The 122,362-nt window shown below is 45.3% G+C and overlaps 1 protein-coding gene and 1 long non-coding RNA gene across 4 annotated transcripts; one reads left to right on the forward strand and one right to left on the reverse strand.

Annotated features, from left to right (window-relative positions):
* Nucleotides 1-5,857: 5,857 nt before the first annotated feature.
* gria4a (glutamate receptor, ionotropic, AMPA 4a) lies at nt 5,858-108,455 on the forward strand. Of its 3 annotated transcripts, XM_029843531.1 has the most exons (20): nt 5,858-6,011; nt 16,216-16,398; nt 18,537-18,695; nt 53,638-53,877; nt 54,568-54,620; nt 54,829-54,960; nt 56,560-56,613; nt 57,014-57,172; nt 67,993-68,160; nt 68,964-69,068; nt 69,258-69,368; nt 77,384-77,590; nt 77,808-78,023; nt 79,418-79,578; nt 93,644-93,669; nt 93,763-93,842; nt 97,076-97,323; nt 102,100-102,214; nt 103,486-103,623; nt 105,640-108,455. In XM_029843531.1, exons 1-20 carry the CDS (start codon nt 5,963-5,965, stop codon nt 105,802-105,804), a joined length of 2,769 nt encoding a protein of 922 aa, XP_029699391.1. In that variant the 5' UTR covers nt 5,858-5,962; the 3' UTR covers nt 105,805-108,455. The 3 variants fall into 3 exon arrangements, with proteins under 3 accessions (XP_029699391.1, XP_029699392.1, XP_029699393.1); XM_029843532.1 differs by lacking the exon at nt 5,858-6,011 and adding an exon at nt 15,412-15,746 and having other exon boundaries at nt 93,644-93,842; XM_029843533.1 differs by lacking the exon at nt 5,858-6,011 and adding an exon at nt 15,412-15,732 and having other exon boundaries at nt 93,644-93,842.
* Nucleotides 108,456-111,815: 3,360 nt separating this feature from the next.
* LOC115251470 (uncharacterized) lies at nt 111,816-113,690 on the reverse strand. Its single transcript, XR_003890024.1, has 3 exons — nt 113,523-113,690; nt 112,939-113,059; nt 111,816-112,850 (listed from the first exon to the last, which is right to left on the reverse strand). It is a non-coding gene; the product is annotated as an uncharacterized lncRNA (long non-coding RNA).
* Between the last annotated feature and the right edge of the window lie 8,672 nt (nt 113,691-122,362).

Below are 122,362 nucleotides of genomic sequence, written 5' to 3' on the forward strand. Positions count from 1 at the left end.
CATTGCTTCATTGCCGTAAACGCAGCTCATTCCCGAGTATTATTGTTACGAGACCGAGTTCTACTCTGTTTTTCACCGGAATTGACTGCACCGATCTCATATCGGTTGGTATACTGGCTTCGATTGGTGTTTACTCTTGTTACTTTGGTTGGAACTGTGGTGGATTGAATGCTCCCCATAAGCGTACTAGCACTCTTACTCTGCTTAAAAGAAAAAACATTGACATAGCACTACTGCAGGAGACACACCTGCTGAAGGCTGACATGGGTCGTTTTGCAGACAGATTTTTTCACACTATAGCGTTTTCCTCTGCAGGCACAAAAACTAAAGGTGTGGCCATTGTTGTGAGACGTAGTTTGCCTGTAAAAATTGCAACATCCTGGGCTGATGAATCGGGTAGAGTTGCGATAGCTCAGATAGAAGTTCACTCAAGGAAGATAGCCCTTATATCTCTGTATGCCCCTGATGATTTCAGGAAAGATTTTTATAATTTAATCACAACAAAAATGCGAGAATTGACAGATTACTCTTTCATTGTAGGAGCGGATTTTAATGCAGTATGGGACCCAGTTTCTGATAGATCTAGCGCAACCTCATCGGGAGGCCAGTCTATGGCCACGAACGCTTTAAAATCTTGGGCTAATAATTTGGGCCTGATGGACATTTGGCGGTTAGTCAATCCCACCATCAGAGATTATACTTTCTTTTCCGCCACAAATCCTTTTCTAGGATAGACTACCTCTTCGCTTCCCCACAACTATTTCAACCTGTCAATACTGCAACCTTACTCCCAATAGCTCTTTCAGACCACAAGGGTGTCTTCTGCTCTGTACTTTGAATTACGTCTCCAAACGCGCTGTTAGATGGCGCTTCAATACCTCATTACTTAAAAATGAAGAGTACACCAAACAATTTGTTTCAGGCCTCAAAGAATTTCTCAACTTCAATGTTGGTTCTGTGGAGGACCCCAGTATCCTTTGGGATGCTATCAAAGGCTTTATTAGAAGCAATGCTATTTTATTTAGCTCTAATGCACGAAAATCAAGATCCCTTCATTTACAAAATCTTGAACGAGAATTTACCAGGTTGGAGTCCATTTTGCAATCCAATTTTACAGAACAAGTTGCTCTACAACACACAATAATTAAAAAGGAAATCAACAACATTTTGAAACAGCAATCCGAATTTCAAATTCAGAGGACCAGACAAAAATATTATTTTCATGGTGCCAGATAGAGCCATCTCCTGGCTATGAGAATTAGAGCTAATGACCATTTTGCAGACATCCCTGCCATTAAACTGGCAGATGGCAACACTAGCACTGATCCTAAACAGATAAATTGCACATTTCGAACTTTTTACTCTGAGCTATATAAAACAGAGGTGTCCTTGGATAAAATTCAATGTGACAGATTTTTAAATCAATTATGTTTACCCCAACTACCAGGAACTGACTCCTCTCACTTAGAAAGACCAATTCTCCTGGAAGAACTTGAAAAAGCTGCAAAAACAATGCAGAAAGGGAAATCACCAGGCATTGATGGCATCCCTCCTGAATTTTATGTTACTTTCTGGGAACATTTGGGCCCATTTCTTTTAGATATGATTGTGTTCTCGATTGAAAGGGGTAGATTTTCGAGGGATGTTAACACAGCCCTCATTTCCCTACTGCTGAAAAAGGATAAAGACCCCACTGATTGCTCGAGCTACCGTCCACTCAGCCTCCTAAACTCTGACTTGAAGATTTTTGCTAAACTCCTTGCTCGCCGTCTTGAACGTTACATGCCATTGTTGGTCAACCCTGACCAGGTAGGTTTCATAAAGTCACGTTTGGCAACTGATAATGTTAGGTGTCTTCTTCACATTATTGAGGCAGCAACAGACAACAAAACACCTATGTCTGTACTCTCACTGGATGCCATGAAAGCTTTTGACCGTCTAGAGTGGCCATTCTTGTGGTCTGTCTTAGAGACAATGGGCTTTGGCAAGAATTTTATTGGAATGATTACAACGCTTTATTCAAATCCTTCCGCTCAGGTTTTGACTGGTCAAATGTATTCTTCTCCTTTCTCAGTTTCCAGGTCCTCACACCAGGGCTGCCCGCTCAGCCCTGCATTATTTGTACTTTCTCTGGAGCCTCTAGCCAAAGCAATTCGTCAATCTAATTTGATCTTGCCTATCTCTGTCTGCAACACCCAACATCAGCTGTCGCTATATGCGGATGATGTCTTAGTTTTCTTAGAAAATCCAGCTCAATCTACACCACACCTACTGGCTATTTGTGAAGAGTTTGGGAATTTATCAGGGTTTAAATTAATTGGTCCAAATCTGCTCTCCTACATCTCAATGAGGCTGCTAAATCTTCTGTTCTTCCAATCAACATCCCCATAGTACCACACTTTACATATTTAGGAATTGAAATATTCCCCTCTCTAAACCAGATCACTAAATATAATTACTCTGTGGTTCTAAACAAAACATTAAGGGATTTGGACCGGTGGGTTGATCTTCCTATGTCTATCCGTGCCTGTGTCTCTGTCATCAAAATGAACATCTTGCCTAGAATCAACTTTGTTAGCTCTATGATTCCCCTCCCTCCTCCATCTGACCATTGGAGTAAGCTCCAATCTGCAACCACCAAATTTATATGGAACAAAAAGCGCCCTCGTTTGAAAATGTCCGTCCTGCAGAGAAGGAGGGAGGATGGGGGTTTGGCGGTACCTGACTTTAAGCTATATTTCTGGTCATTCGTGCTTAGGCCCTTACTCTCCTGGTTTAATCCTGATTGTTCTGTCTCCTGGCGTACGCTAGAAAGCAATGCAGTTCAACCGTGGACTCTTCAGGATGTTCTGTTCAGCAACATTTCTAAAAAACAGTGTCAATTACGTTTTGGCCCCCTAATTTCTTACCTTGTATCGACATGGAGACAAGTTGAGACACAATGTCGTCTGGCCTGCAAATGGAACCCCTTCTCCCCAATTTTCAACAATAATGGGATTTTAATAGGAGGACGGCCTATTGCTGCTCCCCAATGGCAACAGAGGGGTGTTTGCTATCTTAAGGATATCTGCAATGACTCTGGGTTACTCTCTTTCAATGATATTAGGGTGGCTTTTGACTTGCCAAATTCCTCTTTTTTCTTTTACTTACAACTAAGATCAGCACTTAAAGCACATGGTATGCCCTTGCAGTGCTCTTTACCTACCCACCCATTAAGAGACTTGTTTACTAAACATAAAGGAGCTAAGGGTGTGGTCTCTAAACTATACCGTTTTTTGCAAAGGGACCCAGCCTCACTCCCCATCGAGAGAATTTGGAAAAAAGATTGTCCTGACCTTGCTCAGCAGTTTGATTGGAATGTGGTCTGGTCCAGTATAACGGAAGCATCCCGCAACCCAGACCATCAACATATCCACTTTAACTTTTTGCATAGAACATACCTTACCCCTGTTAAACTTCATCATATGAAAATCATCAATGACCCATATTGTACACTATGTTCTCTGAAAGCTCTAGGCACTTACATCCATATGTTTTGGGACTGCCCTCCTGTCCAAAGTTTCTGGAAGAATGTTGCTGCTAAGTTGTCTGACCAGACACATGTAGTGGTGCCTGTAACTATACCTGTTTTGATTTTAGATGATCTTTCAGTTCTTAAGATTTCCAAACCAAAAAAAGACAAATTTTTGCTGGACTAACAGCAGCAAAAAAAATGATTGCAACTCGTTGGAAACCACCTCACTCTCTGACCACCCGATCTTGGGTACTGTCCCTGCTCGATGTCATTTACATGGAGCTTTCAACTGCTCGGATTAACTGCGCAAATGAAACTACAATCAACATATGGCATACCGCCGCTGAGTCTTTGAGTAGCATGACATAAAATCTTATCTCCTCTAGCTCTTCTAATATAGTTCCACTGGTGTTTTCCCTTTTTTAAGTGCAATTCCCTCCATCTTTGTCAATATGTGATTTTTTTTTGTCCCGTCTTTCTTTCTTTATATACATATTTTATTTTATTTTTTAAATCTCTGTGGTGTCTCCACTGTATTTTGTCCTATGGCATGTTCTTGGCCTTAGGCTTGTTTCTTCTGTATTGTATTTTTTGCCTTTACTTGAAAATAAAAAAATTGATCATAGAAAAAAAGAATGCCACTTCCTTTCTAGTCTGCGCACTTTCTGCTTGAGGGTCCTGATATGTGAATTATACCAGGGGGCACACCTCCTCTGATTTACTATTTTCTTTTTCAGGTGGGCAACAGAATCAACTGTGATTCTCAGTGATGTTGCTGCACCTTCAGCACTAGAGTCAACCTCAGCAGGGCTAAGATTATAATGACTGATCCCTGGGGAAACACACAGTGGTCCTGGGATGAGCACAGGGATTGCTTCCTTAAATTTAGCTACAGCATTAACTGAAAGACGTCTGCTATAGTCAGACTGTGGTCTGAGCATAGAAGAATCCTTAATCATAAATGTAAAAGTGATCAAAGAATGATCTGACAGGAGTGGGTTCTGAGGGAACACTGACACATGTTCTACCTCAACACCATAAGTCAGAACTAGATCTAGGGTGTGATTGAAGCTATGAGTTGGTTGGTTTATCTGTTGAAGGAAACCAACTGACTCAAGTAATGAAATGAAGCCATTTTTAAAGCTGTCATTTACAACGTCTACATGGATATTAAAGTCTCCTTCTGTGTTCCTCCCAACTGTCTCAGAGACAAGCCAACCGTCACCGTGTTCCAGCCCCCGCCTATCAACCTGGTCTGGCACTCTACAAGGGATCTTCCCCTACAGGCGGACTCCCGGAAACTGGCTCCTTGTTTCGTGGGACCGTTTGTTATCGATCGCATTGTCCGCACACCCCCCTCCTCATTTGCCTCAAGTCGCCTTCTAAACTTAGGATTCATTCCAAGTTCCATGTCTCGCCCCCACCCCCCCCGTGTTATTGATGGTGGCCCAGTCTATACGGTCCAGTGCATTCTGGATGTCCGTCGGCAGAGACATGGCCTACAGTTCTTGGTCGATTGGGAGGGGTACGGTCCTGAGAAAAGGTCTTGGGTTCCTCTGTGCCACATCCTGGATAGCAGCCTCCTGCGTGACTTTCACCGGGACCATCCCAGAAGCCTGGTAGGGTTCCAGGAGGTGCCCGTTGCGGGGGAGGTATTGTCATGGCCTGTGTCTTGGTGCCTTTTGTCTTTGTTTTCCTGGTTTTCTCACTAGGGGGCATGGTGGATTCACCTGGGTACCATTTGTTGGTGACATCACACCTGCAGATGGTTATCAAGCAACACTCTTCAAAGCCGCTGCCTCCTGATCACCAGCTCCTGATCATTTTTATCGGCTTTGTGGTAAACATGGGCAATAGTATCTTCTCGTGTTCTTTCCCTTCAAGTAACGTTCCCCGTTTTTCTCATGCCTCTTCCTAGATCACCACGGGCCCCTCATTTGGAGGAACAATCTGCACTTTGCACACCTTTTCACCACATAGAGCAGTTATCTGAATTATTTAAAATATTGTGTTAACACCATCAGCTGTTTGTCTGCTTATGGGTCCTGCCTGAATCGCATCATAACACTTTGTTAGCCTTGGCAGGGAGGTAGTTCAGTTCCCCCAGGACTTCATGATTCTCTCTCTCAGATCAGATGTCCTTGTGTTGAGTCTGTCTGTCATTGGGGCTTTGTACCCAAACTCGATATTTGGGGGTAATGGTGAAACCACTCAGAAGCTGACCTGGCGTCCTGGCTCCCCTTTGCCGTAGCATATTTGTACTGTGGATGAAGTACAACGCTGTATGTAAAGCCAAACCCCTTGTTACTTGCTTGGCACTTTAGTGGTTCCTGGTGGTGGGTAAGTGTAATTGCAAGTAGAATAGGGAAAGATTTGTGACGTCACCACGCAGAGGCGTGCCTTCCACACCTGCAAGGTGTTTCCAATTGTCCTCAAGATAGAAAAGCAATGAGACAATTCTCGAGGGGTTTGCTCGCAAGATCTGGAGGGACATTTGGTAAGCACCATTTTAATTTGTTTTAAGCCTTAAATTTCAGTGTGTCGGAAGAAAGACATAATACTGTATTGTGACTGCGCCGATTGTTGAGTTAGAATGTTCACTTTCACAATCAGCATTGTTTACAATTAGGATGTTGGTGTTCAGTGAGAGGCGCAGGCCCAAACAGGTATATTGTTGTAGTTTGTAGCGACTAAAACACAATTAACCCTGGTTGTCTTAATGAAATTATGGTGTAGCCTACTTCCTTGGTTACATTATTGCGAGTTTGCACATTTATATTTATGACTATTGGGTTTTATGTGTAATATGTCTGTGTGAGTTCTTAAACAATTTCATATGTTTATATTTCTCTTTTCTATTTCAAGGTTTTTCACCTAGTGGCCACTGGGCTACCTGTTGTGATCTTGGGCTGTCTGTAAACTAAAAGTCACCCTGATCCCAGTAAGCTTTGGTAAGATCCTGGTACTAATTTCATCGGAGCAAAGCCGGTACTACAAGACCTATACCAGTTTCTGGAATCCCAAAATAAAGCAGCCTTGGTGGAGTATGCAGTGAGTAGAGGCACTGAGTGGAGGTGGCAGATCCATCCAGCTGACTCGCCACACCGGAATGGCGCTGCGGAGGCTGCTGTCCGTGTTGCTAAAAGAGCTCTCCAAGCCCTTGACAAGAACACCATGTTGAGCTACAGTGAGTTCCAGACGGTCCTTTTCACAGCTGCAAACTTGGCTAATGAAAGACCAATTGAAGCCAGAGTGCAGAGCAAGGAGGACTGCATCCGGTATGTCTCACCAAATTCTCTCCTGCTTGGCCGCACTTCTAACAGCGGAGACTTTAACACCTTCGACTTTAAGAGTTACTCTTACAAAAGACTCCAGGTGATCCAATGTGAGGTAAACAACTTCTGGAAAAGCTGGAGTCAACTGGTCGGCCCAAACCTGTTCATTCGAAACAAGTGGCACACCTTGCATCGAAATGTCTCAGAAGGGGACATTGTTTGGGTGTGTGACCAGAATTCTCTCCAGGGACAGTACAAACTGGGCAAAGTGATCAAGGCCAATCCTGATGCAAGAGGCATTGTCAGAGATGTTGACGTAAAAGTGGTCCAAAGTCATTGCATTCCAATGTTTAAAATGTAAATGATTCTGTTAACTGTAAGACAGCTAAAAATGACAAGTCGCATTCCACAGTTCTCCATAGAGATGTGAGGCGTTTGATAGTTCTATTGCCTGTTGAGGAGCAAAGGTAAGGGTAAGATCTCTATAACAGTAAAAATTTAGTTTGTCTTTTGTTCATGGCGATCATCACAACAGCAGTTTGTGTGATCGAGTGGGAGGTGTAAAGCCAAACCCCTTGTTACTTGCTTGGCACTTTAGTGGTTCCTGGTGGTGGGTAAGTGTAATTGCAAGTAGAATAGGGAAGGGTTTGTGACATCACCACGCAGAGGCGTGCCTTCCACACGTGCAAGGTGTTTCCAATTGTCCTCATTCCCAAGCTAGAAAAGCAATGAGACAATTCTCGAGGTGTTTGCTCGCAAGATCTGGAGGGACATTTGGTAAGCACCATTTTAATTTGTTTTAAGCCTTAAATTTCAGTGTGTCGGAAGAAAGACATAATACTGTATTGTGACTGCGCCGATTGTTGAGTTAGAATGTTCACTTTCACAAACAGCACTGTTTACAATTAGGATGTTGGTGTTCAGTGAGAGGCGCAGGCCCAAACAGGTATATTGTTGTAGTTTGTAGCGACTAAAACACAATTAACCCTGGTTGTCTTAATGAAATTATGGTGTAGCCTACTTCCTTGGTTACATTATTGCGAGTTTGCACATTTATATTTATGACTATTGGGTTTTATGTGTAATATGTCTGTGAGTTCTTAAACATGTTCATTTCTTGTCAAACAATTTCATATGTTTATATTTCTCTTTTCTATTTCAAGGTTTTTCACCAAGTGGCCACTGGGCTATCTGTTGTGATCTTGGGCTGTCTGTAAACTAAAAGTCACCCTGATGGAGAAATTATAATAAAGGAAAAAAAAAAATGAAAACGGAAACCCAGACTGTTGCCTCTGAGTGAAATCCTAGTCAACCTTCAATCTTGCAATTCCTTTCAAGTTGGAAAATAAGGGCAAATAAACCTGAGAGAAAAGAAAACCTTCACCCCCAAAAATAACTTGACACTGTACGTCATCACTCTAGCTGTGATAGCAACTTTTTATTGTGGGTATTTGAACACTGAGATAAGAGCTGTTTCTTAGTCAGTAAGGATGTGTGGTTTCGAAGTAACCATTTCTCCCACATCCTCTGCATGTACCCTCTCTCGCTGGGGTTACTCCCATAGTAACACTCCATCAGTACCAGGTTCTCTGCCCTGCTCCATTAATATGCTCCCTATAGATATATGTGTGTGCGTGTATGCACATACAGAATTTATTCACTTGGCAGATAGGAGTTACAGAGAAATGGGGAAGAGGGGAGTAGATCCAGAGAGCACCAATGGCCAAGAGATGGGGGCTCATCTTCCGCTCAGCTGTGTGTTTTTTTGGCCAACTGTGAAAAGCAACTCTCTTCCTGTCAGACCAGGAAGACCACAAAGGCCCCATTGTATCGGACTAAGAGAACGGTGCACGGGGAGAAAAAGGAGTGGACAGTTGACTGAATCATTTAAAGTTTGAATTTAAATTTAGAGATTCAAATCCTAAACTCAATTTAGATGGTATTCTAGTCACATCGATTTGTTATCTACTGGCTTATTTTGCTCTGGCACGTCTGAGTATCAGAATATTGTGTTTGATCAGTCGGACCCATGTTTGAAGTTGACCTGTTCACAAAAGGGCCCAAATATGTCAGTTTTGTTGGTTTGAGTGTCATTTAAGTTCAGAAAATATCATTAACCTGCTACAAGTTGACTCTTTCAAGACGTCATAGCATTCTGTGTGCTAGTATCAGTATGCTGCTCTGTATGTGTCTGTGTTATATATTTATGTAAACATTACTTTAATGTAGGTAAAGTTAATTTCTTACTTGTTAATTTAATTTTTTTAAATTCAGTTTAAACTCATTCTGGCTGTTAAATATTGTCTCCTTTCTTATGTCATATTGTTATTTATTAATGCCTTGAGCTTAAAGATAAAGGTCATAAAAGGGCAGTGAGTTCTACAGTGCAGTCAGACTGAAAGGTTAAGAAATGCTGAGCAAAGAGGTGAGAGTGGATGAGGGGAAGTTTTCGCAATCTAAAAAATGCTGATGTGGGTGTGAGATTGAAGGTGAGTAATGTGAAGTTCAGGACGGTTAAAATAAATAAACTTGGCAGAGAGAATTAATAAGGAGAGGCAGAAAAGGGCAGAACAAAAGAGGGAAGGAAGGTGAGAGGGTAAAGGGAGGAGGGAAAAGGTGTGATTTATACAGTTATACACTGGACAGTTGACATTTTGCTTCTCTCTACCTGCAGATATTATTTATTAATCATCTGCTTCCAGCAGATGTGTCAGTTCCATTTAGAGCAGCACAGAAATATTTATTTGAACAGAAACTGTGACAAGAACCGATTTTATTTTGATCAAAACTGTGGAATCAGTGTTATGTGGTCTTATATCCCAGCTGATCTGACAGAAAAACTAGCGGAACTATATTCAAATGTCTCGAAATGATTCTCTCACTTTGACAAAAAGACAGTTTCAATGGCTGATGATTGAAGTCAGCACGAGGTAGAAGCACAGGAACCTGGCAGATGTTCATCTCTAGAGGACCGCTGTTGCCCATAGCTTCCTGCCTGTGTCGATCTGGAGAGTCCAGAACCTTCAGGACTAGGCGACATAACTACAGCCACAGCTAACAGCCCATGAGGCTATTATTATTTAGCAGGTTGCAAGCTGCAATGCCAGAATTTTCCCACTATGACCTTTAGACCCCAGCTTCTGTTCTGCTAATCCAGCCTGTCCACTGTCTTCACTGTCTCACTCACTTCATGTCCAGCTGTTTATTCCATCCATCCATCCATCCTCTGCTGCTTATCCGGGGTCGGGTCGCGGGGGCAGCAGCCTAAGCGGCCCTAAGAGGCCCAGACTTCCCTCTACCCAGCTACTTCTTCCAGCTCATCCGGGGGGATCCCCAGACGTTCCCAGACCAGTTGAGAGACATAGTCTCTCTAACGTGTCCTGGGTCTTCCCGGGGGCCTCCTACCGGAGGGGCATGCCCTGAAAACCTTACCAGGGAGGCATCCTAACTAGATGCCCAAGCCACCTCATCTGGCTCCTCAACGCGGAGGAGCAGCAGCTCTACTCCGAGCTCCTCCCGGATGGCAGAGCTTCTCACCCTATCTCTAAGGGAGAGCCCAGCGACCCTATGGAGGAAGCTCATTTCGGCCGCTTGTACCCGTGATCTTGTTCTTTCTCAGATTTGGAGGTGCTGATTACCCAAAGCTCATGACCATAGGTGAGGGTAGGAACAAAGATCGACCGGTAAATCAAGAGCTTCGCCTTTTGACTCAGCTCTCTCTTTACCACAACGGACCGGTGCAGAGTCCGCATTACTGCCGACGCCGCACCAATCCGCCTGTTGATCTCCTGCTCCATTCTTCCCTCACTCGTGAACAAGACCCCGAGGTACTTGAACTCCTCCACTTGGGGCAGGATCTCCTCCTTGACCCGGAGAAGGCACTTCACCTTTTTCCGGTTGAGAACCATGGCCTCAGATTTGGAGGTGCTGATTCTCATCCCAGCCGCTTAACACGCGGTGGCGAACCAATCCAGTGATCATTGGAGGTCAGGGGCCGATGACGCCAACAGGACCACGTCATCTGCAAAGAGCAGAGACCCAATCCTGAGGTCACCAAACCGGACCCCCTCAACACCATGACTGCACCTAGAAATTCTGTCCATAAAAGTTATGAACAGAATCGGTGACAAAGGGCAGCCCTGGCGGAGACCAACCCTCACTGGAAATGAGTTTGACTTACTGCCAGCAATGCGGACCAAACTCTGACACCAATCGTACAGGGAGCGGACGGCCCGTATCAGGGGGCCCGGCACCCCATACTCTCGGAGGACTTCCTACAGGACCCCCCGAGGGACACGGTCGAATGCCTTCTCCCAGTCCACAAAACACATGTGGGCAAACTCCCATGCACCCTTGAACACCCTGCTGACATTGTAGAACTGGTCCACCGTTCCATGCCCAGGACGAAAAGCCACATTGCTTCTCCTGAATCCAAGGTTCTACTATCCGGCGGACCCTCCTCTCCAGTACCCCTGAACAGACCTTACCAGAGAGGCTGAGGAGTGTGATCCCCCTATAGTTGGAACACACCCTCCGGTCCCCCTTCTTAAAAAGAGGGACTACCACCCCGGTCTGCCAATCCAGCGGCACCGCCCCCGATGTCCATGCGATGTTGCAGAGTCAAGTCAACCACGACAGCCCTACAACATCCAGAGCCTTAAGGAACTCTGCGCGGATCTCATCCACCCCCGGGGCCTTGCCACCGAGGAGTTTTTTGACTACCTCAGCAACTTCAGCAGCCCCGGAGATACGAGAGTCTGTCCCCAGACTCTGCCAGGTGTTCCCAGCAGACCCAAACGTATTGTGAGGGTCTGCTGGGAACGCTGGCATCCTTCCCCACCATCAGAGCCAACTCACCACCAGGTGCTGATCAGTTGACAGCTCTGCCCCTCTCTTCACCTGGGTGTCCAGAACGTACGGCCGCAAATCCGATGACACGACCACAAATTTATCATCAATCTGCGGCCTAAGGCATCCTGGTGCCAAGTGCCCATGTGGACGCCTTTATGACTGAACAAGGTGTTCGTTATGGACAATCTGAGACGAGCACAGAAGTCCAATAACAAATCACCGCTCGGGTTCAGATCGGGGGGGCGTTCTTCCCAATTACACCTCTCCAGGTCACACTGTCGCTGCCAACGTGAGCATTGAAGTCACCCAGGAGGACGAGGGACACCCCAGAAGGAGCACTCTCGAGCACTCCCTCTAAAGACACCAAAAAGGGTGGATACGCTGAACTGCTGTTTGGGCCATAGGCACAAACAACAGTCAGGATCCGTCCCCCCACCCGAAGGTGAAGGGAGGCTACCCTCTCATCCACCGGGGTAAATTCCAATATACAGGCACTGAGCCGGGGAGCAACTACGATTGCTACCCCTGCCCGTCGCCTCTCACCATCGGCAACTCCAGAGTGGTAGAGTCCAACCCCTCTCAAGAAGACTGGTTCCAGAGCCCTTGCTATGCGTTGAGGTGAGGCTGACTATATCTAGTCGGAACTTCTCAACCTCACGCATCAGCTCAGGGTCCTTTCCCATCAGAGAGGTGACATTCCATGTCCCTAGAGCCAGTTTTTGCAGCCGGGGATCAGACCGCCAAGGTCCCTGCCTTCGGCCGCTACCCAACACACAATGCACCCGACCCCCTTGGCCCCTCCTGCAGGTGGTGAGCCCATGGGAAGGGGGTCCCATATTGCCTCTTCGGGTTGTGCCCGGCCGGACTTCATGGGCAGAGGTCCGGCCAACAGGCGCTCACCAACGTGCCCCGCCCCCAAGCCTGGCTCCAGGAGGGGGCCCCGGTGACCCGCATCCGGGCAAGGGAAACTTGGCACCAATGTTGTTTATCATCATTAGGAGGTGATGGGCTACGCTTTGTCTGGTCCCTCACCTAGGAAATGTTTGCCATGGGTGGCCCTACCAGGGGCATAAAGCTCCAGACAGCGGAGCTCCTAGGACAGGGGTGGGCATCGAAGGCCGTATCCAAGCCAGACTTTCTGTCCTACAGGTAAACACTTTCACCTGGGGTTTCTTTTACCTTGGTGAAAGCATTTCCTGCCTGGTAGAATGTAAATCCCGGCTTGAATTCAACCCTCGAGGAATGGATTTAACCTCCTCTGATGGGCAAGTCCAATCCATGAAGGCTGGAATTCAGCCAGGTTTTGCATCTTACCAGGGAGAAACCGCTTTCACCAAGGTAAATGGAACCCCAGGTGAAAGTATTTACCTGTAGGACAGAAAGTCTGGCTTGGATACAGCCCTCGAGGACTGGATTTGCCCACCCCTGTCTTAGGATCATTGGGACAAGCAAACCCCTCCACCACAAGGTTTAAGGTGAGTGTAAAAGAGAAAAAAATGACGCATTGATGCAGATGCGGTACAGTGTACGTCCAAGTCCAGCAACACATTTACAGTAGGTAAGGGAGATCCACTGGAGAGTAGCAGCTTATGGAGGACCATCAGGAGGATTGTTAAAGTTGTAGCAGCAACAACCAATGGCCCGGTGCTGATGTGGGAGTGAAAGGCTTCCTATCTGTAATCTGCCAATAACTGACTGACTCACTCAGCTCATCACATTGATTTTGTGGACTAGACAGAATGTTGGTGCAAAGAGTATTATTTTCAAAATGAACAGCTGCGTCATTTTCATTACTACACTGATGTTGTTGAACGGAATTGTAGCTGAAAACTGCAGCTTGTAGATTTTTGGTAGAAGGGAGACATAGACTCAAGGAAGAGGGTCGATGCCAAGCTTGTTTGATCCAACCTGTGTGTTTCTGGGTAGCTGAGCCAGGTGACCTGTGCTAAGGCCATGTTAGTCACCTGTAAGTCTATGAATGCTCTTAAGTGATAGACATATCAGTGTGTTCAGCCCTTCTCTTGTCCTATGTTAACACTGACAGCTGACATGAACAGCTGTGTTAAAGCCAAGTCTTCCTCGTCTTCATCTTGGTGCACACAATAAAATACAGACTGATGAGGAAAACTTGTTTCTATGAATTGGCACCTCTTTGAAAGTACTTGTAATCTTTTAATGATGAGTCATGCAAGTGCAAAGTGGTGGATCATGGGGCTCTTCTATATTCTGCATCAGCAGGAAATTAGACATAAGTGTGTAGGTGGAACCAATCACAGATTTTCTGCTCTGCACACTTGTGTGAATATTCGCAAGCGCATGTCATTTATGGCGTGGGACTCCACACTTGGCCTGCCGTATTTATGGGACACTTATGGCATACCCACTGCACACAAAGCTGCCTTTCTGTGGAGGGTGTCTAGACCAGGATGGCTGATTCATCTATGGCTTCTGAACCCTGGCAGTGGACCGACGGACAGACGGTCAATAATATAACCAGCATAACTCGAGCCCGTCCTGGCCTCGTATGCCATATTGTCCACATATTGTCAGCAGTGATTCTAGATGTCTGGCTGCTGCGTCCTCACATATTCAAAAATATGTCACGTCCTGTTAGTTGTTGTGTAGCCATCCCCGAATCACAGTGGCTGCACTGCTGTGCTGCAAGTTACAAATGCAGTGTTCACCATCAGTCATTGATCCGCCTTGATCCTCACCCGACACAGAGTAATAGGACCCATCCACAGCTGCCTGTTCAGTGGTGTAGCACCACCAGTCCATTTGTCTCTGCCAATGTCCCCTCTCAAAACAGCCAGAAAAGGCAGCAGGAACAAGTGGTTTTGAATTGCACAGAATGTTGCACAGGCAGGGAATATAGTTTAGCACAGACAAGTGAAAAGACAAAGATTATAAAGAATGCCAAAGGACTGGAAGATACTGATGTCGCACTAATAATGCATTGAAATAAAGACAGTGTGGTTACACTAGGCTCCCCAATATGGAGGAATACAGTTAAAGGGATGAGTCATAGCATGAATGGCTGGTGTGATGGAAGGGAGAATGGTAGGAAGACAAGAGAGGTGGCGGAGTACAAGGACATTTAGATTGATGAATCATACACAGGAGACACAGAATAGAAGGGAGAGTGGAGTGATGAATAATGATAGATGAACAGGCACAAGAGGTAGGTTAATCAGGTAACCTTAACACAAGAAATTGTGGATGGATGGATGCATGCATGCATGCATGCATGCATGCATGGATGGGCCTGTTAAACTAAAAGTCACCAATCCTGGTGTGTTTTCTGCTTCCGACACAACAACTGTAACAAACATGTATCCTACATGCATCCTACTGCATTTTGTTGCTCTGTACCTGTACATGTGCAATAACAATAAAGTTGAATCTAATCTAATCTAATCTACATAAAGCCCTCAGAGGGAGCTGAAAACCCCCTTCAGCCCTGCCTGCAGCCTCTAAGAGAGGCTTCAGAGTTCACAAGCCTGCAGGCTCAATAATTAAAACACTCTTGATGGGGAAAAAAGAAAAGGGTCTTCAGATGACAACTATACCTCTACGCTATTTTCCCCTATGGACCATTTTGGCCATAATGCCGTCATAAGGATCTCTTGATAAAATACAAATATGTGTTAAAATTGTCTTTGCTGTCTATCCAACCACAGAAAAGATAGAAAGACTTTAACTGTCATTAGAAAAAGCTGTTAAACCTCACATGCTTCTATCCCTGTCAGTAGTTTCCTGCTGGCCATAGCACAGGTTAAGTAACAAAACTAAACTAAAGGTCTCTCTCAGAATCCTGGAAGCTGTCATTCTTTACTCTTCTGTCGCAGAGCTGCGACCTGATGACCACATAAGGTCGTGACGTTGTTAACGGGTCCCATAGGCGCCATCAGCATCCCGCAGCTGCAGGCGAGGCGACCTGAGGTCTCCCTCACGTAATCAGGCCTGAACACCGCTGCAGCTCGAAAAAGACGCATAGCCGCGGAAGTGGAGCGACACACACGTTTAGAGGCAACGATGCACGCCGAACTGCATTAAGACACATAAGTCTTGCGTTCCTCGCAGTGGCAAATGGTGAGCGAGAAAACGTGAGTCTTTTTGTTGAACCCTCATAGGCGTGTAATTCGTACACGAGCACACTCATTTTGGTATGTTTTTGCCTTTTCCCCGCAAAGGCTCGGAGCATATCGATATGCTCCAGCCATAACATCCACGCGGACGAAAGTAAAGACAGCGGAAATGTGATGAAAAGTCAAAAGTGTGTGCATGTGGGAGAGAGCGAAATAGAGAGAGACGGGGAGACAGACAGGGCGCATGTCCAGTCCATCCATGCAGGCTCTTCATAGCTCGCTGGTCATACTGCCGAGTTCCCCCGTCTTCGTTGTCTCCCCGCCCGTCTTCACATGTGTACCGGACCGACAGCTCTTTTCTGAGCGTCTAATCGAACCCACACCGTAGAGGGCGGAAACGACCTGTCCACAATGGAATAAGAACTGGAGGACAAAACTAACCTGTCTTCTTCTTTCCCTTGTTTTTTTCTTTTGCCTTTTCTTCTAGCGCCTGTGCGTCTCTTTCACTCTTGCCCAGAACCCAGTCTTCTTTTCGATGTGTCTCCATACTTTCTGAAGGGATCGAAGGACAGAAAAATGAGGATTATCATTTTTTCCTGGCACTTTCTGGGGGTGTATTCCGTCCTTTGGGAACTGGCGACAGGGGCTTTCCCCAGCTCAGTCCAGATAGGTGAGTTGGAAAGATTGGCGGTTTTTACGCATGGATCACTGACACCCTGCTCTCAGTCGTGGATTTTAGCGCACAGCGGTCACCGGGGAAATGCTGCGCACCGGGACAATTCCAAACAGGAAAACTGGGAATTCATTAGAAAGACAACAATATAGAAATGTCATCGCTTCCATTGCATATTTCCCTTCTCTTATTAATTCAGAATATTGTCGGTAAACGAAATGTTCTTTCTGCACCTTGGACCAGGCTTCAAAATAAACAAAATAGCACACAAGATCACCCCCTTTTTTCTTTTATTGGATCTGTTTTTATGTTTATTAATGGATATTCTGGGCTCATTCATGCCTCAGTAAGCTCTGGTCCCCTCCAGTATTCTTCACTGTTTAGAAGACACTGCAGCATTTGCTCTCTCCCTCCCTCCCTCTCCCCCATCTACTTTCTCTTTTCTCTCTCTCCTTCCCTCTCAATCCCCCCTCCCCTCTTCCCCCCTCTCTCCCTCCCGCTCTCTTTTTCCCTCATTTTTCTCTCTCCTATATCCCTCCCTCTCTTCATCTCTCTCCTCTCTGCCTCTTTATATCTCGCCTCTATCCTCTCTATCTCCTCTCCCTCTCTCCTCTCTATCTAACCCCCTTTCTCTTTTACTCCCTCTCTCTTTCTCCCTCCATCGTTCTCCCTCCATCTGTCTCTCCCATCTCTCTTTCTCCCCCTCTGTTTATTCCTCTCCATCATCCTCTTTCCCTTCCCCCTCTTTTACTCCCTCTCCCTTTCTCCCTCTCCATCATTCTCTCTACCTCCCTTTCTGTTTTTTTCCTGTTTCTCCTTCTCCATCTTCCTCTCTCCCACTCTCTGGTTCTCTCCATTTTTGCTGAGCCAGAGAAGCTTCAAGTTAACTAAAGTTAACTAAATCAGCTGATAACTCATTGAAGGGACAACACCTTCACACACAATCTTTCTGATAACATACTGCCAGTCTTCCTGTTTGTCCTGTGTGTGTATGTGTGCATGTGCTTGTGTGTGTGTGGTAATGAATGCACAGCATCTCTTCTTGTGGAGGCATCAGGAGGTCCTGTAATGAGCTCCTGCTCCTAGACTAGTTTCTCTTCTCTGCCAGTCAGTGTAGATATTTCAAGGGTGTCACATGTAGCTCTGACTAGCCTGTGAGTGCTCTGTATTTAGATATGATGAATGTACATATTTTTTTTGTTGTTTTTCTTTCTGGATGTCTTTAACCATTCCTGGGTGTTGGGGGGTGGGGGGTGATGCATGGAGCCTATCCCAGCTGCATGCGGTCGAAGGCAGGTCCACATCCAAATGAGTGGCCAGCTCATGAGGGCCCCATGTGAGCATTTTGGGAGTTTGGTACCTTGCTCACTGGCACCTTGGCAGTGGTGTCCTGCCAACCCCCCCTTAACACAAAGATTTATTCTGCATTACAGAGTTGTCATGTGGAAGCTCACCTGCATTCTCTATTCATGCATGTTTTGCAAGTTTAGTAACTGTTACTGCCTCTAAATTCCTGTGTTCCTGCTATCCCTCCCTCTTTATTCACCCTCGCCTTACTGGATGTCAAAGCAATGTCAAAGCTGCACTGTCTACAAGCCGTGCTACAGTTGTGCTGGGTACAATTCAGCAAAATTTAAGTCTCATCAGTGCGTCTGAAGTAGCATTATAATCCACCTTCTGTATATAAATGGTGTGCAGAGCAGTGCAACCTTGAAGTTCTGACAAAAATAACAGTAATCTCTCCTTCCCAGATGTTTCTAGTTTTGTTGTCTGTAATCCGTTCAACTAATTTAACTAATATTCTATCTCTAATATTCTTTGCTATATTCTCTAGCAGGAAATCATACTATTTGACAGCAGGACTATATAATGACTACAACAATATATTTATTCAATATATACGTGTGTGTGTGTGTGTGTGTGTGTGTGTGTGTGTGTTTGTTTGATTTCATCATGGAAAACAAAGTTTGTGGTTGATTGTCCATATCTGGACAGATCTAGTGAGCTTTGTCTTTCGCTGTCCTTTTTTATTCATCTATTCTTTCTCTTGTGTTTCTCTCTTTTACACTCATCTGACCATGTTAAATAATGCATTTTCTTTACTCTCCATATTTGTCTCCTTGTTCTCCCTCCAGGTGGGTTGTTCATCAGAAATACAGACCAGGAATACACGGCATTCCGACTAGCTATCTTCCTTCACAACACCAGCCCAAACGCCACGGAAGCCCCCTTTAACCTGATACCACATGTGGACAATATAGAGACAGCCAACAGCTTTGCTGTCACCAATGCATGTAAGTACATGTATTTGCATGTGTGTAAAACTGAGGCGCCTTTGCTGTGTGACCTTCATTCATCACTGCCAAGGATGTGGATAAACCTGGATTTAAGTTCTAACCACACTTGGATAAATCTGGCATTTTGTTATCTTTGTCATGCTGAGCGGGCTCACATCAAAGATGTTTAAAAGTCAGACTTTTCTGTTACGGAGCTGAACAAATGGTCAGTTTGATCCATTGTGTTCGTGTGTCTGACCTGATTATATTGAGTCACTTTGGTGAAGGAATAACCTGCTCACTTTACAGAGCAACAGAAACATTTTGTTTACAGTTGTAGAATATTTCACATGGCTTTCTACAATTTAATTATTTACTTCCTTTTTACAACTCTGGTGTTGGGAACAGATACTGCAGTCGACTTTGACTAGAGTGTTTTAGTGTTTGTGTGTTTGGGCATCTTTGATGAATGGGAATAGATTTGCAAAGATAACAGTTGTGTAATTCTCATGTTCATCTACCCTCTACTTGGGACAGCTTCGACTTCTACTCTGAACATTTTTATTTAATCTTTAAATGTAAATAAATTGTACCTCTTACAGGCAACTCCAAACTACAATTCAAAATAGAGAAGAAATGCAAAAAAGTATTCAGTCAAGTTTTATACCAAGTTTTATACCAAGGACAATATTAGTATTATAACAGACCATACATGTGTAATATGAATGGAATATAACCCATGGTATAGCTTGGCCTCACCACCACAAGCACCAGGAAATTAATAGCCTAATCTTATTTCCTCAGCCCTCAAATTGAATCACATTTTACACAGTTTCTTTGGGATCTCTGTTACAGTTAGAGGGAGAAATAAGCATAAGGTATGTTTCACAGGTAACACAGGGGTTGACCTTTATGGGCTGGCCGTCCACTAATTCGACCAACTCTGCAACTGGAGGCCATCTCCTTCAATGATGCTGAGGATATTGATCCTCTTTTAAGAGCAATCAATCTTAAATATTCATGTGCTGCTAAATCAGGGTGAACAGCAAAACCTTCAGAGGTGTGTGAATTTATGAGCACTAGAGCTCTAAATGCCTGCTGAAGCACAAGACGACACCATTTAAAGGTGTCGTCTTGTGCTGAAGCATAATTAGTTGCTGAAGCACAAGACACCACCTTTAAATGCTGAAGCACAAGACAACACCTTTAAATGTTGTCTGTCTGAGCAAATCAAGCTCTTTATTTAAGAATGAAAAACTGCACCCATGACCTTCCATCCAAGCATTCTAAGATCTGGTTGGATCCCTCAGAGGTGAACGTCTATTCAGTCATTTTTATACACAAGTAAACCCTACTGGACAAGGTCTCTAGGACGCCATCTTAGAGGAGCACAGAGAGAGAGAGAGAGACACTGAGACACAGAGGGGACACTGAGAGCCAGAGAGACGCAAAGACACTGAGAGACAGAGAGTCAGGGAGACACTGAGAGACACAGAGATACTGAGAATCAGAGAGAAACTGAGAGACAGATGGGACACTGAGAGACAGTGAGAGACAGGGAGACAAAGAGTCAGAGAGACACAGAATCACTGAGAGACAGAGTCAGGGAGAGGCAGAGAGTCTGAGACTGCCGGTCTTTCCGCCTGTTGTCTGCCTGTCTTTCTGTCTGCAGGTTACAAGTAGTTTTCTCTCTTGTTTTCCTAATTGTCTCATCTGTTTCCACCCACATCCCCTCTCTTCTAGGATGCTATTCCACTTGTCTCCTCAACTTTTTTCATTCTTCTCCTGGCCTCTGTATCCCTAACTGTGTTTTCCCACTGTCTCTCTCTGCACAAGCTGCTAAATGGATCTTTAAATGAATCCTTGACTCACTGTGGGTGGTACACGTGTGGCGCACCGCAGTGCAACAGGGAATTCTGCTTTGACCATGGCTCTCTCTATTCTAGTATTTGGCAAACATAATGCTCATTTAAAGGAGATCCCAACATATTGCGTGTCTACATTCAAATACAAGCCGGAGACACTTCTCCTATAGTTTCTGTTCTGGTTAGTCCCTCTCCCTCCTTGTGTTTAATCGTGTGTATGTTTACATCGATCCTTGGCTTTTAGTCTTACTGATGTTCAGCATCACTGTAACTCTTCTACAAAAGCTTCACTCAATGTGTGTGTGTGGGTGTGGGTGTGTGGGTGTGGGTGAGTCCATTAAGACACAATCAGATGAAGAACTGAACCAACCTCAGATGGTGAATTTTGGATTTCTAACAGGACATTGTTGCTGCGATGCCACAACTTAAACATAAGACATGTGTTTTATGGATTGTAAATTAAATCCGTGCCGTATAAGAAAATAAACATATTTCATTCCTTATATTCAGTACGATAGAAAGTGAATTAGTGATTATTTGCTGCTCCATCACAAACAAAATCATCAGTTTTTGTAAGTAGGTAAAAGTAAGCGAAATTGTATTTCGATAGTGATAACCACAGTGAAGACTCCCAAAGTGCCTCACACATAAAATCCAAAATAGAGACATTTAATAAATACACAAGATAAAAACAGATTTAAATACAAGAAAAAATACAAGACAAAAACAGATTCAGATCAAATCACAGCAGCAACAATTAAGCCTACTAATAAAAACCTGCCTAAAATTAAGCTGGGTTCATTCTGGAGGAACCTGGAAGCTCAGCTCAGTCTGGCGGCCTTGGAGCTCACCTAGGTCTGGAGGCCTTGGAGCTCGGCTCATTCTGGAGGAGCCTGGAAACTAAACTCAGTCTGGAGGAGCCTGGAAGCTGGGCTCAGTCTGGAGGAGCCTGGAAGCAGAGCTCAGTCTGGAGGAACCAGCAAACTGTGGTCAGTCTGGAAGATCAACTCAAGAGAATGTAATGAAGTGTTTAATGCAATAAAAGATAGTCCCAGCAGTTCAAATGTGAGGACAAGAAGGCACGAATGATCATTTCAAGTTCTGCAATGATATGGAATTGGCCTGAGCTTTTAAAAGGATCTAACATGGAAAATGCAGAACCAGGTTCCTTCGTGTGCTCATTAAAGAACTTGATTTGATCAAAAATTACGCCAAGGTTTATCGAGCACCTTAGCAACCCCGAACCCATGGCACTATTAAGGGCCAACAAACAGAATTTAAGTTTTTGTTGTGTTCAGCTGGACCTGGCCGTCCAGTCCATTGTTACAACCAGGCAGTCGTACAGACAGTTGAAGGATTTTGATGCCAAGAGCCTGGGATTAAGAAAATAAAGGCATGTAAACCAGTCTCAAATGAAAGATTCCACCAGTCACAGTTTAGTTAAATGATATGATCCATCAGTCTTTATTTTAAATCTGTTCTCAGAACCCTATTACCATGGAGCATTTACAGTTCACCCATTACAGTTTTTGTCCTAGCTGTTATTGATCACTACACATCACTCCATAATTAAATCTGTAATCTTCAAAACGGTAGGAATTATGCTGTTAATCTGCTAGAGTGGGTTGGAATTAATGCATATCGACTTCTTCTTAAAGTAACGGCTCAAAAACACCGGCCAGAATAAAGAGGAGCAAAATCAAACAATAATAAGTGTAGAAAAAGACTTTAGGAGTGAAATGATGAAGTGTTCGAGGCAATAGTGCAAAAAGTGCATAAATATTTGGTTACCTTCAATCAATCTCAATCAATCTTTATTTATATATCGTCTTATACATTTAAAATTGTTTTAAGGCGCTTTCCAGAATCCCAGGGCCTGACCCCAGGAGAAGGAGAGGAGAGGGAGAGGGAGAAGGAGAGAGAATGAGAGGGAGGGGGAGAGGAGAGGAGAGGAGAAGGAGGGGGAGAGGAGAGGAGAAGGAGGGGGAGAGGAGAGGAGAGGAGAGGAGAGGAGAGGAGAGGCGAGGCAAGGCAAGGCACAGAGCACAGAAACACACACAAAAATACACTATACAATGGGTCAGCGGGGCCGGAGGTCGTCATGCAGCTCCGAAGGCGGCGATACCTGTAAATAAATAAAGAGGGGAGGGTGGGGGGAAGCAGAAAAACTACACAGGAATCAGCATAACTAGTCTGCTTGATGAGGAGGAGGAAAGGAGAGGAGAGGTAACCATGACCCAGTGGGGTGACAGAGGCCTGTCAGGTGATCGTGTTTCCGGACCCCGGCAGCCTTGGCCTATAACAGCATAGCTAAGATGTGACCTAACGATTACACGACCCCCTAAGTATGATAATTTGTCTATCTATAATAGTAACTGGAACTACAGAATTAACAACAATAAGCTTTTTCAAAGAGGTAGGTTTTAAGTTTGATCTTAAAAGTAGCGATGGAGTCAACAGGGAGCTGGTTCCATAGCAGGGGGGCCTGGTAGCTAAATGCTCGGCCCCCCATTCTACTCCTAGAAACTCTGGGAACCACAAGTAGACCAGCATTCTGAGAGCGGAGCATTCTGGGCTGATAAGGTATCACTAGCTCCTCCAGGTAGGATGGAGCAAGGCCTCTGAGGACCTTGTAGGTCAAAAGAAGGGTTTTAAAAATTATTCTAAATTTAACAGGCAGCCAATGAAACGACGCCATTACAGGAGTTATGTGATCTCTTTTGTCAATACCTGTCAGAACTCTGGCTACAGCATTTTGGATCAACTGGAGGCTTCTTAAAGAGTTGTTTGGACACCCTGATAATAAAGAATTACAATAGTCCAGCCTGGAAGTAACAAAAGCATGAATTAACTTTTCAGCATCATGCCGCGTCAGTAGCTTCCTGATCTTTGTTATGTTCCTCAGGTGAAAAAAGGCACTTCTAGAGACTAATTTAATGTGTGAGTTGAAGGAGAGATTTTGATCAAAGGTTACTCCTAGATTCCTCACAGAGAGACTAGATGTTAATGATATACCATCTAGAGTGATCATATGATCTAATCTATCCCTGAGAAATTCAGGACCAAACACCATGACCTCAGCTTTTCCTGAGTTAAGGAGGAGGAAATTTGAAGACATCCAGGACTTTATGTCTTTTAAGACAGGTCTGGAGCTTCACTAACTTCTCTGTCTCCTCTGGTTTCATGGATAAATAAAGCTGAGTGTCATCAGCATAACAATGAAAATTTATCCCATGCTGCCGAATAATGTTCCCTAAGGGAAGCATGTACAAGGTGAAGAGGATTGGTCCAAGTACAGAACCTTGAGGAACTCCATGGCTAACCCTACTGTATGAGGAGGGAACACCATGGACATGAGCAAACTGGTATCTATCAAATAAATATGACCTAAACCAGTCTAGTGGTGTCCCTTTAATCCCAATCACATGTTCCAGTCTATGTAACAGGATGCTGTGATCAACTGTATCAAAAGCAGCACTGAGGTCCAGCAGAACCAGCATAGAGACCAGTCCATGATCGGAAGCTATGAGAAGATCATTAGTAACTTTAAGAAGTGCTGTTTCTGTGCTGTGATGAGCTCTAAAGCCTGACTGAAACATCTCAAACAGGCTGTTCCTCTGCAGGTGCTCCAGTAACTGAGTCACCACCACCTTCTCAAGAACTTTAGAGATAAAAGGAAGGTTGGATATTGGAGTTTGCTAATACATCAGGATCCAGTGATGGTTTTTTAAGCAACGGCTTAATCACTGCCACCTTGTAGGACTGGGGTACATAACCTGACACTAAAGAACCATTGATCTGGTCTAGGATAGAACTGCCTATCAATGGTAAAACATCCTTCAACAGGTGTGTTGGGATGGGATCTAAGAGACACGTGGTGGTCTTGGATTTCTGAATTAGCGATGACGCCTCAGAAAAATATATAGGGCTGAAGGAGTTTAAGGGCTCGTTGGAGAACCTGTATGTTCCCACAGTCAGCACATCTGGTGATGGTCCAGTTGTTGGGATGGCCTGGTTAGCTTTCTCTCTGATAGCTAGAACTTTATCAGTGAAGAAGCTCATGAAGTCTTCACCACTAAGGGAAGAAGGGATACGCGGATCTAAAACACTGTGACTCTTGGTTAATTTGGCCACAGTGCTGAAAAGAAACCTGGGGATGCTCTTATTTTCCTCAATTAAAGAAGAAAAATAAGCTGTTCTAGCCTTACAGAGGGCCTTTTTATAAACTAATAGACAGTCTTTCCAGGCTACATGATAGCTGTCTATTTTACAAGAATGCCACTTCCTTTCCAGCCTTCGCACTTTCTGCTTGAGGGTCCTGATATGTGAATTATACCAGGGGGCACACCTCCTCTGAGTTACTATTTTCTTTTTCAGGGGGGCAACAGAATCAAGCGTGATTCTCAGTGAGGTTGCTGAACCTTCAGCAATAGAGTCAACCTCAGCAGGGCTAAGATTATAATGATTGATCCCTGGGGAAACACACAGTGGTCCTGGGATTAGCACAGGGATCACTTCCTTAAACTTAGCTACAGCATTATCTGAAAGACATCTGCTATAGTAAGACTTTGTTCTGAGTATAGAAGAATCCTTAATCATAAATGTGAAGGTGATCAAAGAATGATCTGACAGCAGTGGGTTCTGAGGGAACACTGACACATGTTCTACCTCAACACCATAAGTCAGAACTAGATCTAAGGTGTGGTTGAAGCTATGAGTTGGTTGGTTTATCTGCTGGAGGAAACCAACTGACTCAAGTAATGGAATGAAGCCATTTCTAAAGCTGTCATTTACAACGTCTACATGGATATTAAAATCTCCAATGACAATGACTTTGTCCGTTCTAAGGACCAAGTCAGATAAGAAGTCAGAGAACTCAGACAGGAACTCTGAATGTGACCCAGCAGGGGGCCGATATGCAACTACAAACAGAAGTGGCTTTTCTGCCTTCCAGTTCAGATGGGTGATGCCAAGAGTCAGGCTTTCAAATGAACTGGAGCCATATTTTGGTCTAGGATTAATTAATAACTTGGAGTGATAGATTGCTGCCACTCCCCCTCCTCGACCAGTAACACGAGGAATATGATAATTAAGATGGGTAGGAGGAGTAGATTCATTTAAGCTAACATACTCCTCCTCCTGAAGCCAGGTCTCAGTAAGACAAAATAAATCAATGTGATGATCCGCTATCAGGTCGTGCACTAACAGGGATTTACACAAAAGAGATCTAATATTTAACAGTCCACACTTAATTGTGATATTAGTTTCTCCAACTTGTGCTTTAGTATTAATTTTAATAAGATTATGGTGATTGACCGCTCCCCTGCTCTGTGCTTGGTGAGCTTTTAACCGTGGAACAGAGACTACCTCTATAGTGTTAAATATGTTATTGTTGGTGGATGAGGGTTCTAAGGAAGCAGCAGAGAGGTGTGTAAGACTACAACTCTGCATCCTGGTCTGGACCCTGGATTGTCAGGTCACTTTGGGTCTAATAAAATTAGCCAAATTACTAGAAATGAGAGAGGCACCATCCCGTGTGGGATGGACACCGTCTCTCCTAATCAGACCAGGTTTTCCCCAAAAAGTGCTCCAATTGTCTATAAAGGCCACCTGGTTTTCGGGGCACCACCGTGACAGCCAGCGACGAAGCGACGACATGCGGCTAAACATCTCATCGCTGGCCAGATTGGGGAGGGGACCAGAGAATGCTACGGAGTCCGACATCGTTTTTGCGTAGTTACACACCGACTCCAAGTTAATTTTGGTGACCTCTGACTGACGAAGCCGGGTGTCGTTGGCTCCGACGTGAATAATAACTTTACCAAATTTACGTTTACGTCTCGCCAGCAGTCGTAAATTTGCTTCTATGTCGCCCGCTCTGGCCCCCGGAATGCACTTGCGACTATAGTCGCTGGAGTCGGCTTCACGTAGCGCAAAACAGAGTCGCCAATTACCAGGGTCGGTTTCTCGGCGGGTGTGTCGCCAAGTGGGGAAAAACGGTTAGCCACGGGAAGCGGTTGGTGGTGCACCGTGGGCCTTTGTTTTGGGCTACGCTTCCTACGAACCGTCACCCAGCCGCCCTGGCTAGCCGGCTGCTGCCGGGGGACCGCTAGCTGAAGCTACGCTAGTTGGCTCCGCAGCAGCTAGCTTCTCAGTTTAGAGTTTACGCCTGTTAGGTGAGCTAACAGACATCCACAAAGGCAGGACCACCATCACCATTAGTCTGACCCTTCTCAGCATGGTGTGCCCCACCAGACCACAAGCATTAATCAGTAAAGGCTCAGAGGACATGACAAAGAGCCAAAAGCTTTCATTCGGCCTCCAAACTTCCAAGATCCCAATACACTCAAATAGTCATGGTGATACACCTAGGCCTGGGTGGAATGACTGATGGATGGATGGGTGGATGATGGATGTATGGATGGGTAGATAATGTATGGGTGAATGGATGAGGATGGGTGGCTGGATGAATGGGTAAATGATGGAGGGATGGATGTGTGAGTAACAAGACCTGTACTGGAATTGGTATTAATAAAATGCTTCTGTGCTTCTACAGTGGCTTGAGGTGACATAAGGCAGAGGGAAGTGCTCTCTCCCCCTGGCTGGTCTGCTGCAGACTAACCCCAACCCTGACAGAGTGACATGCGCTTACAACACCTTGTGTTTTGTGTGGCTGATCCAGGCAATATTCCAGCCAGCAGACCTTTACTTCATTGTATAGCAAAGCCGGTAATGTTAATGGGGCATGCGGCATGTCTGAATGAACAGGCACATTCCCTCCAGGTAATTTGACTTTGGATAATAGGATGGCTTTGATGTCCCTCTCACTGACCCACACCTACACACTCGTGCACACAGTCCCCATGAGCCTCACTGCCTGTTTGTCTAATGTGTTTCATTAAGGCCTCAATTTTCCCACTAGCCTAGATACAGTAGATACACTGTAAAAGAAAAGTCTATTTTGTTGCTTGTTATGAACGTGTGTTTGGAAGATCAAAGAAACAGAAGCAAATTGCTCATTGTCAGAGCCGTGGGTTGTTGATACTGAATGGATCCTTGTATGCAGTAATTGTCTTGACATTCTTCAGTTGTTGTTTTCCAGTTTTATAAAGGTTTTCTTATGTTCACTTTAATTTATATCACAAGTTTGCATTTCTATCATATACTTTTTTCCCAACATCAGTTTTACTAAAGACTCATGTGCCCCACTTGTCTCGCTTCCTCCCGCCCTCCTGTCAGTCATTGGTGTTATTGTTCATGATTTGTTGCAATCATCAAGTATTATAAAAGTGTCATAAAAATGCCCATGTTGTGTTTGTATAGATACATACATATAGAATACACATAGATAATATAGATACATTTATCATCATTATTTTAAATAATTTTGGGTAGCAGCCGGAGGCAGGGACCTTGGCGGTCTGATTCCCGGCTGCACAAACTGGCTCTAGGGACATGGAATGTCACCTCTCTGGTGGGAAAGGAGCCTGAGTTGGTGCGCGAGGTTGAGAAGTTCCGACTAGATATAGTTGGCCTCACCTCGACGCACGGCAAGGGCTCTGGAACCAGTCTTCTTGAGAGGGGTTGGACTCTCTACCACTCTGGAGTTGCCGATGGTGAGAGGCGACGAGCAGGGGTGGCAATTCTGGTTGCTCCCCAGCTCAGTGCCTGTGTATTGGAGTTTACCCCGGTGGATGAGAGGGTAGCCTCCCTTCGCCTTCGGGTGGGGGGACGGATCCTGACTGTTGTTTGTGCCTATGGTCCAAACAGCAGTTCAGCGTATCCACCCTTTTTGGAGTCCTTAGAGGGAGTGCTGGAGAGTGCCCCTTCTGGGGGCTCCCTCGTCCTCCTGGGTGACTTCAATGCTCACGTTGGCAATGACAGTGTGACCTGGAGAGGTGTGATTGGGAAGAACGGCCCCCCTGATCTGAACCCGAGTGGTGTTTTGTTATTGGACTTCTGTGCTCGTCTCAGATTGTCCATAACGAACACCTTGTTCAGACATAAAGGCGTCCACATGTGCACTTGGCACCAGGACGCCTTAGGCCACAGATCGATGATCGACTTTGTGGTTGTGTCATCGGATTTGCGGCCGCATGTTCTGGACACTCGGGTGAAGAGAGGGGCGGAGCTGTCAACTGATCACCACCTGGTGGTGAGTTGGCTCCGATGGTGGGGAAGGATGCCGGACAGACCTGGCAGGCCCAAACGTGTTGTGAGGGTCTGCTGGGAACGCCTGGCAGAGTCCCCTGTCAGAAGGAGCTTCAACTCACGCCTCCGGGAGAGCTTTGACCATGTCCCGGGGGAGGCGGGGGACATTGAGTCCGAGTGGACCGTGTTCCATGCCTCCATTGTTGAGGCAGCTGACCGGTGCTGTGGCCGCAAGGTGGTTGGTGCCTGTAGTGGCGGCAATGCCCGAACCCGCTGGTGGACACCAGCGGTGAGGGATGCCGTCAAGCTGAAGAAGGAGTCGTATCGGGCCTTACTGGCCTGTGGGACTCCTGAGGCAGCAGATGGGTACCGGCGTGCCAAGCGGAGTGCAGCTACGGCGGTTGCCGAGGCAAAGACTCGGGCATGGGAAGAGTTCGGTGAGGCCATGGAGAACGACTTTCGGACGGCCTCGAAAAGGTTCTGGACCACCATCCGGCGTCTGAGGAGGGGGAAGCAGTGCACTGTCAACGCTGTGTATAGTGGTGATGGTGTGCTGCTGACCTCAACTCGGGATGTTGTGGATCGGTGGAAGGAATACTTCGAGGACCTCCTCAATCCCACCAACACGCCTTCCAGTGAGGAAGTAGGGCCTGGGGACCTGGAGATGGGCTCTCGTATCTCCGGGGCTGAAGTTGCCGAGGTAGTTAAAAAACTCCTCGGTGGCAAGGCCCCGGGGGTGGATGAGATCCGCCCAGAGTCCCTTAAGGCTCTGGATGTTGTAGGGCTGTCGTGGTTGACTCGACTCTGCAACATCGCGTGGACATCGGGGGCAGTGCCGCTGGATTGGCAGACCGGGGTGGTAGTCCCTCTTTTTAAGAAGGGGGACCGGAGGGTGTGTTCCAACTATAGGGGGATCACACTCCTCAGCCTCCCTGGTAAGGTCTATTCAGGGGTACTGGAGAGGAGGGTCCGCCGGATAGTCGAACCTCGGATTCAGGAGGAGCAATGTGGTTTTCGTCCTGGGCGTGGAACAGTGGACCAGCTCTACACCCTCCGCAGGGTCTTCGAGGGTGCATGGGAGTTTGCCCAACCAGTCCACATGTGTTTTGTGGACTTGGAGAAGGCATTCGACCTTGTCCCTCGTGGGGTCCTGTGGGGGGTCCTCCGAGAGTATGGGGTGTCGGGCCCGCTGATACGGGCTGTCCGCTCCCTGTACGATCGGTGCCAGAGTTTGGTCCGAATTGCTGGCAGTAAGTCGAACTCGTTTCCGGTGAGGGTTGGCCTCCGCCAGGGCTGCCCTTTGTCACCGATTCTGTTCATAATTTTTATGGACAGAATTTCTAGGTGCAGTCATGGTCTTGAGGGGATCTGGTTTGGTGACCTCAGGATCGCGTCTCTGCTTTTGCGGATGATGTGGTCCTGTTGGCTTCATCGGCCCGTGACCTCCAACTATCACTGGATCGGTTCGCCGCCGCATGTGAAGCGGCTGGGATGAGAATCAGCACCTCCAAATCCGAGGCCATGGTTCTCGACCGGAAAAAGGTGGAGTGCCTTCTCCGGGTAAAGGAGGAGATCCTGCCCCAAGTGGAGGAGTTTAAGTACCTCGGGGTCTTGTTCACGAGTGAGGGAAGAATGGAGCGGGAGATCGACAGGCGGATCGGTGCGGCGTCCACAGTAATGCAGACTCTGCACCGGTCCGTTGTGGTGAAGAGAGAGCTGAGCCGAAAGGCGAAGCTCTCGATTTACCGGTCGATCTTCGTTCCTACCCTCACCTATGGTCATGAGCTTCCTCCGTAGGGTGGCTGGGCTCTCCCTTAGAGATAGGGTGAGAAGCTCTGCCATCCGGGAGGAGCTCGGAGTAGAGTCGCTGCTCCTCCGCGTTGAGAGGAGCCAGATGGGGTGGCTTGGGCATCTAGTCAGGATGCCCCCTGGACGCCTCCCTGGTGAGGTGTTCAGGGCATGTCCCTCCGGTAGGAGACCCCCGGGGAGACCCAGGACACGTTGGAGAGACTATGTCTCTCGGCTGGCCTGGGGATCCCTCCGGATGAGCTGGAGGAGGTAGCTGGGGAGAGGGAAGTCTGGGCTTCTCTCCTTAGGTTGCTGCCCCCGCGACCCGACCCCGGATAAGCGGTAGAGAATGGATGGATGGATGGATTTTAAATAAGTTTGAAGAATCTGTTAGCTGTCCTGTTAACACTAACTACAACCTGTTGGCTTGTCAGTGATATTGACATTATTGGTGTCAGCCATTATCTACTTCCTACCATTAGTATCCAGAGGAGGAGGGGAGAGGGACTATAAAACACTATGAAACCAATCAATCAATCAATCAATCAATCAATCTTTATTTATATAGCGTCTTTTACAATCAAAATTGTTTCAAGGCGCTTTCCAGAATCCCAGGGCCTAACCCCAGACAAGCAACAGTGGCAAGGAAAAACTCCCCTTTAACAGGAAGAAACCTTGAGCAGGACCAGGCTCATGTAGGGGGACCCTCCTGCGGATGGCCGGCTGGGTAGAGAGAGAGGAGAGGGGGAGGACAGGTAGAGGATAGAATGGAGAGGAGAGGAGAGGAAACCATGACCCAGTGGGGTGATAATTTGTCTGTCTATGATAGTAACTGGGACTACGGAATTAGTGACAATAAGCTTTTTCAAAGAGGTAGGTTTTAACTCTGATCTTAAAAGTAGAGATGATGTCAGCCTCCTGTACCTGGACAGGGAGCTGGTTCCATAGCAGGGGGGCCTGGTAGCTAAATGCTCGGCCCATCAGAACAAGAGTGGACTCGATAAGAAGTGAGGGGAAATAATGAATATCAGTGTGTGGGGAGCTTAGGCTATCACACACAGCAGTTCAAAAAAGTCATCTAACCTTCAAACAGACAGATGTATGGCAGCAGTGATATTTATCTTAAGATCACTAATTTACATCTGCGTGCTCATGGGCACACACACACACAAACACACATGTTGGGATGCACAGACAAAGAGACACTACCCTGCTTCTATTTTAACACAGTTACATTGTACTTAACTGTTGAGGTGTAGAAAGTAGAAGAAGCCCCCCCCACACACACACACACTTCCAGTCTAATTACATTGGAAACATTTCTGCATGCTTCATTTGTCTACGTATTGTGTGTATTTTCTTCCCCGGTAACAGCCCAGTAGGACACAGTCTCATCCTGGGACAGCATGATGTCTGTCCCCATGTGGTATTATAGACTCCTTAACGAGCAGATACCTGTGGCGCTCTCATGAATCATATAACATACGCACCCACTCATTCCAATAAATTGAAGAATGGACCACAGGTCCACAGGTGTTGGTAAAAAGAAGAATCTTGACCTTTTATTCAAATTAGCAACAACATCAATACTCTGCAACAGGCAATAGTTTCAGTGTTCAAAAGTTTGCTTTTAAGCTGACCTTTATGCTGAGCAGCATTTACCTTTGACCATGAAAGTGTCTCCCATTGATGTTCTTTTTTGTATTCATTCAGATGAATGTATAGTTTCATTTGGATCAATGCTATTTTCGGCTGTGTAATTATTATGTGCTGTTGCAGCTTGGTCATGAGTTGACACCAACCGTGTCACTACTAAGCATACAAATTATTTGTAACTTGATATGTGAGGTGAAGAGACAACAATGAGAGTCCATAGAGGTATCTGTGAGGACCATACATTTACTTGATGCATTCAGTGCTCCCTGACTAAGCTCTGGTTTTGTAATTTCTCTGCAGAAGTGCTAAAGCTTGTAGATCTTAAAATTATTATTAGCATCTATGTGTCGTAAGCATTGCACTGCCTCTAAATTTTTGGAAACCTTTGTCAGGATGTGACAGTGTGTTTACCATTCTGTTAGCTAATTCATCCTTTCATGTTCTGCTACAGAGACAGTTGTCTATAAATTGTCTCTTTAATCTGGCCATTGGCTCTGGCCTCAAGATGAACATAATTCATCTTACAAAAGGAAATACAGTAGAGGAGGTAGCTAAACAGAAAGGTGTGACGTAATTGGTGATTCGATAAAAATGGTAATGATCAAGGTGCCGCCAACTGAGCATGTGATTTTGCTCCCTTACCGCTTTTCCTTCCACATCTGCTTGTTCAGCCTTGAACGCCTCTCTAGGGAGTCAATGTGAGCTACATTTTGAATTTGAAGTGGGCTTCCCCTCTGGTAGCTTGCGAAGGAACCAACGTGGAGACAAGAAGCAGGACTCTTAGTTTGAAGTCATCAGTAGATGATTGTAAATGGATTATTTTTCTATTTGTCTTTTCTAACGTGAGAGGACAAATCAGATTTCTCTGATATGTCTTCTTTCTTGATTTTCCTGATCATGTTTCATTCTAAAAATCTATTTTTCCCTGGATGACTGAAAACTTGAGCTTCCTGATTTATTTCTGTGTCTGCCTGCAACAACATCCACTGACGCAACCTCAGAGAATTTTTTTTTAGAAATATTAAGACTGGTGAAGGAGTTGGAAGTACATGTATACATTGGAAATTATTCCATTCTGAGATATTTCCTAACTTATTTTCTCTCAAGCAGCAAATGGCTGCTGTCACAGAATCTGCATGTGTTTTTCATCCAGTCATCTATCGAAGCAGATGTTCTTATCTTTCACGTCTGCACATTTCCTTTTCTTCACATTTCAATTTATGAATGTGATTTTCTGCCCTATTTGTCTGCAATTATCTATGTGAAAAGCCTTGCCTGCAATAAAAAGCGGTTGAGTCATTATAGAGCAGTGCTCCTGAGAGCCTATTGTGTTGTCAAGTCTCCCAGTGTTCTGTTTTTTACTGGCCTTATGAAATGATGTGTATATTTTAGAGATCCTTGATGTATCAGTGGAGTTTGTACCACCCAGACTGGATTCGCCCAACATCTAACCCCAATATCGGACCCCAACTCTCTGTTTGTGCACTGTTAATGTTGTGCTTCGATTGTAACTTCACTATAAATAGAGAAAGTTTTTACCTTATCATTTCATTTAATGTTTCCAACATTTAGCATTTGATTTTACACCAGAATCTTTTTTTTCTTGTGTCTTCCTATATATATATATTTTCGTATTTTGTTAATTGTCTGGCTGTTTAGGATTGATTCCTGGTATTGATTTAGATTTGAACAGGACCATGTTTAAAATATTTTTTTGTTTTATAAAAATAATACACAAATATCGGTATTGATAGTGCTACCAAGTACAAAATTTCCATTTCCATTTTAGTCCTTCAGCGGACGCTTTTGTCTGCAGAGACCCGATCAAACCACCAGGCAACTGAGACCAGTTTGAATAAAATACTGACGTATAGCCCTAAACTACCTGGTACAACTACAAACTACCAGGGCAGAGGTGTGTAGAGGGAGAGGAGAGGAGAGGAGAGGAAAGGGACATAAAGAGGAGAAGAGAGAGAGGAGAAAGAGAAATGTTGTTAGGAGAGCAGGAGCTCTTAGAAGTACTCTCTCTTCAAGGGGTTTTTGAAGGTAGAGAGGGGTTGTTCCTGTTCTGACAGAGAGCTGGAGGCCATTCCACCATAGGGAAAGAAGACATGAGAAGACTCTGGATTGTTGTGTGGGAACGGGAGGCTTTATCAGATGATGCTCATTGGTGTAACACGGCTGATGAGGGGAGAGATGGACTCCAACAAGACTGTTCACGTAAGAGGAGCAGATCCAGCTGCTACTCTGTAGGTCAGCAGAAGGGAGCTGTACTGAATGTGGGCAGTTCCAGGTAGCCAGTGGAGCTCCATCAGCCGTGGGGTGACGTGACCCTACTTAGGTTGGTTGAAGACCAGATGCATTACCGCATTCTGGACCATCTGAAGCAGTTTCACCACACACATCTTTGCACTCAGAAAGCCATTGCCCTGACTGTTCAATGCAGGAGCTCATCATGGCTTGAGCCAGCAGCTGTGGTCATGATGGGTTAGGAACAAACTTTTTCTGATATTCAATTTTTTCTAAAATGATCAAAGACACGCGTGAACCTGGGTAAAAAGCTCAACAGATGAATGTAATCACATAAAGCAAACAATGTAAACACAAAAACTACTAAAAAAATATACAGACAATAATCTCAATAATCTTCACAATAATCTTATGTGAAATTGGATGATTTCCCATGGCACACCTGACACTGCGCCACGGGACAGTAGTGTGCCATGGCACAGTGGTTGAAAAAAACTGGTGTATGTGTCCATTCTCCTCTTTCTGTCCTCCCCATCTCCTACCTCCTCTTTAACCCAGTGGGTCAAGTAGGATGCCCCCCATATGAGCCTGGCCCTGCACAAGGTTTCTTTCTGTTAAAAGGAAGTTTCTCTTTGCTATTGTTGCTTGTTTATTGGTCAGGTCCATTTGGGTCCTGTAAATTACCTGTAATATGTTCTCTGGGCAACCATTGACTTGGGTCAGAAGAACACATGGGGGAATAAAGCTATTAATTACAATTATCAGTTAGAACATTCATTCATTCAACATTCAAGATGCCTGCAATTCATTCTAGTCTGTATCAATTGCACAAATGTTAAGAGTATTGTGACATTATTACACATGCTTCATAAATGATTAATATGCTGACTATGGATTCTCAAACCTTCTGTCCAAGAAAATCTTTTTATCTAATTGGCAAACTCAGACAGAAATACAAGACACAGTCTGGTATATATCTGTCCGTTTCCGTGGCAGCCGAGAACCACGGTGAACGACGACTTCTTGTGCCCCGTTGTGCGTATCGCCACCGTGCTGGTCCCTTATTCTCCACTTTGTGGGTCAAACGGATGTCAAAAGTCAGAGGGATCTCATCCATGTTGGTGATGTGTCTGGGCCCAGTTATCTTAGTAGGTGCGGAAGATGGCCACCGTCTCCTGGTAATCCACGGGCAGCCGCTGCACAACAGTTGTCCTTGCGCGTATATGGAGAGATGCCCCGTCCTCATAAAGCGAAAACACTAAGATTACTCCATTGCCATTTTCAGCTGCATATTCGATGGCCTGCAGTTTAAAATAAGCCTCATTCATACGCGTCTCGCTTGACCGGCGCCATTTTAGGGGATCCTTACGTGTAGGTGTGCCGCTAATTGATTGGCGGAGCGTTTACCGTAGTGCACCCACCAAAGGCGCACAGCAGATTTTGGAACAGGTGCACTGTCGATTTTTGAGAAAATCTCAGTGTTTTAGGTGCGCCTTATAGTCGTGAAAATACGGTACATGTGTTTTTGTGTGTATACACACACACACACACACACACACACACAAAATGGATGTAGCTGGGTCGGTGTCTGTGCTAATTAGAGGTGTCAGTCTGGCACTTTAAATCTGCATAAGACTCTAAACCATCTGCTAACAACACATGCACGTAGAAACATGATGTCCCTCGTCACATAACTGATGGTTACACTGGTTACACAGATTATAGCTGGAGACACGGAGGCAGAGTGCATGGTCAGAGACAGAAAGAAGGTAGGTTTTTCGGGACACAGGCGAGGCAGGCAGAACGAAGACAGGCAGGGGTCGCTAACGGGAAATCAGGCAGGAAAATAACACTTGAAAGTCTTGCATCGAAGCTGAAGTACAATCTGGCCAAGAGTAGAGTGCAGGAGAGGCTTATATGCTGTGATAATTGGGTTCAGATGCAGCAGAGCTGACAGGTGAGTGGAGTTGGCCTGATGAGGTGGGAGTGGCTGACAGGTTGTTAGGGAGGAAGAAAGTGATCAGTTTTCTTCCCGTGCTGTTGCCATCAGAGGAATGAGACAGAAGCTTCAGTTTACTTGCTGCAAGGGCAACCACACGTCTGCAGTGTGAGCTACAAGTGTGGGCCCTGGTGAGGTTTATTTTTAAACTAGCACACGAACATGTAAGATTACAATAAGTGTAAGTGTAAGCGTCATATGATAAAGCGTAAGCGTCACAGGATAAAACAAAGCATTATATACAAAAGGAACATATTAGAAAATGGGGGATGGACTGTCACAGGATGGCTAAGTAGTTGCAGCATCGCTATATGAACAGTTTGAACCTAACACAGGTAGAGTGGAAAACTCCTGAGGGCAGGAGGAAAACGGGTGGAGGGAGCTTTGACAGAACTCCCCCCCCCCTCCCCCCCCCTCAAGGGACGGCCCCTGACGTCCCAAAAAAGACCAAGCCAAGCTGGGCAGGTGGAGGGGGTCTGGAGGAGGGCTAAAATTCAGAGACATCCTCCTCATCGATGGACCCCCCTGATGAAGGGGTGGAAAAGGGTTCTCCCTCACTGCTGCCCTCTGCAGTGGACACTATAGAGGGCTGATCCAGATGCTGGTGATGAAACTCCTGGATAATCCATGCATCCAGGATGTGCCAAGATGGCACCCAGGACCTCTCCTCAGGACCATATCCCTTCCAGTCAACGAGGTATTGGAGGCCCCTCCCCTGGCGGCAGGAACGCAGCAGGCAGTGAACAGTGAAGGCAGGGCTACCATCAATCATCCGGGGAGGTGGAGGTGGCTGGGAGGCAGGCATCAATAGGCTCTCCCGGTAAGGTTTAATCTTTGACACATGGAAGATGGGATGATACGCATGGTCCGAGGTAACTTCAGACGCACAGCCACAGGGTTGATGATCCTCAATGACAAATGGCCCTACAAATCCGGGACCTAATTTCTTCAACTCTACCCTCAGGGGTAGGTCCTGGGTTGAGAGCCACACCTTCTGTCCCACCAAGTAGGTAGGAGCCTGAGAGCAAAGGTGATTAGCAGCAGTAGAGTACCGGGTTGCAGCTCGTTGTAAAGCAGCCCTGGGTCCAGGTGCGGTGGCAACGGCGGATAAAAGCCTCAACAGTTGGGTAGGAAACCTCCTTCTCCAAAGCAGGAAACAGGGGCGGCTGGAGGCCATAGGCACACTGGAAGGGGGAGAGTCCTGTGGCAGAGCTGGTGAGGGTGTTGTGAGCGTATTCCACCCACAACAGCTGTTTAGACCAAGAGGAGGGATGCTTGGAAACCATGCAGCGAAGTACCGTCTCCATCTCCTGGTTAAGCCTCTCCGACTGGCCGTTGGATTGGGAATGGAACCCGGAGGACAGGCTTGAAGACACTCCAATGAGGCAGCAGAGCCCCCACCAGAAAACAGAGGTGAACTGGGGACCTCGATCTGACACCACATCAAAAGGGAGATCATGAAGTCGAAACACATGCTGCAGAACTAATTCGGCAGTCTCCTTGGCGGACGGAAGCTTGGGCAGAGGCATGAAGTGAGCCATCTTGCTGAATCCATCTACCTCTATCAGGATGGTAGTAAATCCACCTGACAGTGGCAGGCCAGTCACAAAGTCCAAGGAGATATGTGACCAGGGTCACTGAGGCACAGGCAGAGGCTGCAGGTAACTGGCGGGGAGCCTAATGCTGGCAGCAGACTGGGCAAGCGCTGACAAAATCTTTAGTGTCCATTTCCAGGGTGGGCCACCAGAACCGTTGTTGCAGGACCTCCTTGGTGCGCTGGATACCAGGGTGACAGGTGAGCCGGGAACTGTGGGCCCATTGAAGGACATCGGACCTCAAATCCTGGGGAACAAACAGGCGGTCTTGGGGACAGGAACTGGGACCTGGCTGACCCTCCAGGGAGGCCTCGTTCCTCTATCTCCCAAGTAAGAGTTGCCACCAGGCGGCGAGCAGGAAGGATGGTGTTGGGGTTAGGAGTGGTCTTATCGTCAACCAAGAACTGGTGAAACAGGGCAGCTGGTTTGATGTTCCGGGAGCCAGGACGGTAGGAGAGGAAAAAGTTGAACCTGGTGAAGAACAATGACCACCTGGCTTGACGTGAGTTAAGTCTCTTGGCTGAGCGGATATACTCCAGGTTCTTGTGGTCAGTCCAAACCAACAAGGGTGTCTTTGTCCACTCCAACCAGTGACACCACTCCTCCAATGCCAACAGCTCTCGGTTCCCAATGTCATAATTCCTCTCTGCTGGAGAAAGACGTCTGGAGAAAAAGGCGCAGGGGTGCAGTTTCTGGTCCTCAGCTGAGCGTTGGGAGAGAACAGCTCCCACCCCCACATCAGAGGCGTCCAGTTCCACCAAGAAATGCCTGGCAGGATCCGCAACCAGGAGGATGGGAGCTGATGAAAATCTGCTCTTAAGGTGCTGGAAGGCCTCATCCACTGCTTGGGACCAACGGAACGGAACCTTGGAAGACGTAAGAGCGGTGAGTGGGGCAGCCATTATTGTACCCCCAGATGAACCTTCGGCAGAAGTTGGCAAACCCCAGGAATCATTGCAGCTGCTTCCGGGAGTCGAGAATGGGCCAGGAGGCAATGGCAGAGACCTTGGCGGGGTCCATCTTCATGTGGTTCTGACCGATGATGTACCCCAGGAAAGAGAGGGAAGTGACGTGAAACTCACACTTCTGCCTTAACGAAAAGTGAATTCTCCAGCAGACGTTGGAGAACGGACTGGACATGATGTATGTGTTCCTCCCTCGTGGGGGAGAAGGTCAGGATGTTGTTTATGTAGACAAACACGTACTTGTTAAGCATGTCTCATATCACGTCGTTAATGTGGGCCTGGAAGACGGCCAGGGCGTTGGTGAGGTCAAAGGGCATGACCAGATACTCATAATGACCGGTGGGCGTGTTGAAGGCTGTCTTCCACTCGTCCCCCTCTCAGATCTGGACCAGATAATAGGAGATCTAGCTTGTGGAGATCTAGCTTGGTGAAGATCGTAGCCCCCTGCAGCAGTTTAAAGGCTGAAGTAATGAGTGGGAGTGGGTAGCAGTTCTTGACTGTGATGTTGTTGAGCCCCCTGTAGTCGATGCATGGCCTCAGGGACCCATCCTTCTTCCTGACAAAAAGTCGGAGACAGAACAGGAGCTGACAGGTGGCAGGGGCACAACGGCTTGTCGGAGGCAGACTTGGCAACAGGAAGGACTCCACCCCAGGATTGATCCCGTCTTCCAGTCTATGTGGAGGTTATGGCGGCGAAGCCAGGGATAACAAAGAATCAACGGAAGGTTAGGTGACCTCAGAATGTGGAACTGAACAGTCTCATGGTGGTTGCCAGACATGAGCAGGTGGACCGGCGTGGTCTGATGGGTGACGGTCCCCAGGAGATGACCGTCCAGGGCACTGGCCGGTAAAGGATTTGGCAGAGGGACCTGGTCGATTCCCAGCTAAACGGCGAGCTCCTCATCAATAAGGCTGACATCTTCCCCAGAGTCCATAAAGGTGGCTATGGTGTGGGAGGTGTGGAATAAGGGTCTTCAGCAAGGGGCGGAGTCTTGGAACCGGCTCAGTAGAACGCTCCTCTTTACCACTGAGCCCTCCCGTTTTACTGGGCACTGTGTCAAACATCTGACCTTTACCTCCATCAGTAGGTCTTTGGCTGCAGGGTTCATAAGACTCAAATCACTAATTAAAGTTTTGATGGTCCTTCAATGGCTGTATTTTCTCCCTTGATGAGATTGAAGATATTTCAGGACTTTAGCAAGGAAGCATCTCATGCTGATGAGCAACATCGAGGAGATGCTTGGGGAATACTTTAGTCTTACTTCAGACTGTTGCTGTGAGAGAATATGAGTAGAAGATCACATTGGTTTGAATAAAATTGCATTGGTCAAAATTTCTTTTCACAAAGAAAGCAGCTTTTTAGTAGAAAACTGTTGAAGGTCACAGCATCTATTAAATTAGGACCTTTATTTTCAGATATTTAAAAACTCATAGAAGTATTTTACACCCTGTATTTATTAGCCTAACCAATTTTACCTTTAAATGGTCAGCGTTTTCAGACACTCCTGCCATCCGTCTTTATTTAATCAGTCAATCAGAAAGCGGTCACCTAGCCTCTGTGTCTCAGATTTTCATCCATCCATCCATCCATCCATTCTCTACCGCTTATCCGGGGTCGGGTCGCGGGGGCAGCAGCCTAAGGAGAGAAGCCCAGACTTCCCTCTCCCCAGCTACCTCCTCCAGCTCATCCAGAGGGATCCCCAGGCGTTCCCAGGCCAGTCGAGAGACATAGTCTCTCCAACGTGTCCTGGGTCTCCCCGGGGTCTCCTACCGGAGGGACATGCCCTGAACACCTCACCAGGGAGGCGTCCAGGGGGCATCCTGACTAGATGCCCAAGCCACCCCATCTGGCTCCTCTCAACGCGGAGGAGCAGCGACTCTACTCCGAGCTCCTCCCGGATGGCAGAGCTTCTCACCCTATCTCTAAGGGAGAGCCCAGCCACCCTACGGAGGAAGCTCATTTCAGCCGCTTGTACCCGTGATCTTGTTCTTTCGGTCATTACCCAAAGCTCATAACCATAGGTGAGGGTAGGAACGAAGATCGACCGGTGCAGAGTCCGCATTACTGCGGACGCCGCACCGATCCGCCTGTCGATCTCCCGCTCCATTCTTCCCTCACTCGTGAACAAGACCCCGAGGTACTTAAACTCCTCCACTTGGGGCAGGATCTCCTCCTTTACCCGGAGAAGGCACTCCACCTTTTTCCGGTCGAGAACCATGGCCTCGGATTTGGAGGTGCTGATTCTCATCCCAGCCGCTTCACATGCGGCGGCGAACCGATCCAGTGATAGTTGGAGGTCACGGGCCGATGAAGCCAACAGGACCACATCATCCGCAAAAAGCAGAGACGCGATCCTGAGGTCACCAAACCGGATCCCCTCAACACCATGACTGCACCTAGAAATTCTGTCCATAAAAATTATGAACAGAATCGGTGACAAAGGGCAGCCCTGGCGGAGGCCAACCCTCACCGGAAACGAGTTCGACTTACTGCCAGCAATTCGGACCAAACTCTGGCACCAATCGTACAGGGAGCGGACAGCCCGTATCAGCGGGCCCGACACCCCATACTCTCGGAGGACCCCCCACAGGACCCCCCGAGGGACAAGGTCGAATGCCTTCTCCAAGTCCACAAAACACATGTGGACTGGTTGGGCAAACTCCCATGCACCCTCGAAGACCCTGCGGAGGGTGTAGAGCTGGTCCACTGTTCCACGCCCAGGACGAAAACCACATTGCTCCTCCTGAATCCGAGGTTCGACTATCCGGCGGACCCTCCTCTCCAGTACCCCTGAATAGACCTTACCAGGGAGGCTGAGGAGTGTGATCCCCCTATAGTTGGAACACACCCTCCGGTCCCCCTTCTAAAAAAGAGGGACTACCACCCCGGTCTGCCAATCCAGCGGCACTGCCCCCGATGTCCACGCGATGTTGCAGAGTCGAGTCAACCACGACAGCCCTACAACATCCAGAGCCTTAAGGGACTCTGGGCGGATCTCATCCACCCCCGGGGCCTTGCCACCGAGGAGTTTTTTGACTACCTCGGCAACTTCAGCCCCGGAGATACGAGAGCCCATCTCCAGGTCCCCAGGCCCTACTTCCTCACTGGAAGGCGTGTAGGTGGGATTGAGGAGGTCCTCGAAGTATTCCTTCCACCAATCCACAACATCCCGAGTTGAGGTCAGCAGCACACCATCACCACTATACACAGTGTTGACAGTGCACTGCTTCCCCCTCCTCAGACGCCGGATGGTGGTCCAGAACCTTTTCGAGGCCGTCTGAAAGTCGTTCTCCATGGCCTCACCGAACTCTTCCCATGCCCGAGTCTTTGCCTCGGCAACCGCCGTAGCTGCACTCCGCTTGGCACGCCAGTACCCATCTGCTGCCTCAGGAGTCCCACAGGCCAGTAAGGCCCGATACGACTCCTTCTTCAGCTTGACGGCATCCCTCACCGCTGGTGTCCACCAGCGGGTTCGGGCATTGCCGCCACGACAGGCACCAACCAGCTTGCGGCCACAGCACCGGTCAGCTGCCTCAACAATGGAGGCACGGAACACGGTCCACTCGGACTCAATGTCCCCCGCCTCCCCTGGGACATGGTCAAAGCTCTCCCGGAGGCGTGAGTTGAAGCTCCTTCTGACAGGGGACTCTGCCAGGCGTTCCCAGCAGACCCTCACAACACGTTTGGGCCCGCCAGGTCTGTCCGGCGTCCTTCCCCACCATCGGAGCCAACTCACCACCAGGTGGTGATCAGTTGACAGCTCCGCCCCTCTCTTCACCCGAGTGTCCAGAACATGCGGCCGCAAATCCGATGACACAACCACAAAGTCGATCATCGATCTGCGGCCTAAGGCATCCTGGTGCCAAGTGCACATGTGGACGCCTTTATGTCTGAACAAGGTGTTCGTTATGGACAATCTGAGACGAGCACAGAAGTCCAATAACAAAACACCACTCGGGTTCAGATCATGGGGGCCGTTCTTCCCAATCACACCTCTCCAGGTCACACTGTCATTGCCAACGTGAGCATTGAAGTCACCCAGGAGGACGAGGGAGCCCCCAGAAGGGGCACTCTCCAGCACTCCCTCTAAGGACTCCAAAAAGGGTGGATACGCTGAACTGCTGTTTGGACCATAGGCACAAACAACAGTCAGGATCCGTCCCCCCACCCGAAGGCGAAGGGAGGCTACCCTCTCATCCACCGGGGTAAACTCCAATACACAGGCACTGAGCTGGGGAGCAACCAGAATTGCCACCCCTGCTCGTCGCCTCTCGCCATCGGCAACTCCAGAGTGGTAGAGAGTCCAACCCCTCTCAAGAAGACTGGTTCCAGAGCCCTTGCCGTGCGTCGAGGTGAGGCCAACTATATCTAGTCGGAACTTCTCAACCTCGCGCACCAACTCAGGCTCCTTTCCCACCAGAGAGGTGACATTCCATGTCCCTAGAGCCAGTTTGTGCAGCCGGGAATCAGACCGCCAAGGTCCCTGCCTCCGGCTGCTACCCAAAACACAATGCACCCGACCCCCTTGGCCCCTCCTGCAGGTGGTGAGCCCACGGGAACGGGGTCCCATGTTGCCTCTTCGGGCTGCGCCCGGCCGGACTCCATGGGCAGAGGTCCGGCCACCAGGCGCTCACCAACGTGCCCCACCCCCAGGCCTGGCTCCAGGAGGGGGCCCCGGTGACCCGCATCCGGGCAAGGGAAACTTGGTCCCAATGTTGTTATTCATCAGAATCAGAATCAGAATCAGAAGAAGGTTTATTGCCATTGTTCATGTAATACACAGTATTACACAAACTAGGAATTTGTCGTGGTGTGCCGCTGCGACATTCAACATAACATTAGACATCAACACCACACTAGAATAAGATAAATAAAATAAAATAAGACTTATATACAGTATTTACATAAATAGTGAGTGGTGAGAAATAGTGCAGGTCCATGAGGAGTAGTGTATTGTTTATGAGTCCGGCTGGCTGCTGTACATGGTGCTTAAGTGATAAGTCACTTGGTGTTCAGCAGCCTGATGGCAGAGGGGAAGAAGCTGTTAGTGTAGCGGGAGGTTCTGGTCCGAATGGACCGTAGTCTCCTGCCTGAGGGGAGGGGGGAAAACAGTCCGTGACCAGGGTGGGAAGGGTCGGCCGTGATCCGACCTGCACACCTCCGGGTCCTGGAGATATACAGGTCCTGGATGGATGGGAGCCTGCAGCCGATCACCTTCTCGGCAGCGCGCACGACGCGCTGCAGCCTCAGTCTGTCCCTGACGGTGGCACCAGCGAACCACACGGTGATGGAGGAGGTGAGGATGGACTCGATGATGGCCGTATAAAACTGCGCCAACATCCTGGGAGGCAGATTGAGCTTCCTCAGCTTCCGGGGGTCTGGGCTACGCTTCGTCTGATCCCTCACCTAGGACCTGTTTGCCATGGGTGGCCCTACCAGGGGCATATAGCCCCAGACAACGGAGCTCCTGGGATCATTGGGACACGCAAACCCCTCCACCACGATAAGGTAGCAGCCCAGGGAGGGGTGTCTCAGATTTTGTTTTAGAAATTAAAGAAATTAAAAAACAATGATAAAAAATATACATGTTTCTCCTTTTTTCTATACTATTGTTATTTGTCTACCAAATCAATTGGAAGTATTCTTAATTATCAACCACTGTTAGCAAACTGACTTGACTAATTATAGCTAATTAATCAAAATGACGATACTGAAGACAGGTAGCAGAGAACAAGTGAAGAACAGTGAGAGGTTCAGGAACCAGCAAAGAGATGGATTGACTGCAGGAAGAATATGAAATATTAAGGTGAGACAGTGTTGCAGTGAGAAGTCATTTCCTCCTTCAGTGAATGAAGGGCAATTCTGACAGAGCTGCAAGGACCCACGGAAACATCTGCCTTATGTAACTGTGTGTGTGTCTCTTTGTGTCTTACATTTATTTTCATGTCACACACATACACAAACACCCACACATCTTGGCTTTATAATCCTTTGAACAACAGACAATATGTGTAAATGTAATTGACAATTTGTGTGTGTATTATACTGTATATTGTGTGTTAGGCTCAAACGACCTAAAACATGAGAGAACATGAGGCAAAGACAACAGCTTTAAGTTTTACTTGCAGCAAGGACGATGGAGAGATGTGCTCAGTTACAGATCTCCAGCCCGTCCTGAGGCACAATTTCCGCCATCCTTCTTTTATTGAAAATAGGAGGTCCCTAGTTACACAGAATTCAAATGTGTCTAAGGGAGGGGAAACACAAGATAGCAGGTCCTATACAAAGCAAAAGACTGTAAATCATAATGGTGAGATTATACGTAGGTCTTCACTGATTTGATTAGCTTAGCTCACACACAGCACATTCCTTCCATATCAGACAGATTAAAAGAACACCTCCTGTGTAATGCCCTGCAGCTCTATCTCCAGTCAATGGCACTTCCCCACAGCAGCTGCATTTTTGTCGCCCTTGACCAGAGAAGTTCAAGTTCACACATCTAGCATCATGAACATTAAGCATTAATAAATAATAAGAAACATTAAGTAATGAGAAACAATATAACAAGAATAAAGAATATAACAAGGTCAAAGCAAATAAGAGATAACTTTAATATAATGGACCTAACATTGTGTATATTATTAGATGCACAATGGAAGCCAGAGTCAAAGGAGATGTGGCTGATATCAAGAGGAAGACAATGAGCGTGTTGCTGTCTCATTATTATGCATTAGCCAGTTTTATATTGGTGTTTTTGGTTGTCCCAGTTTCTTCTTTGCTTGTCTGATTTTTACCTTCTTACTTTTTAGCTTTTTTGTGAAGTAATGGCATTGACAGCATTCACAAAGTGCACTGAGTCCCAGTCCAATAAGGGGGGTATAACTGAGTAGATGGGGTAAGTGTCACTATGGGGGGGTTGGCTTTCACAGGTCTGAGCAAGAAACTGTTTTTAGAACTGAAGTGCTCGTTTCAATAGTCCTACACTGCTTTCCTGATAGAAGCAGTAGGAACAGTCTGTTGTCCGGAGGGGTGGTGTCTTTGGCAATGCATCTGGCCTCAGGAAGTGTAAAGAGTCCAGGTCAGGTAGATAGCAAACACAACCCTGTGCTGTCTTTTTTGTCCTGTGCCGTGCAGCCGTCATACCAGACTGAGACACCAGGTTGCATTCTATAGTTGTTCAGTAGATCACCAGCAGATGAGAGGAGCTTACAGCCCACTTTGACTTCCTGAGGAAGAAGAGTCATTGTTTGGCCTTCTTCACCAGATATTTAGTGTTGAGCTATCAGGAGACCACATGAAGCTGGTCAGTACATGTATTCAGGGTCAGGCCTGATGAGTTACCGTACCTGCTCCTGCAGCCTTGTTGATGTTGATCTTCCTTAAGGTTGAAACCACCCAGTGCAGCTGTAGGACAAGAGACTGCTGTTGCTCCTCTACCTGGGAAAGATCTGCAGTCCTGCTGCTGCTGAGATTGTCGAAGTGTGTAAAGAAGCTGCTTAAGGTGTCAGGGAGAGTGGGGTCTGGCCTGCTGGTTATCACACTTGTAATTCATCACAGTCCAGATGCCTTTCCACATGTTACATTGTTGTTGTCAATGTGCTCCTCAGTGTGCTGTTTGTATCTGTACCTTGCCAGCTGAATGCCCTTCTTTAGTTCTTTGGGGGCTTGCTATAGGCAGTCTTTTTCCTTCTCTGTAGGCAGCAGCCCGGGCTTTCAGCAGGGGCCACACTGTATTGTCCACCCAGAGCTACTGGTCAGGAAAGACCCTAATTGGCTGAGTGTGCAGGACAGCATCAGTGCAGAAATGGACATAAGAAAGTACAGAGGACGTTTGCTCCTCAAAATTAGCAACCTCTTTGAAGCTGTCCCATTGTTGGGCTCAAACAGTCCTGCAGGGCTGAAGAAGCCTCCTTAGTCCAAATCTTTATCTGGCCACACCTGTTTACACGTCAGAGGTCTGTTAGCTCCACAGAGATATAATGTGATGGGCTGAGGTGAGGTGAGGAGCTGCTGCACCCTGTCGAATCATGGGATCCATAATGTTATTTTCAGCTTTCGTCGATGTGCAACAATCTACTATATTTGTTGCTACTGAATCTATTCAATGTGCTTGTGGATAACTCAAGAACAGTTCTGAGCATGACCTCTATGGATCTCGACTAGACTTGAGGGGAATGGATATCATGCTGCTGTATCTTTGAGATCTTTGTTCTTGTTTTTCCACCAACATGATTGATCATGTTTATTCTTTTTATACAGGCTTTATGTCTCTTCTAACATATATTGAAGCTACTTTTTGTCGAAATAATATTTTTGGTTCTTAGCTGGTAACAACAGACATTTGGCCTGTTTTGAGTGGATGATAAGTGACATGGAATATTTGAATCTATTAAGAAAAAGATAAAAGCACAAAACATGAGAGTAGCATAGTGAGCATGTTTCTCCTTCCCTCTGCAGTTTCTCCTCTTCTCCTCCTTGCTCTGAAGTGATAAATGGCTGTGATTTGAAATGTGTGTGTGTGTGTGTGTGTGTGTGTGTGTGTGTGTGTGTGTGAGAGAGAGAGAGAGAGAGAGAGAGAGAGAGAGAGAGAGAGAGAGAGAGAGAGAGAGAGAGAGAGAGAGAGAACAGAAAGAGAGGGATAGATGCATCCATTCTGGACCGACCCGTGGGGCTTTAGTTACTGTTAATAGTGCTTAAAGATGACTGGAGTATAAAGGCTTTTTGTCAGTCTCACACACACACACACCACACAGACACACACGAACACACACACGTGCATGCATGCACACACAGATTAACTCTGTTAAAAGGATTGTGTCTGTGGGGTATACAGTGCCACAGTATGACAGGTGACATATACTGTAGTTTCCCTATTCTCTCTTATCTTTTCTCTACCTCTCCCAGCTGCTGTATTTTATCTCTGTGACCATAGATCTCATTGGAGAGGCAATATTTCTGCAGCGAGTATTGAGTCCTTGTGTCCTTGCTTTAGTGTCATGTGAAGGTTTGAGCCTTCATTGCCTTGAGCATTTCATGGCAGTTTCAGAGTAGAAGATCCATATCACACAGTTCCTGTGCTACTATTTAATGATGTAGTCGTTATAAATGGTTCTCACAGCTGCAATATTTTCTGCTGCATGATGGTCACATTGCTTTGGGAATCATATTAAAATGGCAGCAATAAATGAATCTTCTCCTCTCCTCATCAATTTACTTCCTGCCTTTCTTACAGTTGCATAACTGTGTCATTAATCCTTGATGTGTATCTAACTTTTTTTTCTAACTATTGAATTCATTTGTAATATTTCACATTATAACTCCTAGAAACTCCAGAATATTTCAAATTAATTTATTTAGAAATGATGTTTGACAAATGTTATTTATTAAACCAGAACAATTTACTGGGATATTATATAAGAAAATTCTTACACATACATTTGACTGACCCATGACGACCAAGGTGAAGCCTTCTGTGGAAATTCCAATCATGCAATTTTCCCTGCTTCTGTGAGCGATGTTGCAGGGCTTTTGTTATGTTTTAATAGAGAAATTATTTAAATTTTTGGATCCTGAAGTCGAATCATCAAAACTGTAAAATAGCTTGGTGTTTATGACTAATGTCATAGTAGTCCCATGAATACATCTGGTCAATGAAGGCTCCTCATACAGAAATCTTTTCATACTGGTGCTGATTTCAAAGTTAACAACCAATAAATGAATTAGCAGCAGAATGCAGTGTTTAATTTAGGAATGACCTCACCTCGATCCACTCAAGCCTCTGATTTACTGTCAACTGCTCCTCGTGGATTTCTCAGGCGCTTTTCTTTCTTGCCTGGTCTTTTGAGAAGTGGATGTGAGGGTGAGATCCCGTTAGAGCTTGTTTTCTATATTATTTTTGTTTAAACGCTTCTAAAAAAAAGACTTCAATCCTAATATTTTTTTGCTGTTCCATGTTTTACCATACTGTGAAGGGTTAGCACGGAACACCTGGAATGGCAAAAACATTGAAGAAGTCACTACAGCATGTTCAACTTATTTCAATTTAGTTTTATGTGTAGTCTTGATTATTTCATTTATACTTTTGTTGTTGTTGCCTATATATTCAAAAATCTTATGAATAATCATTTGAAGTAAATGTTCAATTAAATGGTGAGAAATGAGGAAAAGCGTCTTTCCAATTTAAGCGTTTAAACAGTGGAAGTTCTACATCAGCGTCTATTAGGATTTTAATTAAATGCAATAAAACCACTTTTGCTGTACTCTTGAGCTGTTCTATCTCCTCAGTCAGTCGTCTTGTTGGTAGACGCTTTATTTATCCAACATGAGGGATAGTGCCTGCAGGAGGAAGCATAGGAGAAAACAGGTCCAGAAGAGAGTAAAGATGTCATCATAAAGCCTATTTTCCCATCCTTCCTAACCTTTGACCTCTGGATCCAGACACATAAGGCAACAAAAGCTCAGTGGTCTTCGGCAGCCACTGGCCTTTTCAACCATGTGAATTCTATTCATCTGCTGACTCAGCTCCGACATGGAAACAAATGCTGTCAAGAGTATTTATGGATTTTCTCCCACTCTATTCTGTTCTTTCACTGGACCATTGCGCCCAATTTTCTCATCTTGTCTTCTTAGTTCCTTCTGTTTGCTAACCTTCATGTAAATGTTTCTGCTTCCTTTGTTTCTACATGCTCTCTGAGAGTAACAGCATGGGCATGTCTACAGAACAAATATCCTTTCTGTCACTGAGTGAATCTCTGAGCCAAGGATTTCTCTTTATTTTCCTTAAAATGGAAAATAGACACCAGCAGGAGCAGATATTGCACTGACATACATATGGAAGAAACTTTGCAACAGTTTCAGACTCCATTGGGCAGGTGTAACAAAAGCAACAAACATTAACAGCTCGCTAACTCTGTTATCCCCCAAATCACCCTAGGATAATTTGAACCCAGGATCATCTTGCAATGCCCGAGACACCACCAGGTCATCCATGAAATATGATGCTTGATGGATTATGTCCTAGATATTTTCACACTCTTTCTCTCAGTCTGACAGTTCTTTTGGTCGTTTTAGAACATGAGTTGCAAATATGACTTCTTTAATTAAAGTTATATAGTACAGATGAAGTCCTAAAAGTGCCTGAGACCAGGGGACTGGTGATGCTCATGTTCTGCCAGCCAATAAGCTCAGATTGGTGCTGCAGTTAGCGCTGATCTTATGGTGCAGAGACAGTCAACTCTGGGAAGAGTATTTAAGCTCTAAATGTCTTCCATTTCAGAATGATCAGCAAATTCTTTCCTATTTTGTAGCTTTGCCATGATCTGTGCCTTGGTACAATCCTGTCTGTGGGCTCTGCAGACAGCTATGAAAATCTGATATGAAGTCCTTGAGGTTACAGAGCTTGCCGAGCCATTGATGGCTAAGTTTTCGTTTCATTTCGTTTCGTTTTCTGCCTGGCTAAGTTTTAAATTTTGTTTAATATTAAGGTCAATATCTTATCTGAAGATAAGACAAGATAAGCTTTTATTGGGCCCCATAGGGAAGAATCAATCAATCAATCAATCAATCAATCAATCTTTATTTATATAGCGTCTTTTACAATATGTCTGTGTAGATTCTCAATCATCCAGGTCATCGTTATCCAAGGTAGTTTTCTCTGTCAACTAGGTTGTGTTTCTTCTCTTTGAAGATGTTTCGCCTTCTATTCAGAAGGCTTCTTCAGTTCTGAACTTGCTGAGGACCGAGCTTAAAAATATAGCCCCTGTGGACAATTGGCATGTTAATGATCTGAGTGGTCACCTGAGAGTCGTTGGCAGGGTCATTGGTAGGGTCGTTCACCTAGTTTCGGTTGAGGTGTCTTCCCTTTGTCTGCTGGCTCACTTGGTGGTGAGTCACCAGGTCTCCTGGGATGGTGTGTTTGTTGTTGGAAGGAGTGGAGGACTGCATTGTGCATAGGTGATTGGAAGTGCCTCGGCCCACCACCTCTGTTTAAGGATGGTTTTTCCAATTTGACATGGATAGCTTCCTTGACACCCCTCTCAAACCAGCGGACTTCTCTGGCCAGTATCGTACTTGGCTGTCCTCGAAGGAGTGCCCAATCTCCTTTAGGTGTAAGTGGACTGCTGATTCATGACCTGAAGAGGTGGCACGACTGTGTTGTGCCATTCTTCTGTGGAGAGGTTGTTTGTTTTTGTTTGTACTTTTACAATAAAATTGTTTCTATGCACTTTACAGAATCCCAGGGCCTGACCCCAAACAAGCAACAGTGGCAAGGAAAAACTCCCCTTTAACAGGAGGAAAGAATAGGTAGGAGAGGAGAGGAGAGGAGAGGAGAGGAGAGGAGAGGAGAGGAGAGGAGAGGAGAGGAGAGGAAGAGAGACGAGATGAGATGAGATGAGATGAGATGAGATGAGATGAGATGAGATGAGACGAGACGAGATGAGACGAGACGAGAGCAGAGGTAGAGAGAATAGGCACACATACTCCACAGAGTACATACAGAAATACATTATATTTAGTAAAGTAGGCTGCCAGTAGATTCAAGTTGAGTGGGTCAGCGGGGTCGGAGGTCAGTATGCAGCTCTGAAGGCGGCGATACCTATAGATGAATAAAGAAGGGTGGGGGCGGGGGGAGCAAGAGTGGCTTTTCTGCCTTCCAGTTCAGATAGGTAATGCCAAGGGTCAGGCTTTCAAATGAACTGGAACAATGTTTTGGTCTTGGATTAACTTGTCTAGGATTAAGTTAGAGTGATAGATTGCTGCCACTCCCCCTCCACGACTAGCAACACGAGGAATATGATAATTAAGATGGGTAGGAGGAGTAGATTCGTTTAATCTTACATACTCCTCCTGAAGCCAGGTCTCAGTTAGACAAAATAAATCAATGTGATGATCCACTATCAGGTCGTGCACTAACAGGGATTTGCACAAAAGAGATCTAATATTTAATATAATATAATAGGTGATGGGTGCTGGAATGTGTGTATTCATAGACCTGCAAAACAATTTTCATATTAACTTTTTGCTTTAGGTTTAACTTTTTGAATGGTTTAACTCTGAACCACAAGTGTCCTGCATTGGGCTGTAGACATCAAACCACTGCAGAACTTCCATCTGAAAAACTCCCAGACCAACATCTCTAATGGAGAGATGTTGGTCTGGGTTAGGGTCCTGAGGCCTACTCTGTGCTACATTACTTTCTTGGTATCCTGTCAAATACAAAGAGCAGGCAATATGTAAAGGAGAGGGGAAAAGAGAGGGTAGGTAGAATTAGGATTATATCCACACAAAAACAGTTACAGGTGCTTTGAGTTTGTGTGGGCCTCTCTAACACATGCGAGGCTTCGAGAACAAGCAAGGAAGACCAAAGGCTCCAGAGTCTCAAGAGACCTGTTTGGTCAAATGCTCTTTATTGTGGTAATGATGCACTGATCTGCTGTTCCCCACCTCTCATGAAAGTTTTATGAAACCAGCTTAGCATGAATTTTATTACAGTGACACCACTGTCTGGTAACCTTGCAGTGAAAAGGTACTGTTGCTTGTGGTTGAAACAAGCAACAAAGAAACAAGCTTATCAAGATGCATAGCATAAAAGGAAAACTGTGAGAGGAAAAGGGTGAGAAGACCTGGCTCCACCTTATTTTATTTAGTGGTTCTGCATTTGTCACTTGGATCTGAAGCTCAGAAGTTATAGATGGATATGAAAGCTCATTAAATACAGGTTATAAGAGATACTGTTTACTATAACCTCAATGTGATCCATGTATTTGCACAAATAAAATGTTATTATCCTGAAACTTTAATGATGTCATTATTGGTATTTACTAGAGTGAAGAAATGGTTAAATCCTAACACAGAATCAGGTCATTCTGAGCAGGAACTGGACCCGGTCAGTATGTTCCATGTGGTTGCTGACACACACAAAACATTTGTACTATGTTAGCTTTTAATTGTATTGTGAGCTGTGTAATTACTGAGATATAACAGTGTAGCTCAACTAAAAAAGACAAGACAAGACAACTGAAGTTTTCCAGTGCAAGTCGAAGCTGCGTTGATCTCTACAGGGGGAACAGTGGAGGATAGAAGGCAAATTATGATGCAAAGCTGCCAGTCTGAAAAGATTAATTCGACTAAACAGAGAACATCGGAGGGCAAAGCAAGAGTGAGATGAAGAACACTGTGTCCCACGTTGTATGGAGAAATCCCGAGCAAAGGAATTGTTAATTTTAGAGAGAAAGGACAGAAGAAAGTGCTAACGATCCTTTTGCTCTCTTGTAAGATGGTAATTATTTGTCCACCATTTCAAATTTACATCAATCATATTGTTTGATTGAGTAAAAAAAACACTCAACTGATTAAATGATATTCAAAAATAGATTGAAAAGCATAATTTAGCCTAGTAAACATGCCACTACTAGTAGTACTCTGAGTCACGACTGCATCCTGATCAAAACATTGTTGAACAAGTTCTATTTGTAATTTGTGTTTTTGCAGGGAAAAAACACAAATGACAACACAAGTTACACAAGGATTTTTAACATTCTTAAATTTTCTTAACTTTTTCTCTGATTTATTCTTTTTATGTCCTTTCTGTTTCAGAACCTGCTGTAAATCAGTCGTTTGATAGCTTTTCTGCCATTTGTCTCCCTTTTGTCTCCCTTCCTTTCCTCATCTTCTGCCTCCTCCCTCATCAGTCTGTTCTCAGTATTCGCGGGGCGTCTTCGCCATCTTTGGCCTTTACGACAAGCGCTCTGTGAACACACTGACATCATTCTGCGGGGCTCTGCATATTAGCTTAGTGACGCCCAGTTTTCCCACGGAAACAGAAGGCCAGTTCACTCTGCAGCTTCGGCCCTCCATCAAAGGGGCTTTGCTGTCACTGCTGGACCACTATGACTGGAACCGCTTTGTCTTCCTCTATGACACCGACAGAGGTGAGTGAACAGAGAAACACCTTTTACCCATGTAGCTGAATCTTTGGATTCTCCTAAATCTTAATGTTTTAATGTGTTGATGCATTTGAAATGACTGCTCAGCACCCAACACCATCCCCACAGTGAAGCCAGTGGTGGCAGCACCATCCTGTGGGGATGGATTTCAGCTCTGAAGGTGTCCTGGTGTTCACGCCGCTGAGATACCCTTGAGCAAGTTACGAACCTCCAAACAATCATGTAGGGCCCTGGATGAGCTGAGGTGGACCTGCCTTTACCCAGCTGTAGGAATCCACTGTGTGAAAGGACAGGTTCTGGAAATGGGACGGGGACACTAATAAGTGGGTAGACTGTGAGGACATGGGACATGTGGAAGGAAAGTAGGAATCCAAACTCTGAAGATACATGTTTCCTGACGGTGGAGGTGTTTGCTAGAAGACAGAATAAGGAACAAAATTGAGGATGGATGCATCCATCCATGAGTTCCAATGATACTGGGAGATTCTAAAGTATTTTCTGTCTGTTAAAGGAGCAAAAGAGGTTTAAAGATCAAATGTGCTCAAATGTTATTCCCCTCAAGACATTAGCATAGTTGAGATTTGTTGGGTGTGTGTTGACCTCTTAAATTTAGCTTTCTGCAACCATATTACGTCAGACAAAGTTAACATTTGTCTCTTTTTCTCTGTGTTGCAGGATACGCAGTGCTGCAGTCCATCATGGAGAGAGCAGGACAGAATGGATGGCAGGTGAGAAGACGTGACATACGAATTCCTGGATACCTGCCAAGCAAGCACACATACACACGCGCACACATACAAACACAGAGCCCTTTATTACCTTCAATCATTCAAATGCCTTTGCTAATTTACTTCTGGTACACATGCATTAGCTTATTTCTACAAGTTTTTTTGTCTACATCCATACAGTGTGAATACAAACATGTATGTTAACCAGGTCAGTGCCATTTGTGTGGAGAGTTTCAATGAGGCGGCTTACCGACGGCTCTTAGAAGACCTGGACCGACGCCAGGAAAGAAAATATGTCATCGACCTGGAACCTGAGCGACTACAGAACATCTTGGAACAGGTACAGTAATGTTGCTGTTAAGAAAATCTCCAGTTAAATGTCACCTCCTGAAGGTAGAATTGTGTCCATCCTAAACATTTTCTCTTTCTCCTAATCAAGGTGACCCACAGAATGCTAAGCAGGTCCTTAAAATATTATTGTCTTGCTTCGACAACAACAAAATTAGAATGGATATTTTTGCCATTAATAATTGATTATAATGGCTCCCTCACCAAAATGTGGAGGGACACAAAGAGAGATCACCTAATCAGGAAAAAATGCATTAGTGGGTTTTACAGTCTTACAGTTTTACAGTGTTGCAGGACATTACAGCATCTCAAGGACCATCAAGGCAATAGAATCAAAGCATATTCAATAATAATAATAATGCTGTGTTGTTGAACATCGTTGCCATGACAAACCCTGGGCCAGAGTAGCCTGTTAGTGGATGAAATAATGTCCCACTATGACAGTAAAATGTCTTCCATACATCATACATCTGAAAGAATACCGTGAGTGTGTGTGCGTGTGTGGGTGTGAGTTTGAAGTGTGTTTGGGTCCTGTTCATCTCATCTGATGCCAATATTTGGATACAGCTGAAGACATCCCTATTAAACATGTTTTTGAACCCAACAGAACATCATATCAGAGACAGGTGAGCAGAATACACAGCAGCTACACAGAAACCTTCAACAGCACCTCAGACACAATAACAGCATCTTACTGTTCACAGAAAGACCTTCTTACACACCAAGACAGACGTACAGGCACGACATACTGGCTCACAGGGCTCTGCAGTACTGGAACTGGCTATCAGTATAGAGACAGACACAGAGACAGACACAGCTTTGTTTGTCTGTCCCTGCCAGCTGCAGAGATTGTGTGTGTGTGTGTGTGTGTGTGTGTGCGTGCGTGCGTGCGTGCGTGTGCATGTGAGCATGCCTCATAATATTTAGATGTGTCTTTTTTAGGACAAGAACAATTCACCCTGTTGTAGCCCAACTCCTGTAAGGACAACAGAACGCAAGACACAGATTTGATTGTGTCTCTGTCAAACCTGCAGCAGCACTCAAACACACCAGGCAGTTCCTGTCGTAGCAGCAGGTCCAGTCATCTAAAGAGTTACTGGAAATAATGATGTGTTCTGAGATTAATGTAATGGAAAAAAAGTTTGACATGGAGAAATTATGTTTCTAATGTCTTTCGTCCTGTTTTGCATCTTTCCTTCAATTAGCAGGAGACACAATTAGTTTAGCGTTAGCTTTAAGCAGATCCTTACATATGCATCTTGTGCTATAGAGAGCATTTACTGGCGCAGCAGTACGTGAGTGTGTTGTAGAGTTAACAATGTTTGTTAAGATTTCTTTTCCACTTCTTTGTGGCCATATGGTGTCACATATAATGCTCTAGTGAAAATGCACTTGTCCACGGTGGTCCTTAGGGGAACAAATGTGTTTAAAGACCATTTTGATCCACAGAAAGAGGAAGTGCTTCTTTCTAATCTCCACATGAAAGTTTAGCCTGAGAGCCCCACAGAGAGGCTTTTATTTGAAATCTGTCCAAAGACCAAATTAAGATTATGTTGTCTTAAATAAATGCTTCTCTTTCATTTCCATCCAGGCTGTCAGCGTGGGGAAGCATGTGAAAGGTTACCATTACATCATAGCAAATCTGGTAAGACGTCTCTGTTGCTTTGTGTTTTTCAGAACGTGTCTCAAGCATCCTGGATATACTGTGATTATGTGTTTGCAGGCGTGAACAATAAGAATCACTAAATACGGCTGCAACCTCAGGTTATTTGAATTTTTCGCCAGCTCTTTAAGCTTTTGCATCCATCAACTCCCTAACCTTCATCCATGATTCCTCTCCACCTCCCAAATGGATCCCTCTCCATCACCACTTTGTGTCACCCTGTTTGAAGTTGCACTCTCAGCTTTGGAGGCCACTCAACATTTAAAAAGGGGATTTAAATAATCAGGCTACTGGTAGACTTTAAGGAATATGATGTTAGTGAAGGTGCACAGATTTTCACAACTTGGATGATTCCTTATCTTTTTCTGCAAACCTTCATCAGGGTTTCAAGGACATTTCTTTGGAGAGGTTTATGCACGGTGGAGCCAATGTGACAGGTTTCCAGCTGGTGGACTTTGGCAGACCCATAGTTATACAACTAATGCAGCGCTGGAACAAACTGGACCAAAGAGAGTACCCTGGATCAGAAAGCCCTCCCAAGGTAGATGTGCAGGTCCATTCTTAAACATATGCTCTTCCAACTATTTAAGGGCTACAACTAATGTTAATGTTCAATTTCATGTAAATCCTTTTGTTTGTTTTGTGTTTTTTCATTGGAAAACATCACCAGCACAGATTAAAATTTGAAACGTGTGCATCCACACCTTAAATTCAGCTGTATTTGAAGTTGGCTCATAAATGTGTCATGCTTTTGTTGGTACCTTGCAGAGTGTGATGTGCTGCATTTTGTTGAGCTGCTTAGTCAGATTATAAGGTCAGAGCATAGAAACTGAGAGTATAGAGGTCAGAGTATAGAAATAGAGTATAAGGTCAGAGTATAAAAACTGAGAGTATAGAGGTCAGAGTATAGAAATTGAGAGTATAGAGGTCTGGTGAACTGATTATACAGTGATCGCATGCATAATTTCCTGCATGACTCAGGGATTTGCTCTCAAGGTTAATATGAGGCTTGCAGGTTGTTCGGGCTGAAATGATCTTAGTCATGTCTGTCCGATAAGCTAAAGATGGTTTTGTTCCTGCCTTTGTGATTTTAAATTTTGACCTTACTTTATGCATCTTCACTGTTTTGTGGCCTTTTATGTGTTGCTCCTCTCTCAGTTATCCAGTTCTGCCTCGTAACTGTATTGACAAGGCAGCGGGATGCAAAAGTTCCACTAGACCTTTGCATTTACTGTCTGACTGACTGACTGACTGACTGACTGACTGACTGACTGACTGACTGACTGACTGACTGACTGACTGACTCATAAAAACAACTTTATTTGCCTCATATATGAGAACACATTTTGATAAACATGCATTTGCATTTTATTTTGAAAAGGTGCCAGTGTGCTTTTAGCCATGGACCAGGTTAATTAGCTAACACTCAAGGTCAGAATCATCTCATGATTTTTCATTAGTAAATGACGAAAGTATAATAAAGTATTAACCATTTTAATGAAGACTCTTGCATGGAGGGCGGTTAGCATGCATGTTTGTGAGAGAGGCAGACAGAAGCAGGAACATGCTGAGATAAAGATCCCCATTGCAACAGATGGTTAACCTGAACAAAGATTGTTACCATTTTGTAAAAGAGCTTAAAAGACGCTGCTTAAATCTACCAATAATTTTACAGCTTTAATGTGGATAGTATGGAATGTATAGCTTTAGTGACAGCAAAGGTTGGTACAGTGGACCTCTACTTACGACCGTCTCTACATGCAAATTTTTCAGGTTCCGAACCGTCTCAACGGGAAAATATTTCCTCTTGTTACGAAGGAAATTTTAGGATACGAAGGTCAAAAATACGCTACCGCTGCTACTCGCAGCTCGCGGAGTTTAGTGAATACAAACTTTCTTGTAACTGCTCTGCCATTGGCTATCACCTAGCATTTTCCTGTCATCCCATTGGCTAGGAGGGACGTCAATCTGTACAAGTTTGTGTGTATCCCAGCGTCGCCTTCATTTCACTTTTATTTATTGTGGGTGTTCGTATGTTTATCCATTAGATGGCGGTGTTACCACAAGTCTTAACGTTCGTTGCTAGTAATGACGGATAATGTAAGATTAGCCTGTAATAAAGTTCATTTTGTTCCATGGAGAATTCCTACATTTGTTGTGCGGTAATCTAATTGTAACATGTATTTGTTACATGTTTTGATGCATTTTTATGATTTATAAAAAAAAAAGTCAGAATTTTTGGGAGCTTGGAACGGATTAGGGCATTTACATGGAAAACGCGTCTCTACTTACGTAGTTTTCAGGTTACAAAGCAACTTCTGGAACAAATTCAATTCGTAAGTAGAGGTCCCACTGTACTTTTTAAAAGCCCAGTTCAGTAGCTTTGTTACAGTCTGCAGCTCCAGGCAAAGTTAAACACTTGTATGATGATATTCATGTGTAAAATTTCTTCAAGGACTCAAACCCACATTTTAGCACCCTTACAGCACCCATCCAAACATCCCCGTGCCTCAGCACTTGTTCACACGCGTTAACAGTAATTTTAAAACCCAAGATCCCGGTGATTGTGATCACCATCAATGTTGGTGTCTCTGTTAGCTGATGGAGTTTCTAAGACCAATATATTTCTGCGTGTGGAGAATCTGGCCTATTTATTCATTCAATTCAATTCAATCAGTTTTTATTTATATAGCATCTTTTACAATCAAAATTGTTTCCAGGCGCTTTACAGAATCCCAGGGCCTAACCCCAGACAAGCAACAGTGGCAAGGAAAAACTCCCCTTTAACAGGAAGAAACCTTGAGCAGGACCAGGCTCATGTAGGGGGACCCTCCAGCTGATGGCCAGATGGATAGAGAGAGAGGAGAAGGGGGAGGACAGGTAGAGGAGAGTATAGGTAGGAGAGGAGAGGAGAGGAGACGAGACGAGACGAGATGAGACTAGACAAGACGAGACGTGATGAGACGAGAGCAGAGGTAGAAGAGAGAATAGGCACACGTACTCCACAGAGTACATACAGAAATACATTATATTTAGTAAAGTAGGTTGCCGGTAGGGTCAGGTTGAGTGGGTCAGCGGGGTCGGAGGTCAATATGCAGCTCTGAAGGCGGCGATACCTGTAGATGAATACAGAAGAGTGGGGGCAGGGGGGAAAGCAGAAAAACTACACAAGAAATAACATCACTAGCCTACAAGATGAGGAGGAGATTTTTTTTTTTTTTGATTTTTACAAAATACTTTAATTCACAAATTTACACAGGGCCACAAAACGCCCTGTTTAGAAAAACCACAGAACAACAATAATAGTAATAATCATAATAATAATCATAACAATAATAGTAATCATAATGACAATAACAATAGTTATAATAGTAATCATAATACCAATAACAATAGTTATAATAGTAGTGATACCACCAACCACAATAAAAATAGATAAATAAATAAATAAATAAATACTAAGAACTCAACAATACAATACAATATATCCCACCAGGGGGTGTGCAAAGTGCAAAAGATCCTCTGTCACAGTGCATAAAACATTTTTGTGACACCATATGTCCTGGAATTTGCCGAGGTCGTTCATCATTTTATAAACATTACAGCGCCATACAGAGGCGGCCTCACTGTCTCCAGTTTTTGAAATTTTGTTCTTCCTGGAGACGTAAATTGCCATTTTTGCCTCACCACAGATAAAATTCAGGAGTTGCCACTTGTTGCGAGCGGCTTTTGAGTTGTAGCCTGCGCCAAAAATAAAAGTTCTAATAGAAAAGGTTTCCTTAAAACCATTAAAAACACCCTTCATGACATTAAAAAGTACAGTGAGCCTCTCACACTCACTGTACGCGTGGAACACAGTCTCTCGCCCGGGACAAAACGGGCACCGGTCCGACACAGCATTGTTCATTTTTGAGAGGAGAGCGTTTAGGGCGACGGCTCCATGCAGGATTCTCCACTGGAGGTCCCCGGTCCTCTTCTTCAGGGGGGGTTTGTAGAGCACCCTCCAGCAGGGGCGGGCACCATCCCCTCCCAGTCGATCAGCCCACACGCTGGTGTTCCTGTTCGACAGTCCTCTCCTGTTTAGTACCCTCACACAGTCGTTGTACAGGGTCTTCTTATCGACTGCCACCAGGGAGAAGGTCTTTGCTGGTCTGAGGAGAGGACCGTCTAGATTCCCGAGGTGGGCAACCAGCCTGATCTCCGGGAAGGGGTCCTCGCTGTCGGGTTCGGTCCCCTGGCCGTAGTCCTCAAGAATACGCCTCTCTCTCGTGCTGAGCCTGTTCCTCCATAACCGAAGCACCCCCTCAGCTGCCTGGGTAGAGCGGATGCCTAACAGGGAACCCACTGCCTCCGCACCCGTTAGGTCTGGCCCTGCCACGGCCACTACGTGCTGGAGGAGTAGGGTCCGGGTCCGCCACAGTGCAGCCGTCAGCCTCGGCGGGGCTTCGGCCGAGACATCCAGCCTGGCTCCGTGCACCGTGGGTTCCCTTAGCAGCCAATACAGAGATTCAGAGCTGGTTCTTTTCTCAACTTTAAAAAGGGCCCATGCCTTAACAACACTCTGATAAAATGGAGGTAGCCCATTTAACTTTGCAAATTTAAGTCAGTTAAAAACAGAGCATCATCCAGCCCCAAGTTACTCACCCGTCTGAAGACACATCTGGCCACATCTCTCCACATTAGGTCCGCCGGCCCTGTTAAAAACCTCTGTACAAACTGTATTCTAAAAGCGGCGGTCCTACTGGCCAGGTGGATGAGGCCCTGTCCTCCCTCCTCTCTGGGCAAGTACAACACCCCCTGCTGGACCCAATGCATGCCGTCCCAAAAGAAGGCCAGAACTCTTGTCTGCAGTTGTGCCAGTAGCCCCGAGGGTGGCTCCATGCAGCTGAGCCGGTGCCAGAGCACAGAGGCCACCAGGTTATTGAGGACAAGAGTTCTGCCTCTGTACGACATGCGGGGGAGGAGCCATTTCCATTTTTGAATTTTTCCGTCTACCTTTTCTAACGTGTCGAGCCAATTTTTCTTTTCAGTTTCTTCATCTCCAATAAAAATACCGAGGTACTTTAGGCCGTCCCTCCGCCAGGCAAGGTCCTGGGGAAGGACCGGCAGGCCATTTGTCCACCTGCCAACGGCCAGGGCCTCACTCTTCTGCCAGTTGACCCTGGCCGCGGACAGGCGGTTGAATAAAACTGTTAAATTAGATAAAACATCTACGTCCCTCTGGCTGCGCACCACTACTATTAGATCGTCTGCGTAGGCAGATAAAACAATTTTTCTGTAAAAGGACGGTATAAACAGGCCATCCACGTTTGCACGGACCCTAGAGAGAAGGGGTTCGAGGGAGAGAGCGTAGAGCATTCCAGAGAGGGCACAGCCCTGCCGGACGCCTCTACGCACTCTGAAGGGAGCACACAGACTGCCATTAAACTTCAGCATACTCTCAATGTCACAGTACAGGACGCGGATCATCGCTATAAAGCCAGGGCTGAACCCGAACCTCTCCATCACCTTCCAGAGGAACTGGTGTTCAACCCGGTCAAAAGCCTTTTCTTGGTCTAACGAAATGAGACCAGTATCAACGTCCAGTGATCTGGAGACTTCCAAAACATCTCGAATTAGGTGGACATTATCTCCTATGGACCTGCCGGGCACACAGTAAGTCTGGTCCCGGTGGATGACCTGCTCCATAGCCTCTCTGAGCCTGGAGGCTAAGGCCTTGGACAGAATCCTATAATCCAGACACAGCAGAGACACAGGGCGCCAGTTCTTAATCTCCTGCAGGTTGCCCTTTTTTGGCAGGAGGGTGACCACCGCTCTCCTGCAGGACAACGGCAGGGAACCCGCGGCCAGGCTTTCGTTAAAGACCTCCAGCATGTCGCGGGCCACAATGTCCCAGAAGGTTCTAAAGAACTCTACCGTGAGCCCGTCGACACCTGGAGCTTTCTTTCCCTTCATCCCGAGCAGTGCGGCGTGGAGCTCGTCGAGCTGCAGCGGCCTGTCCAGCAGCGAGTTTGTCTCCTCAGAGACCCGAGGGAGGCCCCCGCAGAACTCGTCGAACAGGCCATCGTCGCTGCAGTACTCGGTCTCGTAGAGCGAGGAAAAGAATTCCACTGCTCGCCGTCTTATCTGGCCCGGCTCCACGAGTTCCTGCCCTGTGCTCGAAAACAGTGAATGGATCATTTGGTTCTGCCCGCGCCTCCTCTCCAGCCCAAAAAAGAAGCTAGAGGGAGCATCCATCTCCGTGATGTCCTGTATCCGGGACCTGACCAGTGCACCCTGTACCTGATTGTCCAGCAGGCTGGCCAAGGCCATTTTTTTTGATTGGAGGGTTTCAATACACCCTCGATCTCCCGTGGAGCTGCCAATCGCCTCTAGCTCCACTATCTCCATCTCCAGATCTTTGATCGACCTGCGTGTGTCCTGCGTGGCATTGAGAGTATACTGCTGGCACAGGAGCTGTATCTCTACTTTTCCACGGTCCCACCACTGTCTTAAGCACGTAAAATCGGACTTTCTCTCTCGAAACCCCAACCAGAAGTGCCGTAAAACATCCCTAAAACTGTTGTCTTGCGCTAAGCTGGAATTAAAATGCCAATATGCACTCTTGGGTAAAATGTTCTTCACGGCGACTTCGCCTAAAACCAACGAGTGATCTGAAAAGCCGACAGGCATGATTCTACAGCTCCTAAAAACACTAAAATGATGTTTAAAACAATAAAATCGGTCAAGTCTGGCCGAGGAGATCCTACCCTCACTCATGCGGGACCAAGTGTATTGCCTGTTGTCTGCGTGCATCCTCCTCCACACATCCACCAGGCCATGAGAATAGGCCAGCTGTCTCAGACAATGTTGCGAGGCTGGATGAGGCTCTGCATGGTTGCGGTCTAAAAAGGACTCGGTGCAATTAAAATCTCCACCCAGAAATAAAAAATCATCCCCACAACCATTTAAAACAGTGCCAACTTTTTCTAAAAAGCTCTTCCTCTCTGTACCGTTGGTGGGAGCATAAATATTAATAAAAACCAAGGAGTGGTTTTGGAGGCGCGCTTTCACCATCAAACACCGTCCCCTCACCACATGCTCCACCTCCAGGGACGATGGATTGAAGCCCCTTGAAAAAAGGAGGCCCACTCCACCACTGAGGGTGGTGTTGTGGCTCAGCAGCACCTGTCCTTCCCACTCCTTCTCCCAGTCCGCTTCTATGCCGCAGTCGCTGTGGGTCTCCTGGAGGAACAGGACATCAATGCGTTTTCTTTTTGCTGTGTCGAACACTAGTGCCCGTTTTTTTGCGTCCCTGGCTCCGTTGACATTCAACGTTCCCATTTTGAATATGTTCATGCCAAGGGAAAAGATTAAAATCAAAGACAGTAAAAAATAAGTACAAGAAGCCATGGCAAAATATCTTTCAATTTAGCTGTTTTCGTGCTTTGCCCATGTGCTTCCTGAGCCTATATATTTCGGGGTCGGTGAGGCCTGATGTTGCCTTATTCCGAATTAAAAAGCTCGCTGACCGGATAAAGCAGAGCCGGTCAGGAAAATATGTTCCCAGATCAAGGCCTTTCATGCCCTTGGTCTGGGTGAGGAACTTTTTAAACAAGCCTGGGGGGTACAGGTCAAAATCCTGCCCGTCTGGCGTTGTGCCGGACAGTTCGCTGCCGTCCGACATCGACTCGCAGTCGCTGGTGTCTGTGTCTGCTACTGTCTCCTCCAGCCTTCCTGTCTTGCCCCCCTTGTCCTTCATGGCGCTTTTCCGCTTGTTCCGCTTCCTTGCGGGAACAAGCCACCACTCGGATGCGCCACTCGTGCCCTCACCTGCACTCACTGCTTCCTCACCGCGCTCACCTGTGCTCACTCCTCCTTCACCCTGCTCACCTGTGCTCACTCCTCCCTCACCCCGCTCACCTGTGCTCACTGCTCCCTCACCTTGCTCCCCTGTGCTCACTGCTCCCTCACCTTGCTCCCCTGTGCTCACTCCTCCCTCACCCCGCTCACCTGTGCTCACTGCTCCCTCACCTTGCTCCCCTGTGCTCACTGCTCCCTCACCCCGCTCACCTGTGCTAACTTCTCCTTCACCCCGTTCACCTGTGCTAACTTCTCCTTCATCCCGTTCACCAGCCACTATCCCTGGCCCATCGAGTCCACCTATCACCTGACCCACTGTACCCTGCTCACCCGTCTGGATCCTGTCTCCAGTCTCTCCTGTCTCACCCAGTTCACCTGTTTCACCCATCACCTCACCTTTTCCCCCCAGTTCATTTGAATCACACACCACCTCACTCATCACACCACTCAGATCACACACCTCCCCAGTTAAATCCACCTTCCCCCCTGATTCACCACTCTCACCATTCATTTCTACCACCATCTCCACAATCTCGCTCTCTCCACTCACCTCACTCTCACGCACACACTCGTCCCGCTTCTCCTCCATCTGCGACTCTGCTGTCGCTCCGTCCGGGGCAGCGGGGCCCTCCTCCGCGCTGAGCCACCGACGCCTCGCCGCCGGAACGGGCCGCGGGGCCGGAGGCGCCACGGGCGCGGGAGCGGCGGGCTCCGCCGCCTGCGTGTCCGAGGCCACGCGGTTCGGACAAGCCCTGGCGAGATGACCCTCCTCATTACAGTTAAAGCACTTGAGGGCGGAAGAAGTTGCAAAAAGGGTATAATCAAAATCGTCTACCCGAACGATGAAACGATAATTAAATTCCTCCGCCCTATTGTTGAGGATCATGTGCACCTGCCTGCGGTGAGACACTACGTGTCTCAGCAGCGGTGACTTACAGCCAGACAACATTTTTCGGATGGGAGAGACCACTTTCCCATGCCGAGACAGCTCCCGTACCAGGAACTCATCGCTGATGAACGGCGGCACATTGGACAGTGTAATCCGTGCCGCCGGCTGTGTTAGCGGAGTTACCTGGACGAACTGTCCGCCCACGGTGATCCCCGTCTCCACCAACATATTTACCTGCTCCACTTTGGCCAGGAACAACACCACCGCCCTATTCATGCGGGCGGCGGATTTGATTGAGCTGTGGCCAATTTTTTGGCCCACAGCCAGCGCCACCTCCTCCACATTAAGCATGGAGCCCGCACCCACCTTGACTCCGTGCTTCCGACTCAAGCCGGTTAAACCGGCGTTGGCCGCCATGACGACCGCACGCGGTCGGCCGCCTCACACACCCACACAAACACTCGATAAACTAATACAAACTTGCAAACACCACAATAAATTAAACTATATTATCTAGCATTCACTCGCACACAAGAAAGAATAGGAAAAAAAGCGCTTTTGCACGGTTTTCCACTCGCTCGCTCGCTCCTCCGCTCTCACACGTCTCACTCAGAGAAGAGAAGAGAAGAGAAGAGAAGAGAAGAGAAGAGAAGAGAAGAGAAGAGGAGACCATTTAAGTGGGGTTACTTAGGCCTGTCAGGTGATCATGTTTCTGGACCCCGGCAGCCTTAGCCTATAGCAGCATAACTAAGATGTTAACCCAATGATTAGACAACCCCCCTAAGTATGATAATTTGTCTGTCTATGATAGTAACTGAGACTACAGAATTAGTGATGATAAGCCTTTTCAAAGAGGTAGGTTTTAAGTCTAATCTTGAAAGTAGAGATGGAGTCAGCCTCCCATACCTGGACAGGGAGCTGGTTCCATAGCAGGGGGGCCTGGTAGCTAAATGCTCGGCCCCCCATTCTACTCCTAGAGACTCTGGGATAGTAGACCAGTAGACAAGTAGACCAGCGTTCTGAGAGCGGAGCGGTCTATTGGGCTGGTAAGGTGTCACTAGCTCCTCCAGGTAGGATGGAGCTAGGCCTCTGAGGACCTTGTAGGTCAGAAGAAGGATTGAAGTCTTGCAGTCTGATGTCTTGGGGCTGTTTTTGCTGTCAGGCTATTACGCTTGTTCAGTGTTTGTGCTGAATATTTAAATCACCGTGCCAACCAGATACATGGAATGTCAATAATTGATGGTGTTGTTTTCCTGTTGGAATTTGACACAAAGGGATCCCTGGATCCTAGTTGTTGGCTGTGACATGTTTTTGGCACAACATAATGGTATTTAGAAGTTCTCTGGCCAGGGATTTAAGGACAGCACTTAGCTGAAGTCTAAAACCACCCCTGAGTTTGCTTTCTCTAAGTGTTCAGCAGCAGATCTATGCTGAGGTCTTGGATCGGTTGTCCTGCAGCTTTGCTGTGCTAAAACCAAATATTTGACCTGTCCTGTCCCAGACTTGACAAAAGAAACAGTGGAGTGCCTAATGCTCCATTTGTGTTCTCCTCCACATGATTTGGTTTCTGTTGTTCAGTTGTCACAAATGTTCTTTTTAAAGTATGAATCTAAGGGTGAATGTAATAGAAATAACCACCAGCATCACAGAGTCGCTTGGACCATTTCTCTGCCTTCATATCTCCCAGGTCTGCACCGCCATATGAAGGCGGCCCACTGTGTGTTTGACAGGCTCTTTCTGTGCAGGCGGGATGGGTTTGTTGCAGCTGAGCTGTTGTCGCTGTCTCTTAATGGGTTTCACCTAGAATTAAATAATCTGTCAACCTAAGCATCATATTAAGGGAACAATTCATTTTCCCCATCATCCCTTAGGCCCCAATTCCCTTTTGAAACACCAACAAAGTTCCTGTAATGTCGCCCAAAATCACATTTTTTTTATCCTGGCAAGCTCAATTTGGAGGATCTTTAGTCTGATATAAAATAATTCTAAAGGCAGGGACTATTTGAAGCCAGACTGCCAACTGCCATGTTTAGGGTGATGTTACATTTTCAGTGGGATGGATGGAGGTTGACTGATATGTGTAAAGGTTACAGTGGAATGAATCAAAGCACATGAAATATGAGGATGGTGCAGCCATGTAGCATGAAAATAAGTCATAATAACAATTCAGACAAAATACTGTAGCATGCTGCTGTCGGCTTTAGGGGGAATGTCAATAAGCACATGAGCAAATTGTGACTTTGGAGGCATCACCTGGTTGCATAAGCTCTAGTTATTGGGAAACTGCTCTACAACGCTAACATTTGCTGTTTCAGAATAGTTAATGCTGACAAAAGAAGTAATGGTTCAAAGCAATAACAGGTATTGAGCAGAGCTTAAGAAGATCCCACCAAGCAAAGGTCTTGCTTGAACGTGACAGCTGATTGTAACGTCTGAAGACCTTGTAAAGGCCTTTTTATGGATTTCTTAATGTAGTTATACCTCAGCCTAGTTTTCTTAAGCATCAAGACAAACTTGAAATACAAGTTCAAACCTTTCAGACTTTTCTCTTGGACTTGGTCCTGCAAAGATGTCTTTCTTGTCCTGTTTGATACATGGTTCTTTCTCTCCATGTCTCATCCTTTCCTCAGTACACCTCATCTCTAACCTACGATGGTGTCCTCGTAATGGCTGAGGCCTTCCGTACGCTGCGTCGTCAAAAAATTGATATCAGTCGTCGTGGCAACGCTGGGGACTGTTTGGCCAATCCAGCTGCCCCCTGGAACCAAGGGATAGATATGGAGCGTGCGCTCAAACAGGTTGGCAAAAATTTAATGTGTAGATGAGGAAAAACACAAGCAGGAAAACACATTCAGGCCCCGATGAGACAGCTGCCAATACGAGCAGATGCTGTTCCTGTTCTAATGCTGTTTTAAATCGCCTTTTCCTTTATAATACTGTAATGACTAACATTTACTTCCCAGTCAATTCTCTTTACACTTTCTATTTGCCCCCACAGCTCTAGCCTGTAAAGACATTGACAGAGAATCTGATGGAGTATCTGGCTCCCTAGACGCTGTCTTAGATGTGTGGCTTCTGTTTCGTCAGTGGTGTGATTACACGCCTTGAACGCTTGATTGGTCTGGGATCTGTGAACAGAGGTCACACAAAGGCTTCGGACTCTTTGTCTTGCACCTTTCTTTATTCCTGAATGATGATTGTGTTGTTGATCACATGGATCCATTCAGGGAAGGGGAAGGTCCTGAGGGGATGCACATGTTCTCCAATCATGTGTCAGAGGTGGACAGTAAATCAAATTAATAAGCACTTCCGGACTCCCAGGAATATTTCATTGTTAATGAACAGTTGCTTTAATGTTTTAGTTGTTTATTCATCCATCCATCAGCCTCTGCTGCTTTTTCTAGATACTGGAAGGCTGGAGCCCCTCCAGCTGCCCTCTGGCACTCTTTATTTCTCTAACCAATTATTAATGTAAAGAAAACAGTTTCTATGTGTTGCTTTTCATTTGAATCACCCTGCTGCTTTCTTCATGATGCCAGAATTTCAATGTCTCTTGTTGTTGTTGCCATTGTCGTCAACATTATTTTCTATATGAATGCAGGTGCACATTCAGGGACTGACCGGGAACGTTCAGTTTGACCACTACGGGCGGAGGGTCAACTACACCATGGATGTGTTTGAACTGAAGAGCAATGGACCGCGAAAGGTAGACCCAAACATTAACAACTTAACTGGTCCGATATTATGTAAGATGAGGTCAAACATTAATAAGTGTAATTATCCTTTCAAGGTGATGCTGTTTGATGTTGCTCTTGTTGAATGAAAACACACTTGCATGCATCATTATATTAGCTGACCTAACAAGTATTTCATTATTCCTTTCTTCTTTTTTCAGATCGGCTACTGGAATGATATAGACAAACTTGTGCTGGTCCACAATGAGAACGGACTTTCTAATGACAGCTCGGCAATGGAGAATCGGACAGTTATTGTGACAACAATAATGGTAACGACCATTATTGTCTGGCTACTCTGATGTTTGCTTAGAACGGCAATCGCTGAGTATTATGTCACATAGGGGGCATGGACATATGAACATAATATTAAATCAACCTGTGTCTCACCGGGACAACAAAGAGGACTATAGGATCATTATGAACAAGTCAAGTCAGAGTAATGCTTATTTTTCAATACATAACCAATGTCATGTTTGTTGGGCAAAAAGAAATACCCTAAGTTGTATACTTCCTTACCAAACAGTTTTTTCTTCTAAATTATATCGTCACATTCAGACATTTATTTTATAGAATGGACATCATTTGACAATGTCAAATGTTTAAATCCTTTATAACGAATGTTTAACAGAAAGAGCTTTTATTGCCTTATTAGTAGCAAAATATGTAATCACCCCCTGGGTGACATTTCAAATGTATCTTTTTGTCTGCAGCTAACTGCACCGTGTACGTTGTTGCTTACATGTGTTTCCACCAAACCCACAGCAGACTTTTTATGGTAAACATCCCACAATGACGCAAAAGATAGCAGATGGGCATGAATAAGGTAGCTGGCAGATGAAAAAACACACAGGTTGCAACTTTCAGCTCAAACAAAGCGAGCCTGTTTTGTCCAAGACATTTGTGTCGTGGTACTTGTGTGTGTGTTGTGACACATACATGTTCCGGACCACTGTTACACCATCTCCATCCAAACAGCACACACACCTGTGAGCATGTGTGTGTGTGTGTGTGTGCATGTGTGTGTGTGTGTGTGTGTGTGTTTTTTCAACTGTGCAGAAGGGGTGTATATCTGTATATATTTGTCTAAAAGAATAACAGAATAAATAATGTCTGTGGCCGATGATCGTACGTGGAGCTGGTGACTGGAGACGCAGCTCAACTGTTCTGCTGTGTCGTCACCCCTTTAGATTAGTAAAAAAAAGTCTTCCATTCATAATCCTTGGTGCCCCAGTGGTCAGAGGTGGTGAAAGGTGCGGCAGGAAGGTGTTGAGCAAGGTTGCCCAAAATCAGCATCTTCTGTCCCATCCGTTCATGCTGTCACCCTAACCTTGACGCCTCCTACCTCCTATGCATGGTGACCTCAGCAGGCCAGGCTAACATTAGCTCAGCTGCTTCCTTCTGTTGGCAGACTCTGATGATGAGGAAGCCTCTCTTCTCATGTCATAATTGCACACTTAACATTTGACTGAATTACAGACTCACCTGAGATGCAAACCCTTGGGGACAACAGAGGGAAGACAGATGGTCTTTCATCCTTTTACGTTGACCACGTTCTGTTTTTCTTGAAGTGGATTTAGGCCAAATGAGAATATTTTCTCTACTTGCAGGGTTTGAAAAATGTGCTGATTTCATGAGGGATTTCCCTCTTAGCAACAGTGGGACTGAACACAGGAGGCAGAATGTCTTCCCCTCCTGGCTAAAGTCCTTAGTAAGACTCTGTGACACAGTGACATGAATTTACTGGACCAGTAGACAAGCCCGCCAGTTCCAAGTGTTGTCCACTCTGTCCACCACAGAAATACTACAGAATACATGCTAATTCTTTGTGCTTGCTTCCTGTGGCTCATTATGTGTCCTCATGCCGCAAAAGCTCAGGACGTTGACCCACTTGTGCTGTTCAGTGATGTTCTTGTGTCCCAGCTGAAACCATGCTCTGGCCTTCATGTTCATGCTACATCAATCAATCAATCAATTTTTATTTATATAGTGTCTTTTACAATCAAAATTGTTTCTAAGCGCTTTCCAGAATCCCAGGGCCTAACCCCAAACAAGCAACAGTGGCAAGGAAAAACTCCCCTTTAACAGGAAGAAACCTTGAGCAGGACCAGGCTCATGTAGGGGGACCCTCCTGCTGATGGCCGGCTGGGTAGAGAGAGGAGAAAGGGGGGGGACAGGTAGAGGAGAGAGTAGGTAGGAGAGGAGAGGAGAGGAGAGGTAGAGGAGAGAATAGGCATAGATCATGCAATACGATTCCTACATACTGTACATATAAAACATACAGAAGCACAGTGGGACCTCTACTTACGAATGTAATTCGTTCCAGAAGTTGCTTCGTAACCTGAAAACTACGTAAGTAGAGACGCGTTTTCCATGTAAATGCCCTAATCCGTTCCAAGCCCCCAAAAATTCGGATATAATTTTTTTTATAAATCATAAAAATGGATCCAAACATGTAACAAATACATGTTACAATTAGATTACCGCACAATAAATGTAGGAATTCAGTGCAAGGCTTCTCCAGGAACAAAATGAACTTTATTTCAGGCTAATCTTACATTAGCCGTCATTACTAGCTCCGAACGTTGACACTTGTGGTAACACCGCCATCTAATGGACAAACATACGAACACCCACAATTAAAAAAAAGTTAAACAAAGGCGACGCTGGGATACACACAAACTTGTACATATTGACGTACAAGTTCTAGCCAATGGGATGACAGGAAAATGCTAGGCGATAGCCAATGGCAGAGCAGCTACAAGCAAATTTGTGTTCGCTAAACTCCGCGAGCTGCGAGTAGCAGCGGTAGCGTATTTTTGACCTTCGTATCCTGAAATTTCCTTCATAACAAGAGGAAATATTTTCCTGTTGAGACGCTTCGTAACCTGAAAAATAAGTGGGTCACTATGCAGCTCTGAAGGCGGCAATACCTGAAGATGAATTCAGAAAGGGGGGGGGGGGCAGAAAAACTACACAAGAAATGGCATCACTAGTCTACTTGATTAGGAGGAGAGGAGAGGAGACCATTTCCCCTAAAAGGCCTCAGAGTTAATTATATCACTTAAAGTGGTCACTAAATCTGCCCTTCCAGGAAACATTCCAGCTGTTGCACATGCAAATATGTACTGAGAATTTGCTTTCATTTGTGAACCTGAATAGACAGAAGCCTTGCACTTTCTTCTGCTCTTGTAATTGAGTAACAATGGGCTGATTGTGACTCAGTGTGTCCAGTAGCTGATGGGCTGAGTGATTATGTCTCCTAATTGCATTAATAAAGGCCGACTCCAAGAGCGACAGAAGCCAGCAGTGACTAAGCAGCTGCTTGATCGGGCAGAAGGCGGCTCAACATGCTCGTGGCTAAGTCATGATGTGATAGCCTCGCTGATTGAGGGGTGGGACTAACTTGATTGGGACAGTTGACGACAGGTGAGGGCCCTCTCTGCCTCCGTGGCCCCAGTGTGGGATGATTTACATTACCAGCTGCAGCCATTTGCTTCATCATAGTTGCTTACAGCCTGTTGCTGTTCCCTCCCCTCATAATCTTGTAGTCTACCCCCCCCTTAATTTTCTTTAAATCTCACAACTCTTCCTCTCACTCTCATTTCTTCCTGTAATAAAGCAGGTGTGCAACAGAATGCCTGCACTCACCAGGCCTGTGCTTACCTGGAGAAGGTCTTGAATCTTTGTCATCAATGTAGTTTCCAACTGAACACAAGTCAGCTGTGATCTGCAACCCTGTAACTCTTACAAACTGTGGACACGAATCAAGACCCCAAATGCAGACACACACACACACACACACACACACACGCGGTAGGATGAGGTTGAAAACAAGTTTTACTGAGGTCCAAGCCCAAAACAGAGCCAGAGGGTGCAGGTGATAGACAAACACGGTCAAACCAGAGCAGGCTGGGCGGCAAGAGCAAGCACCTGAGAGATGATCTGCGGGAAAGACGAACGATTAGATCCAGACAGGTAACAGGTTCAAAGAAACAAAATGGCAAAGAGAGTCTTAGGAGCCAGGCTGTACCACGGGGGGTACACAACGAATCAGCGAAGAGTGGAGAGAACAGGCTGTTAAAGAGAACGGCAGGTGTGGATAATGACAGAAGATCAGCTTCAGGTCCGCCTTGCTCGCCCAACGGGGGAGAGGCAGGACCTGCTCCGCCCAGCCTGAAAACAGACAAGACACAGAAGGGAAGGAGGAGAGGGAAAACACTCTAACAGTACCCCCTCAACGGGAGCCTCTAGGTGACCCGGCTTGTCAGGGTTGTCCCGGTGGAACTGAGCGATGAGGTCCGGGTCCAATATGGATGACCGGGGCACCCAGGAGCACTCCTCCAGACCATAACCCTCCCAGTCCACCAGATACTGCAGGCCCCGACCCCTGCGTTGCGCCAGCGATGAGTCGGGGGGGAGGTGGGGGTTCGGAAGGAGGGGACAGCGGGCTGGTGGACACGGGCTTGAGCTGAGACACATGGAAGGTGGGATGACTGCTCATAGATTTCGGCAAGGTCAGCCGAACGGCAGAGGGGTTTATAATGTCCTTGATGGGAAAAGGATCAATGAAGCGAGGGTGTGACCTTGCAGGACCTGGTTGCCAGTGGGATGTTTTGGGTGGATAACCAAACCAACTGACCCGACTGATAAGAAGTGCCCGTTTGGCGGTGGCAGTTGGCTGAATGTCGGCTGGTGTCCTGGGCGTGCTTCCGGGCCGACCTGGTTGCCTTGTCCCGTGCACAGACCTCGCACGCAGCCACGAATTCCCGTGCCTCCTTCAAGGTTGGCCACCAAAATAAGCGCCGAAGGAAGGAGATGGTCCGATTGGCGCTGGGGTGGCACGAAGACCAGGAGGAATGTCCCCACAGCGGCACCTGGGAGTGGACAGGGTCCGGAACAAACAGATGGTTACTTGGGCCAGTACCTGGGTCAGGATGGTGCTGCTGGGCTTCTTTAACCAACTCTTCCACCTGCCGTTGGAGCCTCCCTATTACGCGCTCCTCAGGCAGGATGGTGACTGGGGTTGAAGGGCTGTGGTTCGATGGGAACTTACGAGAGAGGGCATCAGACTTACGGTTCTTGGACCCAGGCCAGTGGGGGGAGCAAGGAGAGTGCCTTGTCCTTGCTGAACACCTCACCGTGGTTGTGGTACAGGTCGGGCACCCCAGAAAGGTCGGGGGGTGCCAGTGGGGAGCATGGAATGGCCAAACTCACTCCGTGGGGCCAGCGCTGATTTCAGGCAGAGAGAGTGACACTGACAACTCCAGCTTGCCACTTTGCCATGCATCCAGTCAACCTGCGGGTTATGGCGGCGCAACAAGGGATAACCCAGAACCATTGGCGTACTTGAAGCTGGGATCACCAAGAAAGAGATTGTCTCCGAATGGTTTCCAGAGGTGATCAGCGTGACAGGCATTGTCCTGTGACTGACCCGGGCGATGACCCTGCCATCCAAGACTGTAGCAGTGTAAGGAGAGGGTAGGGGTTCCAACCACTTGCACCACCAATTCCTGGTCCAGAAAACTGTTCTGGGCTCCAGAATCAACCAGGGCCTGGAGACGCGGTGACGCGTCGCTGACGTCAGCCTGGCATGCCCAAGCTGCATAGGCTGCTCTGCAGCGGTCAGCGCACTGTGGGCCCCCTGAACTGGACTGGGAGGCCCCAAATGAGCAGGGAACAGAACTGAGGTCGAGGACGGTGCGGGCGAATGACTCGGAGTGCAGGAGGCTCGCCCCCGGCGTCTCGCCCTCAGACGGTTGTCCAATGAAATGGCCAGTGAGATGAGGGAATGCAGATCCTGAGATTCCTCGCTTAGGCCTTGCAGGAACACTCCCCGAAGCGCTGACTCGTTCCACCCTGAGTCTGCCGCCAAGGTCCAGAATTCCACCAAGAAGTCCGCTACCAAGCCGTCTCCCTGGCGGAGGGATAGCAGGCGCATAGACGTGTCCCCGGAGTGGTCTGGGTGGTCAAAAACTGCTTTTAGGCTCTCCAACTCAGCAAAAGACATGGCTTCCAGGCTGAGCACCTGTGCCCACACCAGCGCCTTGCCCCGTAGAAGACCCACTAGATATGACACCTTGGAGAAGTCACTGGGACACAACTGGGCCTTCTGACGAAAACTAACAGGCACTGAACTAGGAATCCCCAACACTTTTCCAGGTCCCCCGGTACAGTTCCGGGTCACAGATATGGGAACTGGGGATCCGCGGAGAGGTGTCGTTGGTGCTGGCCAAGGGACCGGTTGATTGCAGAACAGAGTCCGCAAGGAGCGCGACCTGTTGCAATAGGTCCACCATTGCCTGGGCCACCTGAGTGTTGTTCTCCACCAAGTCTTGCAACAGCTGTCCGTGCTGCCCCAGTAAGGCTCCCTGGTGGGATACAGCATGCCGTGTGTCCACGGGGTCCATTTGCTGGCAGATTGGTTCGGTTACGAACTGCGGACACTAATCAAGACCCCAAATGCAGACCCACACAATAGGATGAGGTTGAAAACAAGTTTTACTGAGGTCCAAGGCTAAAACAGAGCCAGAGGGTGCAGGTGATAGACAAACACAGTCAAACCGGAGCAGGCTGAGCAGCGCGAGCAGGCACCTGAGAGACGATCTGCGGGAAAGACGAATGATTAGATCCAGACAGGTAACAGGTTCAAAGAAACAAACTTGCAAATAGAGTCTTAGGAGCCAGGCTGTACCACGGGGTACATAACGAATCAGAGAGAGAGAGAGAACGGCAGGTGTGGATAAGGACAGAAGATCGGTTTCAGGTGTGCCTTGCTCGCCCAATGGGGGAGAGGCAGGAAACCGCTCTGCCCAGCCTGAAAACAGACAAACAAGGGAAACAGAGAAGACACAGAAGGGGAGGAGGAGGAGAGGGAAAACAATTGGGACTCCTAACAGTAACCTTTGAAACAAGTCCAGAGCATCACACTTGAATGTTATGACATTACATAAAGAAATTTCTGATGTGTAAATGATGACATAGTAGATCAAATGTTCTGGGGAAAATTAGACTCAAATGAAAATGACTAATTTCTGCTCTATCACACATGATAATTGAGTTGGAAGATATGTAAGTGTTCAAAATTTGTGTTTTCTGTGTAGTTCTAATTTTTTCCATTAATTAATAAATAAGAATTGAGTTAATTATTTTTTTAAAATTCTATTAATTATTGATTTTGGTTTTCAAAGAGAATCAATATGAATGCTTCTAGCAGTTACTGCCATTGTGGTTGAAACTGAATCACTAAAGAATGAAAGGGACTCTGACCCCAGACTGTCTCTGAGATGTTCACCTCCGTCAGTGCACGAGATTCCCTCCATGTTACCTTTTCAGTGGGAGGAGCGTTTCTGTTGTAATTTCATTGTTCAATACAATCACAAGCTGCTTCATAGCTTGATGAGATAGTAGATATAATAGAATTAGATATTAGAAAGGGCTGTTTGATTAGATTAATCTGTGATTAAGGTTGTTTCTGTGGCATTTTAATAGATTAGGATTCAGATGGATTGCAGGCAGAGAAGAGCACCTCATATTCTGCTGATGCACCCAAGAGTTTCTCTCTCTCAGTCTACCTGCCTCTCTCTCTCTCTCTCTGCCCCCTCTCTGTCCCTCTCTCTCTCTCATCCCCCTCTCTATGTCTTTTCCCCTGCTCTCTGTCCATCTCTCTATTCCCCTCTCTCTCTGCCCCCGTTTCTTTCTACCCCCTCTCTCCGTCTGTTTCTCTCTATTTTCCCTCCCTCTGCCCTCCCCTCTCTGTGTCCCCCATCCTCTCTCTCTCTTCCCCCTCTCCCTGCCACTGCCTCCTCTCTCTCTCTCTCTCCCTCCCCCTCTCCCTCTCCCTCTCCCTCTCCTTCTCTCAGTGATTGTGCTTGCTCTTCCTGAGCCATTTGTTCATGCATTTGTAGAGCCATTATCATTTTTCCTCTATTCTTTCATCTTTGTTGACTGTTAGCACATTAATTATTCTTCCTTTCACACCTACCAAAGCAACAGCTTTAGGCTTCTTCTCATTCCTCCACTCTCAGTATTGAGGATGGAAACAGATGTACGTTAGCTGCTCCTGATATCAGATATCAGCCACACGTGGAAAATCAAAATGTTTTGTTTTTCCTTTTGAAAAAGAATATTTTTTTCCCCAACCAACTATAGTTCATTTGCAGAGTTCAAATTTTATTTTTATGCAGCTGTTCTTTTGGTTCCTCTTGCTAATTGTTCTGGATTTTTTTTTTAAATCATCCTGGAGTGAAATAGTTCTTGTCTTTCTCATCTTATGCTGACATTGTAGGAGGGTCCCTATGTGATGTTGAAGAAAAACTGGGAGCTTTATGAAGGAAATGACCAGTATGAGGGATACTGTGTGGACTTGGCCTCAGAGATCGCCAAACACATCGGTATCAAATACAAAATTTCCATTGTGCCGGATGGAAAATATGGAGCCAGAGATCCAGAGACAAAGATTTGGAATGGGATGGTTGGAGAACTTGTGTATGGGGTAAGTTGGGATGGCCAACATCTTGTCTATACGTATCTTGTAAAGTTCTGTTCTTTTATCCCCTCATCCAGGCTACAGATGTTGAAAAAGAATGTTCTGTGTTCTGACTGTTTCTCTCTGTGTTGCACATGAGACCAGCTCTTGGTTCACCATCACACCCTTGTTTTAGACTGTTGCTTTGATTGAAGCACCACTGTAACAACACTTCCCTCCCCAGAAAGCAGAAATTGCCGTTGCCCCTCTGACCATCACTCTGGTGAGAGAAGAGGTTATTGACTTCTCCAAGCCCTTTATGTCTCTGGGCATCTCCATCATGATCAAGAAGCCTCAGAAGTCAAAGCCAGGGGTCTTCTCTTTCCTGGACCCACTGGCCTATGAGATCTGGATGTGTATCGTGTTTGCCTACATTGGAGTCAGTGTTGTCCTGTTTTTGGTGAGGAAACCATTTTTAGGGCTTTTTCCATTTTTATGTCTTAAAGTTAGAATCATTGAAATTTCTTCAATTTGACTTCAGTTGTTTTTCTTTCTTGCTTTTTGATATCCAACATAAATAAATACTACTATTACTACTGCTACTACTACTACTACTACTAATAATAATAATAATAATAATAATAATAACAATAATAATGTTATTGATGTTGTTATTTTTGTTGTTTTTAGTAGCAGTATCAGCACTAGCAGTAGTAGAAGCAGTAGTAGAAGTAGCAGTAGTAGCAGTAGTAGATTTAGTAGTACCAGTAGCAGTAGTAGATTTAGTAGTAGCAGGAGCAGTAGCAGCAGTAGTAGTAGTAGTAGTAGTAGTAGTAGTAGTAGCAGTAGTAGTAGTAGTAGTAGAAATAGTAGTAGTAGCAGTAGGAGTAGTAGTAGAAATAGCAGTAGTAGTAGTAGCAGTAGCAGTAGTAGTAGCAGTAGTAGCAGTAGTAGATTTAGTAGTACCAGTAGTAGCAGGAGCAGTAGCAGCAGTAGTATTAGTAGTAGTAGCAGTAGTAGTAGCAAAAGCAGTAGTACAAGTAGTAGTAGCAGTAGTATCATTAGTAGTAGTAGCAGTAGTAGTAGGATCAGTTGCAGCAGTAGTAGCAGTAGCAGTGTTAGTAGTAATAGTAGCAGGAGCAGTAGTAGCAGTAGTATTAATAGTAGTAGTAGTAGTAGTAGTAGCAATAGTAGTAGTAGCAATAGCAGTAGTAGTAGCATTAGTAGTAGTAGCAGTAGTAATAGTAGAAGTAGAAATAGCATTAGTAGCAGTAGAAGTTGTAATAGCAGTAGTAGTAGTAGTAGTAGTAGCAGTAGAAGTTGTAATAGCAGTAGTAGTAGCAGTAGTAGTAGTAGCAGTAGCAGCAGCAGTAGTAGTAATAGCAGCAGTAGTAGTAGCAGTAGTAGTAGTTGCAGCAGCAGTAGTAGTAATAGCAGTAGTAGAAGTAGCAGTAGTAGCGTTAGTAGTACCAGTAGTAGCAGGAGCAGTAGCAGCAGTAGTATTAGTAGTAGTAGTAGCAGTAGTAGTATAAGTAGTAGTAGCAGTAGTAGCAGCAGTAGTAGTATTAGTAGTAGTAGAATTTTTTTCACTTGATGAGGGAAGTTAGGAAAGATAATCTGCCCAAACCAGATGTTCATTTAATGAAGACAACTAATTCTATTAATTAGCAAACAAGGCCATTTGTTTCCAGGACTGTGAGATGTAAAGGCCCAAAAGGCAATAATTACCAGCAGAACATTAATGGAAAACAAGCCGCTGCAAATGAAAGAAATCGTTCCATTATCAAACTGAGCTTTCTTTAGTTGCTTTAAGCACATCTGCTGTTTCCTCTCATTTTTCTTCCATTCTCTCAGGTAAGCCGCTTCAGTCCCTATGAGTGGCACGCAGAGGAGCCAGAGGAAGGCACCACAGACCTGGGACCCACTGACCAACCGCCTAATGAGTTTGGAATTTTCAACTCTTTGTGGTTCTCTCTGGGAGCTTTCATGCAACAGGGCTGCGACATCTCGCCACGGTGAGGGAAAAAGATGGTTGTTCTCGAGGGCTTCTTTGAGTTGATTATATTCATCAGCTATTTTAGCATCGCTTATGGACATCTATCTTCTAAAAATGTGCAAACATGCAAATACCCACTCAGTCCAGTGCTCATGTCCACAGAGGTGGAGGTTTTAGCAGTTTTCTAGACATGAAAGAATTTTTAATGCACCATTGATGAAGTGGCGTCAGGTCTTACTTTTAGAATATTTATAAGAAATGGTATTTCATTATTGATAACCCGAGAATGCAGTCTAGTGAAATATTCATTTCCATCCTCCCCAAGACCTTCAGGGACTTAATCTATGGAGAGACAGAACAGCTAAAATAAGCGTGGGAGTGATGTGATGCCACAGATGCAGAAGAAGGAATCAGTTGATCAAAATTGCTCCAAATATGAATGAGAAAATATTTGGCTTCCAGCCAATTGCTTCCAATAAACCATTTTGCCAGCAGCCCCAGTGAAGAACAGGAGTGTGGAGTAATATTTGATTCTTGCATAGTCAGAAAGTATTTAGATGTAGGTACTTAAAGTATGTGCGCGCGCGTGTGTGTGCGCACGTGGGCATGTGTGCGTTTGTTTGTGTGTGGGTGTGTGTCTGTGTCGGGGGGGTTGACTCACATCTTTCAATTTAAATATTGACATTATGGTATATAAGCTCTTACAGCTTAGCACAAAGAGCTGTAGTGTTGTGGATGAGGAACCTCAGGGGTAAACAAGGAAGACTAATGATATTAGACCTGTTGCCCTAAGTGTTCCCCACACATCTGAAATCTGATTGCCTTGGATTTGCAATAAACAGCAAAATGAAGAGTTAAGATAGCTAACTCTTTTAATCTCAAGATGAGATGGTGAAGATGAAAAGATGAAAAAATGGAGATAATAAGGATGATGATGAAGATGAGATGATAACATGATATGATAAAATGATGAGTTGATTATGATGATTTAATGAGGACCTGAGATGACTGAGGTTGTAATGATGATGAGATAATGACATGATAATGAGATAATGACTATATGAGAATGAGATGATGGAGATGATGATGAGATGTGATGGTGAAGAGATGATGGAGATGATGATGAGGTGATATGGTGATTAGACAATGACATGAGATAATGAGAGGTTTTAAACTGAACCCAGATCAGTGTATGATCAATTAATCAATCAATCAATCAATCTTTATTTATATAGCATCTTTTACAGTCAAAATTGTTTCTAGGCGCTTTACAGAATCCCAGGGCCTAACCCCAAACAAGCAACAGTGACAAGGAAAAACTCCCCTTTAACTGGAAGAAACTAAGATGTTAACCTCCATCCATCCATCCATTCTCTACCGCTTATCCGGGGTCGGGTCGCGGGGGCAGCAGCCTAAGGAGAGAAGCCCAGACTTCCCTCTCCCCAGCTACCTCCTCCAGCTCATCCGGAGGGATCCCCAGGCGTTCCCACGCCAGTCGAGAGACATAGTCTCTCCAACGTGTCCTGGGTCTCGCCGGGGGTCTCCTACCGGAGGGACATGCCCTGAACACCTCACCAGGGAGGCGTCCAGGGGGCATCCTGACTAGATGCCCAAGCCACCCCATCTGGCTCCTCTCAACGCGGAGGAGCAGCGACTCTACTCCGAGCTCCTCCCGGATGGCAGAGCTTCTCACCCTATCTCTAAGGGAGAGCCCAGCCACCCTACGGAGGAAGCTCATTTCAGCCGCTTGTACCCGTGATCTTGTTCTTTCGGTCATTACCCAAAGCTCATGACCATAGGTGAGGGTAGGAACGAAGATCGACCGGTAAATCGAGAGCTTCGCCTTTCGGCTCAGCTCTCTCTTCACCACAACGGACCGGTGCAGAGTCCGCATTACTGTGGACGCCGCACCGATCCGCCTGTCGATCTCCCGCTCCATTCTTCCCTCACTCGTGAACAAGACCCCGACGTACTTAAACTCCTCCACTTGGGGCAGGATCTCCTCCTTTACCCGGAGAAGGCACTCCACCTTTTTCCGGTCGAGAACCATGGCCTCGGATTTGGAGGTGCTGATTCTCATCCCAGCCGCTTCACAGGCGGCGGCGAACCGATCCAGTGATAGTTGGAGGTCACGGGCCGATGAAGCCAACAGGACCACATCATCCGCAAAAAGCAGAGACGTGATCCTGAGGTCACCAAACCGGATCCCCTCAACACCATGACTGCACCTAGAAATTCTGTCCATAAAAATTATGAACAGAATCGGTGACAAAGGGCAGCCCTGGTGGAGGCCAACCCTCACCGGAAACGAGTTCGACTTACTGCCAGCAATTCGGACCAAACTCTGGCACCGATCGTACAGGGAGCGGACAGCCCGTATCAGCGGGCCCGACACCCCATACTCTCGGAGGACCCCCCACAGGACCCCCCAAGGGACACGGTCGAATGCCTTCTCCAAGTCCACAAAACACATGTGGACTGGTTGGGCAAACTCCCATGCACCCTCGAAGACCCTGCTGAGGGTGTAGAGCTGGTCCACTGTTCCACGCCCAGGACGAAAACCACATTGCTCCTCCTGAATCCGAGGTTCGACTATCCGGCGGACCCTCCTCTCCAATACCCCTGAATAGACCTTACCAGGGAGGCTGAGGAGTGTGATCCCCCTATAGTTGGAACACACCCTCCGGTCCCCCTTCTTAAAAAGAGGGACTACCACCCCGGTCTGCCAATCCAGCGGCACTGCCCCCGATGTCCACGCGATGTTGCAGAGTCGAGTCAACCACGACAGCCCTACAACATCCAGAGCCTTAAGGGACTCTGGGCGGATCTCATCCACCCCCGGGGCCTTGCCACCGAGGAGTTTTTTAACTACCTCGGCAACTTCAGCCCCGGAGATACGAGAGCCCATCTCCAGGTCCCCGGGCCCTACTTCCTCACTGGAAGGCGTGTTGGTGGGATTGAGGAGGTCCTCGAAGTATTCCTTCCACCGATCCACAACATCCCGAGTTGAGGTCAGCAGCACACCATCACCACTATACACAGTGTTGACAGTGCACTGCTTCCCCCTCCTCAGACGCCGGATGGTGGTCCAGAACCTTTTCGAGGCCGTCCGAAAGTCGTTCTCCATGGCCTCACCGAACTCTTCCCATGCCCGAGTCTTTGCCTCGGCAACCGCCGTAGCTGCACTCCGCTTGGCACGCCGGTACCCATCTGCTGCCTCAGGAGTCCCACAGGCCAGTAAGGCCCGATACGACGGCAGCTTGACGGCATCCCTCACCGCTGGTGTCCACCAGCGGGTTCGGGCATTGCCGCCACGACAGGCACCAACCACCTTGCGGCCACAGCACCGGTCAGCTGCCTCAACAATGGAGGCACGGAACATGGTCCACTCGGACTCAATGTCCCCCGCCTCCCCCGGGACATGGTCAAAGCTCTCCCGGAGGCGTGAGTTGAAGCTCCTTCTGACAGGGGACTCTGCCAGGCGTTCCCAGCAGACCCTCACAACACGTTTGGGCCTGCCAGGTCTGTCCGGCATCCTTCCCTACCATCGGAGCCAACTCACCACCAGGTGATGATCAGTTGACAGCTCCGCCCCTCTCTTCACCCGAGTGTCCAGAACATGCGGCCGCAAATCTGATGACACAACCACAAAGTCGATCATCGATCTGCGGCCTAAGGCGTCCTGGTGCCAAGTGCACATGTGGACGCCTTTATGTCTGAACAAGGTGTTCGTTATGGACAATCTGAGACGAGCACAGAAGTCCAATAACAAAACACCACTCGGGTTCAGATCAGGGGGGCCGTTCCTCCCAATCACACCTCTCCAGGTCACACTGTCATTGCCAACGTGAGCATTGAAGTCACCCAGGAGGACGAGGGAGCCCCCAGAAGGGGCACTCTCCAGCACTCCCTCTAAGGACTCCAAAGAGGGTGGATACGCTGAACTGCTGTTTGGACCATAGGCACAAACAACAGTCAGGATCCGTCCCCCCACCCGAAGGCGAAGGGAGGCTACCCTCTCATCCACCGGGGTAAACTCCAATACACAGGCACTGAGCTGGGGAGCAACCAGAATTGCCACCCCTGCTCGTCGCCTCTCGCCATCGGCAACTCCAGAGTGGTAGAGAGTCCAACCCCTCTCAAGAAGACTGGTTCCAGAGCCCTTGCCGTGCGTCGAGGTGAGGCCAACTATATCTAGTCGGAACTTCTCAACCTCGCGCACCAACTCAGGCTCCTTTCCCACCAGAGAGGTGACATTCCATGTCCCTAGAGCCAGTTTGTGCAGCCGGGAATCAGACCGCCAAGGTCCCTGCCTCCGGCTGCTACCCAAAACACAATGCACCCGACCCCCCTGGCCCCTCCTGCAGGCGGTGAGCCCACGGGAAGGGGGTCCCATGTTGCCTCTTCGGGCTGCGCCCGGCCGGACTCCATGGGCAGAGGTCCGGCCACCAGGCGCTCGCCAACGTGCCCCACCCCCAGGCCTGGCTCCAGGAGGGGGCCCCGGTGACCCGCATCCGGGCAAGGGAAACTTGGCACCAATGTTGTTCAGCATCATTAGGGGGTCCTGGGCTACGCTTTGTCTGGTCCCTCACCTAGGACCTGTTTGCCATGGGTGGCCCTACCAGGGGCATATAGCCCCAGACAACGGAGCTCCTGGGATCATTGGGACACGCAAACCCCTCCACCACGATAAGGTGGCAGCCCAGGGAGGGGAAGATGTTAACCTAAGATGTTAAACTAAGATGTTAACCTAATGATTAGACGACCCCCTAAGTATTAAGATTAAGATTAAGATTTACTTTATTCATCCCCATGAGGAAATTGAATTGTAGTAGCAACCTATACAAAGTATAGAAACAGAATAAATACAGATAAGATTAGAACGTTATAAGCATATATATAGCATATATATATATATACACAGCATATATATATATATATACAGCATATATATATATACAGTGATCCCTCGTTTATCGCGGGAGTTACGTTCCAAAAGTAACACGCGAAAAGTGAAATCCGCGAAGTAGCAACTTTATTTTTTTTAAATTATTTTACAATGCAATACTGAACAGTAGAATGAAACCAAACATCAAAACCTGTTTTAAAGACCAAACTTTGTTTAAAACAATAATTTTAATATAGTAATACTGTACAAGATTGGAAACATTGTCACTCGCGTATTTCACGGTCCCAGCTGTGCCTCTGCGTCCTGACTCCGCTCCGCTGGAGCGTCTGTTTCTACTGAAGGCGCAGGAGTCTTTCTCCGAGAGAAGAACATTGTTATAGGCAGTTGTTGGCGCTCTTTCTTTTTCTGGGCAAGAAGATTTTTATAAACGGATATGCCACCTTCAATTATATTTGAGAACTGCAATGAACGACTCATCAAAGGGTCCCATTCTTGTGCCGTGCGCTGAAGTTCAGTGGCCATTCGCCCCATGGTTGCTAAGCGACCAAGTGCAAACGTAAAGTTGGCAGAATGTACAGAAACGAAAACTGTTGACAAGTGAAAAATCAATACAGTACAGCGTCAATATTTTATTTCTAGACAACAGTAAAGCCCCTGAGCCAATCAGGATTCAGAGGCACTGTAAAAAAAATAAAAAAAAAAATCCGCGAAGCCGCGAAAGATGAACCGCGATATAGCGAGGGATCACTGTATATATATATAGAATGTGTATATATATAATGTGTATACATAATATAATATATAAATATTATAAGCATATATACATAAATATAGAATAAAATAGAAAAACATTACAACATAAACATTACACAATTATTGTTATTGGCTGGGTTAGGATGAGTTATACAGTCTGATGGCGGATGGCAGGAATGACTTCCTGTACCGTTCCTTAGAGCAGCGAGGCTGCAGGAGTCTGCTGTTGAAGCTTCTTCTCAGTTATGTATGTATGATCATTTAAGTATGATAATTTGTCTGTCTACTGGGACTACAGAATTAGTGACAATAAGCTTTTTCAAAGAGGTAGGTTTTTAGCTTAATCTTAAAAGTAGAGATGGAGTCAGCCTCCCGTACCTGGACAGGGAGCTGGTTCCACAGCAGTGGGGCCTGGTAACTAAATGCTCGCCCCCCCCCCCATTCTACCCCTAGAGACTCTGGGAACCATAAGTAGACCAGCGTTCTGAGAGCGGAGCAGTCTACTGGGCTCATAAGGTGTCACTAGCTCCTCCAGGTAGGATGGAGCTAGGCCTCTGAGGACCTTGTAGGTCAGAAGAAGGATTTTTAAAATTATTCTAAATTTAATGGGCAGCTAATGAAGAGACACCAGTACAGGAGTGATGTGATCTCCTTTGTCAATACCTGTCAGAACTCTAGCTGCTGCATTTTGGATCACCTGGAGGCTTCTTAAAGAGTTGTTTGGACACCCTGATAATAAAGAATTACAATAGTCCAGCCTGGAAGTAATAAATGCATGGACTAACTTTTCGGCATCATGCCGTGTCATTAGTTTCCTGATCTTTGTGATGTTCCTCAGGTGAAAAAAGGCACTTCTAGAGAGTGTTTTAATGTGTGAGTTGAAGGAGAGATTTTGATCAAAAATTACTCCAAGATTCCTCACAGAGAGATTAGATGTTAATGAGATAGAGTCTAGACTTCTAGAGTGATTATGTGATCTAATCTATCCCTGAGAGGTTCAGGGCCAAACACCATGACCTCAGTTTTTCCTGAGTTAAGGAGAAGGAAATTTGAAGACATCCAAGACTTTATGTCTTTAAGACAGGTTTGGAGCTTTGCTAACTTCTCTGTCTCCTCTGGTTTCATGGATAAATATAGCTGAGTGTCATCAGCATAACAATGAAAATTTATCCCATGCTGGCGAATAATGTTTCCTAAGGGAAGTATGTACAAGGTGAAAAGGATTGGTCCAAGTACAGAACCTTGTGGAACTCCATGGCTAACCCTACTGTATGAAGAGGGAGCGCCATGGACATGAGCAAACTGATATCTATCTGATGAATACGATCTAAAGCAGTGCTGTCCCTTTAATCTCAATCACATATTCCAGTCTCTGTAACAGGATGCTGTGATCAACAGTATCAAAAGCAGCACTGAGGTCCAGCAGAACCACCATAGGGACCAGTCCATGATCTGAAGTTATAAGAAGATCATTAGTAACTTTAATAAGTGCTGTTTCTGTACTATAAGGCCTGACTGAAGCATTTCAAACAGGCTGTTTCTCTGCAGGTGCTCCAGTAACTGAGTCACCACAACCTTCTCAAGAATGTTAGAGGTAAAAGGAAGGTTGGATATCGGCCTATAATTTGCGAGTACGTCCGGATCCAGTGATGGTTTTTTTAAGCAACGGCTTAATCACTGCCACCTTGTAGGACCGGGGTACATAACCTGTCACTAAAGAACAATTGATCTGGTCCAGGATAGATCTGCCAATCATTGGTAAAACATCCTACAACAGGTGTGTTGGGATGGGATCTAAAAGACACGTGGTGGTCTTGGATTTCTGAATTAGTGAAGACGCCTCAGAATAATATATAGGAGTGAAGGAGTTTAAGGGCTCGTTGGAGACCCTGTATGTTCCCACAGTCAGCACAACTGGTAACGGTCAAGTTGTTGGGAAGGCCTGGCTAGCTTTTTCTCTGATAATTAGAACTTTATCAGTGAAGAAGCTCATGAAGTCTTCACCACTAAGGGAAGAAGGTATACATGGATCTAAAACACTGTGATTCTTGGTTAATTTGGCCACAGTGCTGAAAAGAAACCTGGGGTTGTTCTTGTTTTCTTCAATTAAAGAAAAATAAGCTGTTCTAGCCTTACGAAGGGCTTTTTTTTAAATAAACTACTAGACAGTCTTTCCAGGCTAAATGGTAGCTATCTATTTTACAAGAATACTTCCTTTCTAGTCTTCACACTTTCTGTATGATGTGTGAGTGGTGCTGCTGAAATAGGCTCCATTTACCCTTACTTAAAATTTAAATCAAAATGAGACAGCAGCAGATTATGATGCATATATATGTAATAAAGCAGGTTTAATCAGCTTTAATGAACCAAACTGTTACAACTATAAAGGTGAGCTTCAAGCCGTTATGGTGAGGAACTGTGATTTGAGCCCATCAGAAAGAATAAAGATCAATACTAGCTGACTGGTTCCTACCTGCTCCACCTGTTCCACATACACCCTGCACACACATCTCATTAGATAAACACTCACATCAACTAATTTAGAAATAGCGATCAGTCATAAATCAAACACAAATCTGCTGACGGTAAAATTAAATATTTAGCATTTCTTTTAAATAGTACAGTGATTCTCACAAGAAGACATACATTAAAACAAAGAAAAGATAGAACAAATAGATAGAACATACTGTATGTCACATAGAGCCTGAAGGTAGCTTGGGATGATTATCTACTGAAATGTAGAGGTATAAATATCAATATTCTAAAAAGTTGGCACCACAGCTGCTAAAAGCTGCTTTTAATCACCAGAGTAAAATATCAGGCAATCACTCTTTCAGTGTCTGTGTGTGGAGTCAAATTTAAGTCGTCAACGCAACCCAACCTGATATCTAAAGACAAAAGATATTAACATGTTAACTCTGCTTACATATATGGCCTCAGACTGAGAATCTAAGAGGTTTGGAGCAGCTGTAAAATAATTCAGAAAGCTTAATTAGTTCATATACAACCCACTGTCTCCATGGGAGAGTGGTAGCAGCACTCAACTCTGTGTGTGTGTGTGTGTGTGTGTGTGTGTGTGCGCGCGCGCTACGGTGCATTGGTATTCTGTGTAGATCTCTTCCTGCTGTAGTCTCTGCAGACAGATATATATGCTTTCTTTCTTTCTTCTTAATAATGACAAACATCAGGAATTTTATCCACTTTTACTCCACGCAGGACAAGAAAATGTCTTTATTTTTCTGTCTTGTGCCTCCATCGTGCTCATCAAGCTGAAGATAATTCCTGGTGTCATTGTACTCAGACTGACCTTGAGATGGCATTTGCACCACACACCTGTCAGAGCTTTAAGCTCAGGCTTTATGGCTCTATAATGGGGCTGACTGGTCTGATCACAGCACCAAAGCCCGACAACAGCGTTATGGGTGATTAGGTGGTCAGAGGGGAATGTGTTCCTAAATCTATGACAGAAGAGTGGTGGGGAGTGTGTATGTGTGTGTGTGTGTGTATGAAAGTGCAAAAGAAGGACAGTTGTAAACCTGTTATGAAAAGTCAAGGAGGCCTGGACCCAGATGCAAAGTTAAAGACACGGCTCTTTATTGAAAACAAAAGGTTCAATACGAGAGAATCAAGAAAAGTAGCAACAGAAACAAAACTAGAAAAGTAACAACAGAAAATCTACGAACTAAAAATCACCATGCAGGGAAAAAACCATTGAGAAAAAGTACAAACGAAAACGCAGTGACGAGGCACTGGAATAAACTCACACGTTGGAAGTAACAACGGTAAACAGGAGGCGAACAACTGGAGATCACAGAGAGTGAGAGCTAGACGCTGGCGAAACAACAATCCGGCACCGGAGGCAAAGAGAGAGGAGTTTAAGTAGCCGCTGAATTATGTTAATACGCTGCAGGTGCGCCAGAGGCTCAGCGCTCATCACAGTTCGGCCCGCCCCTGCCTGCCGATCCTGCAGGTGGGGGAGGAGGCGAGAAACCCGAGCCACAACAAAACCGATCCTCACTAAATATCACCCAGGAATTGAACGTGTCCCTGTCAATAGAAGTCTGAAATTGCAGCTCTCGTCTTGCCACAAGCTGCTTCTGACAGTGTTTAAATGCGATTGGGACCCAGCTACTGGTGTAATGTAGTGTACAGTGCAGCATCCTGACTAATTAATGACCAGTTTGAAGGTCAGTGGACAGCAGTCAGTTGTCCTGAGTGACTGGGTTCTCAACTATAGACTCTGTCTGTTGGAATCTTGTACGCTCATTTACTATGATCCCACCTTATTACTTACCTTTTACTCCTAATGCTCAGTCTAGTCTTAATTATCTATCATTTTATTAATTTTATCAAATTATTCATTTAATTTCACACTTGAGAATTTGCTGGATTTTCAGCCTCTTTTTGTGTCATTTTTATTAATTAGAAAAATGGCTCTTTATTACAATAAGAATGTCTTGAGATGTGTCACAGCGTGATAAAGAAGATAGCAATAGAAAATGAGATGAGAAAGGAAGACAGCACTATATATTAATCATTAGGCATCATTTTGAGCTGCAGATTTTTATACAATACAAACCTTCTGGATCTCAAAGGCGCACACTGAAAGTGCAGCTAAGAGCTCTTGTCATTTGATTTACTGTTCTTTAGCCTGGTATGTATCAGCATTAATCTACTTTAGTACTCTGACTCTGTCCCTGATGGTGCTACAGCGACTGCAGTCACAGGTTATGTTCTGAAAGATTAATGTGATTCCTGTCATACTCAGAAGAATCCAAAATTATTCCTTCTTTTAGGTGTAAAAACTCTGATGCCTCAGGTGAAATAAAGAGAATATCTCAAGACCGGTCTGATCTGCAGGAGTGAGGCATGATGGGAAAAGAGACGGAGACAGACAGCAGCATTAATCTTTCCCATAGGGTCTCTGTAGGCTATCACAGATTATACATGAGCTGCTGCACACCAACAAACATTGCCACACACACACATTCACACTTGACACATCAGCAATCAACACAAACGTCACTCTGAGTTCACACACATGCAGCAGCGGAATGAATGCACACAAACTCATGTCCATACACACTCAACTTCACTTCCAACAGGTAATCATGGGCTCCAACCTGCCTGGACAATTACTGCTGAATAGATCCCATCTCTCTTGATGGATGGATGGATGGATGGATGGATGGATGGATGGATGGATGGATGGATGGATGGATGGATGGATGGATGGATGGATGGATGGATGGATGGATGGATGGATGGATGGATGGATGGATGGATGGATGGATGGATGGATGGATGGATGGATGGAATCTACATAATCTCTTGAAATCTTTTTTGTTGTTTACTAAAGATGTCTACAAACCACCACAGGTGCTTTATATATAAACAACAAAGTGGCTTTAGAGACATTCTTTAATATAAATGGTATCAAGCAGTAGAAAGTGCTGTAAATCTCATTAGTGTTGTAAACCTTCAGTCATCATTAAATAGTAAATAAATGAAAAATGAAAATCAACCCAGTTAGCGAATCACCCTGAAATACTGCAAATGTACCTGAATAAGCATCAGCCTCCTTTTCCGCTCATCCTGCCATACATTCAAGGGGTTGAACCTTTGGCTGCAAAGATTGAGAGGTTTGAGGCTGAAGGAGGCGCTCCACAGGTGAAAATCGCGGCATCCAGCACACTTTCTGCCTATATAAAAGCCCAGCGTCTCTAAGAATATCAGCACTATATCACCACTGTGTCTCAAGGTCAGGGATGCAAAACAAACGGCTGCCAAAGGATGTTAGGACACAATTTATTGTATTTCTCTCATTTATTGCAGTCCTAAATAAACTCTATTTAATATACATACATTTGAGATATGCTGTTGTTTTGTAAATGGTTTAATGTAAGTAGTTCACTCTTTAAATGATTTGTTTCAGTGCATATCCAAGGTAGTTTTCTCTGTCAACTGGACTGGGTTTCTTCTCTTGAAGACGTTTCGCCTTCTATCCAGAAGGCTTCTTCAGTTCTGAAATCGCTGGGGAGAGAGCTTGAAAATATATAGCCCCTGTGGCCATTTGCATGCTAATGATCTGGGTAGTCACCTGAGAGTCGTTAGTAGGGTCGTTGGTCGGGTCCTTCACCTAGTTTCTGTTGAGATGTCTCCCCTTTGTCTGCTGGGTCACATGGTGATGAGTCACTGGGTCTCTTGGAATGGTGTGAATGTTTGTTTTGCTGTTGGAAGGAGTGGAGGACTGCATTGTATGTGGGTGATAGGAAGTGCCTCAGGCCACCACCTCTGTTTAAGGATGGTTTCTCCAATTTAACATGGATAGCTTCCTTGACCCCCCTTTCGAACCAGCGGTCTTCTCTGGCCAATATCCGTACTTGGCTGTCCTCGAAGGAGTGCCCACTCTCCTTTAAGTGTAAGTGGACTGCTGAATCCTGACCCGAAGAGGTGGCACGTCTGTGTTGTGCCATTCTTCTGTGTAGAGGTTGTTTGGTTTCCCCAATGTACAGTTCCTTGCATTTCTCCTGGCACTGTACAGCATAAACAATATTACTTTGTTTGGGTCTTGGCGTCTTGTCCTTTGGGTGTACTAACCTCTGTCTGAGAGTGTTGCTGGGTTTGAAATGAACCGGTATGTCGTGTTTCTGGAGGATCCTCCTAAACTTCTCCGAGACTCCAGACAGGTAGGGGATGGAAACGCTGCGGCGTTTGTTTCTCTCCTCCTCTCCTTTGCTGAGGTCTCGCTTTCTTGAGGTTTTGGTGAAGGCCCAGTCTGGGTAGCCACATGTTTTGAGAGCTGTCTTAATGTGGTCCTGTTCCTTCTTTCTGCCTTGGGATGTGGTGGGTATTTCTCTGGCCCGGTGTTGGAGAGTTCTGATCACTCCCAACTTGTGTTCCAGTGGGTGGTGAGAGTCAAACTGGAGGTACTGGTCGGTATGTGTAGGTTTTCTGTAGACTTCGATGGTGAGATTTCTGTCCTCAGTGATCTTGACTGCGCAGTCCAGAAAGGCCAGACTGTTTCCTTTTACCTCTTCCCGGGTGAATTTTACATGCTCGTCTGTTTTGTTGAGGTGATCGGAGAACGCTTCCAATTCTTGTATTTGAATTTTGACCCAGGTGTCATCCACATACCTGAACCAGTGGCTTGGCGCAGTTCCTGTGAAGGATGTCAGGGCCTGGGATTCCACCTTCTCCATGTATAGATTGGCAACTATAGGGGATACTGGTGAGCCCATGGCACAGCCATGTTTCTGCCTGTAGAAGCCTTCTCTGTACTGGAAATAGGTGGTGTTCAAACACAGGTCCAGCATGGTGCAGATTTGGGCCGGTGTTAAGGTTGTTCTTTCTGTAAGATTCTTGTCCAATAGAAGGTGCTTGTGGATGGTGTCTATGGCGCTGGCGGTGGGGATGCACGTGAAGAGTGACGTGACATCATAAGATACCATAGTCTCTTCTGGAAGTAGTGTGAGTCCAACGACTTTTTGAGCAAAGTCTTGGGAGTTTTTGATGTGGTGTGGGGTGTTGCCAACCATGGGCGACAAGATGGAGGCCAAGTATTTGGAAATGTTGTAGGTTACCGAATTGATGCTGCTTACTATGGGTCTGAGAGGGGTCCCTGGTTTGTGGATCTTGGGCAATCCATAAATGCAAGGGATGGTTTCTCCTGGATATAGACGGTAGTATTGTGGTTTGTCAATGGCTTTATCCTTTTCCAGTTTCTGTAGTAAGTGCATACCTTCAATATAAAGCACTGTTCTGAAAGGTGACAGATGAAAAGATTTTAACACATTATACACACTACACACTCACGTGATCTATAGGACTCTGGGCTTGGAATCACGCATCATTCGTTGCTGGCAGATGTGGCCTGAAGGTGCTGCTAGGAACTCAAACAGCGTTTCTAGGAGAAGGAAGAAAGTCCTTCTTGTTTTTTGTTTCCACTCTCCAGATCTTCTCGCCACCACAGTGCCTAATGTGTTCATTCTTGCTGTGCTCACATATGCAAACAACAACGAATTAGCGTTACTCCAAAGCTTCTGCCCACATTTGGGAGATAAAGAGTAGAAACACAGGAAGGTGAGAGCAGAAGATAATGATGGAAGAGACTGAAGAAACATCCAGATTACAATCAGTGGAGAACTGCTCACAAGGTAGAAAGACAATAATAATAGGCAGCACTGAAATTGTGTGACGGTGTAACGGTGTCTAGTATGTCCTTGGGGAGCTAATTTTAATTATCCTTCTTTCTCTTTTTTTCTGTCTTTCTTTTATGCTCTCTGCATCCCTTTAACCTTCACCTTCATCATTGTATGTCATGATCTTTCTGCTTATTTCTTTTCTCACCTTTCCCTGCCTCATCACGTCATTTCTCTAAATGTTTATCTGCCTACATGGCCTTCATCTCTCTTCTCTCCAGGTCTCTGTCTGGACGTATTGTTGGAGGTGTGTGGTGGTTCTTCACCCTTATCATCATTTCTTCTTACACAGCCAACCTGGCTGCTTTTCTGACCGTGGAAAGAATGGTCTCACCCATAGAGAGTGCAGAAGACTTGGCCAAACAGACAGAGATAGCCTACGGAACACTGGACTCAGGCTCCACCAAAGAGTTCTTCAGGGTATGATCTCTGCTTATTTGCTTAATTCCTTTTGCTAGTAACCTCAGGCTGCAGTCTGGACTAAATTACCTTATTTTTTTCACACCGTACATTAACAAAACCAAGGATCATAAATTAAAATCATGGCTGGAATATTAACGGACAGCTTCTCGTACATCACAGTGATGACGCAAGAGCAGTCGTGATGGTTTTCAATTACTGTGAAAGTAACAGTGTGTCTTTTTAAATATTGCTTTCATATTCAGATACTTTATATTCTTTATGCTTAGAATAATCAAATGTCTATAATGTTAACGTGCATGGAAGAATCAATTGTTTCTAATGTTTTTCTCCTCATTAGTGAACACTCAAGGCGCTTTACATCACATGTCTGCGTTCACCCTTTCACACCTCCATGCAGAATAACCCATCAAGATTTAGAAATAATCACTCGTGCACATTCATATGCCGAAGAGACAGCTTGAGGAGCTATTTTGGCCTTTGGAGCCTTGCTCAGAGTCAGTTGAAGTAACAACATTTGTACCGCTGGAGTAACCAGTGAGCCAAGGATGGAGATCTTTTATGTGTATAACATTTGTCTAAAGGCATTTTATTACCGCTGCACTCAAAAGTTAAGGAGTGAAAATCCACATTGACTGTGGGTGGAACAAGGAGTAAAGGCAGTTTAGAGGATTTACTGTGGTCCAGGTGGGGGGGTGGGGGGTAAATGGATGACTTATGCTCATGATGAATGAGGAGAGACTCAGACTTTGAAGATGACACAAAGCTGAAAAATCTGCTAGGCTTTCAGTTTTAAGCTCATTTTGTCTAACACCTGCTCAATCAAAGTCTCAGAAAGAAAATCACAGCAATGGCCTGAATGTATAGTAAAAAGTGAAAAGCTACAGAGATCTGTGTCTACCCTAGAGGCGCTGTTACTATGGATCGGTTTGACGGGAACAGTGCAGAGGAGAGTGAAGTGACCCAGAAGAGAACTTCAGCGACTTCACCTTCTGACCTCTTTACCAAAGCATATTACAATTACAAGAGGTCCCACAAACACAGATCCACACCATGCTGATGGAGGCAGATTCTTATTTATTTATTTGTCCATTTTGCTGATGTTGGCAGAAACATCAGTGGCACACAAGCAAATTTGCTGTCATTTAATCCTCTGTTGGGGTTGCTGAGCATTGTTTGTAAGTTCATCCGTTCTGTGTGTTAGCTACACACCGATATTCACCGTCAAACAAGTGTGTGTTAATTCAGGGGGAGGGGGTGGCGGTCGTGGTTGGGAGGTGGGGGTTTGGGGGGCAGACAGTTTGTGCTTCTGTGAACTGCTTTGGCATCATCAACATAACAAGCAGCTGAAATCTGTGGAGGGTAAAAAAGCAATTTACTCTCCCACAGCTGAAGGGGATTTGCCACCGCCATTAATTATCTGTGTGTGTGTGTGTGTGTGTGTGTGTGTGTGTGTGCGTGTCTGTGTCTGTGTCTGTGTGTGTCTGTGTCTGTGTGCGTGTGTGTGTTCTTCATACTGCAGAGACCTAAAGGTGACTTACAGAGCATCTATTTCCTGCTTTACAGACTAAATCACTGTAAAAGAATGAGAATCACTCGAAATTGTCACTCAAGGCCAAACAATCTGTCTGTCTTTACTGTCTATTCATCTTTCACTCTCACACACATACACACACACACACAAAAAACAATTAAAACGTCAGTAAAATTGGTGGATGCCAAAATGTTATCCATCCATTGATGACACACGTACATAGCGATCCCATATCCTTTGGAGATGGATGGAGGGATGAATGAATGAATGAATGGATGGATGGATGGATGGATGGATGGATGGATGGATGGATGGATGGATGGATGGATGGACGGACGGACGGACGGACGGACGGACGGGCGGGCGGGCGGGCGGGCGGGCAGACTGACGGATGGACGGATGGATGGATGGATAACACCAAAGGTAGTCTGAAGAAAGAGTTGGAATATAATGATCACCCTGTGGGTGTAAATTACATTATTATGGAAGAGGCATCGGTCACACATGAGCATACACTCACACACCATATCTGGAGGTGGAGGCTGGTCGCTGGCAGAGCAACAGAATGATGTTTTATCAGCAGGAGGGAAAAGAGGAGAAAGACCAGGGATAACAAATTCTCCTCCTCATTTTCACCCTTGGGCACACTCAATACATACACTTACACATAGGAGATGTGCACATGTTGAGTGTATTTCTATTTCTGTATCTATCTTATTTAGAATGAGCGACACGTGGTCCTGTGATAAGCTTTTCTGTTAAATTGCTGACTGAAGTAATAACAGTAACTGAATCAGTATGCTGCCATCATAACCTCAGATAAAGTAAAATTCATGCTTGACTTGTCAGCGCAGATATAGTGTTACATTTTATATGTGGTTATAAGTGTCACCGCAATTGAGTGGATCAACAAAAAGGAAGATGGAAGAGAGGGGCTTCAATCTGAGTGGTGGTTTCATTCATTGACTGTTGGAGTAACAGTCAACCTGAGCCCATGGGCCAACTCAAACAATGCAAAGTAATAAATCAGCCAGCAGAGAGATCCTTGTGCGCAAGGTAGCTATTTTAGAAACAAAAAACAACAGCACTCAATAAGCAGCATCAATTGGTCTCAATTGGTTTAAGCAGCGTGATTGAGTGAACATAATGAAAATGGTGCATCCATGTCACTCCTTCGGTGTGGTATTAACATCTCTAAGGGGTTTGAGTTGCCCCGGCGAGACTGGCATGTTCAACTGATGATCCAATCAGTTTTTAAGGAGGCTGTTATTTATTCCAGCCGTCACTAAGATGTGAATTACAATCAAAGATGTTTTATTTAATTTAAGGTGTTTTTTTATTTTAACATTTTTTATATAACTGTCATCTCTATGGGGAGAGGGGAAACAATGCCATTTCATTTGCTTTAGGTAGTCTGTAGTAGCGGGTTTAAAATTATTTTACAGTAACTTTTGATATTTTAAAGAGTAAATGACTGAAACATCAGCCACCAGTGTCGTAATCTATAGGGAGGTTGTTAATAAAGTCCACATATTCTCCCCAAATATCCTGAAAAAAACATGACCAACGTTTAGATTCTTTGTGATGCTCATTTAAAATCAATCTGGCCTTTAAGGCTGTCACTAAAGTATGAAACATCCTAACTGTGGATCTGTTCACATTTACCTTTAATCCTATTTCTTCCCCACCCAAAACGCAGAGGTCTAAAATAGCAGTATATGAGAAGATGTGGTCCTACATGAAGTCTGCTGAACCCACCGTCTTCACCAAAACTACAGCAGAGGGTGTGGCAAGGGTGCGCAAGTCCAAGGGGAAGTACGCTTTCCTCCTGGAGTCAACGATGAACGAGTACACAGAGCAGCGCAAGCCCTGCGACACCATGAAAGTCGGGGGAAACCTGGACTCCAAAGGATATGGGATCGCTACCCCCAAAGGCTCACAGTTAAGGTGGGTGGAATAAAGTAACAATAGGCAACAGCAGATCTGTACTATTGCTGCAATATTCCACCCACCCTGCTGTGCCTTTAAAATGAACGCATGTGAACCAGCACTGCTGTCAGGTGAAAACCATCCAGTTAAAGAGTCAGTTACCATTCACATTTTTGGATGTTTTTCAACTAAATCAACCAAAATTTAATGCCATTATCCCAATTTCTGACTCGTAATGACAAAGAAGTGACTTTAGATTTTTACCCAGCAGCAGTGACAACATGTAGAATGTCCTCCCCATGCTTCCTTTTTATCTTCGAGCTCTCACAAGTCTCCATTCTTTCCATCTCTTTTTGTTAACTTGTTAGCTCCACTTGCGGGCCCTGTGTCACCCCCCTTTAATCCCCCCCACATTAAAGTCATTCTGTTTTTCCACAGGGCCACCATGCAGGTAAATCTCTCCCTTTGTGCATCATCCTGTGGTTTTGTTTCCTTTCCATGCACAGAGGTGTTGCTGTAGTCACGGCTGTGATAGGATGATGACTGTGATTAATGTATAGAAGAGATCTAAGAGATGATTAGAACCATGAGGAGAGGCAGCACCTCAGACTGCTCCTGCCACATCAAAAGCCACAAGGAGGAAGTTATAACCATACAACCAACTAAAAACAAGAATTTGAGGAGTTCAGGCAATTGGGGGATTGGAAATGAAACAAAAGAAGTGATCAAATGACAATTTTGAGAGAAAACAACCTTCTATTTAGACCTTATTTTAAAATAATAAAAACAAGATGGTTATTAGACACCAATAAATAAAACCCAAATCAAAGACTCTTCAAACATGTAATCATTCCAGCCTGTATCACCCTTAATGTGGGGAGATAAATGAGTAACGAGCTCAGTTGCCCTTTAGATGTGGTGGTTTTACCCTCAGCAGACAGCTGTTCATTTGCAGCTACAACTCAACCATTTGCACCTTACAACTCAACTCAACAATGCAATCTTTTGTTTCTAAGGTGAAGCTATAGAGAACATGTCTACTGCGGGAGAATAATCACCAATTTCAGCCAAGCAGGATCACTGGGTCCCCTCCCTCTCCTTTCACCTGGCCTGCTTTCAGCGTTTCAGATTTGTCTTATAAAAAGTTGAAAGACAAGCAGCACGTCAGTCTCAATCACCTCCTTGGACTTTCCTCAGTGTGCAGTGCAAAGAAATCCCTCCAAATCATAACAGTTTTCATTCATCATTTGTCTTTTTCCATTTATGAGGGAGGAGTGAAAGGCAACCTGGGGCTAGGCCACTTGTCTCTGGTGTGTCTATCAGCTCAAATCTGACCTCGATGCACACATGAGGACAAAATTGTGCATATCAGACGAGCCTTCCTCTCCTCTCGGTGCAGCTTTAGAGACTTTTACAGGGAAAGAAAATTTCCCTCATTATTCAAATGAATTTTAGAAATCAATGTTTTTTTTCTTATGTATGACTGACTGAAGAAAAGTAAACTGTTCCCATCCATCCCTCTTGCATCATTGAGATGGTTTGTAATTTACAGCAGACCCCAGAGAACACTCTCTCTCAATCATCTTACCTGTCAAAAGCTACCCATACAGTTTTGAGGGGTTCTAAAGTAGAAAATCTGGAGTAGGTGCAGTTTGTTCACAATAAATCACCCAATCATGACTGCCCAAGAGCAGCTGTCAGGTGTAAACCACTGATAGGAAATCACAATTAAAATACAGTTCCAGGCGATTTGACAACATATTTTCCAACTACTTGACTTTTGCTGTACAGTTGGGCTAGTTTGGGGGCTAGTGTACTGAGTGTACACTGAGAATATCCAACAATATGCACAAAAATGAAAAGACAGTGTGCATGTGCTGTACCAAGAACAATGAAAGAAAGAAGCATAAATAAGTCCGTTCCTGTAGGGAAAACAAAAAATCAGTAGTTTGTTTCGTTCTTTCAAATGTAAGAGCAGAAGCTAACACAAGGCTGCATTTCTCCTGTTTGCCAAGTTGCCTACCTGCTTAAAGAGGACATTTGTGTTCCATTAAAGACTGTTTGACTTGTGGTTGGATTTAAGCTTCAGTGCAGATGCATCGTTACATTTCTAGTTTGAACATAACATCCAGCTTTGTTTTCTGCGCGTCAGTCAGCCTGTGACTGCAGCTGGAAGCCTACTTCATTTGAGCCACAGTCTTCTTCTATAGACACATTTTCTACACACAAATATGGTCACTTTGGCCACACCTAACTGTACTGGTCATTCCTCTGTTTATAGTATGAAATATGGTTTTTACCACTTTAAAACATTACTGTAGGTCAAAATAAGCCCCTCAGACAAATATGTTGTTGCTGCTGTACAAAAGTGTGTGTTTGGCAGGTTCATGCTGAAGAACATTAGCACAGGGCTGTATTTTAAGTAAACATTTTGATGAGTGAGAACTTGTTCTTGTGTCATAATTGTCTTTATATATGCCCAAACTCTTTCTAGTGAAGCTCATATCTAATCTGACGAGTACAAATAATTGTCAAAGTTGAGTAAATTCAAAGAAGAGCCACTCAGAAAATAAACTACAGATAATTTCAGACAGATATTGTACACTGTCAATGGACCTGCAGCTGTGTAACAGCTCTCAATTAATCAAATGACCAAGATCAAACAAAACCATCTGAGACAGCACAGTAGGTGTAAACTGTAAAATGCAGAAATTCCATAGTTACCATCTGTTGCAAACAGACCTGTGCAGTTCAACACCTGCACCACACAACACTGGACACATGCATCTGTCAGCAACCATGGCAACAGATCTGCTTTGAGTGTTCCATCGCAGCTTCAACACATGACACCAGAGCTTACCTGGAGTGGTGCATCCAATAAGTCGATTATACACGTAAACACACACACACAATCACACACAGAAACACAGCATCAGCTGAGACAACTGTAGTGTAATTGTGATGATGTTCCTCTGGAAGCTAAAAATGTGAAACAAAGATGTAATTTTAAAATTGTTCAGAGGTAGGAAAAACAGTAAGACAGAGTGTTGTCTGGAGTACATCTTTACCACTAACCCACACTGTCCCTTAAACCTTTCTGATTTATCTGCTCCCTCTCCTACTCATCCTCTTCCCCACAACACATATTCATTTATCTATCTATCTAGCCCCCATCCTCTGCTCTGACCAAACTATCTTATCTGTCCCTCCTTTCTCACTTTAAGAAACACGGTCAACCTGGCCGTGCTAAAGCTCAACGAGCAGGGCCTGTTGGACAAATTGAAAAACAAGTGGTGGTATGACAAAGGAGAATGTGGCAGCGGGGGAGGGGATTCCAAGGTTAGCTCTCTCTGTCTGCCCACCCCACCACTAGGGGGATGGGGTAGGGCTGCTCACGGGTAGACGGCCCGTGACAGTCCCCTACTTCTGGGAGTGTAACACAGGCATCTGCCCCAGTGAACCGTTGTTGCGTTGTCACTGGTGTGTGTCCTTTCACAGAAAAGGTTCAGACCCATTGGCATAAGCACAACATTTGAGATTGTTGAAACACACAAAAAGATGTCACAATATTATTAATAATAAACAAAAAGTCAACCTTCTTTCATTTAAATGCTAAAAAGAGAGCAAAAGATAATAAATACTTAAAGAAAATTTAATAGAAAATTATTTATCTTCATCATTGGAAATCTGTCCCCACTTCAGCAATATGAGTGAAGCACAGCTCATCATCAACAGCTGATTCATCTCTGTAAATGCCTCACCTGAATTACAAGTGCTCTAAGGACAAGAGGGTTTCATGATGAAAAGATGGAAATGGAAAGAGACCAATTACTGTCAAGGTTGGAATATTTGCCTCCTAGTGGCAGCTCTGGGGAGAAAAAGGAAGTGGGAAGAGTGAAAATAATGGCACAAGACAATTCTAAAAAACTAAATGTAGTATGAAAGTGTGTCATGGGCACAGCAACAACCACTAGGTGGGGAAGGATGAATCAAGTTCAGATATGTTCAACTACGACTCTCGTTTTGGAACTCAGTCCATATATCTCCCGTGTTTTAGCAGCTGTTTGACCTTTTTTGCACAAGTAATTCATTTGTTTAGATTACTGGAAGATCAAATGATTTATTCAGCATTCAAATCTATAAATTAGCTGTTTGTGATGTCCTGGACGTTTTAGCCTGAGGAGAACTGGGATATTTGATGCAGTTTTGCAAATGTCAACTAAAGGAGGCTCTAGAGGAAATATCAAAGCTCACCAAACTAATCAAGATGCATTACCTTGAATATGTCCATGCAAAACTTTGTGCCATTTCATCTAATGGATTTTGAAAAATCAGTTAAGTTGGTGGAGGTCACAAACATCACAGAGAATCATCATTTGCAGAGCAGGAAGGTCAGCCAAATATGACGTCAGTAGATTTACAGAATGTAAAATTGTCTGCGTCTAGTAGTGGAAGAGATTCTCCCGGTCATAGCACAGAGCAGTTTTGGGCCAATAATCCAGCCTTAACAGTCATTACCTCTTGTCTGTTGAGTGTCAAACCAGCTGGGGCAGGATGGGTGTGTTACTAGAAGTGACAAAGGTGGGTCCCACTCATATGCCTGTAGCTCATCCTAGCTAGCTTCTTGCTCTCCCAGCTCCTCCTCAATGAGCGCACAGACATACTTGGTGGGATCCATGCTAGGTCACTTTATCTTAACAAAATGACTTAATGTGTGACTGCAAATGTGAAATACCCTAATAACATAAAATAACATGACCTATGATGTTATTTATGTTATTTTTACACGCGAAGAACCCCAGTAAACCTTGCAGTTTTGAAACTGAGCGAAGCAGGCGTCTTAGACAAACTGAAAAACAAATGGTGGTATGACAAGGGAGAGTGTGGACCCAAGGACTCTGGAAGTAAGGTCAGTCTCACACTGCCTGAACCTCTCATCCTGAGATTAATGCAGCTACTGTTTGATTAAGACGAATATTAGAACATATGTGTCAGTCTAGTCGACTGCTTTCATCTTTTTTCTTAGTGGACCCAATTAATCAACATGAGAATACCTCAATCTTAGAGATAAGGAATATCATGAGCTAATCTCATAGTTTATTTCATCATACCATTTTTGTGGCCTGGCACTTATCTAATTGATAAAAATAAATGCTTTGGCCCTGATCAAATGTATTCACAATAATTAGAGTATATGTGCTCCCATAACATGAATGTAAAATGTGGTAACACTTTACTTGCATATGGAATTATTGTTGTTATACCTGTATTAAAGGTAAAATGTAGAGAAATTTATACTGTTTGTAAAATCCTACAAATGCATTAACTGTGTTGGGGTGAAGTCTTTAGACTTATCAAAGAAAAAGTATCACTTATTCTTTTAAAGTCAGAGAAGCTGAAATTATGATTATGCCATCGTTATAACTGTATAACAGTTTCCCTTATTATTAAACTCCATTCCCTCTGTTTCTAACCAAATAGGATTTATTCATTATTTTCAGAAATGGACTTGAAAGATAAAGAGTTACCATATGTTTACAGTCTACTCTATACCATTTATTTTTGCCTCTGATGAAGATATAAACGTTAATTTCAGAGTAGAAAAGTAGCTTTTACATCACCAACTGCAGTAAAATGTCACCGCAGCTTAACTGACATAGTGCTTTGTGTTTATTTAGTAATGTTATATGATGTGCTAGAGCTTGATTTCAGTCAGAACTGTTACTGTTGTACATATGTAGAGAGTATAGTAGAGTATGTAGAGTGTAGTCTTACTGTGTTAGAGATAGATGGCGTAGCTGTGTTGGTGAGCTCACAAAGACGTCTGTATTCATACAAATAGAATGTAAAATTAGACATTTTTACAACAGATTCTGACACGTCTGTAACATTTTCAATCTCCATTTCTGTGTCTAACTTCCCGTATACTTTTCTCTTTCTCTCTCTGCTTTTTCCCTCCTTGGCTGCCATGTTCCCACTTTCTCCCACTTGATTTTCTACCTTCTGTGACTTCCTTTATTTTCAACTCTGTCCGACTCTACCCTTTCATTTCCTTTTGTTTACCTGTCATTTCCCACCATGGTTTTCTGTTGGATCTTCATATCTGGTCCTGTTCTTGGCCCTCACACCTCATCACCAACACCCCCATCCCCCTTCCCCTTCCCGCCCTCCTGTCTCTAGGATAAGTCGTCTCAAGCTCTGAGTCTGTCCAACGTGGCCGGCGTCTTCTACATCCTTGTGGGCGGTCTTGGCCTGGCCATGCTGGTGGCGCTGGTTGAGTTCTGCTACAAGTCGCGAGCCGAGGCCAAACGCATGAAGGTGGACCTTAGCCCCCCCCACTGCCCCAGCCCCTCCCCCAGCACCCAGAATCTAGCCACTTATAGGGAGGGGTACAACGTGTACGGCTCCGAGGGGGTCAAGATATAGGGGTAGGATTTAGTGGCTGCCGAATAGTGGGACTGATGGTAGTTTGACTTTGGTGCTGTAGATTAATGTAATGTGGATGTAGAGGCGGAAGCAAGCGGCCTGTGCTAAATTGTTGTTCTTTCTGTGGTAATGAAGATGTGGTCAAGCATTGTGGAACCAATCAGAGCTTTAATTTAACACAAATGCTTATTTACCACTTAGTTAACCTCTTCGTGATATTTCTCCTTCCCTTTTTGTGAAATTCCTTCAGTCTGACTAGAGTGGATTTCTCCAACAACAAAGTTGGTTCCATCGTCTTTGGCTGCAGATCTTGATGACAATAATGATGTTGGCGAAAGGTTTACTGTCCGCATTCGTGGTGATGCTCTGCACCGATGGCTTCAACAGGCACCTGCATTATAACACATTTGTGAAGGAAAAGGAGTGCACAATATGTCAAAACACATTACTAGTAGCAGATTTTTCTGTTACTATGTAACAGTCAGTCCATCAGGGCAAATATAAACTACAAAAAAACAGTTCTTTATACTAAGGGGGGGTGCAAACCTTCAGGTCAAATCAAGACTCATTTGTAAGTTTTTATAGTGTAAAGCTTTATAATATTTATTTCATTATTAATCTATGATGCCATTTTCCCTTCAATTTCTTCTTGGCTAATTTATTTGAATGGCCTTGAGTGAGCTAACCGCATAATCTAGTGCTTGTCATGAAAATCATTCACAGGGTAATTAAATGAACCAATTCATCGACACCAGTTATGTCTTTTTACTGTTAGAATTTCAGATTTCTGCATTAGTGAAGGTCACACAATGGAAGAAATTAAAGTAACACCCAATAATGGAAGTTGTGCAGCTCTTTTACTGCCACTCAAAAGTAAAAGTAACTAAATTTTTTTATAAACTATAAAAGCTGTTTAAATAAACACTTCATATATAACAGCTGCTTCATTATGTTGCTGTTGTTAATGGTAAAGAGGAAGTAAAGGGCTTTAGAAACCCTCCTCATAGGATGCTGTATGCTCTTATTATACCAGTACTAAATACTGTATTAGTAGCAGAAACAACACAGGGAAGCTTAGTTGTGTAGTTTTAATTGAACAGTAATCAGGCAGACAGAAGTAACCCAATTACTGTAAATGTATGTGAATGCCTTTTAGATCTTTAAATTCATATCTAATTTATGGGACTGTATGAGTTTAAAAACATTGACAACAGCTTTGTCAATACTCTTGCTGAGTAGCACAAATTGCCCAACTCAGCATTAGCGGCATAATTTCAGGCTCTTTAGTTGCCTCAGAGTTTGTTTTTATCCAATAGCCGCAGCAACATTGTAACATCACAAAGTCACCTGTGTGTGAAGTGTCACCTTCCTCTGAGCAGTATAGTCAGTCTCACCCTCTCTATAAATCTTAAAGTTTTGTGCGTAAAGGCAACTTCTCATGTTTTCTGTTGGCTTTTTAAGGCCCCCACATTCTAAATCCTTCAAAATCTTCACCTGACTTTTCCTGAAACCCAGGACCCCTGAATGCAGATGTCTATAAACCAAATTGCTTTTTATACTTGTTGCCTGCTTTTTTTAAATAGTTGTGGCTTTATTGAAGTTCTGTGTGTTCTTGGAACCTTTCAGCCTTTACATTTGGGTGCTTTTATGCCAGAGTTGAAGTCAGCCCTAATTGATCATCTCATCAAGTTTGTAGAGATGAAAGAAAAATCTTATACCAGTGATTTTTACCAATACTCATGATAACAACTGTGAGTGTGAAAGCACCCTCTCTAATCATTTGTAGACCGTGTGTAGGTGTGTGCATGTGCATGCTGCCTGCATTTCTTGTACAGGAAGTGTGAATATGTCAAATGAAGACCTCCTCTCTACTGTTTCCCTGTTTCCCCCTTCATCTGTCCACATTAGCTGTCTTTTTCTGAAGCCATGCGGAACAAGGCCCGTCTGTCTATTACCGGTAGTGTGGGGGAGAATGGCCGCGTCTTGACGCCAGACTGTCCAAAAGCCGTGCATGCCGACCGCGCCTCCCTCCGACACCCCGGCCTTGCTGTGGTCTCATCAGGACTGCCCTGAAAACCAAATACACCTGCCGTGCCTTAGCAACAAACACACACACCATCACATGTTCATCCATAACACACACTGCAAATACTCAGATACACTAAACACACATTTGACATGCTTGAATACACAGATCCATAGCAAACATCATCATTGTCCATCCTTAGCTCATCTTGCTGCTGCCACTGACCTCTTCTACCAGAGACAACACCTGTGGACTCAACAGTTCAGAGATGTGACCTTCACATTTGCCCGCAGCATTCAATATTTTCCTGAAAATCCAGCACAGACTAAAGAACTATGAGCTGTGAACAAACCTGATCAATTATGATGGCGACACAAGATGATGAGATTGAGAAATAGAAGTGAAAGACAACAAAGCTATTTTGCTACCTGCGCTATAATCAATGTTGGCAAATAGGCCATACCTCTGACAACGCCTTATATAACATATTCTCATCATCATGGTCATTTGATCTTGCCTGCAAAGACGGACTGACAGGTATTCTCATCTTTAGAAGACCAGAAAACTGTAATCTTGAGCGTTCTGACTGTGTCAACTTGCTACGTTGCCATGGACCCTTTCAACCGAATGAAAATGCTTTCTTACTACACCAACATGGTTGGTCTCAGTCACAACGTTCACACCGGGTTCAGAAAGAAATGCATTCCTCCAGTAAACACATCATAATGACAGGAGGCACGTGTGTGTGTGTGTGTGTGTGTGTGTGTGTGTGTGTGAGAGAGAGAGAGAGAGTGTGTGTGTGTGTGTTCACATGTGTGTGTATGTAAAAGTGATTTTTCTAAAGGGCAAATGTGTGGTTTAATATCTATGTATAGTGATTGAAATTTAAAAATAAGAACAGCTTGATGTATTTAGCAACCCACAAAGTGATTCTCAACTCTAAACAAAATGTGGGCAATAAGCTGCAGTAATATCTCAGCCCATACATCCAGGATGAGACCCACCAGCTGGTGAAGCGATTCTGCCTCATGTCTCCCTGAATTATGAATTCAAATAAACAGATTCTGAAAGAGTCCAGCCGCAGCATCACTCTGACTCGTGACATGTTTATGGGATGTGCACCACATTTGACCCCGAATCTAAAGTGATTTGTGTGGATGTTGAATTCTCCAACAGAGGCGGACTCTGATGACTTGGCTCACCATTAGAGATGATTTTCCAGTGGCTGGTGGACGGTCAGAAAGCTTCATTTTGAAATTCTTGTAAATAGCTGTAGCAGAAGAGAATTCACTCATCCTTTTATAAGCATATTAGATAACATCGCAATAAAGAATATTAATGCAAATACCACTACTTGTAACTACTACTTGTTATTAATTACTTGAGATATATATATATATATATATATCAGAATATACCTACCTGCCGACGATTGTTTGCCATTGCGTTTACTGTCTTCTGTTATCTGACTGTTCCTTCTGGGATTGTTTGTTTGTTTTGATGTCTTTACAACATTGTGTCACATGTCTTTGTGGGTTCAGCGCATCTAATGAGTGTCCACTCACATGGACACACATATGTAAAAGTGCACATCTACACACACATACACACATTTCATACACAGTGTCAACTCAGAATGATCACTACGGCAACGATTTGGATGATTTTTACATTATTTCTGCCTGTTTTTCTGAGTGGCTCTTCACAGCTCTTTTATTGCATTGTTGTGGTTTTAGTCCACCATGTTTTATTGGTGCACTTTAAAAAGAATGAGAACCTTTTAAGAGAGGATGAGCCACTGTGAGTGTTCCACTGTAGGGAAACAATGCTATCTGACATTTAGACTGTAGCATTTGTGTTTCTTGTTTTATGTTAGCTCACTACTTTTTGACAAAGTTTTATTTTATTTTTTTTTTTAAATCTGTGTCTCAAAAACTGTTCAACCTCAGCAGGGTTAACCACAGCCACAGTAAACCTGGAACCATTATGCAAGGCAAAACTATTGAATACAGAGATGTTGAATACATGACATTACATATCCTGGTGAGAACTGTCTTGTGTGATTTGGACTTTATTATTATTATCATGGTTATTTTTGTGTGTTCTGCCTCATTCTAACCATCACCTTTCTCGCATGAGGACTCTCCTGGGGTTTCTGACAGAATAGACATCAAAACCTCACAACATAAATGTCTTCTGCTTCCTTTACTGTTACACATCATGTGCATCCATTAAAGTGCAGTTGTCTTATAGAGCTCCATTTCGGCAGTCTAGCTACAGTACCACCCTGCGCAGACACCTGCTCTTTCCTTTAGGTTCTTACTCCCAACTCAAGTCCCGACTGTTGGTCAGACGCCATCTGAGTTTCACACAGTGGATGTGACAGGCCACCTTCTAGTCTCAGAGCTAGTCTAGCTTTTTCCTGACTTATCAATAATGTTTGAGTGAGTCTGTGTATAGTTTAAAGTTAGAGCACCAGAATGGTCCAAGGCTCTATATCTAATCTACCTGTAATCATGCCGTCAGCAACTGGTTCCTGTCAGAGTGTCAGCAGATTTCATTATGTTGGAAGTAAGAATGTTTCCCATCTCCCACAGAACTGAACCCTTCATACTGAGCCATGTAGCATGGCTCTTCATCTGACATCTTTGGTTTCTGTCTCATTTGGTTTGTTTTCTAGTAAAACATCAGTGCTAAACCTGCTGTTTCTGTGTGGTTATTCTGTTCTATGTGCAGCCTTTTGCTACAGACACACCACAGAAACTAAAGTCAGCTCAGCTGACCTTGACAACTGAAATAAAGCGTGAACTTCCCAACAAGCAACAGTGGCAAGGAAAAACTCCCCTTTAACAGGAAGAAACCTTGAGCAGGACCAGGCTCATGTGTGGGGACCCTCCTGCTGATGGCCAGCTGGGTAGATGGGGAGGAGAAGGGGGAAGCACAGGTAGAGGAGAGAATAGGCAGAGATCAATCAATCAATCAATCAATCTTTATTTATATAGCGTCTGTTACAATCAAAATTGTTTCAAGGCGCTTTCCAGAATCCCAGGGCCTAACCCCAGACAAGCAACAGTGGCAAGGAAAAACTCCCCTTTAACAGGGAGAAACCTTGAGCAGGACCAGGCTCATGTAGGGGGACCCTCCTGCTGATGGCCAGCTGGGTAAAGAGAGAGGAGAGGAGAGGAGAGGAGAGGAGAGGAGAGGAGAGGAGAGGAGAGGAGAGGAGAGGGGGAGGGAGAGGAGAGGGAGAGGAGAGGAGGGGGAGAGGAAAGGAGAGGAGAGGAGAGGGAGGGGAAAGGAGAGGAGAGGAGAAGGAGAGGAGAAGAAGAGGGAGAGGAGAGGAGAAGGAGAAAGAGAGGGAGGGAGGGGGAGAGGAGAGGAGAGGAGGAGGGGGAGAGGAAAGGAAAGGAGAGGGAGGGGAAAGGAGAGGAGAAGGAGAGGGAGGGGGAGAGGAGAGGAGAGGAGAGGAGAGGCACAGAGCACAGAAACACACACAAAAATACACTATACAATGGGTCAGTGGGGCCAGAGGTCATCATGCAGCTCCGAAGGCGGCGATACCTGTAAATGAATAGGGGGAGAGAAGCAGAAAAACTACACAGGAATCAGCATAACTAGTCTGCTGGATGAGGAGGCGGAGAGGAGAGGAGAGGAGAGGAGAGGAGAGGAGAGGAGAGGAGAGGAAACCATGACCCAGTGGGGTGACAGAGGCCTGGTGATCATGTTTCCGGACCCCGGCAGCCTTGGCCTATAACAGCATAGCTAAGATGTGACCTAATAATTAGACAACCCTCTAAATATGATAATTGGTCTGTCTAGGATAATAACTGAAAATACATAATTACAGATAAAAAGGCGCTTTCAAAGAGAAAGGTTTTAAGTCTTAAGTAGAGATGGAGTCAGCCTCCCATACCTGGACAGGGAGCTGGTTTCACAGCAAGGGGGCCTGGTAGCTAAATGCTCAGCCCCTCCATTCTACCTTTAGAGACTCTGGGGACCAGTAAGTAAACCAGCATTCTGAGAACGGAGCGGTCTATTGGGATTATAAGGCATCACTAGCTCCTCCAGGTAGGATGGAGGTAGGCCACTGAGGACCTTGTAGGTCAGAAGAAGAATTTTAAAAATTATTCTAAATTTAATGGGCAGCCATTGAAGAGATGGCTGCAGGCCTATTACAGGCGTAATGTGATCTCTTTTGTCAATACCTGTCAGAACTCTAGCTGCAGCAATTTGAATCACCTGGTGGCTTCTCAAAGAGTTGTTTGGAAACTCTGATAAAGAATTACAATTGTCCAGCCTGTAAATAATAAATGCATGGACTAACTTTTCAGCATTATGCCACGTCAGTAGTTTCCTGATCTTTGCGATATTTCTCAGGTGAAAAAAGGCACTTCTAGAGACTATTTTAATGTGTGAGTTAAAGGACAGATTTTGGTCAAAAGTTCCTCCCAGAGAGACTAGAGGCTAAGGAGATACCATCTAGAGTGATACGAGAAGGAAATTTGGACATCCAAAACTTTGTGTTTAAGACAGGTTTGAAGCTTCACTAACTGCTCTGTCTCCTCCGGGTTCATGGATAAATATAGCTCAGTGTCATCAGTGTAACGATGACAATTTATTCCATGCTGTTGAATGTTTCCTAAGGGGAACATGTATAAGGTGAAAAGGATTGGTCCAAGTACAGAACCTTGTGGAACTTCATGGCTAACTCTACTGTATGAAGAGGGAACACCATGGACATGAGCAAACTGGTATCCATCTAATAAATGTGATCTGAACCAGTCTAGTGCTGTCTCTTTAATCCCAATCATATGTAACAGGATGCTGTGATCAACTGTATCAGAAGCAGCACTGAGTTCCAGCAGAACCAGCATAGAAGCCAGTCCATGATCTGAAGCTATAATTAGCTGAAGGTCATTAGTGACTTTAATAAATGACAGGGGTGTGGTGAAACAACACAGCAGTTCCTGACAGTTTTAATAAACAGCTCTATTAAAAGCATGCGGGTAAGGAATCACAACCCTCTGTGGCATGCAAAAAACACCACAAGAGGGCAAAGTCCAAACAAAGACAAGGCAAATACTCTTGAACAGGCACAGAAGGTTGTCAGGTTTACCGGGGCATTAACAGAGAAGTCCAAGGCAGACAGGGTCAAAACCAGTAAATCCAATCAAACAAAGTGTTGGAGAGTCAGGCATGGAGTGATAACAATCTGGCAAGAAATGAATGTACAGCAGTGGCTTAAATAGGCCTAAGAGGGAGCAACAGGTGAAAATGATGAAGGCTGATCAGATGGGTGAGGAGGAGAGGCATGGCAGAGCGAGTGGAATTTTCCACCTCAGCATGAGAGCAGAAGAACAGGCAGTGACAATAAGTGCTGTTTCTATGCTGTGGTGAGCGCTAAAGCCTGACTGAAACATCTCAAACAGGCTGTTTCTCTGTAAGTCCTCCAGGAACTGAGTCACTACCACCTTCTCAATAATTTTAGAGATAAAAGGAAGGATGGATATAGGCCAATAATTTGCTAACACATCAGGATCCAGTGATGCTGTATTAAGCTATCATTGGTAAAACATCCTTCAACAAGTGTGTTGGGATGGGATCTAAGAGAGACGTGGTGGACTTGGATTTATGAATTAGCGAAGACGCCTCAGAAAAATATATAGGAGTGAAGGAGTTTAAGGGCTCGTTGGAGACCCTGTATGTTCCCACAGTCAGCACATCTGGTGATGGTCCAGTGACTGTTGGAATTGCCTGATTAGCTTTTTCTCTGATAGTTAGAACACATGTCTGATCAGTGAAGGAGCTCATGAAGTCTTAACCACTAAGGGAAGAAGGGATACATGGATCTAGCCAGCAACGAAGCGACGACATGCAACTAAACATTTAATCGCTGGCCAGATTGGGGAGGGGACCAGAAAATGCTACGGAGTGGACATCGTTTTTGCATAATTGCACACCGACAGTGGTAACAATATTTTTAAAATAAAAAGATGGTACAGGTGTAAACTAAATAAAAGCACAAAGAATGAAGATATAGCTTTACTACATAGTTCAATGTACTTTAATAATGCACTAAAGGCCCAGCTCAGAATCCGGTAATATTGCATGCTCATTTCACATCAATAAATAAAACTCATATAATACATGAGGCTATCTATTCTGTAAATGTTTATATTTTGCACAATAAAACTTTGTAACATTAATATACTTTCACAACACTTTTGTCGCAATATGATCAGAAAGGTTTATAAAGCAAATAAATCTGGTGAGAACTTAGACGTTGGTAGAGTTGATCTAAGCTACACTTTAACTGTATTTGGCTGAATGTCATAACGTGTCTGTTACTATAGGTTAAACTTAGTTATGACATAGGAAACATAAACTGACTAGTTAAAAGGTTCATTTAACTTTGTTCCTTTTCAATATTTGACTGTGTGAGATATTTCCCTGAGATACTATATAAAAACTCAAATCATAGGCAATTTTTTTATACAAATGATCTGATAAATGTAACCTTTATAAAGGAGCAATATACTGTACACCAAATGGGCTTTTTAATGTAACTACATTACATTTAGTATTTGTTTTGAATGAATTAAAACAAGAGTAACATGATACTCGTGTCTCATACAGCAGTGTGAGACTTTGTGACAGACAGGCCGGACAATTCCATGAAGCTTCTATTCTGAGGCTCTCTGCTCTGTGTATTTCACACATTGGTGGTTTCATCTTCTCATAAGAGACAAACTATAGCAGCTTATTCATGTGAGATATGACCCTGCTCCTGTCGCGGCACACAAACATGGAGCCTTCATCGTGGTGTGAAGACCAGGAGGAAACATTTCAGATGATGGGTGGACTGTTGTAGCAGTTTATGATGGAACTGATTGTCCCAGGTGGTGCAGCATGATTGTGTTCCACCTCTGTGTTGTGCTGTGGAACCGCAGGTATGCTGTATTGCGTCAGTGAGGAGCTGACACTTCTACTGTAGATCACTTATCCGCTTTTCCCATCATCTCCAAGCGCTGCTTCACTCCTCTGCAGAGGCTTCACACTGAGAACTTGTGCTGGTTATTACTTTCCCATTGACCTGGAGATGAAGCCATTTTAGAGCAGTTCACCTCCCTCACCTCTTGATCGCATAAATCTGAGGGAATACAGAGAAGCAGCGCTCTTACCACTTTTTTGATTTTCTTTGGTTCATTTAATCTGGCACTTCTCTCCCTTCTATTGTCCTTCGTGTGTTCAGCCATTTCCTCATTTCTCATTTGCTTTCAGCTCTGCTCTTTAGTCTTTTTCCTGTGCAAGACATTACTTTCATATCCTGTCATACAGGAAGCTTTATCCTTCAACCACAGAGGACACACAGGTCTGTGACTAGTTTAGAGCTCTTTATCTGACTTTATCACTCATATTAATATGGGATATTTGCCTAGATTTATATTCCTGCATTTTATTCTCTCCTCCCTGAACTGCTGCAGAAAATCTTAGCTAACATCTACATAAATTTATCTCAAATTACAATTATTGTGACAGGTATGGTATGGACCCAAGTGCAGTACAAAACAGGCAATGAACTGATGATCAGTTAACAGGTTTATTAACTGCAATCTAGCAAACAAAGAACAGCTCGAGGGCGGAGCAGTGGACTTGGTCGAGGCAGACAAAAAGTCAATAACCAGGAGGCAGGCAGAATCAGGCAAACAGTCCAGAGGGAGACTGGCTGAGCTCGTGGTCAAAACAGAAGACAGAGTTAATTTACCAGGGGTCAGGCAGAACAGGCGGGGTCGAGTCCGGGAAGACAGGCTGGTAAATGCTGGAAAATCGTGCATAGCAGAGAACAATCTTGCACTGAGTGAGTGTGAGGCTGGAGAATATATGCTGGTAGGTGAGCTGATTGATGAGTGAGGGCAGGTGTGTGATCAGTGACTGAGAGCAGGTGTGTGATCAGTGACTGAGAGCAGGTGTGATGATCAGAGGGTGTGGTGTGAGCAGGGCAGTGGAAAAGTACTGAGTCCATGGGCTGGAGCAGAGTGTGGCAATTATTACTATTTTATTTCTTCATACTTTCCTGTGAAAACACAATTATTACTAGAGCAATAACAGAAATTAAGTGGAAAGGACACCTGTCTTTAGTTTAAGCACAATTTCACTGGTTGCACATGAAAGTACCCACGGACGGACGGACGGACGGACGGACGGACAGACAGACAGACAGACAGACAAGTTATTAGTTAGTCACAGTTCAAATCCTCCAGCTGGACCAGGAGTTTGGGACATGCTGCTCACTTTCCACTGTATTCAGGAGAGAACTGATCATTAATTACCAAAGATATGGGATAAGGAGGGAGAGGGAGGGAGGGGCAGAGAGAGAGATAGAGGGAGAGGTAGGGGGAGAGATTCACATGTATTATTCACAATTACATTTACATGTTTCAGAGGGAGACAATGGAGATCTTCAACTATTCAAAATCAAACAATTTTCCTAACTAAATACCGGACGTCTCTCACTCCCCAGATGTCTTCAAATCGACTAATTTGTTCTGTTAGTTCATATAAATTAAATAAAAAATCCACGGTCTTCCATATGGATAGCTTAGCCATCCCCGAGGTGACAGCCTGAAAGAAAAACCCTCCCCCAACCCCAGAAACCACCTCTGTGGCTCTGTAGAAATATTTATAGTCTCTTAAAGTCTCTGGGCAATCCATCCAGTCCTGGAGGTGGACCAGAAGCCATCGGTCCCACCGCAGCAGTAAGTTCCTCCAAGGAGACGTTAGCGTCCAGGGTAGGCTGGTCCCTCTGGCTCAGCCGAGGAAGTCCCTGCTGTAGCTCATCCTCCCTGGTGCAGTCCTCCGCCCTGTAGAGGGCGCCGTAGAAGTCCACAGTGTGTCTCCTCATCACACTCTGGTCAGCTAATTGGGAGCTCTTAGCATGTTTTAACCTTTTTTCGTCTTTTCTGTCTCAGCATCTTTCTCATCGCCGTCATGTGTTTCTTTAGACGGTACCGTTTCCTTTCGTCGAGGAGGTCGACTCCTACAGCCTTCTGTAACGTCAGCGCACTCTTCAAAAACTTTTCTGGGTCTGGGAAATAATCAGCCACCTTCACAGACTGGCCAAAGGTTTCATCCAGGAAGTTGGTGACGTCTTCCAGGGTGTACAGGTCCCCACTAAGGGACTAAGAGTCTGCTACAGACCCACAGTCGGAGTCAGAGTCAGACTCCATCACCTCCTCCCCTCACTCATCAACACTCTGCATCTCAACTGGCTGATCAGTGAGCTGCACACCAGCAGCCTGACCTTGGTCATCACTGACCCCCTCCGCTCCTGTCTGCTCCTCCTGTCTGTACATTCACTCCCATCTGCACCTCCTCTGTTACTCCTGTCTGCACCTCCTCTACTGCTCCTGCCTGCACATTCACTCCCATCTGCACCTCCTCTGCTGCTGCTGTCTCAACACTCATCCCTATCTGCACCTCCTCTACTGCTCCTTCTCTTCCTGCCCTGAATGCAGCTAAACATTCACCAGCTCCTCTTTGCCCCCCTACCTGTCCGCTAGTGCCCCCTCCTGCATCGGCCGCCACCTCGTCACCACCGCCACTCTGCGGGGCGACGTGGCTCGACATGGCGCCGATGTGAGCGCCCTCATTAGCGGGTGTGTGAGGGCAAGCGACACGCTTGTGTCCCACATCCACACACTCAAAACACCTCGTGCGCCCAGAGCTAGCATACACCATGTAGTTTCCTGTAACGGAATTTTAACCGTTTGGAGAAGTAAACAATGAATCTAAGTTACTGCATAGGAGATGGTTTATTCAGTCAGGATACTTGCGCGGATGCATGCAGAGAGATCTCTACTAAGCGTACACAGTTCTGATCTTATATAGTCGAAGGCCCGCCTCCGAGGCACGGACACAGGATGTCTTCACAGCATGTGAGCGCTGCATGCACCGCATGTGTTTGGTGCCTTCACAGCATGTGTTCCGGCTGGTGCAAGACGTTGAATGGCTGAGAATGCACCCCCCCCCCCCCCCCCCCCCCCCCCTCAGTTGTTTGACACAGGTCTCCTTTGAACCTCAGGGCGCCTTTGTTTCCTGTAAATGCATGAGGTGGCAAATGGACTCATCTGCTCTCCCAGTCTCCACCACCCCGCCGTGACTATAATTAGTATCATTTGTCTATGAAATTGTTATAAGTACACCTCTGCATAACATTGTATCCTTATTAATATTAAAGAAAACAAAAAAAGAAAGAAATATAGACCAAAGCAGGATGATTGTTGCCAATATTCGGCACGTTTTGCCGAAAAAACTCAAGCGGCTGATCAGCGTGACTGGGGTGTAATGTCTTTAAGTGATGCCTTCATTTATTTGGCTTCATGCTGTCCTGCCAACATTTTTAGACACAGTAAACACACCGGTCTTTCCTCGTCTCCCACTGTACTGTAGTCGCAGTGAAGCCAAGTGCTATATATGCTTCGTCATGTGATGTGCAATTACACTTTATTCTAGTACGGCAAAAAAAAAAAAAACCATGTTCTCCGGGGTCACACGCATCGCACCGCGCCCCACTATTTGAGAAGCGCTGGCCTAGACCCACGGTCCTCAGACCACTCACCATCTTTCCAAAATGCTGCAGCTCCGGAGCCTCATTAGATATAAATGGGGGAACACCTGAGACAGTGACCCGAGTGGAGGGTGCAGCGAGCGGGGACACCTGCAGGTACGTGCCATTCAGAGTCACCCCCCTCCCCACCAACTCAGCCACCAGTCATTCCTCTTTTACAAACACCACAACTCCTCTATTCATCCTGGAGGCGTAGGACAGGTTAGCGTGTCCCACCTGGTCTCCGACGGCCAGGAGAACCTCCTCCACTGACACAGATGGGTCGGGTTCGACCTGAACCCCCAGTCGGATTGAAAGATACGGCGTCACCGAGGACGACATCCCTGCCGTAAAACACGAAAAAACCTTGCTAAACTGCACCAAACCACCCGACAACAACCACCCTGATGAAAGTGCAGATACACCGGCAAGAAGGGGGAGATAGTCGGGAAAAACACTGAAAAACTTACAAAAATTGCAGCATGCGTTCAGCGAGAGAGAGGGAGAGATAGATGGAAAAAGTGGAGAGAGCATAAGAGAAGAAAGGAGAGAGCGTGAGAGAGAGAGGGAGGGGTATATGTGTCTGTGGGGAGGGTGATTCCGCCTGGAGCTGTTTCCATTCCAGCAGATGTTTCTCAGTAAAGATGCTTCACATGATGCAGGAGTTGTTGAAAAGACAAGAAGAGAGAGAAGAGATTAAAGTGTTGAGCTGTTCTGTATTGCGTTAAGGCCATAATGTCAACACTGTCTGCCATCATCATTGCTGTCCTTCACTCTGCCAGCCCAGTCGGTCCACAGCCTTATGCTTCTGCATCTCATGTCTCTCTGCCTACCTCATTGATAAGAATAAAACCAAGAAAGAACTCAATTGTTGCAATAACGTTTGGCTCGGCTGACGTACATGATGGTTCAGGTAAAACAGGTTTGAACGATGGCAATGAGACCAGAGCTCTGCTCAGTAGAACAATGAAAGCAAAAAGGTCTTTTAAGTACAGAGGGAACAGCTCTGCTTTCCTTCCAGCTTCCAGTGTTTTCATCATGAGTTTTCGCCTCAGCACTAAATACAATGCTGCACTTTGAGGCTCTTATTTGTAATCTGACAGGTAAGACTCAAAATGGCTCTGTCCCAGGCGGCAGCCAGTAGTAGCAGCTCCCTACACTTAATTGTTCTTTTTTTAAATTTTCGTAGTGTTTGCTATACTTGTTTAGATTCTTTTCTATTTGGATTTACTTTCTTTCCATTTACAACTGAGTATTCAGACACCATGTTCTGGAGGGTTGAATACTTTTTTCTCTGTTTTGCGGTGCTTGGGTTATTCGCGGCCCCCATCAGCTGTGCCGAGAAGCGGACCGGTATTGTTTACACACGAGACCAGCTGATGGCTCTAAGACCACCATCCTTTGTGGTCGGAGAGAAGTCCCAAATCCCGAAGGAGCTGAGGGGGAAACAACGAGGCAGTAAGGCTGGGGTTAAACAGAGGATGAAGAGGCGACGTTTTAAACCCTGCGTCCCCGCGGTCATAACGGGGAATGGTAAGAAGAAAGGAGGGGGTCTTGCCGTGTTCATTAGCAACAGGTGGTGCAACCCGGAGCATATTCACGTCAAGGAGCGCGTGTGCAGTCCCGACGTGGAACTTATTGCTATTGGACTCCGTCCATACTATTTGCCACGTGTGTTTACTAATGTCATCGCCATCACTGTTTATATTCCTCCGACCGGTAAAGCGAATACGGCCTGTGACGTTATTCACTCTGTCACGGCTGACCTGCAGACTAAACATCCCGGAGCCTTTATTCTCATCACAGGTGACTTCAATCATGCCTCCCTTAAGTCCACTCTCCCTACATTCCATCAATATGTCCAGTGCAGCACGAGAGACAGTAAGACTTTGGATTTACTGTATGCCAATGTCACCAATGCATACACCTCCACTGCACTCCCTCCACTAGGCAAGTTTGACCATAATCTTGTGCTGCTCTCCCCATCATACACACCTGTGGTTCAGCAGCAATCAGTCACTGTGAGGACTGTTATGAAATGGTCTGATGGTGCCATGGACTGTCTGCGGGATGCCCTGGAGACCACCAACTGGTCTGCTCTCTGTGAACCACATGGTGAGGACCTGGATGGACTGACAGACTGTGTTTCTGACTACATCATTTTCTGCACTGAGAACTCCGTCCCCACCAAGAAGGTACGCTGTTACCCAAACAACAAACCATGGGTGACAAGTGACCTGAAGGCCCTTTTGAACAAGAAGAAGAGGGCCTTCACTGCTGGGGACCCGGCTGAGCTCAGGAAGAAACTAGAAGAGAGACTGGAGAGGAACCAGACCAGGGATGTTTGGAGTGGGATGAGGACGATCACTGGTCGCGGCAGGCAGAAGTTCAGTAACCGGGAGGCAGGCAGAATCAGGCAAACAGTCCAGAGGGAGACTGGCTGAGCTCGTGGTCAAAACAGAAGACAGAGGTAATTTACCGGGGGTCAGGCAGAACAGGGAGGTCGTACAAAGGCAGGGTCGATACTGGGAAGACAGGTAGGTAAACGCTGGAAAGTCTTGCATTGCAGAGAACAATCTGGCACCGAGTGAGTGTGAGGCTGGAGAATATATACTGGTAGGTGAGCTGATTGATGAGTGAGAGCAGGTGTGTGATCAGTGACTGAGAGTGGGTGTGGCGATCAGAGGGAGTGGTGTGAGCAGGGCAGTGGAAAAGTACTGAGTCCATGGGCTGTGTGACATCCTGCCTGGTCCCGGTGCCGAAGAAGAGCCATCCTGTGGCACCGAGTGATTACAGGCCAATAGCACTGACCTCCCACATTATTAACGTCATGGAGCGGCTGGTGCTGACACACCTCAGACCTCTGGTGAGTCCCTTTCAAGACCCTCTGCAGTTTGCCTATAAGCCCAAGGTGGGGGTTGATGACGCAGTGATATACTTGCTACAGGTGGCTTACTCCTCCTTGGACAGACTAAACACCACAGTGCAGGTCATGTTCTTTGACTTCTCTTCTGCTTTCAACACCATCCAACCAAGACTGCTGAGGGCTAAGTTGGAGAAGATGCAGATGGATGCTCCCCTTGTTTCTTGGATCGAGGACTACCTGACAGGTGTCTGTGTAGATTCTCAATCATCCAGGTCATTGTATCCAAGGTAGTTTTCTATGTCAACTGGACTGGGTTTCTTCTCTTGAAGACGTTTCGCCTTCTATCCAGAAGCCTTCTTCAGTTCTGAAATCGCTGGGGAGAGAGCTTGAAAATATATAGCCCCTGTGGACCATCTGCATGCTAATGATCTGGGTGGTCACCTGAGAGTCGTTAGCAGGGTCGTTGGTCGGGTCGTTCACCTAGTTTCTGTTGAGGTGTCTCCCCTTTGTCTGCTGGATCACATGGTGGTGAGTCACTGGGTCTCCTGGAATGGTGTGAATGTTTGTTTTGCTGTTGGAAGGAGTGAAGGACTGCATTGTATGTGGGTGATAGGAAGTGCCTCAGGCCACCACCTCTGTTTAAGGATGGTTTTTCCAATTTGACATGGATAGCTTCCTTGACCCCCCTTTCAAACCAGCGGTCTTCTTTGGCCAGTATCCGTACTTGGCTGTCCTCGAAGGAGTGCCCACTCTCCTTTAAGTGTAAGTGGACTGCTGAATCCTGACCCGAAGAGGTGGCACGTCTGTGTTGTGCCATTCTTCTGTGGAGAGGTTGTTTGGTTTCCCCAATGTACAGTTCCTTGCATTTCTCCTGGCACTGTATAGCATAAACAACATTACTTTGTTTGGGTCTTGGTGTCTTGTCCTTTGGGTGTACTAACCTCTGTCTGAGAGTGTTGCTGGGTTTGAACTGAACCGGTATGTCGTGTTTCTGGAGGATCCTCCTAAACTTCTCAATGACTCCGGACAGGTAGGGGATCGAAACGCTGCGGTGTTTGTTTCTCTCCTCCTCTCCTTTGCTGGGGTCTCGCTTTCTTGAGGTTTTGGTGAAGGCCCAGTCTGGGTAGCCGCATGTTTTGAGAGCTCTCTTAATGTGGTCCTGTTCCTTCTTTCTGCCTTGGGATGTGGTGGGTATTTCTCTGGCCCGGTGTTGAAATTGCGGACAATCATGGTCAATCCCTCCCACCCCCTCCATAACACAGTGGACAAACTGAGAAGCAGCTTCAGCAACAGACTCCTGCAGCCTCGCTGCTCTAAGGAACTGTACAGGAAGTGTAAAGGAAATTATTTTTTACGTTGTTTTGTTTAGCATAGATCATTTAAACCAGTAAGGTCAAGCGAGTTCATTTGATGATGCTTGTGCAGGTGTACGAGATGTCACGAGTTGTAGAACAAATCACGAGTTGTAGAACAAAGACTCCTTAGAAAATGATGAAGATGTGCGAGTCAGCAACCTTCAAAATGCTACAGTTTATCATGCTAACCTTGTGACGATGAAGTAAGTAGATGGAAAAGTACTGAGAGAAAGGCGTAGTCGCTAAGCATTATAAAAGGGACATGTTTGTTACACTGGGCAGAGATCTCTCTGCATGCTGTTGTTGCATGTACTCTGACTGACTTATTAAACTCTTAAAAGCAGCATTTTCACTTTGTGTTAACTGAAGAAAATCCTCGACAGAAGTCATTCCTGCCGTCCGCCATTAAACTCTATAATTAACCCAAAACTACTCAACAATAATTGTGTAATGTTTATGTTGTAATTTTATTTCTATTTTATTCTACATTTATGTATATATGCTTATAATGCTTATAATATGTATATATTATATTATGTATATTATATATATGCTGTATATATGCTTATAATGTTCTAATCTTATTTGTATTTATTTATCCTGTTTCTATATCCTGCTATACTGTAAATGGGTAATATGCAATATGTTCTCTGACATATTTGTAACACACACTCATCACTTCATACAAAGGGGCGGGTAGAATAGTACAGCCTCCTGCCTCATGTTGTTGTGGTCCTGTCCTGCTCCCAAACTAGTCCTGACCCAATGAGACCCCTGAGGCTCTGTTGGGGTGTCTGGCTCCAAGATGCTAGCAGCAAAGCCTTTAATGTTGATTACAAGCAGGGACTCCATTAACCTGGCTCAATCTGGCAAATTTGGATACCAAGCCAAAACCTCGAATTCATGTTTGTGCTACTGAACCCTGTGTGCTTTGTGGCAGAAGCCATTATCCTGCTGAAGGACGACGCAGCTGTGTTACCATAAGAGGGGCTACAGTGCTAAGGGAGGTGGCATGTGTCAACAAGCATCCTCATGGATGGCAGGATCCAGGTTCCCCAGGCCAACATTGCCCAAAGCTTACCTTCCCCCACAGTGCATCCTCTCTCCGTGTGTTCCGCAGATAAGCGATGCAAAAGGAAAGGAAGATTATCAGACCAGACCTCATCCTGCCTCTAACACATGAACATGGAGGGGAAAATACATCCCAGGTGCTACATCAAAACTTGGTCACTTTCCTTTGGAGCCACAGAAAGACTTTGTGGTGATTGGTGTCCAATTCGCCTTCTGAATACTCTTAATTACATTTTGCTCTTCCTCTCTGCTCAAGAATCAGGTCATAAACCTTAATAGACAGCATTTTATCAACAATAAACCAGTTTTAGAGCTAATTGGCTTCTCATGCTTCACTTGATGACAGTTTCATGTTGTCCCTCGAGTTCTTTAAGGTGTTTTGCACTGTCCAAAATACTTTTCTTCATCATCCACTGCCTTTTGGACTACATCTCTAAAGCAATCAAAAAACATTTTATTTCATTCTATGTAGTAAAGATAAAGTCATCATCTGGAATAAAACCAGGTGTTAAAAACGCACACATACAATAAAGGTTTCAACAGGTTCTCTGTGGGATTTTAGCACCAATCATGCTTTTATACATAGGTCTCTCCTCTTTTACCGTTGTAAGATGAAAATTCACTTACAGCATTGACCATATTCAATTAAAACTTCATTTCAGAAACCAAAGCACATCTAGATTTTATATTTGGAACAACATCATTGT

Source organism: Takifugu rubripes, chromosome 11, assembly GCF_901000725.2.
Source record: "Takifugu rubripes chromosome 11, fTakRub1.2, whole genome shotgun sequence".
NCBI lineage: Eukaryota > Metazoa > Chordata > Actinopteri > Tetraodontiformes > Tetraodontidae > Takifugu > Takifugu rubripes.

Coding starts and splice junctions, on each gene's coding strand:
- gria4a (XM_029843531.1), top strand. CDS start 5,963: ATGAGACAATTCTCGAGGGGTTTGCTCGCAAGATCTGGAGGGACATTT. Junction 69,369..77,383: donor TTATTGTGACAACAATAATG/GTAACGACCATT, acceptor CTGACATTGTAG/GAGGGTCCCTATGTGATGTT. Junction 78,024..79,417: donor TCAGTGTTGTCCTGTTTTTG/GTGAGGAAACCA, acceptor CCATTCTCTCAG/GTAAGCCGCTTCAGTCCCTA.